The sequence below is a fragment of the Leucoraja erinacea genome, chromosome 20 (genome assembly GCF_028641065.1).
Source record: "Leucoraja erinacea ecotype New England chromosome 20, Leri_hhj_1, whole genome shotgun sequence".
In the NCBI taxonomy this organism is placed as follows: Eukaryota; Metazoa; Chordata; class Chondrichthyes; order Rajiformes; family Rajidae; genus Leucoraja; species Leucoraja erinaceus.
The window spans coordinates 13216517-13353678 of NC_073396.1; the positions used below are offsets into that span (position 1 = coordinate 13216517).

A 137162-nucleotide genomic window follows, 5' to 3' on the forward strand; every position below is an offset into this window, starting at 1 on the left:
TGCACGTTCTTCCTGTGACCATGTGGGTTTTTTCCACGTGCTCCATTATCCTCCCACATTCTAAAGACGTGCAGGTTAATTGGCTTTGGTAAACAAAACATAATTGCCTCTAGTGTGTAGGATGGTGCTAGTGTACGGAGAGATCGATGGGCTGAAGAGTCTGTTTCCACGCTATATCTCTAATGTCTAGGGACATGTAAAGGCAACAGGGGTGGTAGACTGGATGGGAGCTGTAGCTGGGAATGGGGCAAGGGTTTGAAGAGCCTTTAGTAGTTTAGTGGGGGAAGGTTGGCCTGTGGGGCTACAATGTCTCATTAAGAGGCACGATGATAGTGCTTTGTGAATCGGACTGTCTCTGAGACCACGGTGTGAGCCGCTGCTCATCGTCTTTCACCGCAGGTGCCCCGTGGGCAGTGATTATTGGTACATGGGCCCCCGGTGCGACCACAGAGTGACCCGGCAGAGCCTGATAGCGATCGTGTTCGGCGTGGTGTTTGCTCTGGCCTTGCTGCTAGCCGCCGTGGCCATCGGAGTCCTCCGGAGGTACAAGGTGGTGCTGATCGAGGCCGAAATGGACCAGACCCGAAGCAGGTGAGAGAGGGTTCATGGCAGCGACGCGGAGGGGTGAGAATGAAGGGAGTGGAGGGAATGTGCCAAAAGTTCATTTTCCTGCAACTTCCACTAACCTGTGGAAAAGACACTTGAACACGACTATCGTGTCTGCTCCCACCACCACCCCTGGCTCTATTCAGCAAAGTTTCTAACGCGTTGCTACATTTGGGTGTCTCTTCCCCTGTTATTGCTTCTCCGTATATTAAATTTCACGATTGCAATAAATTCAGACCAGGGTTTATATCCTCTTTGAGTTTGAATTAATTTAATGTATCATTTTTTTCTATTTAAAATACAAAATTTTCATCATTTATCTGATATGCAACATAGCAAACTGAATTGATGATTTAATATTCTTGATATCTCCCCATCATTGTCCTTTCACTAATCCTGTATGCGGAGTGACTGCACGGGTTAGGTTTATGTAAGGAACTGCGGATGCCTGGTTTACACCGAAGATAGCTGATAACTCCAGCATCCAGGTTTATCCAAACCCTCTCTGCAGCTGAAACCCTCTAATCCAGGCAACATTCTAGTAAATATCCTCTACACTCTCTCCAAAGCTTCTATAATGTGCCTATCAGAAATGTCCTTGTACTCCAAATGCAGCCCAACCAAATTTTTAAAGAGCTACAAATAAGATTTTGGTTAGACCACATTTGGAGTAGACCGTCCCTGTGTCTGTAAGATATTTTTACTCTTTTATGTTCTTTAAAAATTGTATTTCATAGTTCCCTTTCACCTTCCTAATTACTATCATGCTATCTGTTTACTTGCTGAATATTGCTATCCATTTTATCTTTAAAAATATTTTTATTCTCCCAAATTAGTTTTCTGTTATTATTAGTTTTATTATATCATCATATTAGTTTTCTGTATTCTTCATTATCCTAAAATATAATATTTTATGGTCATTCTTGCTCAATGTTCCCCCACTTGCCCCCACTTCACCCCATATCTACATCCAATAACAGATCTTTGGACCTTTTTAAAATAAGGTTGGTTAGAAAGGAATACTGTATTTTGTGTACACCACTCTATTACAACTTTTTCCCACTTTCTGCATACAATTAAAATCAGGGTAACTAAAATTGCCCATATTTTTACACCAATATTTCCTTAATTTTCCTGGATAATTCTTCTCTCGCTTTTCATTGTTAGGTGGAGACCACACTTACAGCATATGTGAGATATTTCCGGTACTGTGCTTACTATTTGTGCCCTTGTGATACTTATGTCATATATTTCCATTACATTATGCTGTATCTATCAATTCCACCTTGCCTTTTCACCTCTCATTTCTAATTATGTTACACCCTGCAGCGTTTTATTCCTGGTCCTGATTTTTCCACTATGCCTCGGTAATCTTTCTTATGTCTTGGTTCCTCCCGATGCATGATTGCATCCAACTTCTTGGCATCATTTAAGAGTTCGAACATGGCTTAAAGATAGTTTAACTTATTTTTTAAATTGGATTTCCTTTCATTTAATATAAACCATCTCATATTCTATTTGCTGCCTTGCTGCCAAATTCTTCCCTTTACTTTATTCTTTCCTGCTGCCGTTTGTTTATATTTAACTGTCTCATTTTTTTGTGTTTCAAAACCTCAAAGCTTTTTGCCATCTCTTTACTTATCCTTTCCTGCAGGACGTGGATACCATTTACGTTCAGGTTAACCGTATTCCACTTGTGAAGTTCTTCCTGCCCCTGAAACTGTGTCAATAACCCATAAGAAGGAACTCCCTCCTTCCCACACTTGACTGTTAGTTGTGTTCATTCTGCTGATGTGTCTGCATCTTTGCTAATTTACACATGATTTGGACAAGAATTCTGAGATCTTGCTTTATAATGTGCAGCCTAACTCCTGATGCATCCACACAGCTTCCTAAATGTAGTTCTATTCACTGTGGACCATACCAACTGGATTTATTTCTTCCCCTTCCAAGAGTGCGTTGGCAGTGGCTGGCTCCCTGTCTCTGATCCATGCAGTCGCTGAAACTCCATAGATCCTTGAAATCTATCTTGAACTTGCCATTTTTATTGTTTTGAGTTTCATTAACAAGGAGGAGGCCTGCTATCTGCCCAAAAATCTTTGGCTCAACACTTCAAAACGTTTGATGATGCAGAGCCCAACGCAAGCGTGTTCATAAACAAATGCACACATGTACAGGAAAAAAAGATAACATTTATGACATCTGTTTAAAATGCAATATTCTAGAGTTTTAAAAGGATGTGTGTTCCTATTTGACTGGTCAAACACCCTGAAGAATGTTGTTGTGACTTTTTCCCTTCCCAGTTATAAGCGTTTCAGTCGCTTTGATGATTTCTCCAGTCAAAACCAATCCCAATCCTGGCTCAACTTTTCTGTGAATTCGTTGGACAATCCCGGCTTCAGTAACTCGGACGAACTGATCCATCTGCATATCTTGGACACCAGTTTCTACTCTTGCCACGAAGAGTCAGAGACCGGCACCTACAACAGTGGCAGGACAGGACGGCACAGCCAGCCACCTTTCAGGCACAGGTATAAATGATTCAGGAAAGTGTGTTAAAACACAAAATGGTTAAAATGCAATACATGTCAGGGATTTTTGTGTATAAAATATCCCTGCCCCATCCTACACACAACCCCTCTCCTCCTCCACACATAGTCTGCATCTCCAGTGCACAGCTCTCCAGCTATGGTCAAACCCTTCGTGTCCAGGGGATTCAGGATAAATCCGTCTGCCCCTACAGGCAGAATCTCAGGTCAGTGTCCATCATTCCGGCTCCCAGGATCTCCAGCCAACTTAGTAAGTTTCTGGTGCCCAGAAATTCAAGTCAATGTTCATCTCTCTGGTGACTGGAATTTCAGCCAAGATTTGTCTCTCCAGTATTTGAAGTCTCTGGACAATGTCCGAGTCTCCGTGCCCAGAATCTCTGGTCAAAGTCTATCTGTCCAACCACCAGAATATCTTGCAAGTGCCTGGACTCTCTCCAAAGAACTACCAGATTTTAATTTCAATTACCGGTACATGGCTGTGTCAGGTCTCACTGATTATCCTTGGGGTCAAAAACAATAATCTATATATGGTGGTGAAGTATATGGGTATGGTTTGTAATTAATATTTTATCAGTGTCTTCAGAACTCTCTGACAAGGAATTGTTTGAGGTAACAAGGAGGATCAATGAGGGAGGTGTGGTGGATGTATTCTACCGGGTGTTTAGCAAGTCATTTGATGAGGTCCCCTGTGGCAGAAAGGCCAAACGAGTACAAGCCTCTGAGAAGCAAGAGGCAACAACAAATTGGGAGTCAAAATGTGGCTCAGTGGCAGGAGTGAGTGTTTTTTTCTGGATTGTGATGCTGTTACCAGAAAGGTTCCAAGCTGTCACTACTCTGGGTTTATTGTACATAGTAATGCCCTTTGATTAAAACATCTGGGGAATGAGAATTTTGCACATGACACAAAAATTGCACATGAGGACAAATAGGGAAATAGAGCAAAGGAGACAGGGTGGTCAGAAAAGTGATGAATGGAATTTACAGACATGCATTTATGGAGGTACATAAGTGAATGCACAATAAATGTATAGGACTTTTTGGAGCATTACAGGAAGTATTGGAGGTTTTGGAGAGAGTGCAGGTTAACCAGGTTGGTGCCAGGTTTAGATGGCCATAGGGCCTGTTCCCGTGCTGTACTTTTCATGTGTTCTAAATATGAACATCTAGAATGAACTTGGAATATACATCCACATCTCCCCTCAAAGCCAGCAGGGCAGATTAAAAAGTAGGACATATAGGGCGCTTTTATTTATCAGTTGAGGTATGCAATATATAGAGCTGGGAGTGATATATATATACCCTGGCAGTAATTAGTTAAACCACACCACGTGTGCTGTATACAGTTCCAGCCGCCACATTGCAGGGAAGATGCCAGTGCAGACAAACATCCTAAGGATTCTGGTGAGAATGGTAGAATTAGAGCTTGGAAGAAGAATAGGTATGCTAAGGTCTTTTTCCTTGGAACAAGAGGTTGAGGGTAATTTCACCATATAAATAAAATGAAGGGCCTGGATAAAGAGCCTATTACTGTTCGCAGAGGTCAAAAATCAAAAGGGAGTGGATTGGTGTAAGATTAAAGAGATGAGGATTTTCTTCACCCAGAGAATGAGGGGAGGAGAGGGGAACCCACTCCAACACAGCACTCATCACATTTAACCTGTGCGTGGAAGTGGACTGACCTGCAGGACTAGAGCTGGTGCTGGAGGGAGGGATGGAGACCGGATACCTTTTCAACTGGCACTTACAAGAAAGGTCGACTAGCCTGCATGTTGTAGGTTTTCTACATTTATCCTCCCAAGAGCAATAGCTTAGATTTTAATATCGACTCAGTGGAGTGGTTCACTGTCTTCTGACACAATCTTGAGTGTTACAACTGATCCAGAGCTGACTGAAAGCCATTTTCTCCATGGCCGTGAGCTTCAGTATTTAACGACACACTGAATTCCTCCTTGTAGTCATAACTCAGCTCAGAAACAACCCCTTCAACCAAATCATACATGCCAATCAGCTACCCTCACCCGCCCACCCCAACCTGGCACATGTGTTTTATGACTGTTGGCAGTTCCATCTCCCTCCTGGGATAAATAATGTGCAATCGTATTGTAATAGACCTCCTTGGAAATTGGGCTGCAACTAAACCTTACTACTAGAAGGATCTTTGTTTAATTGTAACTATCACAGTTACAATGGTTGCTCTGGGCAATAAGTAGTTAAGTTTTGCTGCTGTTGTGTTGAGATTCTCAGAGGGTGGATGTTGGAAAGCTTTCCATGATCCCGAAATAACATCCGTTGTGACGTGATTCGGGTGGTGTCAAGGATGATTGACTACGAGCCCTCCCTCCACAGTTATCAAAGCATCCTCACACTTTTCCCTTGACCCTAATCTTTTGAATTAAGGTGGTGTTACTCCGGCAGTAGTCTCGAGGGAATTCAGCAAGGAAATGATTGTGTTAAAGAATTACTAGTATCAATATTCCACCCACTTAGGTTTCGTAAAGTCAATACAAGTGAACATGGGAAAGCCCATAATTTATACATGTTTATTGCATTGCAAAAACAAATTAAACCTGCAGATGCTAGAAATCTAAACTGAAAACAAAATGCAAATCATCCAGATCTGAAGAGAGAGTGAAACAAAGTCAATATATGTTAATAATCTTTCAACCGAAAGGTCTTCGATCTAAATGCTGTTTCCATCTTCACTGCCAGACATGCTGAGTGTTTCCAACATTTGCTGTTTTGCTTTAATGTTTATTGCAATCTGTTACGTTTTTTTTAGCATTAGTTTTGAGCTTTGAGTCCCAGCCCCCCCGATGTGTTGATTTTGTTGTACTGAGGAAGGTGGAAGGGAGTGGGGGGAAAATCTAAACAGCCAAGGACGGTAGAAGCACAGGCATGGGAGGTTACAAGAAAAGCAGAATAGAAACCACCCCGAGTTCCCTCAGTTGATCATTACTTTGTGCCCAGGTGTAAAATTGCCACATAGGATATTGGGCAAGTCTGACTTGACGTTCAAAGCAGTCAAGAAGTTTTTTTGTTTTTTTCCCACTGCAGTCTACAACACCTGGATGTTAGCATCAGCAGCATCAACGAGCACACAGGAGACTCGGGAAAAGCCAGTGATCTGTCGGTTTGCAGCTGGCCTGTTGAACCTTACCAGTGGTCACCCTTCCCAATCCTGTACCAACACAGCAGGGACAGGCCGGTGAGTATCACGCATCAGTCCATGTGTATTTGTGAGCCTTTCCTTGGCTTAATTCCTCCAAACACGATCTTTCTGCAGGCACTGGTGAGCTCAGACATAACGGTTTTTAGGATCAGAGTATCTCGCTGCAAGCTGGTATTTGCTTGCAGTTTGGATGGGAAGTAAGAATCAAAGATCCTATAGCTTTGGTAAGAATAGCCTGGTTGTGTTTGTTATTCCTCCTTGCATTGTGACACCTGGTGCATACATTACCCAGGTATCCAGATCGTCATAGCACACTTTGCTCAGTACCTGACCATGACTGACCTGGAGTAACTGCAGATCTTGAGCAAAACGCATGGTGCTGCAGGAACTCAGCGGGTCATGCAGCATCCGTGGAGGAAATAAGATAGGCCCTTCTTCTGAAGTAGGGTCCCGACCCTAAATGTCACCTAATATGTCCGAGTTACTCCAGCAATTAGTGTTTTGCAGAAGGACTGACCTTATTCCCCACTAGGGTTAGGGTCAGCGTCAGCTCTGCAGGGACAGTCAGATTAACCACTTCCGGTTTGCAGTAATCTCAATCTGCCAGCCACTCTCAAGAGGGGAAAGTGATGCAGGAATACATTTTAAAATGGCCACTAACAATGAATATAATGGGAACCACGATATTATTGAATACATGGAATTCACTCGAAAATATACGGCATAACTGTACGGCAGTGAGACATGGACTACATATGCCAGGCAGGAGAGAAGACGCAACACCTTCCACCCGAGAAGCATCCGCCATATCCTGGGCATACCTTATCAAAACAGTGTCCAACACTCGACCTAGAACATCATCTATTCTTATTCTCCAGAGATGCTGACTGACCCACTGAGTCAGCATTTTGTGTCTATGTTAATTGTACCGTAGATTTTGTTAAAAATCAAATTTATTTCTTCCAGTTCAAAGGCAGACGGCCACACTCGTACTGTGACGGGATGGAACCTGTGAACATGGAAAGAAACTGGACGGCCTAAATAGTAATAGAAAACATGCAGATAAAGCAGCACTCCTTTTCCTGAAGGTCAGGCCTACTTTGTTTGGGTTGGATGCAGCATTGGCATGACCAGAGTATATTTTTCCATGTTTTTACATTGGCCGTGCTGTGCAAAAACAATTAGCCAGACATTAGGGTCTGGAGTTTAATGTCACTTCCGCGAGTGCGAGTTTCCTGTGGAACAAGGCTGACCGCAGATTAAACAACACGCCATCTGCTGCCTGCACTCTGACCTCTGGCCCGTGTTAAGTGACAAGGCCGTTGCTTTAGTTAGCGGGGGGGCTAGGCACACGCTCGGAGGGTTCCAAAGCGGTGGGTCAACGACCATCCAGTTCCAGTGACAAATCACAACACCAAAAGAAACAACGGAAGGGTAGGGGTAGAAATGCTGAGCAGCCAAAAACGTCATGATTTATTAATATTTGAAGTAACTTCATAATTCAACACAACCAAATTATACATTTTACAATCACATTCTATTTGTAAACAGTTAAAAAGCCACTGACTTGTTTGCATCTTCCAACAGACAGTTATAATGAAGGCAATGAAATGGTGGCAAGTCTGCAGTGTTAAAATTGTGTCCTGGTTTGTCTCCTCTGAACAAATACATTTTGTGACAAAACCAAAGTGTAAAATAACTCGTTTTCTGTTGAACTTTTCTCAGAAGCAAATTCTAACATTAAAACGGCGTCTTACGGGGATGACAGTGATTCTGTGAACCATCAGAGTTGGTTACAGTATGCATAGTTACAGATCTCAGCCAGTTTTTATTTTTTAAAGTACAACAGTCAATTGGACAGTCATAATAGCAAAATACATGTAGCCACTCGATAATGGGAATATAAAGGACGAGGGTGTTGGAAATAAAGTATATATACTACAACATGTCAGCAAAATTCACCTTCACTCACCATAAAATGACAGCAATTTCAAAGCAATAGCTGGAAAATCCAGCTTTAAGCAGTTAACTTGGCAAAAATAAAACAAATGTAATTTTACAGAGCAGTTTAATTCAGTGCTAAAAGTTTGGAGAGGGGGTCCTACACAAAACTACCAGAAGTCTCTAACATGGGAAAGAGGGAGAGGGGGAGGGAACTATTTCCTGAGAACCATGCTCTTCTCGTTTCAGGATATAGAGGAATAGAAAAAAAAGAACATGGTCAAAACACTGTTCAATATTCCCAGAGATAGAACATCTTCATCTGCAATTTTTTTAATTAAAAAAAAATCATTTTTATTAATGATGGAAGAGTAAACATTTCCCCTCAAAAGTCTGTAAACAAGAGGGCACAACCAGGGCACCTCCAAAAAAAATGAAAGCTCTATTGAAAGTGCTGTACCCTCCTGGCTTGCAGGGTGGGGTTGCAAGTCACAGCTACTGCCACAGTGTCATACTGTAGAGATTAAATTCTTTAGGTTTTCTTTAATCTTATTAAAATGTTTTTGAAAGAAACAGGTTGGTGCAATACTTCTTTTTTGAAACTGCAAGATCAGTATGATAACTTTGCTCTACAATACCACGTTATGGTAAGTACACGTCAAGGCATATTAAAGAGCACACCTTTTTTTGCCATTTCCTTGCTAAAAGAACATTTGAGTAAACATTTACACTTGAACTACCCTCTCCACCCCGTCCCCCACCCCCACCCCGCCCTATTGCCAATTGGACAGGGAGACTATACTCAGTGCAGATTTCACATTCCAAACATCACCAAACTCAAAATAGTTTTGGAATTTAAGGAATAAACATGATGAGTGCACACAACTAGCTCATTTGAAGCAGTTTTTTTTTTAAATGGATAGCACTATCTGGAAGTATAAATATATACTTTTCACATTTTTTAAACTATTGACCTGCATGATTCAAGTATTAAAACTGATATGTACTGGGCTAAAAGAAAGTGGAAATAAAGGTGCAGAACGGAACATTTCCACAGGTGACCCCTTTTCTCCGTCTCTCTCGTGTTGTAGGTGAAAAGTCCGATTAGTGCTGCTTTTCATGTCGAGGTCACAGTTTGAGTCATGAGTAAAGTTTAAATGGACTCTCCACCTCCAAGATGATCAACAGGGAGGAAAGCATTGATGGGGGAGGGGCTGCCGATTCCCCGCATATCGTTGCTGCTCGGGGTTCCCCATAGGCTAGTGGAATAATTGGGAGTGCCCCAGAGTGAAGTGCCATGGAGGTCTCCACTACCAGTTCCCGACAGCCCAGCCCCATTCCAGTGATTGAGATCGTTGCGGTTTGAGAACGGGTGGGAACTGTCGATGGATGCAATACGGTTCTGGCTGGATCCCAGAGACTGCCAGCCTAGAGAGGGCGTCAACGACTGGCCTTGTGCAAAGAAGCGATTAATCTCATCTTCACTGGCAAACTCAGCAAGAATGGTAGTGTTCCCTAAAACACACCTGAAAGTCAAAAAGAAAAGCAATCAAGTACACATACAACACCCCAAAACCAGTTTCCTCCCATAATCCAAAGACGTACAGGTTTGTAGATTAATTGGCTTGGTATAATTGTAAATTGTCCCTAGTGAGGGAAGGATAGTGTTAATATGCAGGGATCGCTGGTCGGCGCAGACTCGGTGGGCCAGTTATCGCACGGTATCTCAAAAATAAACTAAAACTTGTAAATCTAGTACTGGAGTTATCTCTGGTCTTTTCACAGCTGGTCGGCCAGGAAAGGAGAACAAGACAATACCACACAATGCACAACTCACATTGGAGTTACAATTAACCAGAGTTGGCTCAGAGCCTCATAACAACAGAAGCCAGGCTGAGACAGACACTCATGAGGGGTTACATGTGCAAAGCCATGAAAATGGGAAAGTGTGAGGTGGTAGGTCTATGGCCAGATTGATCTATGTTTGGAGTTTAAAGCGACCCATCTGTTGGTTTAAAAGGGAAGAGAATATAGCTAAAAATAAGGCACTGACAACATTGCAGCGACTCCTAAGAGAAAGTCAATTGTATGGCAATGAGCTTGGACAAAATGGATACTTTAATGGAGTTTCAAACAAGACAATTCCCGAATAACTCAAATCAGTAAAAACTCTCCATGCAAATCTTCTTACCCTCTCAAGTACTAATGTGTTGACAAGTAGTGTATCTTTCATCTCCCATATATTTTACTGAGTGTTTTTTGAAGGAAGTAAGTATTGTTAAAAAATAATTGCCCGGCTAATCTTGCAAATTCTTATGACAGGACAGAGGAAAACATTAGGCAGCAAATAAATAGTTTTGGGGATAGGCAGTAGCTCTGCAGCAAGTGTGGGCTCCTGCACTATAAAAATACATTTCCAAAGACCCACCACATGATTACAAACCCACAGCCGGGTAAGATCAAGGTTCAAAATTCTTGCTTCGCAAGCGAATTTATGTGGTTTACAAATCCCGTTCCCTTTTTGGAGGGATAACAAAATCCCACCACAAGCCTGTTCATCAAGCTCAGGTCCAACTTACATGTGCAGAGATTTCTGAGCCTTGGCTGCCTCTTCTTTCGAGCTGTAACAGACCAAAGCGTTTCCATGGGGCAGGTTAAGGTGGAATGTTATTAGTGGGCCGTGCTGCATGCACAGTGTACGCAAGGTGGAGCCATCAATCTGAAGATTAAAGATACAGCAAGAGACCAGTCAGCAAGATTAATGCAGGCCTGCAGATAGACAACAACTTGTATTACCGAAGGGTCTCGACCCGAAACGTCACCTATTCCTTCGCTCCATAGATGCTGCCTCACCCGCTGAGTTTCTCCAGCATTTTTGTCTACCTTGTATTTATATGGTGCTTATATATTGCAAAAACCTCCCTGAATAGGTGATTCACAGGAATGATTAAAAATCCACATGGCACCACAAAAAGAGTAGGCCATTAAGTCAAAAACAAATAGGTTTAAGAAAATTCTTTAGAAGATGTGGAAGGGTTTATGGAGGGAAATAAGCAGCTGAAAGCATGGCTGCCCTGATGGAGAGAACCCAGCACTGAAAACAAAGCTGGACTCGATATCCTAGAAGACCTGCCAACAGGGATGAGGTTTAAAACAGAGAAAGTGTGAAGAGCAGCTTCCTAAGCAGAAGATAAAATCAATTACCTGGTCACTGAGAAGTTTAAAATGCTGCGAGGTCTGTATCATGTTCAGATTACACCGCAAGGGCTCACACGTAATATGCTGAGCTGCACGCAGTGATAATGAGCTACACATAGTTTCCATTAACCTGTGCAAGTTGAGGCTATTGGGCTGGAACAATAATCTAATCAGCCAGGCATCCGGCTACCTATTGGCCTGGAAAATATTCCAGTTAACAGGCATGACAGGACAGTTGGCAATGTGTGTGTCGAATTACATAAGGCCATCTGGACAAAGTAATAATGTTGTGTGTGAAACTGGTCGCAGTAACAATACCATGCCTTTGGGGTGGTGGGAGGGAGATGGTAATAGATAATGGTATGGATAGATTGAAGATTTAAAAGGGGAATGTTTATAAATTGCAATGATGCTTGCAATGCAAGATGGGCCCCAGAGTACATGGGTACATGTACATGTACATGTACCCCAGAGATGCCTGCCTTTTTGTTGGTTATGGCAAACAGTTTTTGCTCCAGGCATACACTGGCACCATCCCCCAACTCTTTCTCTGTTACATCGCCAACTGCATTGGGGCCGTCTCCTGCAGCTGTGCAGAACTTGATGATTTCATTAACTTCACCTCAAACTTCCACCCTGTCTTCAAATTTACCTGGACTATCTCCGTCACTTCCCTCCCCATTCTTGATCTTTGTCTCTCCACCGCAGGGGATAACCTATTGATTGACATCTACCACAAAACTACCGACTCCCGGCTTATCTAGACGAACCTCTTGCAAAGACGTTATTCCCTACTCTCAATTCCCCCATGTCTGCCACATCTGCTCCCAAGATAAGGCTTTCCATTCTAGAACATCTGAGATGGTCTTTTTCTTTCGTGAACTTGGTTTCTCTCCAGCTGTCATATATGGATCCCTCATCCAAGTCTTCTCTGTGCCACATGGATCCTCTCTCACTCTCCTAGACAGAACACGTTCTCAGACAGAGTTCCCCATGTCCTCACTTTCCACATCCAACACATCACCCTCGGACATTTTCCGTCACCTCGAACCTGATCCCACCACCAGTCGCATCTTCCCATCTCCACCACATGCTGCCTTCTGCAGCGACTGCTCCTTGCACAACTCCTTAATTTACTCATCCCTTCCCACCCAAACCATCTCCTCCCCAGGTACTTTCCCCTGCAACTGCATGAGATGTAACGCTGTCCGTATACCTCCTCCCTTGCCTCCATCCAGGGACCTCAGTAGTCCTTCCAGGTATAACAGAGGTTTACGTGCACCCTCTCTAACCTCATCTACTGCACGTGGTCTTTCTAATGTGGCCTCCTGTACAGGCCTGCTGGATATTCTGATTGCTAATCATCTTAAATTCCCTTCCCATTCCCACACTGGCCAATGTGTCCTTGGCCTCCTCCATTGCCAGAGTGAGGCCATACGCAAACTGGAAGAGCAGTACCTCATATTCCACGACTGGCTTTCAATGGTGTGAACATTGAATTCTCCAATTTTAGGTAACCCCTACAATACCCCCCCCCCCCCCCCCCCCCCCTTCCATCCACATTTTCTCTGCCCCTGCACTCTCCTTTGCTCTTCTCCTGCCCTTTGCCTCACCTGGAATAACACCTATTTTTCCCCTCTCCTCCCACCCCCTCCTACATTCCTTCCTCTATCTTCACAATTTGCAACTCTTCATTACTTTAGTCTCAACTCCTCAGTTTTAATCTCTGCCCTGTTCCAACCATCTGCCTATCAAAAACCTCCTTGCTTGTCTACCTATAACCTGCCACAATTTGTCCTGCCTCTCCTCTCTCCCAGCTTTCTTCACCCCCTCCAACAATCAGTCTGAAGGATCACAACCCATAACATCACCTATTCAGAGATGTTGCTTGACCCATTGAGTTACTCCAGGACTTTGCATTACTCCAGGACTTATTCCAGGTCCTTTTTTGTAAACCAGCATCTGGAGATTCTTGAGTACATCTAGAATGTACAATCCTGACATTTCACAAGTTGCAGACAGGGTTTACTTGAGTTTCATGTGCATTTTCTTGATGGTGAGCCAGGAATCCTGAACAGCTGTAATCTGTTCAGCCTCTCCGTCAAAACGATGGTGGCACTGACGATTGTTAGTCTGCACAGGACAACTGAATCATTGTTTGAGAATGATATACACACTCACCTGAGGCGTGAGGTTCTTGAGAACAAGCCAATTTGTTATTCTCCCTGAGCTGATGTCGCCCCAGCTAGGACCTGCAGCAAAACCAACAAGAGATTAACAAGATGCATCACTTCTGATCAGCTGCCCAGCCACGACACATTAGTGGACAGAGCCAGGATCTGAAGTGCTTGTATATTTCACTCTCCTTTAAAACTCTTGGGTTGACTAGGAAATGTATCATAGTACAGTGTAATATGTTAACACAGGGCAGTTCTATTACAACAGCATGATTTTGTGACACAAATCTGTATTACGTGGGCTGAATTGGTTATTATGCGACTTTATTATTATTATTAATCTATATATATATATATAATTATGATGTGACTGAAGAACCACTTAAAAAGCTACTTCAGAAATTGACAAGCATAGAAAAAAGCCGTCTTGGGAAAAGAAAGTCTAAATATATAAAATTTCCATCTAACACCCTCCCTCCCCACAGTAATCAGACAACATCACCTCTAAAGAACAGTCTGTCAGATACACCACAGGAGGCTAAAATAAATTGACGAGAATTGCTTCTATTTACACTTGTGCATTCAAACTCTACTAAACACTTTCACAGTCTTCAGTATTTTTACACTGCAGTAACAAGACTTGCAGCTATTAACCCGACCTTTGTTATGAAAATCATGAGAAATAACATTGTTATTGCAAGTCTGAAACTCTCTCGCCCCTAACCCCCTTTTCCCCACTGTCACAACTGTTTTATGATGTGATTTTCTATAACACAAGATTTCTTAGGAATCCAATTATCGTGTTCTAGCAGAACTATCTGTACAGTGAAGTTAAAATTGGTTTGGGTATAAATACGTCTAACTTGATAATCTGGAGAATCAGCTAATCTTCATCATGATTACTCACAGAGGCCCGATCACAGGAGTTTTACTGTACCAGGTTTGAAAAAATAAACATTATTCTTCACGAGTATTGAAGGAAGCCTCAGTCGATGGGGACTTACTGGCTTACAGATAGTCTGCTCTGATGCTGAGCAACACATAACTTTATAAAGACCCACAGTTTTATCGATCGATTTATGCGTTGCAATTCTAGGAAACAGCATTTCTGATCCTCCAAACGTTACCCTACTGGGAAATACACCGACTGGTACAATGGCAGGATTAGGCTCAAATGAGGCATGATATTCACCTCCAGAAAAAAAGTAGGAAGTATTGGCCGGGGGTCCTAAAGGCCGGCTAGGCCCCTGGCGGGGTCCAGGGCAGCGCCCCGGTGGGGTCCACGGGGCTCCTGCAGTTTCAGTGAATTGAAAGTAATTCCTAAGCTTTCTGCTGGCAGTTTACATAACAGAAACTTCGAATTTTTCTAATACGTAACCAGTAAAATAACCCCCAAAAGATAAATATTTCATGAAATAATTGACTTTATACAGCTAAAAATCTTTACCAATAAAGTTACCCGACTTTCTAATTAAGCTATTTGTAGAGATTCCAACCATCTCAAGGCATAATTATGCACAATACGGCAAGGCACAGATAACTGTCAATACACCAATGTAACATCTACAACACTAAGAAGGTAGAAAACTAAAATCCTCTGCCAATAACAATGAAAACAAAAATTCCCAATATAAACAGAAAATCACCACAAATGGGAGGGGGTAGCCGCTGCCGGGGAGGTAGGGCCCCGCATCTCCCTAACCCCCACTATCATCGCCAGCACCATTCCCTTTCCAGTCGCAGCTCCATATGGGAAACACAAAACACTGTTGTGTTAATCTATTTATTTTCCCCACAAAAGAGGGGGAGGGCTTCAACGCCCCGCAGCCATCACCCCCGTCTTAGCTGTACGGGCGTCCAGGTCACCCTGAGCCCGCGCTCCCGTTCGTGGCCCCGCGTCTCACCCGCTCTCGCTCCAGTTCTCTCCGACAAACGGGCACCGTCACAGCTCGCACGCCGCGTTGTTGTGTTCCCTCCGTCCACGGCCTGCTATTGGCTGACCTTGCTGACTTACATCATAAATCACAAGCTAGCCTGCCTCCACTGACTCTCCTTCCCTCACCCTTTTATTTTACGATCTTGCCAACTAAACTGTGTCAAAATCGGGCACAAAAAAAAACTGGAAAAATCTGATTCATTGTTGGGAAGGAACAAAAAAAATCGGAATTTCCGATTTAAATCGGAAGAATATCATGCTTGTCAATTGCAATACTTGTACAAGCTACTGGCTATTAAAATTGCAGGTCTGAGTTGGGAGTAAAGAGAAATAACAAGAAGCTAGGGAGTTGAGATATTCTGCCAGAACATTAACGGATGACTTAATTAGCTTGCCTTGTAGGCCCAGCAGATCGTTGCACTGATAGCGCTTCTTACCAGGGTTGTATCTGGAGTCTGAAGTCCCCCATCCTCCACCCATGCGCAGCGAGCTGTTGCCCCATGAGGACGAAGGCTTCTGATTGGTCAGCCCTGGTGGTGGGCGGGACAGAGCGGTAGTGTTTTTGGGTGGCAGGGGGACTTTCCACAGTTCGTGAGCAAGGGAAGCATTGGTAATTGGCCCAGTAGACCAGGTGGATTTGGGGTCACCAATTCTGGCTGGGAAAGGGAAGCACAGGTAAACCATCAACATTTAATCGCTACATTTCTTACGCACACAAGAGAGTCAAAAGTCAATGTTTGTTGTCATATGTCTTAGCGAGAACAATGAAATTTTTACTTGCATTAGCACAACAGAATATGCAAAAACATAATACTCTCGAAACAATGTAATAAACGAGAAAAATATACACACACATAAAATCAAACAATAATAGTGCAAAAAGACAAAACCAATGCTTCCAAGTCTATGTAGAATCACTGCAAACAGGCTGCAAGGAGAGTTACCAGGTCTACATATCCTGCATTTTAAAAATACAATTATTTAACTTCAGAATTTGCTAAGTGATCCCACCCCCATGGCGGCTGAAGGTAGGTTACAATCGAGGTGCGAGTGGTTACTGAGTACTTGTTGCATGGTGTGCAATAATTTTCTTGGACTAATGGGCGAGTTCTACAATCATTATTTCTTATCATATTCCCCCGCCCCCCACCCCACCCCCAATCAAAGAAAGAGCAGTTTCATCTACAGTTACATGCTGCAGGAGTAATACAATGGGAAGAAGAGATCTTCATGAAAGGCTTTACTCAGAAGTAATTGGCAAATATTATTTAGTAGGTTTTGGATACTTGGATTCCTACCTGGAGTGCTTTGTGCTGTACTGCTGAGGGAACTATTGTAGCTGGAGGCACCACCAAGGGACCAGGCACTAGTTGAAGGCAGCGTGGTGTTCATAGATGAGGATGACCCTACTGAAAACACACAAAGAGACACATCAATGATTTGCTGGGAGCTCCAGGCACAAATTATTTTAAAACACATTCTAATATGGAAGAAATGCATGAATTAAACCGCACTTCTGCTGGTAATACAACAAAATATAAAGAAAAAGGTGAACAATTTTTCCAGAGGATACAAATTGACTATTTTTTTTAATTGTGTGGACAAATGCAGCTCCAACAACACAGGAGAAGCCTTGCACCATTCAAGACAATGCAGCCCAATTTCATTGGTACCCAAACTATCACCCCAAGCAATCATCCCCTCTTCATACTATCACTATGTGCTAGTGATGTGTACAAAATGCACTTCAGTTACTTATCTAGGCTACTCTGACAGGTTCTTCCAAACCCATGACCACTACCACCAAGGACAAGAGTCAGAGGTGTAAGAAAACATCTTGAAAACACATCATCTTGAATTGTAAATAACTCACCATTAGGTTCAATAAGGTAGATCACCACCACCAGAGCAATTAAAAATAAGCAACAGATGCTGCTCTTTCAGTGATCCCACAATCTATTAACTTATTTTATTAATTACCATTTCTGCACTGAATGATCAAATTTAGGGCAGACATCTCCATATGCAATTGCATTAGATGTGGTTCAATTGGGAGGAAGTTTGGCTTGTTGGTAGTTGTTAGATTGAAATCTCAGTTTTGAAGCTCAACAACGTAATCTTGATTGATAATTCACTGCAGTACCCAGTCCACTGTTGTAAATGCTATCTTCAACAGGTGATATATTTTAGATGGGACAGCCTTGGCATGGGGTGGAGCATAAATACTGATGTGGATTAGTTGGCAGAGAGGTCTGTTTGCAGTATTTACAAACTGAAGCTTTATCTGCCATCCCAGGTTGGTAAGTTTGGTGTTCTGGCCAATATATAGTCTTCAACCAATATCACCGGAACAGATTTCCTTTGGCTGTTATTTCAGAAATAGGCTATCAAGTTTCTTACATTTTAACAATGACTACACTTCTAGACAAACATTTTACAGAATACCTTCAGCTGAAAGAACCGAATGAGAATGATACTTACTATTATTCCTGTCCCTGAGGAGGTCAAGATCCCGGACAGTAGAGATTGACAGATTGGTCATTACACTGCCAGGCGTGACGTAAGGGTCAGTTTCAGGGTCAATGTTTTGATAACCTTTCCACGGCTCACCAGGACGAAATTCTGCATGCAACAACCAAGCACAATGGCTTTCAGTATTCAGAGAGTAGCATATTTGGGAAACATACACAAATGGGGTGGGCTCCTAAGAAAGGAACGCTGACTAAATTGGCTAACCGAACTAGTCCCATTTGTACTTGGCCTTTATCCCTCCAAACATTACGATGTACCTGTTCAAGTGTTTATGAAAATGTCATAATTGTACTCGCCTCTACCTCTTCCTCTGGCAATGTTCCATATATGCAATACCAGTTGCCCCTCTGGTCTCTTTTACATCTTTAGCACCTCACTTTAAACCTGCACCCTGTAGTTTTAGACTCCCCTATCCTGGCAAAAAGACTAGCTATTCATTTAAGCCCCTCAGGATTTTATATACCTTTGTAGGATCATCCCTCGGCCTCTTATGCTCCAGGGAAAAAAGACTTAGCTTATCCAACTTCTCCTTTTAACTCAACCCCCCAATCCCACCCCTAGAACCAATAACATCCTGGCAAATCTTTTTTGTACCCTTTCCAGTTTAATTACATCCCATTTCAGATTGACTGGAATGTACACCACTTCAAATGTGGCCTTACTCAATACTCTGGCTGGTGAAGGCATTCCCGCTAAAAACCTTCTTCACTACCCTGTCTACCCGTGTCACTACCTTCATTGAAAAATGTACCTGCACCCCAAGGTCTCTATGTCCTAAAACCAAATATATGGGAAGTGATGGGAAATTTGCTCTGCTACTTGCAGTTTTATCAATGTGGCAAACATAATCTATCTGCCACATATAAAAGATATGAGTTAATGTGTCTATCAAATCTCCATTTTTCTCATGAGAAAAAGGGAAAATGCACGACAATTTTTTTAATCAATTTTTTCCCAGTGTGGATTTTATCAAATACCTTATAAATAAGAAGCAATCGACATTCAGTGGGAATTAAATATGGTTATTCACTTGAATGTGTATGAACAATTAAATATTAATGAGATCAAACTGTAGACCCAAGTATCTGGTAGTTGATTGATATTCAGAAAGGAAGGATAGTGTACCCACATATACAGGCACCATGCAATATTACCCTGCACCACAAGGTGTCCCTGCAGTTTACTGTATCCTGAGGGAAATAATTGCAATAATATTTCGCTTCAGCTGCCTGAATCCCAAAACTGGGTCTAGTAATCGCAGGCAGCTTCCACTTCAGCACCTGGCATCTAAAATTGACTTCCATCGGACCAAATGCACAACATCTTACCTGGTGGCCAATTAACATTGCTAGAGAGCTTATCACTGGGTGATTTGGCACTTGGCCAGCCATCTCCAACAGATCCAGGAGGACTGGCCAGAGACTTCATGGAAATGTCAAAGTGACCAAAAGGAGATTCTTCAAGCAACTTTCCAGAACAAATACTAAGACCACTTGAAGTAGCACCTAAGGGAGGAAAAAAATGCTTACTTTTATTTACTGCAAGCAGTTCAGATAAGAATGAGAGATGACAGTTCAATCATTTGTAAAGTTACTTTACACAGGTTAGTCTAGACATAACATCCAAAACTACCATGAGATTCTTTTTACAAGGCTATTCAAATGAATGGTGATCTACCGTTAATATTACATCTAAACATCACTCATGCCTTACCATGTTTGCTGGAGTTTTGATCTAGAGGGGAATTAATAGGAAGGCTTTCCGGGGCAGTCCATTGCTTTAAGCGAGACTGTTGGGATTGTGGCTCTTTCAGGTTAACAATACTGCCGAAATCCAGGGGTACATTCAAGTTTGGATTCAAGCCTAAGGAAACAAGTCAATTCAACATTAAAGCTACAAAGAGCAGATGCAGATGCGCAATGTTAAAATGGAACTTTCACAATGCAACTCCCCAGACATGGCAAGAAAACAGACACAGAAAGTATCTGCTCTATCTTCACCAATGACAATGACTTTTTCCATTAGATCCACACCAGCTCATTAGTACTGACTGATTGGCAACAAATGGTCGTTAGCCACTCTGTCACGGAGAGCCACACAACTGAGATGGCACTGTTGAATGCAGACTTCACAGATAGACAATTGTCAATGGGTTTTAATTTCATAACAATCCTGTATTATTTTATCCTTGGTACCAGCCCAGAATTAATCATATTTATCACATTTCCAAAGCTTGCCCACAGTGAGGAAAGAACACTAAACTGCAAGGTTGCCAGTTCAATCTCCAAAGGAAACAATTGCCCAAACTTCACAAGAGACCATCAGTTTCCCTCTGGGTACATTTAGAGACTAAAGGGTACACAAACAGATTATTCACCTCTTGACATTGATCTTTCTTGAGTGGTAAACTTCCTCCCTGCATGCTGGTGGATGGGTGAGCCTGGCATGTGGCTGTTTGCATTACAGAGCGGAGGGCTGAGCAGGTTGTGGTTTGGGTTATCAGGAAGAAGCATTTTGGGATTATGACAGTTTGAGGATACACGGGCAAGGTGAGCAGATTCGGACATCATGGAGTCAGATTGCCCATGACTGGGTTGGGAAAACCCACCTAGAGGGTAGCTGCTGTATGAGTTGAGCGGCGGCTCTTTTGTCTGCAGCTCGTGGGGGGAAGGGGGCATGAGATTCTCCGGGAAGGGCTTCATGGAGGACTGATGCATTGGTTGCTGCTGTGACGAAGACTGCTGCTTCAGAAGGCTTGAATCCAGTTGACGGGGATTTTGCAGCATCTGTTGCATGTTGAGTACACGAGCAGCCTGAACATACAGGGAAGATAAACATGCATTTAAGGTGATTACATTTCAAAGTTAAGTTCACATTTAATGTGAATCACTGTTTGCCCCTTCTCACATTAAAGATCAGCAATACAAACACTGACATTCCCCAAATCCACACAATTACATTTTCTTCTGCTGTTACAGCGTAATCACATCTCTTTTTAATTAAGCTGATGGTGAATTGATCGGTGGGTAATTCAAGCCTGGATCATTAGAGATAACTGAAGTATTTTCTCTAGAAGCTTTCAATCAAGCATTGATGCCACCATACACATCAATAGGATTCATTATATCATGTCTGGGCAGACACAGCAGTGTTTTTGGGCGCTGAGTTTTAACGTGTTCCACGCAGTGGTGCAGGACCAGGACAATTACCTTCTAATGGGTTTAGTGCAGCTATCATTCCCCCAAAGCAAGTCTAATCCAGCTACCCTATCAACTCAAGACCAATGCAAATTACTATCCCACTGCCATTCCAGAATCAATACATCAAATCATAAAACGTATATTGAGCTGGGTATCCTGATGAGAGACAGAAAGTGCTGGAGCAACTCAACATGTTAGGCAGCCTTTTTGGAGAACATTGGTGATGTTTTGGGTCATGATCCAAGTTCCGACTGAAGAGATGTTTAGAGAGATACAGCGTGGAAACAGGCCTTTTAGCCCACGTTGACCATTGATCACACGTTCTCTCTAGTTCTGTTATTCCATTTTTTCATCTATTCCCTACACACCAGTGGTAATTTAGAGGGCCAATTAACTTACACACCCAGACGTCTTTGGGATGTGGATTGAAACCCGAACACCCAGAGGAAACCCACACAGTTACAGGGAGAACGTGCAAACTCCCTTGCTTTACTGAAACTTTGTGACTTTTGTCATTTATATAATGTCAGTCACAGCATGGAAAAGGCCGCATGGGCCATTAAGTCCACGGCAGCCATTTGGCACCCACCTGTATTAGTCCCACCTTCAATCACTTGGCCAGTAACCTTCTATGCAAGACAATTCAAGTGCTTGTCTTGACACATCTTAAATGCATGTTTCTACCACTCTCTCAGGCAGTGCATACCAAGTTCTTACCACTCTCTGGGTGATAAAGGGCCCCCCCTCATATTCCCTCCAATTTTTTTTACCCACTACCGTAAATCTATATATTTTTGTTTTATTCACCTCTGATTTGGGGAATAGTTTCCCACAATATACCCTACCTGTACCCTTCATCATTCTGTATACCTCAATTGTGCCCCTTTTTAACCTCCCTCTGCTCTAGGCAAACAAAGCCAGCCTCTCCACACAACTGAAATGTTCCATTCCAGGCTTTATCCCGGTGAATATCTGCTCCAGCACTATCCCATCCTTCCCCTAGTGTGGTGACAAGGAGTGCATAGTATTCCAGCTGAGGTCTGACCAATGGTTTATAAACTTGGAGCATACCGTCTCTGCTCTTATATTCCAAACCATGAATAACGAAAGCCAATTTGACACATACCTTCTTAACTACATTATTGACCAATGCCATATCCTTCAGAACATTACATTTCTACACCAAGGTCCCTCAGTTTTCCAATACTCCGTTGGACCATTCATTGTATATGTCCCAGCATCAGTGGTACTCCCAAATGCATCACTTTACATTTATCTGGGTTAAACTGTCTGATTTGTCTCAGCCTATTTCAACAACACATTGATATCTCTAAAGTTACTAACATTTATAGATGTTACCTGTTCTTGAGACTGACGCATGGGTCCAGACATATTCCTCTGGTTCTGTGCCTTCTGTTGCTGCTGTAGCAGTCGCTAATATTAAGAATGAAAATCAAATGTAAAATAGCTTCAACTAGCAAACAAAAGTGGCCAAAATATTGTGAACCGCTAGAAGACATTTTGGCAGTTTTACACTGAGACTCTGGGACAGCAGGAATTTATTCAATAGACCAAGAGGGCTGATCAGTGGTGAAAGTTAAGAAGTTGGTATAAACAGAGTACTTGGTAGTAATATTAAGGACTTCCTGTGCTCCTGGAACCTGGTAATTATGATTATAGGTGCTCTCATCCACCCAGTTCTTACTTTAGTATCTCTTCTGATGAGCATATCTGAAGGACAACTCTGCACAGATGGCCAGCACTAGGTTTCAGTAGTGTTATTTTCTCCAATTGCTTTCCAGATTCTCAGCTTGCCATGGGTCAGGCAATAGTTTGGTCCATACAATTGCTGTTTGATTTGAACTGACAGAAGAGCAGCTTTCATCCTTGGTGGAGGGGGAGAAAGATACACACGGAGAAATCACACCTGTCTGGCAAGTACTGACTTCTGTGTGACAACTTTCCTAAGGCAGATTGAAGAAAGTTATTTTATTGGACCATTTTTCACCTCTACATTTAAACACTGCTATAGTGCGCTCCATCCATGATGTTTGGGACAAAGACCCATCATTTATTTATTTGCCTCTGTACTCCACAATTTGAGATTTGTTATAGAAGAAATCATATGTGGTTAAAGTGCACATTGTCAGATTTTATAAAAGGGTATTTTTATACATTTTGGTTTCACTATGTAGAAATTACAGCTGTGTTTATACATAGTCTCCCCCCCCCCCCCCCCCCCCCCCCCCCATTTCAGGGCACCATAATGTTTGGCACACCTCGCTTCACAGGTGTTTGTAATTGCTCAGGTGGGCTTAATATCCTCTGTAATGCAGGTATAAGAGAGTTCTCAGCACCTCGTCTTTCCTCCAGTCTTTCCATCGTCTTTGGAAACTTTTATTGCGGTTTATCAACATGAGGACCAAAGTTGTGCCAATGAAAGTCAAAGAAGCCATTATGAGACTGAGAAACAAAATAAAGCTGTTAAGAGACATCAGCCAAACCTTAGGCTTACCCAAATCAACTATTTGGAACATCATTAAGAAGAAAGAGAGCACTGGTGAACTTACCAATCACAAAGGGACTGGCAGGCCAAGGAAGACCTCCACAGCTGATGACAGAAGAATTCTCTCTATAATAAAGTAAAATCCCTAAACACCTGTCTGACAGATCAGAAACACTCTTCAGGAGTCACGTGTGGATTTGTCAATGACCACTGTCCGCAGAAGACTTAATGAACAAAAATACAGAGTCTACACTGCAAGATGCAAACCACTGGTTCACTGTAAAAAATGGTCAATTCTTAAATGGCCAAGTCAATCACCTGATCTGAACCTAATTGAACATGCCTTTTATATGCTGAAGAGAAAACTGAAGGGGACTCACCCACAAAACAAGCATAAGCTAAAGATGGCTGCAATACAGGCCTGACAGAGCATCACCAGAGAAGACACCCAGCAACTGGTGATGTCCATGAATCGCAGACTTCAAGCAGTCATTACATGCAAAGGATATGCAACAAAATACTAAACACGACTACTTTCATTTACATGACACTGCTGTATCCCAAACATTATGGTGCCCAGAAATGGGGGGGGGGACTATGTATAAACACTGCTGTAATTTCTACATGGTGAAACCAAAATGTATAAAAATGACCTTTATTAAAATCTGACAATATGCACTTTAACCACAAGTGCTTTTTTTCTATTACAAATCTCAAAGAGGCAGATAAATAAATTATGGGTCTTTGTCCCAAATATTATGGAGGGCACTGTATTTTCTTCAGGGAATAGAAGCAGGAAGGGTTGGGAGGATGCAAGGTTATTTTCTGCAGGAACAATGAAAAAAATCTAGTTTGATGCAAATCTGCACTGATCTGAAATCAGCTCATGTAGCCCATTATTTATTAACAATAAATGTGATGAAATAATTGAGGTTAATATAGGAAAGATCAAAATGATATACTTTGTCCTAAACTCCTGTGACATGAACAGCTGCCTTACAACTATTAGGAGATAATTTAATTGCAGATGGTACTGCAGTGAGGTTACTCTCATTGACACCTGATACAATAAAGAAAGTATCTAGCAGAAATCATTGAAAGTGACAAGGAGGAACTAAGTGGTGCGTAGGCCAACTGCAGCATCCTTACTGCTACCTCACATGAGATCAGCTAACACAGATAACAGTTTGGACCCAGGATCTTCAGAAAAATCAAATCTACCATTCTACGATAAACTCAATTAATTGTGGGCTGGGTGATCACCCACTGACCCTGGCAGCTTCTATAAACACATATTTAAACAATAAATTATTTCCTACCTGTAGTTGGGAGATCTGTGAAAGTTGATTCAGCTGGTTCAACTGGGAGAGCTGGTTCAGCATGGCCACTTGCTGGGGGCCAAAGTTCAATAGTGCAGTGTTTAGGCTCCCGTTGGCTGTTGCATACTTCAGTAATGATGCTGGAACCTATTGGAAGGGAAGATATTTTTTTCAAAGGATTGCAGGATTTAAATTGATGTTATTAATTGGATTCAGACATACCTTCTCTTTTAGCCATTTTTGAAGATATTTGAGAGCTCACAATGTTTAACAGAATTGGAACATGCCTGGTTCAGAGATCAATAGATGTTAAAAACGAATTGAACCCTACAATTCCCCATCTGCTCCTCTCTCTATACCCAAAACACTTGTGGCTCAGCTAAAGTGGCTTGCATCTACCATCCCAGGCATCATAAAATTGTGATGCTACCACATTACCACACGGTGACACCTGGGGAGCATCCTACGTGGTCCACATACTGGCACACCTGTATCTTCGGAGAGGCTGAGGTAACATACATCCCTTAAAGGTGACCTAAAATTCATCTGCCCTTTTGCTTATAGAACATGGAACAGTACAGCACAGGAACAAGCCCTTTGGCCTGCAATGTCTGTGCTGAACATGATGATATGACCAAACCTTATCCATCCTGAGAAATAGACTACCTTATATACTTCTATACTGCCTCTCATAACTTTGTATACTTCTATCAGATGCCCGGCAACCTCCAGCATTCCAGAGAGAGCAATCCAAGTCTGTCCAACTATTACCTGTAGCTACAGCAATGCCCTCCAATAGTTGATAGGTGTCATTATGGAAAATCCCCCTGCACCTTTTTCAAAGCTTCCACATTCTTCCTGTATTGGGCGATCAGATACGGTTATCAATACTCCAATACTGTATTGGGCAATCAGATACGGTTATCAATACTCCAAATACGGTTTAACCAAAATCCTATGAACTGCATCATGACTTTCCTGACTCTTATATGCAATGTCCCGACTAATGAAAGCCAGCATACCATTTGCCTTATTTAACTCTCCATCTACTTGTGTTGCTACTTTCAGGGAGTTATGGACATGGACCCCAAGACACCTCTGTACATTAATGCTACTAAGGCTCATATTTTGCCCTTATATTACAGTATATATAAATGTATTATTTAAAAAAAATAATCAGAAAACTTTGGTGATATCAGACAATTAAAATACTACATTCCAAAATGGGTCCATTCATTACATCCTTAGTATCACTATTGGAGTCAATTAGAGCAGTTAGCAGGATTAATGAAGTCTAGTACTGCCATATCATTAACATCCATGGATTGGCTGATATAAACAAAGGAGTTAGACATTTTCTGTTTGTTTAGTTACTTGGAGGTTCTACAAACCCACTTTTCTCTTTTATAAATTAGAACATCTTGCAATAGATTAAAAAAAAACAAAGAGCACAACTAATTAAGGACATTTGCTTGCCAGACCAAGCAGCAATTAGAAAACTTGGCACAACCAAACATTTGGTGCTGATTTTCTCATAGAACAAAAGAGGAAATAAACCCTGAAAACAGGAAAAACACACTAGATAGACACAAAAAGCTGGAGTAACTCAGGCAGCATATTGGAGAGATGGAATGGGCGACGTTTCAGGTCGAGACCCTTCAAAATACATCGATGTTTTTATGTACCTGAGGGGATAATAATGGAGGAGGCACTTGAGCGCGAAGATTAGGCTGAGATGAGTTAAGAGGTTGTGCTGGGGGCTGTTGCATGCCCCTGGCTTGTGCTGCTGCATTGCTGCCGCCATATATATTAGGATTGCCATTCTGTAACAAGAGCATAAGCGACATCAGGGCAAAGATCACAATTTTGAATGCATCCCATCTTTACGGAACAAAGACTGCCATATAACAAGTGTGGGAAAAGGAAAAAGATAACAATACATTAAATGATGAACATTCAACAGATTTTTCCTATCACTTCCAATGCTAGCAATTCCCAGCTGGGTTACATTCCAAATTAAATAAATGTATGCCACCCCTCAGTCTGCAGCCCCTCTAAGTTTCTACATGTATTGTGAGAACTATTTCCGCTAATCTACCAATTCATCTTTAGTGTCTGCTGTGATTTCAGATGTGAAATTAATTATACATCTGCCAAGCAAAACATGATTTGGGAAAGTGGTGGCGGTGGGGTGGAAATGAAGACGGAGGGATAAACCATATGAGGTTAAAGATAAAAGTCACACCAAGACAAAATCCTACCACTGCAACAAGTGCTCAGTGCCTTCCAAGAAAAAAAATAAAACCTCTCATTCTGCTAGATAGGTCAGATCACTTTCCCTTTAATAAATAAGGATTGCTTTTTTACTTTCAGTGCTGCCATTTCCTGAGAGAGGTGTGCTCAAAAATCAGTTTGTGATATATTCTATGGGAAAACAAATCAAGATCTGCAGAGCTTAACAGTACATAACAAAAGCTCCAAAATGCATCCCCACAGTACAGTAGATCCGATTCACATTTTTTTAAAACTGGATGCCTTTCACACCTCCAGCATGCTTTGAATAGTAAATGTGGTGGGATCTATAATCATTTCTAAAGATGGATAAACATTAAATAAAAAAATTAAAAGGTGCACAGAAGGAGCACGAAAAAGGTATTAAGAATGCAGTTCTGTCCGTAAGCTGCCACAGTAGAAAGGAGTGAATAGACTCTTTCATTGATATGGAGTAGTTGTTTCTAAGGTAATCCCCTGGGTCAGAGAACATAGAATAGTATAGCACAGGAAGAGGCCCTTCAGCCCATGATATCAGTGCTGAACATGGGTCAGGCTGATTTTCTTCCACATCAGCTCTGAAAATGTTTAGCTGGTTGAAGAGTCATTTGCAGCCTTTGCAATGGTGGATGGAGATGTGGGGGGTAGGTCATATTAGATGGAGTAGATTGCAGATTCAAATATTGTGTGCTCCTTCCATTGTTTGCACGTGGCCTCAGTGTGCATCTACTGCAGAATCTTAAGGTGCTCAGTGTCTTCCCAGAAGCTGCTCTATTTTGAGCATTTTGAGGGATTGCCATGAGCTGGAGCAGAGACAATCATGTCAATCTTGTGAATGCTATTGAAGTGCTTTCCCCATACCTCTAGGCTGTTACAAAGCTCAAAGTAGCAAGTTTGTTACCGGAGTCTGATGGTGAACAATGTGTCCTTCCCACTGGAGCTCACTAAGCATAATCAGGGTTGCAATGTTGAGGGTGTGAGTCTGAGAGAGGATATGGTAATGATTCACTTCTGCCAATGTATTTGAAGAATGTTGCAGAGGCAACATTACTTTGAGTGCCCTCCATATTTGTTCATATATACAGTAGTGCTTTAATTTTGACTTTGATCTGTCTTTCCTGAGAGGTAGCTCTCAAGATATGATTCACATTTTCCTGATTCTCATTGTAGATCTTGATTGATGCAGGGGTGATGCAATAGGGGTCGGTGGAGGATCACAGATTTCTAGATATTTAGTGCATGGCCCTTCCTCTGGTACATTTCAAAGTTGAACTTGGCAGATACAAAATGCTGGAGTAACTAGTCGAAACAGGCAGCATCACTGGATAGAAGCAATAGGTGACGTTTCGGGTTCAGACTCGACCTGAAACGTCACCCATTCCTTCTATCCAGAGATGCTGCCTGTTCTGCTGAGTTACTGCAGCATTTTGTATCTATCTTCGGTGTAAACCAGCATCCGTAGTTCCTTCCTAAACATGAACTTGGCACTTGGCTTCTAAATACACACACATGGATGCACAGTTGATTGAGATTGACTTGCTGCTGAAGTAGAACATGTTATTTGTCCTGCAAATTAGCTACACTACAAGGGTATCTTGGGGGAAATACGATGCAGAGCATTGGTGTGCATTGGGATTGAATCAGCGGCGAGCCCATTTGTTAAATCACAATTTAAATGTCATGATCCTAACTGGAAATGGTTCAAACAACCTATTTCTGTGCTATAGAGTTTTATGAATCTATAGGCAGCCTGCTGATGTGTGCATTCATTCTTAGTCTTCTAATTACATTTTGACCATGTGAAGATTCTTCACACGAGAACCTGCAAGCTTAAAGCAGCATCACCAGGCTCAGCCTCACTATTTTTTTTTTTTGAGTGGGGAAAATAACTGAGACACGGTAGGAAGGAACAAGAAAAACAATAAAGTAATTGAGTAGTTCAAAAGTTCCTTTAAATATTTCATTGAAACACACTGTAGAGTTCACTTCCAGCACACGGAAGGATTTGAACTGACTCACCTGTCTAACAGAATTCAAGTTTTGCATGCCCAGACCCACTGAGCCAAGAGCCTGATTAGGTAGTGCACAGTTTGAAGGGGGAAGCTTCATGCTTGGTGCAGAGATGTGCGTTAGGGTTTGGGGCTCTTCAGCCATAATGCCATCTTGATTGGACAAAGACAGAGACAACTGGGCAAGGGCAATGTGGTTGGAAAAGGCAAACATGGAAAGCCAATCAGCAGCAGAAAGGCAGGACATGGCAGAAACAAGAGAAAAGACAAAGGGTTAGTCTCTACTTTAGATCTACAAACAGATTCAAAAGGCTGGCTAGCAACAAATGGGGCTCCATAACATACAAACAAATTACATTAAAAAGGCTGCTTACTACATAAAACAAAGACACAATGAAAAACACTTTGGTTTGCAGCTGGTGATAGTGGTCCTCAAATAACATTTACAACACTGTCTATGTATATGATCTACTTTCAAAACCCAATGACTCATTTTTATATGAATAGGTGCACAATACATCATGAAGGATTGGGGTTTATCCCATTCATAATTATCTGAAAGTTGCCAATTTACATTGTGGTCTTGTTTCCCGACGGGAATCCCGATGCATAGTGATGACCAAGGATCATAAAAAAGTAACATCTCAGCTCTCTCTGACTTGTACCAGCAAATCATCAAAAGCTTCTATTTTTTTAAATCAATTCATCGATTTCTATTTTATGGACATGGAGAGGATACTAACCTTATCGTAATAAGGACTGCGTTCCATGGAAGACTCTTTGGAAATCTGAGGACGAGAAGTATGACCTTTCCCTATAATGCCATTATATTCTCCAATGTTCATGCCATGCTTGTCCATCTCCATTCTCTTATCTCGTAGCATACCTGGAAAGGGGGAAGAATCAGCAGATTGATGTAGAGTTACCCACTGTTGTTTTAAAGATATTATATAACAAATATTCAATGCAGATTCAAAGATTCCTTCTTGTGAGTGAAGGATAGATTAGCTGGTGTAGGTTTCTGGAATTTATTATTCAGGGTTTAGAATATAGGAGCATGAAAATTATGGTACAACTATAAAACTTTGGTTAGGCTACAACAATAGTATTGTGTGCAGTTCTGGTTGCCACAATATAGGAAGGGCATAATTGTACTGAAGAAAGAGCACAAGGCATGTTGCCTGGTATGAAATGTTTCATTTACGAAAGATACTGGAGAGGCTAGGTTTGGAATGGAGGAAGATCCGATAGAGGTATTCAAATTTCCACTAGAGGATGGTTACAATCTGCCAAAGGTGGTGATAGAGGTAAGTACTCTCACATTTATATAGACAAGCACTTGAATCACTAAGTCTTGGAAGATTAACAATCAAGTGTTTGTAAATGGTATTACTATAGATGGATTCTTGATGGTCACATGGATACAGTGGGCCATGGGGCCTGTTTCTGTGCTACAAGACTCCATTATATTAATTTATGTTTAATGCAACAGTAGCTTACCAACAGGTATGTCCATCTTATTGCTCTTTGTATCTTCAGCTGATTCCCTCTGTAACAAGCAGAAATCGCCTTAAATATTCAGAATTTACTGGAAATATTGGGATTGGTATCAGTAGAATGGTCAGAAGAAAATGACACCGTTGGATCAGTATTGTTCTGTTGTTGGGTTCTGGTACAGAATTCTACGAATAAATTACTTTCAACTCCAAGTCAAGAACGCATGCAGCTGATTAAATATTAATGGCAGCAAAATCAGTATTGGGAGGAATTTCTTAAGCTGGATAAATGAATGTAACGCAAAAGCACTGCATTGCCAAAGAACACGGAATCATCTAGTTCAAGGCATAACGCAGAACACATATAGAGTAGAGTGTGTCATCCCCAAATCCCAGGGAAAGGGTAGCTTTTCCCAAAGGATAAGGTGGAGAAAATGGAGCACAAAAAGCTTTAGTGATCAGATATATTAACACACAATTTTGCATTAGTTAGCAGTGCCCAGCAATGCCCTTCAGTTCCATGGTGGATAAGACATTGTAGATTGCTCCTGTTGGGACTTCATGCCCTTCAATTCTATCCCAATCACAAAACACTTTGTATGGAGTCTTGTTTGTAACGAGAGTAAAATCCATCACAGCACAGCGTTTTGATCTACTCTTCTGAGGGACAAGATTTGAACAAATACCTCAGAAAATAATGGGCATTAGTCCGATTCCTTATAATCATTCTCTTCTTAAACGGAAAATAAATCTCCTGGCAATTATCTGGCCACTAATGAACTCAATAAAAGGTTGAAATGGTGTTGTCAGTCAGGTGTTAAAGGAGAGGGGAAGAGAAAAGAATGCAGAATTATTACATTGTACTCACAGGAAATCCAATGTTAGAGAATTGCTTCATTAACTGATTCATCCATATATCATCTTGTTTATTTCCCCCTTTCATCATGCCCTGGAAAACATTTAAAATCTAATCACATGCAATGCTAGTCACAAATAAAACAAAATCTAAACATTCAGATTCCAAGTCCTTCGGAGGTAACAAAAATATCTTCATGGCAGTGATAATCGCTACACATGTTATCAAGAGTAACTGAGATGAGGTATGCACCTTCCTTCTCTTCCCAATTTGCTGACTTGTCACCTGTGTGCAAGGGTGTGATTGAGATTAGACTGGGTACTCAGAGGGAGGTTGGGATGTTTGAAATGGGACACTTTGCAGTGAAGCTCCAACATGTAATACTGCAAAGTTTAAAAATACAATCCGAGCTGAGAGGAGCCAGAAGAAACTGTTTTCCAAATGATCACCATCTATTTAATTCACAATTGCTGATATAATAAATATCCACTGTTTTTGTAAAAGCAAATGAATACAGAAGGATGAGAGTAAAGTTAGAATGCGGGAGGGTTAAAAAAAATAACGTGACCAAGCATGAAGATCTTTAATGTCTATAATTTGAAGTAACAAGATTGCCAAAAATCTTACCTTTGGAGCCATCTTTTTGGATGTCCAGTTTGAAGAAGAGTTACTATCTTGTGAGATGTTGCTGTTCCACATCACTGAGTCCCCTTCCTCCTCCTCCCAGCTAGAGTGACGAGGTCCTGACATCAATGTTTCCTCATCACCCCAGCCATCTTGCATAGGTTTGGGACCTGTAAAGAACAGATTGCTGTATGGAACCATTGAGTGGCTTCAGCTTTTAAAGTGTAGTCTGAATTTCTCACCCACTATCTTTCAATGTAATCTACTGTGAGTAATCACTCCCACATTGTTAGAAACAAACTTCTGTGCATGATTGAGAGTGCTGGACAGCAAAGTAATCTTTACCTAAATTATTTAAAGTATATAAATTTGTGTTAATGCCCAGCAGGAAGAGAAACAGGCTGCACTGATTTGTGAAGCAGCAGTGCAGATGACACTCTTTAGTTTAGTATGATGCTGTTCAATGAAACTCCACTATAATTTCTAAATTTTCTGTATTTTTATAAACATGTACACAACTGTTAACAGCAGCAGGAAGATAACATTTTCAGGCCTTTTCTTGAGAGATGTGGGTGAGGGTCTCCAGATGTGGCGGAAATAGAAACATAGAAAATAGGTGCAGGAGTAGGCCATTCGGCCCTTCGAGCCTGCACCGCCATTCAATATGATCATGGCTGATCATCCAACTCAGTATCCTGTATCTGCCCTCTCTCCATACCCCCTGATCCCTTTAGCCACAAGGGCCACATCTAACTCCCTCTTAAATATAGCCAATGAACTGGCCTCAACTACCCTCTGTGGCAGGGAGTTCCTCAGATTCACCACTCTGTGTGAAAAATGTTTTTCTCATCTCGGTCCTAAAGGATTTCCCCTTTATCCTTAAACTTTGACCCCTTGTCCTGGACTTCCCCAACATCGGGAACAATCTTCCTGCATCTAGCCTGTCCAACCCTTTAAGAATTTTGTAAGTTAATGGGGATCCTGACTTAGCCACTCTAGCTAACGTTCAATCACTTGAGAAAATGCTTGAAGAGCTCAGCATAGCTGCTGTTTCAAATGGAGACCTGGGACTGCTGTAATCTTTGTTTCATTGAAACATGGTTCAGCCCAGCCTCACCTATTCTTGCTGTAGAATTGAAGGTTTCTCCATTTATTGTACGTACTGTATAGAATCCCCAGACAAGAGGAAATACAGTGCAGCAGTCAATGCTTTAAAGTGAAAGGATGTGATGGTCTTAGCTCAATTCTTCTCCCCAGATGTGAAATGCCTGTTCATAAAAGGCGGTCCTTTTAATCTACCGAGGGAATTCACCTTGACCATTGAGTCGACAGTCTATATACATTTCTCAAGACCAAAGTGGCAGTGAATGAATTATACTCTATTGTAAACTCTCTTGTGGCAGCAAACAGTGATGCCTTGTTCATTATGGCGGTGACTATAGCAATGATGAGACAGAGCACAGGAAAGAGATCGAGAACCTCATGTCATGGTATCAGGACAACGATTTATCCCGAAACATAAACAAGATTCAAGAGTTGGCTATTGACCAAAGGATGCAAGAGGTGAACACAACCCCCATCTCTTCAATGGAGTTGCTGCAGAGATATTAATTTGCATCAAGTTCCTGTTCATCCTTATCAGAAGCTACCTGTTATTATACTTTTAATACTTTGGATGGATTGCTAGCCTTTTTAATCCAGAAGACCAGTATTAAAGAGGTATCAAGTTTATCCTGCAAAGCCCTAGCTGCTCTGTACTGTAGTAAGGAGTTCTAGACTTCACATTTAAAAAAAATCTTATGTTAACCTCTTTGGATGTTTATGTCTTTATTTTGGCAACTATAGTTCTTGCTCCTTAAGGGTAAACGCTGGTTCTATTTAACAGTGTTATTTTATAAACAAATTCAAATGGTTTACCATGATTTTACCCATTAGCAAATTTGCCTTTCAATTGTAGACAAAGTTACAAAAAGGGATAGATGCTGGAAATGCTGGAAACACTCAGAAAATCCAGCAGTAAAGAAAAACAAAGTTAACCCTTTGCAAGAACTAAACCAGTTCTGAAGATGAACTTGAAATGTAAACTCAGTTTATCACGCCAAAGATGTTGCCTTAACTGCTAAGTGTTTTGAGCATTTTGTGCTTTTAAATTTTAGGCAATCTCTGCCTTACTGCACAAAGGGCTCCCGCTCCAAGTCTGGAAAAGTTTACTTTTTTTCCCTTTTCAGGTCTATGTAGAACTAACGATTTTTTAAATAAATATTCATATTCAATTGGAATATTAACTAAATTTGGTTGATTAGCAATGAAATGGACTGGTTTGTTGGTTCTAGACCACAACGCAGAAAGATTAAACAAAGGACTGTAGGGGTCACAATCCACAAGTCTCCACATGTCACATGCCTGACCCGCTGAGTTACTATAGCCCTTCAGCTTTGTTTTTATAAACCATATGTGTACCTCAATTATTGGTATTTTGTACATTAGCAAGCATATCGGCGACGTGTTGAACTGATCTATGCAAATGGCAGTAAAAATGATGTTAAAGGCACCAAAAGGTATACACTGAAACTTAACTAATATCAAACAACATTTGCAATAAAAAAATTAATAGAGCCCGATTCCCCAAAGCCCAACTACACAAATGCATAGCATCCATTATTAAACTTTACAACCCTATAAAGATAGGAAGTGTCAAGCTTTACCAGGTCTATTTGGAGGTGGTGGGGCAGCTGGGGTGTTGCCCCATCCAGAGGTGCCAGGGCTGTCATTAACCGGCTCTCTCCAGTTTGCTCCTGTGTCCATCGGCTGCCCCCAGGCTGCTGTTCCATTGTCCACCGTCACTGTTAGAGCAGGTGGTTCTCCCCAAGAGGAATCTGGCTTTGTCTGAACAGTGCAAGATTCGCCCCAGCCTTTATTTAATAAAAGACAAAATAAAACCCCCAGTTAATATCTTTGTCCACACAAGCCAATTTAATGCAAAAATGAAGGAGAATTTACCCATTGATTTAGCCCGAGATATTTATGTAGTTTAAACGTTATTACACGTAAAAATAATAATTCCTCAAGTTATGAGCTGCACGTGCCACATATCAAATGTACTGTGCCATTCATAAGCATATATTGTAGCGTTAGAAGCACAACAAATACTGCTTTTCTGTCTTCTACTCCACTCCTCTAAAATTGGACTCTCCAAATACGACCCAAAAAACATGGCTTTGGTACCAAAATGTAGCACCATCCTACCTGTAAAATAGTGGGTTGCGAGTACTGAGCAAGAAGCCAGGATAGCTCTCGTCAACTCAAGCAAATTGCGGTTTGCCATCAGCTAACTCAAGACAGGCCACAGATTTAGCTCTGGTCAATCTGAGTTTGTTTGAACATTGAGACTTTAATACTGCTGTAAAGATCTCAGACGTTCTATTATTCAGTCCCCAAAAGCTACCTTTATACAAGAGGCTCCTCTGAACTAAGATAAGCCAGAATTAATCTTGTTTCAGTACTTCTCCCTTGGTACACGATTCAATTACACTTTATTGTCACGTGTACCCAGGTACAGTGAAATGCTTTGTTTTGCATACAACTCAGTAAGATCATACGGCAGTACACAAGTATACCATGTTTCTGATGTCGACAAAGTATAATGTGATGTTTTGGGAGAACCCCTCACTCTCACCTTCACAGCACATTCAAGTTCCAACAAAATCAAAGCCAAACATCATGCAAGCGGCTGCTAACTATGATGTGTGAAACATGAATTATTGCAAGTGCTGCAGATAATGGCGTGATAAAAGCTAAAGCTTGACTAGGCCTGACTATAGAAATTATGCACATCAAACCAACTACTTCGTTCCTTGTTACAAACTTAATATTGTGGTAACATTTTTTCATGGTATGTGTCTTAACTACTGAGTGGTTAGGGAGGAAAAGGAATCAAAGGGCATAACAGTTGGCCTCTCAATAACAACATTATTTTTCTCCCCAAATTATTTCAAAAATAAAGGTATTTTTAATAACTCTTTCATGTTTGTTACTACAGGCTAAAAATACTTAAGGCTGCATGTTACATTGTTTATTAGAATAATATCGCACGTCTCAATTCAAGAATGCTTATCAATTTCAATTGGTCCCGCGATTAAAGTAGTAGCTGTGTATTTAAGAGACAATGGTGTCTGGCCACTGCAGGGAGACTACATTTTTTCTGCTCGCTAATTTCCAAAGAAACTTTTAAGTGGTTCTCTCATTCCTCATCATAATCACGTTACAACAAATTTCCCTGTGTAATACTATTAGTGTTCCCTAATTCATCAAATGCGTTATATCCAACATGGAAATGCATTTTATTGCAAAACTGCTTTGACTTTTGGCTTAGAAATTATAGTAAATTTGAAATGTTGTTTCCGATACTAGCATTATTAGTGTTGTTAATATAAAATCTATTAATAAGTCTATCTACACACTTCTAAGCTGCAGTTAAATTTATGGGAAAGCAAAACAAGCCAAAACACCAAACTCCCATTGCTGTCAATAGAGCTTAAAATATAAGCTCTCCACCAGAAATATAGAGGTGGAAAGAATGCATCCACATTGGAAATCAATCTTAATAACTTCTGAACAGAAAAAAACATAAATGTATACAAAATGCAGTGGCATGACATGCACCCAAATAGAATGCAGCATCTAACCAAATTAGATTTTAGAATATACAATACAAAATAAAAGCCAGCAAAACATCCAAGTTTCACCTTCTTATATCCTAGATTTATGAAGCGGCAAGTCTGGATGAAAAACTTACCGGAGCCATTACTCTCTTTGCTTTGAATGGCACTTGGTGGTGGCATTTGCTGCGGCAGCTGTTGTTGGTGCTGCGGCGGGGGCTGCGATGTCATTGGCGAGGACAGGATTTGCGCTGGCTGCTCTGAGCCATTGCTGTTACTCTGCATGTTTTTGTTCCACATGTTAACACTCTTGTAGTTGTACTTGCTTGGGTCCCCCCAGGCAGCGGTACCATCATCGATTTCCATTTTGCGGCGAATAGACTCTGGGGAAGGTTCCTCCCAACCTGTAGGTTCCTCCTCTTTTGATGGTGCTGGCATCGGCCCATTATGCCACCCCTGGCTAGGTGGTTTATTGGCCCAAGGGCTGTTACCATCCTGTGGCTTGTGCCAGTCTGCAGAATTACTTGACTTGGTTGGTTCCCTCCAGTCTTGGGGGGACTGAGCAGACTTGGAGGGGTCCCCCCAGCCCTGGGGAGCTGGTGCAGGCTTGGCAGGCTCGCACCAGCCCTGGGGAGGTTGTGCAGGCTTGGCAGGCTCGCACCAGCCCTGGGGAGGTTGTGCAGGCTTGGAAGTCTCCCCCCATCCGTGGGAGGACTGAGGAGCCTTAGAGGGCTCCCCCCAGCCCTGAGGGGACTGAGCAGCATTGGCTAGCTCTCCCCAGCCTTGGGACTGAGCAGCCTTGGCAGGCTCCCCCCAGCCTGTAGTATTATTAGAATCTGGATTGTTGCTACTTGTCCACGTGCCTCGGCCTGCACCTGGTCTCCCAGGTTCATTCCAACCAGGCGCAGACCTTTCACTGTCATTATCCCAACTGCCTGCACCAGTCTTTTGTAATTCCCCCCACTGGCCACTCCTAGAATTCTCTCCCCACCCATCAGGTGCAGACAGTCCCCAACCCTGGCTCGATTTCTGTCCATCAGACCATCCCTGTTTGACCTTTTGTGCATCATTCCACGCAGCTAACTTTTCTTCTTTGTTACCTCCCCATGTTTGATTGCTTTTTACTGTTCCTGTAGCAGCAGAATTATTCTCCCAACCCCCTTGGCTGCTTGAGCCTTTGGTGTCTCCCCACCCCGTGTTGCAAGAGACTGTAGCAGGCTTTGGATCCCCCCACCCGGATACTGATGAGGTATCATTACTATTTGGGCGAGGCCCATCCCCCCATCCCCCTGAGTTTGAAGCCTGGGAAACAGAACATCCCCAGGCCTCTGTCCCATTGTCAGTTTTTCTTTCACTCTTTGCTGAAGGTTCAATATCCCAGGCAGTGTTCTGTTTAATTGGAGTCTGTCCCCAACCTGTATTGGACAGGACACGAGGGTCCAAGTCTGATCTATTCAAGCTATTTTGAGCCATTACTGGTTGGTCAGGCTTTCTCTTTTCACCACGTCGGTTATTGCCATCACTGCTTCCTACACTCATTCTATCGTGACGACTTCCTGTACTTTCTGTGCTCCCCTCACTGTCTGCAGTACATGATGTTGAAGTTTTAACCCATAAATTGTTCTGTTCACTTGGCTGAGATGCAGAATTTTGATCCTGACCACAAAGAGCATCATCTAGACTTTTCCACCCATTTGTTCCCTTCCTATTACTACTTCCATTTAGACCATTGCTGGAATGCTGATTGTTAGGCAGTTTGTTCCATTCTCCATTTGAGATCTTAGTGCCAGTGTTTGCATTTGGTGCTGGGTTTCCCCAGACTTTGCGAGTCCCTCCAGAGCCTAAACTGTTCCCTGCTCCCCAGGTCACATTATGGGAGTTGACCACACCAGACTCCCATGTTACTCCTCCTCTATTGCTTCCACCATTATTTTTGTAAGCAGTACTTCCAGAGCCATTAGTAGCCGATTGTGCTAGAGTTGCATTCACAGTGTCACCACTAGCTTGCCCCAAATTACAGCTAGGGCCTGGACATTTTTCTCCAGAGTAGTTAGTGCCAGGTGTACCCCAAGTCGTACCATAAGACCCACTGTTCATTCCCTCACTGATTCTTCCATTGCCAAGTTGAGAAACTGAAGTGCCATTTGTTACTGAGGAGGCCTGAAGCTGAGATGGATTAACTGTGCTCATTCCTAAGGGTGCACCCCAGGCCCCAGGCCCTGTATGTTTAGGCAGTTCATTTGTCTGCATTGAACTAGTAGAGTTTGGTAAGCTAGAGGTCAATGGGTTAGTAGTGTTATTTGGTCCATTCATTTCAGTGTTAAGGTTTTGAGGTTGTCCACTGAATGAAACCTTCCTTGTACCATTCACTTCTGCATCAGAATTCTCCTGCAGACCTCCCCATGAACTAGGAGCTGATAGTCCAATGTTAACACTCTGATTATTCAGCATTTGACCTACAGTGCTACGTTGAACATTGCTGCCAGAATTGCTACCTGGCACAGGTCCTTGCACAGTATTTCCATCCTTTTCCAACAAAGGCCAGGCACCTAGGTTGGTATTTGGATTCAAACCATTCTGCTTCAATGAACCATTGGACGTGGAAACAATACTGCCCCATGCATTCAGTTGACCATGGCTGCTTTCTGGTTTGCCATCCACGTTTTCTGCAGAACCCTGACATGTGCTTGATATAGAGCCTCGAGATCCACCCCAAGGCCCATTAATACTACCATTTCCTACATTATTGCTGACATTTCCAACCACAAACTGACTTGAAGAACCATTTCCACTGCCCGTTCTGTTGCCATCGCCATCACTAACTGTGCTCCCTGAAGCCATAGTACGGAGGTTCTTCTCTGACCCAGAGCTTGAAGCAGATTCAATGTCCATACATTCTGAAGCTAACTCTGGGTCACTGCCAGTGATTGAAGGCCAGGCTTCTTTGTCGGACCCGTCTACAATAACTTTATCCCAATTTGTAGTAGAATCGCTGTTGATAGATACAGGTCCCCAGTGAGAATTTTCATAATGCGATCCCAAACCACTGTGGTTTAAATCTGTAAAACACAAACGGTAGTCCAATTTACATATATCACTGTCACAATACTAAACCAAGTTATCACTGAGCTTACTCTCAAAAGTATTTATATTTTCACCCAACTGTTTGGAAATCTAAACAATTAGTGAACGCCAATAACAATTGCTCGACAAAAGTGCACACAGCTTTGGGTGAATGCAACCACCATTGCTGGTAGGTTACACAGAAAAGCTGGAGAAACTCAGCGAGTGCAGCAGCATCTATGGAGCGAAGGAAATAGGCAACGTTTCGGGCCGAAACCCTTCGGCCCGAAACGTTGCCTATTTCCTTCGCTCCATAGATGCTGCTGCACCCGCTGAGTTTCTCCAGCTTTTCTGTGTAACCTTCGATTCTCCAGCATCTGCAGTTCCCTCTTAAACACCATTGCTGGTAGATTAGTATTCCAAAAAAATGCCCTTATGAGAAAAATGGCACCACCAGGACAACCACCTTTCATAGAAATACATTATTACACTGATTCTTCCACCACACATGAATGTCAGTGTTTGTAACCCAAACACATTAAAGGAGCATTCTGTCCTCTGAATAGCTCAACCTGTAGCAATATTTTATTAATTATGCAGTTATTATCAAATACCACTCCCTCTGTGTCAAATAATACTTATTTAGATTATCAATAGATCTGTTTGGTATACATTTGCAGCCATGCTAATAATGTACAAGCGTCCTTGTCAAGCCACAGCACACCTCAATCATGATTCAGTTTCAAACAGTAACATGCTTGGGAAAGCTTCAATTCATGCATTGTTCAGATAGAAGCCATCATGTTTATTTCTGGTATCAAATAAACGAGTAATGAACAAAGTTTGGCGTAATGAGCTCTTTAACCTTGAATTTTATCAATACATTTGAGGATAATTAAATCGGCAAACAAGTTAAATATGGCCTGGGAGCAGGGAGAGGACAAGATTCAACAACAAGCCATCATGATTAAATTAAACATTTACAAAAGATAGAATTTCTGTAAACAAAGAATAGGGCAGCACAGTGGTATAGTGGGTAGAGCGGCTGCCTCAGTGTCAGACACCCAGGTTCAATCCTGACCTGGGCGCTGCCTGTGTGCAGTTTGTGGGTTCTCCTTGTGACCACATGGGTTTCCTCCAGCTGCTCTGGTTTCCTCCCACATCTCAAAGACCAATTGTAGGATAATTGGTTGCTGTAAATTGCCCCGAGTAAATCGCGAGTGGATGTAAAAGTGAGATAACATAGAACTAGCGTGAAAGCGTGATCGATGGATGCCCAACTGTGATTGGGGGGGGATGGGGGAGAGACTTTTATCAATACAAGTAAACTTATATTCCATACAAGGTGGCATATTGATGTCATCTTTATGGTCCCTCCTTCTTCAACATTAGTAATTGTCTGAGGCAGGGTTCCGACCTGAAACATTGTCTATCCATATTCTCTAGGGATGCTGCCTGACCCGCTGAGTTACTCCAGCATTTTCTGTCTATCATATGTAATTATTATCAAGGCAACATTTTACAATCTTAATCAACAAAAACCTACTGCAGAAACTCAGCCGATGAAGCAGCATCTGTGAGTGTGTGTGTGTGTGTGTGTGTGTGTGTGTGTGTGTGTGTGTGTGTGTGTGTGTGTGTGTGTGTGTGTGTGTGTGTGTGTGGTGTGTGTGTGTGGGTGGTGTGGTGAAGGGAAGAATTGACAAAGCTTTAGGTTAAAATGCTGCATCAGGAGCCCCCCATTTTACATTCCTGATTATCAACTTGTTGCTTTTCCCTCTCCCTTGTGACAAAAGAACTATGGTCACCTAATACCCATTGAGCTAAATCATCAGCTGGTTGTTGAACACATTTTCAGATATATGTATGATGTGCATAGGTGTGGCAAATTTCTAAATATCATGTTAGATCCTTAATGTATTAGATTAGGCATATATTGATGAATGTTGGCAACAAACATCTGGTGTTGGAAAAATACATATTCTAGATATTAAAACCAAAGACAGCTGGCTTAAAATCAACTTAATTTAATTTTCTTTAGTTTAACCAGCAAACCGCCTTTCTTTTACATTTGCCCAAAAGACACACTGCTGATAATTTAACACAACAAATTGCAGCCATGCATATCAAGAAGGTAAAGTTGGCAGAAACATCATGGACCAGTCTGTTCTGACAGCAAGTGTGAAGAATATTCAATAAAACCTGCCTTCTTTAAGTTACATTCGGCAGGACATATAATCCAGCTGTTGCCATTTTGCAGTTACGTAAAGGAGCGATTCATCAAAATATATTCCCATGAATGAAGTTAACACTGGACAATTACAGTAGATTAAAAAAATATGTGATTCTAGAAGCAGCTGGTTCATTTAGATCTTGTTCCCTCTGGACAGCAATGTTCAATTAAAGCTCATTTCTCTCAGCTGGACTGAAAAGCTTCAAACTGAGATACAACATGGCTGCCAAAACCCTCCCCTTGTGCTGATTTTGTCTCTCTGCCAAAATTAGTCTGAGCAATCTCATGCCACATGGAACAATCATATTCTACCCAAGTAAGAACGTTTTAAAACTTCACTATACTAAAAGTTAATGATTAACACATGTAATGTCATGCAGTGTGTTGGCATCCCTGTGAAAATGACTGAAGTGCACTGCAGCCACTGCCATCAATGCATACTAGTCAATCTTGAAATGCAGCCAACAGAGTAGAGAGCAGCACTGCGCAAGCTTTGCTGTAAACATTCAAGCAATGGCTGCTGGAGAGAATGCAGACGGAAACTAAATAATGCTGTGATCATACAGCCCAGCATCAAATTTACCAGAAGGATGAGGACAAATCTCCAATACATTGGTACCTTAATTTGGGCCGTATGCTTGAAAAGTCGCAGGAAAAAGACTATTAATATTTGCTGAATTATTTGGCTTAATCAGGGCAGTAACATCCAGCAATAGTGCCTCGCATTTTTATTGGTTTTCCTGTCACTGGGCTGAGTGAAGTGTGGAAATTGGCTACAAAGGAGATATCAAGGACAAATAAGGTTGTTTGTCTGCCTTGAGCTTAAGTGAAGCAAGCTGCGGGTTGCTGGGGTGGTGCTAAGTCTTAGGTCTCAGGCTATAGTTAAATTTAACCAGAAACCAAACGAGGGCCTTTCATGCACACTAATTCATTCTATAAAATAGATATTGAATATAAACTGGATTACTGCTATGTGCTCAGCACAATACATTAACAGTATGCAGCTCAGTAAAAATACACACTGGACTTCTTCAAAATCCTGCCAAGATGCTGTCAATAGCTAAAGATGAGCTATTTGAAAATACAAATAAACAAACCCAACAAAGTGAAGAAGGGTTTCGAACCGAAACATTGCCTATTTCCTTCGCTCCATAGATGCTGCCTCACCCACTGAGTTTCTCCAGCATTTCTGTCTACCATCCAACAAAGTTAACCCAGCATGAATAGTCTGTTCCTATTTGAAAACCTATTCCGTGGTTAGCAATTTAACACTTGGTCATAGAAACTTTAAAACAAAGTGGGCAGTATCCAGGTCAGCATTCAACTACTCCATGCTAGTTGCATTCCCCTTCCGTATTTACCCAATTCCTTCATATTGCTGACACAAATTCAGCATTGTAACAGCGGTAGAGTTGCTGCCATACAGCGCCAGACACCCGGGTTTGATCCTGATTATGGGTGCTTGTCTGTACGGAGTTTGTACGTTCACCCGTGACCTGCGTGGGTTTTCTCTGGGATCTCCGGGATTCCTCCCACACATCAAAGACATACAGGTTGGCAGGCTAATTGGCTTAGTATAATTGTGAATTGTTTCTAGTGTGTGTGTGTGTGTGGGATAGTGTTAGCGTGTGGGGCTCACTGGTCGGCGTGGATTTGATGGGCTGAAGGGCCTGTTTCAGCGCTATATCTCTAAACTAAACTGCATAATGTTTAACAGCAAAAAAATCCCATGGCTTTGTAACAGGAGATTTTGACCAAAAAAACAATTTTGTCTCAGGGCATCGATTATAAAGTGATAAAGTTATAAAGTGATAATGCCGAGTAGGGACACATTTTAGAAAGTATCATGAGAGCATGAGAAGAAACTAACATATTTAGGGAGGGAGATGCAGAATAGGGTGATTTCACTAAAGGTCACTTGAGCGTAGATCCGCACCCACGTGACCAAAATTCTCAAGTGGAGGACACTCGATGGGAAAAAACGCATTTTCCCACCCGTTAAAAACATAGAAAACGGCGAGGTTGTGAGCTGAAATTTACTGTGCCAGTCGGGGTGACCGTGAGGCACAGCTACCTAGATTTACAGGGGAAAAAAAAGATAGCAAGTAAGGTAAATTCAAGAGGGAACTGAAGGTGCCAAACCGGCGGAAATGAACAGCCGACATTTGCCGTGGATATTTACAGGTCCAAAATATCGGGAATTATCGCGTTTGCTTGCTGAATTTATAAAAAGTAAGTTAATAATGCCTTACTTTTGATGAAATTCAGCGAGCAAACGCGATAACTCCCGATATTTTGGACCTGTAAATATCCACGGCAAAGTTAAAGGTGCAGCCATGGGCACTCGCATGGGCCCCAGCTAAGTCTGCCTTTCTGCTGGTTACATCAAATACATTTGTTTCAGGCGTACACTGGCCCTATTCCCCAACTCTTTTTCTGCTATATCAACAACTACAACAATGCTCTATCTCAGCTTTCATCACAGAAGCCAGCCTTCACCAATTCAATATGATGTCAAGAAATCGCTGAGAACTCTGAACATAGCAGTCATGGAACCAATAATATTCAAGCCTGTGGAAATTTTCAAAAGTATGTCCTGTGAATAAAAGTCAAATCAATCAAATATTTTGCTGGTCTGAATCAGAATAATGGAAGATGCCGACAACTGCGCTAACAAGAGATACTTAGTCAATAACATGTTCACTGATCATCTGATTGGGCTTTGCAGCTGAAGCAGACTTTTTCAGTCTTGAGCCATATTTGAACAAAGCTGAGCTCCAAGTTAGGTGACAATTAGTTCCCTTAACGTAAAGGCAGCATTTCACAAAGTCCAGCATTATAGAGCCCTGGCAAAACTAAAGTCACTGAGTATTAAGTTAAAATCTCTCCACTGACCAGAGTCATACCTTACACAAAGATGGCTGAAGAGATTATGTCACTCTGACGGAGTGAAGGCAGCATTTGTAAATCAATACAAATGATGTCAAACCTCAAATCTCTGAAATTATCTGCAACACACTGACAACATGACTGTCAAATCCCTATTTGCTGAAACCACAGAATTGGAGGAAAATAATGGTCTTTGAAAACAGGAAGTCCACAGACCCACAACCACCACAAATCTGATAAATGGAGACTTCAACTGTTAAGTGAATCAGTGTTTCATGTTTCCCATGCAGTTTTCTTGGAAACTGAGAATTATGATGACAGAGAAACTATGAATTATTCTATAGGATTACATATCACAAGAAATTTAAAATTCCTAATAAAATAAATTCAACTAATCTTAGTCTTTCAGCTTGGAAGTAAAATTTAAAAGATATTAACTTCAGTTTATTCATAAAATTGCTTTTAACCTTTCCCAAAAGGAACACAAATTAACTCAGCACCTGGCACATATTGCACTGTGCACCTTACCAATGATGCACAGCTAGCTCGCCCCTATATTATTATGTATTTCCCTACACCTCGCCTACCTTGCCTTTTTCAGGCTGGAGGTTTCTGTTGTGCAAGGTGGTGCTTTTTGATATTTAAATCCTAATTTAGATCCCCAGGAATTGTCATTAACTTATTTTGTTTTCAAAGGAATATGAACACGAAATATATCCTCAAAAACTTTCCATCTCTCACAGCCCTGATAATCAGAACAGAAGAAAGATTTAACAAAAAGATTCAGGGTGATAATCACTCTCTCGACCTCTAATGACTGATTGATAACCTCACCGGCAAAGATATAGAAGTAGTACCTACCCATTCCATTGGTGAATGTGAAAGTGCCTTTCGATTTTGCTTAGCAATGACAAGTTTGATCACAATGACACCAATCAAATGAGGCCACACAGAAAGAAAATTAACTGCTACCACTAGACTAGACCAGACTTGTAATGCAGATAACCTTGAGAGTTAAAAATAAACTGCTGGGTTTATGTAGCATCTTAGGATCACAGGCGATGAAGTCTGCAGGAGCTACATTCACTGCATCTAGGTACAAAAAAACTTTAATTTGGCCTTGGGCCACAAAAGATAAGGGATTTAAGTAAAGCATGCAGGTCTATTACAAACATAAAACATTGTGACAGATATCACCAAGAAGCAAAGCAAGATGATTGATCCAACCAACATCTCTAGTTAATAATCCCAAGCAAGTTCTCACACAAGCAGCCTCAGCCATAACCCTTCATTGTTCAGGATGTGCAAAATAAAGCCACAGTGAGAATACAGAGGGAAAGGAATGGAGAGGAAGACAGAAGAAAAGAAAGGAGGAAGCGAAAAAAAGCTTTTGTCACCTGACTGGTTAGGGGAGTGGCTGACCAAATCCCGAATGGGAGGCATGCCTAAGAAAAAGCAAGAGAACCACAAAGGCATCAAGGTTCAATATACTCTCAGCTGGCTTTTGATGAAAGAAAAATACTCTCTCACTCATCATAATTAAAACAATGAACGGCACCAGCACACTTGCAAAACTTTGCCTAGTAATTTCTGTTATATTTAGCTGTAAGTGCACATAAAACAATTGGTAAAGCAGTCCAAGAGTGCAAACTGCACTGCATTGCAGCTCAACTAGCAATATGTTGCAGCAAAACTAAGCAAGTGTAAATTACAATATATATCAGGAATAAGCTCAACAAAAGCTATTCAACAATAAAAATCAGACATTATTCCAAGATACAAAAATCACTAAAGAGCTACAAAATGTCTCTTGCATGAAAAGGAAAACAAAATGAAACGGTCCAAATGAGGTCAGATAATGGTTCTGCATTTAACTGCTCTGTATACACTCGGTATAAGATTTGTCCAAGTGAGAAAATTGGCGAACTGATTTAAAAAAAGAAATAAATAAAAATAATTAGAGCACATGTCTTTTTGGTGAGATATTAAAACAAGACCGTCTCTACCTTTTCTGTGGAAATTCACTGGTCAAAGAGCAACGATAAACAGTCCCCATACCCTGGCTTACATTTAACTGTCAATGTGTTAAAACAGATGATCCTGTTATTTTATTTCCAGTCGTGTGGTCTCGCTGTGCACAAACTGTCACAAATCACCTCTAATTTGCGTGGTGCTGGCTCGAAGGGCCGAATGGCCTACTCCTGCATATATTGTCTAATTACACATCAAATGTACTTAAATGCTGTTTCGAGCGTTGAAATTTACTGATATTATGATAGCCACCATGTACTTGAAGGTTAATCCTTTCTCTCATCATACATGGTGGGTTATAGTCACAGATATTATGCTATTAGAAAAGCCATATGGGCATGTGAATAATGTAAGGACCCCAAATAGGATTTTTGAAAATACAATAACAATAAATAAATTCACAGTAAACGTCTTGAGTAGTTGCAACTTCAACACAATCATACAACATATTCAAATTTAATACACAGTGCATTAATTTCAGCGATTCTTCAATTCATGGACCGTTCAATTCTTCTTTTAACTATCCTTTGACTATGGGGTTAATACATCAGTTGTGAGGATAAGAAAAGTATCCAGCATCGTGCTGAACGCTTAAAAGCACCTTACTTTATTTAGCAAATAGTGGTCCTAGACATAATCATCAAGGGGTTTTGGAAGATTTCCGCCTTCCTGAACCAGTGCGCATCGATAGAAGACCTCGATGACTATTAACCTTATTATATTTCATACTTGGGAGTCATATGACTATTTCATTTTTCTATCCCACTGCAATATTTTCTTTACAATTCCCTGTTTTTTCTGAAGCTTTATCTTTATTTTTACATTAAAATTTCTCCAACCCATCCTATAATAAAGGAAAGCAAATAGCATATTCAATGAGAAGCATTGCATTCTGGTTGCAAAAAGTCTCATAGCAGGGGAAGGGAGGTTTTTTATTAAGATAGGGCATAGGCTGGAGAATGGGAAGGATGTTAAGAAAGTTATAATCGATAGGAATCATATATTGTAGATCAGCGGCACTTAATCAATACTAAGCCCAGTTTAATAAAGCGTAACCATTTAACTCTAAAGACTTCCACTATAGGGCGATTTCACGAAAGGTCACTGGAGCGTAGATCCGCACCCACGTGACCGCAAAATTCAACTGGAGGACATGCGTCACTTCCGGTACATGTTAGTGAATGGGAAAACACACGCTTTCACACCCGTTAAAAACATCGAAAACGGCCAGTTTTTGAGCTGCAATTTACTGTGCCAGTCGGGGCGACTGTGAGGCACAGCTACCTAAATTTACAGTCCAAAAGAAAGATAGAAACTAAGGTAAATTCAAGAGGGAGCTGAAGGTGCAAAAACAGCGGAAGTGCTTAGCGGACATTTGTCGTGGCGATTTAAAGATCCAAAATATCAGGAATTATCGCATTTGCTCGCTGCATTTCATCAAAAGTAAGGCATTATTGACTTTTTTTATCTTTATTCATTTGTTATATGAAAAGTTTTAAAAGTGAAAAATCCGTCAGTAAAATTGCAAAATCGCCCATGGTTCTCAGGTGGGTTTTAACATGCAAAATGAAAACGCTTCTGAAGCTACATTTACCATTTAAATAATCGTAAACTATCAATGCGTTTTGAAATAAAGCATCTCAAGCATCTATAGCTGCGACCAAATCTGCTTTAATACTCTCTTCTTGTTGCACGTGCATGGCGTTCTTGTGCACATTGTCTATCCTGCTCACAGTGGGTGCCCAATCAGGATTGTTGACATCATTCCATGCTGCAGGCTTGTCTGTTATTAGATGATAAATAAATAAGTAGTTTGGGTGATTGTGCAGGCTTTAAACAAGAAACATTGAGAAATATATTTTGGCAAATAATAAAATGTCCTGATTTTGTCCAACTAACAGCTGACAATTATCCCATTCCTTAGCTTGCATCGGAGTAAAATTTATTTCAAAACGCATTGATAGCACTTCCGCTGTTTTTGCACCTTCAGCTCCCTCTTGAATTTACCTTAGTTTCTATCTTTCTTTTGGACTATAAATTTAGGTAGCTGTGCCTCACGGTCACCCCGACTGACACAGGAAATTGCAGCTCAAACACTGGCCGTTTTCGATGTTTTTAACGGGTGTGAAAGTGCGTGTTTTCCCATTCACTAACATGTACCGGAAGTGACGCATGACCTCCAGTTGAATTTTGCGGTCCAGTGACCTTTCGTGAAATCACCCTATTTGTTTATCTGGAACACTTCCTTCTGTGGTTGGGGGTGTGAGTACAAGGGAGGAGAGCCAGGAGAAAACATATCAGCAATGTTTTGATCAGCCAGAGAAGGAATAAACTACTCAGTAAACTACTATCAGTGAATGTTTTGGAAAAAGAATCATCCAGAACTAGGCATCCCAGTTGTCTTGGAGGGAATCTCCAAACACATAAAGATGATAGCACTCAGAGGTCGAGAGGTCTGCACAGTGACATGTATCAATATACAAAAAATGCCTGAGAATGCCTATGCAAAATTCTACCATGCCATATAACCCCCACAATAACAATCAAGCAAATTTTAACTGCAGTGATGAGGTTTACTTTGGAATTAAAGGCTCCACCCTATGGAGGTTAGTGTTGGATAATGAGGGATCCATTTTCCTTCAAGTAATTGGAAACTTTAACTTTATGTCATTATTCATGGTCTTACCATCATTGTCATCACAACCTCACGACAACCCCCCATCTCACCTCCCATTCACCCCATATCGTTGGTGTCCACCCTCGTCCAAATTCCTGAGACTCAGCCAGCCTCCACTTAACATCGCTTACTGTATATCCCTGCATCAGCCTCCTCCAAAGTAGTCATCAGTCCTGATTCTCCCTTCATCTTCCACTTACATGCTATCCTCCCTTCAATACCCCACCTATCCTATCTCCAACTCTTCTTTGTTCTCTGTAATGTTGGAAAACTGCAGATGACACCTTGTGTGACACAGCATACCCACGTCCACCTATCAAAATGCTCACTTGTAGAACACTAGGCCAAACATTGCAGCAGCCCTGTTAGTTTGGGGGACTCTGATTTAGTTTACCAATGTTAAAATTTGAGCCACAGTAAAATATCCCAACTACCTAATCTGCAGATGCACTTTGCAGATATCAGAATAATGGTTGCTCTCGTCTGCAGAAATTTAATTGATTGAAAAATACAATGACACCAGAAGACACTCAACAGAACTCCCATCCAAAGTTTGCCTGAATGCTGGCAGCATCTCTGGAGAGAAGGAATGGGTGACGTTTCGGGTCGAGACCCTTCTTCGTTGGGTTCAAACCAGATTGTAAAGGAGACTGTTCCTACAAATGTCCTTTTCTGCCATTGGGGGGGGGACGGGGGGGGGGAAGCACTTAACTGAAACTAATATTTATTTACTGCCTTTATTCTCAATAAAGTTATCGTTTAAAGTGAAGATGTCCCACAAAGCAGTCTTTGTTTGGACTCCTCAATGTGGAGAAATGTAAGCAAGACAAAATGTATACTAGATTAAAATTAATTGCCATTTCACCTTCAAATGGTGTATGGCACCAGATTGTAGATATGGGAGGGGGTAAGAGGAGCAGTGGGACATCTTCTCCGATTGTATTTTCAGGGGCAATGGTAAGGAATTAGAAGCATGGGTTTGTTGGTACAATTAAGTGAAACTTTATCATTCCTTTTGTAAATTCAGCATTTCTGCCTCCCACTTTGACATACCACTTCCTTTTTTAATCTTTCTCCCCTCCCCATTTCTCTGTATCCTCAATATTGATTTGTCTCCATCTTTTTTTTTTGACAGTTTGGCGTTAACTCGGAAATAGTAACTCTTTCTCCATTAATTTCCACACAATTGGGCAACAATTACATAATTTCACTTTTAATTCCAAGTTAATGCTTGTGTATTGTTTTGCTTTTATATTTCCAATAAGCAAGCATGGTCGAGATGATCCGACTGACCAAATTTGGTGCAATATGGTGCTGAATTTTAAACTCTGCCTTTATGTTGAAGGCCTTGTTATGTACATATTCTGTTGTAGATTACCTGTCAATGGTTTGCTGCTATATTGCAGCTGCCCGTTGGTCACTGCCTGCACAGTAACAGCACTGCTTCCCGTTTGGCTTGTGATTACCGATGTTGTAGTCCCAGCTGTTGATGGTAGCTGCTGGCCCCTCTTCAGCAGTTGCTTTTGCTCCTGGTGTCGAAAGCGTGGCGGTACTTCACGAGGAGGATATCGAGACAAGGCTTGCTGCTGAGTGTTGGCTGGGTCCCGCTTGGCATTGCTATTGTTGCTGGTATTTATGGAAGTGCCGCTGTTAGAGTTGGCAGGCTGAAGCTGGCTTTGACTGGTCTTAGATGGTGCTGGCACTTGAGGGAAAGAAAAAAATATGTTAATGTCTACTGCATGGATATATCACTAAATATTTACTTCATGACAATGGTTAAAACATGTGAATATATGTACATGAATACACATGTTCACGCTTGTACATGTATTCATTCTGAATCTGAATAATAGTATTCACAAATTTCTGAAAAATATTAGCAATGGATGGTAAAAGTCAAGAGCGATTTTCTATATTAAAAAAAGATACTATAGAATGTCCAGGGTTCCCTTTTTATGAGTTTAGTTTTCAGGCAGTAAAGAATGGGCTCCTTAAATGCAGTCAAACTTCAGCATCTTGCAAAAAGAAAAATCTATTTATATAAAATACAACACACCACCTCAACTAAAAATGTGGAACCTGACACAGGAACCCACACAGTTAATTTTAATCCATACATGGTGCAGATGAGGTTGTAAGATCACCAGAATAACTTTTTTTGCATTTACTAAAACCATTGCAGAAACATTTCCACCTATAGTAAAACAGTATGCTATCTTTACGTTGATTTAATATTACATTTAAGAGTGCAACACTATGAAATAACTTGTTTCAAAATATTATTACTAATTTGTAATCTGAAGATATCCATCAGAGTAAAACCAATAATGCAAATTGGAAATATATGTCATGATACATAAATGGAGACTACGTACATTCACGTATAGTGGATTCCCCATGCAGTAGGATTTTACTTAAAAATACTGAGATACAAGAGATGCAGATGCTGGAATGAACACATAAAAACTGCTGGAGCTCAACTGGTCAGTCAGCATCTGTGGAGTCAGAGGGATGATCAATGTTTCAGGATGAGACCGTACATCAGGACTAAGAATGTAAAGGGAGCATAGCTGGTATAAAGAGGCAAGAAAGAGGGCCTCACCCCGGCAATGGAGGAGGCAGAGGACAGACTGGTCAGTGAGGAATATGGAGGGGAGTTAAAATGGCTTGCGACCAGGAACTCAAAATGGAACAGGAAAGAATAGGAAAACCACAAAAGATGACATTTCCGTTGTCCTGGAGGGGAAAATCTCATCTTGAGAATAGATGTGGTAGAGACAGAACAATTGAGAGAAAGGGTTGACGTCCTTTCAGAGACAGGTATCATAGTGTGCTGTCATAGTACCTGTAAGCTACAAAAATATTATAATATTACTAAATATTACTAAATATGGCTATATTTAAGAGGGAGTTAGATATGGCCCTTGTGGCTAAAGGGATCAGGGGGTATGGAGAGAAGGCAGGAACAGGATACCGAGTTGGATGATCAGCCATGATCATATTGAATGACGGTGCAGGCTCGAAGGGCCGAATGGCCTGCTCCTGCACCTATTTTCTATGTTTCTATAGTCTAATGTTTTAAAATCTGGTTCATCGCTACTCTAGATGATAAACTGGAGAAGGGCAAGAAACATATTTCAGAAAGATAATGTTTCCATCACAAGCAAATAAAGAAAGTTTAATAATTCAAATTCATGAAAGCACTGAAAAGCTCATTTTATTCCATTTGTCATTGGAACCTTATACTGAAAGCTGTATATAAAATCCTTCTATTTCATGACATGTGAGGATACTGCAGATGTAGACAAACTCGCTAGCAGCTTCTTACAGAAACAGAATGCATAGCTAGGGCCGTACTTACAATCTATATTTAAGAGGCTTTTAGATAAGGCACTTGGATATGCAGGGTGCGCAACGATATGGATCACAAGTAGGCAGAGGAGGTTAGTTTTACTTGGCATCATGCTTGGCATGGACATTATGGCCCGAAGGTCCTGTACCTGACCTGTCCTACATTAGGGCTCAGTGCAAAAACTGAAACACCTACAAGGCTCAGCATTACTCTTAGGGAGAGAGAAAATATCATTCACATCACAGTAAGCCGATCCCTGAAAAATGGCAGGTAAGGCTCTGGCTTAGTTTATTGCTATTTCACGGTGAGTGAATAATGACAAGCATGCAGAACAGCTGTCTAGGCACAAGGCAGCTGAAAGCAGACAGTTCAGCGGATACTACACATTACTAATTACCTGGAAGCAAACTGCAAGTTTTTCCTTACAACAATCCATCCTTTCTTGTTCACCACCCCATCCTCAAAATAAATTCTATGACACATCCTGTTGATTATATCCCAATTACTCTTGTTTGTAGGCAGTGTCTGTATTAACAGTTTGAAATATAGAGCAGAGCAAGACCAGCAGAATCCCTTGGTTCATCTGTGATGCTGAACATTTCCAAATTCAAAGAACAGCAACATTTGTCCAGAAGGGACCAAAGCATGCAGCCCTCCCCATTTCAAAGCGTGTAAACACACCCTATTTCATTCCGTAAATGATTAAACTGCATTAAAACGAAAGGCAGAATTAGGAAAAAAACAACTTTAATCACAATCAAGTCTATGCTTTGAGATCAAATGGTTATTGGAAAGCGTGAGACAATAAAAGCAAAATTTCATAGCAACTAGAATTTTCAAAATAAACTATGGGATGGAGAGGGAGTGAAGGCAGGGAGACAGAACGATTGAGATAGGAGACTCATTAGTTAGGGGACAGACTGAAGATTCTGTGGCCACAAACTGGACTCCATCATGAAGTGTTGCATCCGTGGTGCTAGGGTCAAATGTCTTTGAGCGGCTCAAAATATTCTCAAGGGGGAGGGTGAGCAGTCAGAAGTCATTGTGCTCAGTGGCACAAATTACCCAAGTAGAAAACGGAATGCCCTCCTGCGGGAGCTAGGAGAAAGGTTAAAAAGCAGAACTCAAGGATAGTGATTATTTTCTTCCAATGCTAATGTGGAATGGAACAACGGGTAGGACAGATAAATGGGTTGGGATTATGATTTTTGGAGCATTGAGATCTCCTCTGGGGCAGAAGGTCAGGTTGCATCTGAACTGGAGGGGGCCATTATACTGTTGGGCAAATTTGCTAGTGCTGTTAGGTAGGATTGAAACTTAATTGTCAGTGGGATGGGATCCAAAATAGCCATTGCTGCAAGCTGACACACGAGTCAATGACAACAAGTTCAGTAGACAAGTAAGAGTACGGCAGGGAGCGAGGAAAGACTGTGGGATTAAATTGTGTTTATTTCAATGCAAGAGTCCTGACTAGCTTGGCAAATGAACTCAGAGCATGGAGAGGTACATGGGACTAGGATATTAGAGCCATTACAAAAACATGGCTGTGGAGGGACAGGACTGGCAATTTAATGTCCCAGGCTGCAGAGAGAATCGAGGTGCAGGAAGGAGAGTAGATGTGTTTTTCATTTAAGCAGAATGTCATGGCCAACATTAAGAGAACAAAATTCAGAACAAGACAATCCATTTTGATGCATGGTTTGAAGCAAGTGGATATGGGGAAATAGCTGATTTTGGATGATCAGCCATGATCATATTGAATGGCTGTGTGGCTGGAAGGGACGAATGGCCTACTCCTGCACCTTTTTTCTATGTTCTATGTTCTAAGTAGGAATTCTAGATGTTTCTTGCAATCGGGAAGACATCTGCAGAAGGTGCTAGGAATCATTAATATTATTATCACAGTTAGATTACTTAAAGTGCCCCATGTTAGTGCCAAAGTATGAGGATAGATTAGATGAATGTCTAAGAGATGGTGTAGGAGGGAAAGCTTTAGATTTCTGGATCACTGGAACCATTTCTGGGTAAGATGGGATATGTACAAATTGGATATGCTACAGATAAACCTGTATATGCCCAATTTCTATTGGGGAAGTCGGACACTGCTGGCTGGGAGGGTTTTAGCTAATTCAGCACATGAATGAGAAAACCGAGCAGATGTACAGTTGTCAGAGGGATGACGTGAGTGGGAAATGATGTTGTTATGACTAGAACATGAGGGTGGAGAGGATAGAGAAGAGGTATGCCAGAATGTTGCTTGGAAGAGTGTTGGACTTGTGTTATTTTCTCTGCAGCATAAAAAGCTGAGGGGATACACAATAGAAGTATATTGAATTAAGAGAGGCATAGATTGGGTAGTCAGTCAGAACCATGGTGGAAATGTCAAAGACCAAAGCACATAGCTTTAAGGTGATAGGGGCAACATTTTGAAGACACACGCTTTTTCAGAGAGGTGGATGCTTGGAAAGCTCTACCAGGGATGGAGGCAGAGACTATAACGGCGTAGACTTTTAGATCGACACGTGGACATACAGGGATATGTATCATGAGCAGGCAGAGGCGATTAATTTAACCCAACATGTTCAGTACGGACATTATGGGTCGAAGGACCTGCCCTTGTGTTGTAATGTTCTGATTGTAAAAAGGGTAGGAATTACACTTCCACTTTCCCAAGTGCAGAACCTTCAGACTAATGACAATGGGAGTGAATGTAAAGCGATGGTAGTATTATATCAAGGACTCCATTGCCACAGTAAAGAGGAAGGAAACCCAAGGCATTATATCCCAATTATGCCACAAGGAAGAGTTTAAACAAAAAGATGCAATGCAATTATTTTGTTGAGACTGTACTATTCATTCCTTCACCCATCCCGTCTAATTAAAAAAAAAATCCACTTTTCCAATTCCTATAAAGTCTCTCGACAGGGACATTGATTTTATTTCTCCTTAGATGTTAGGTAACCTGTTAAGTTTCCAGCATTTGTTTTTGTTTCACTACCAGCATCTGCAGATATTTTTTTTAATTTTCATTCCTGGTTCCGTTATCATAAGGGTGTATTTTAGAAGCCACTCCCAAAATTCACTAATTACTTCTTAATGCTACTCTTTAATTACATATCATTAAGTTGTTCATTCATTCTTTCATAGCCCAAAGGGCAACATGTTGATCTAGGTAAAAGTAAGCTGAGCCTATGAACAGATTCTAGAAAGTAGAATTAAAAGCAGACCACGAGCAGGCACACAGGTTGAAATTTACTTTAAATTTAAAGTTTCACTTCAATTATGTATTATACTTTAGATACAATCATTTTAAGCAATCTACTTTCAACACATTTAGGAAACCAATCAATGTATTTTTTCTGATGAAGCAAAAAGGCTGGTGTATTCCAGTGCAGAACGTAACACCTGAAGCATGTTTCAGGGATAATGGATTAAATATTTAATTATAATTCCAATTATAACTCCAAGTGAACTCTGGTTCTTTATTCAGTGCTGTTAACAACCAAACCCTTTAAAGACAAAGGATTTTGTCCGTTTTTACATAGCTACAAAGCACAGTTCAAAAACAGTTCACATACATTTAATAGCTAAAATATTTCATTCAAATTGTTCAGATATTTAAGGAGACTTTTGGTGGTGTATAAAGCTTCATTGTTGTCACCCATTTTGATACCTGCAACAGGTCGAATCAACTTGATTAGCAAGAACACATCAGGAGCCTCCACTTACAGCTACTACTTTGTGCTTTTAAAATACACTTCTCTCTAAAGTTTGCTAAAATAAACAGCTTAAACATCAACAATTCAATATTCAAGCTGCAAATTATTTAAAAAGTCTTACTGATCAAGTGGCTGTTATATTTATTTCTCCTCTCTTCCCCACGGCACTATTTTAGGCACCTCAGAGATGAAATTCAATTACATTTTGGCTAGCCATTACACATTCTTCTGATAATTGGATATACACGCACAGAAAATAAAATAATTTAATTAGAGCTTGACCTACAATTAACTTGGACAGAGTCACATTTTCAGATATTGGGGGTGGAGTGAGAGAAAGAAGTGTGGAATTAGGAGAGGCCTGACCATGACATGATAGCCAGAGACGCTGCCAACAAACAGATGGCAATTCTCCCCCCCCCCCCCCCCCCCCCTCCAAGTACAAATTCAAAATGGAGAAGCATGTTGTCACATTACCCTTATAAAAGATACTGTTATAAAAGAGGGCTGCTTGCCAACTCTTCCAGAATAAGGGCCCCAATGTTGAGCTGCGTTATCCCACGTGTAACAACTTCCTTTTCGGTTAGAGTAAATCAAAGGCAGATGAGAAAACTTCAGCCAACCAAAACTTAACAGCACAAGCCTGAAACTGAGATCAGTCACTATGATACAGTGCATTCAGAAAGTATTCACTTTTTTTCCATTTTGTTATGCTACAGTCTTATTTTAAAATGGATTAAATTCATTTTTTTAAATCATCAATCTACACACAATACCCCAGATTTAAGAAGTGAAAACAAGCGTTTAGAAATTTTTGTAAAGCAATTAAAAAGAAATAACTGAAATATCACATTTACATAAGTATTCAGACCCTTTGCTATAACACTCAAAATTGAGCTTAGGTTCATCTTGCTTCTATTGATTATTGTGAGATGTTTCTACAACTTGATTGGAGTCCACTAGTGGTAAATTAAATTGATTGGACATGATTTGGAAAGGCACACACCTGTCTATATAAGGTCCCACAGTTGACTGTGCATGTCAGAGCAAAAACCAAGCCATGAAGATGAAGGAATTGTCCGTAGACCTCAAAGACAGGATTCTGTCGAGACACAGATCTGGGAAAGGGTATAAAACAATTTCTGCAGCATTGCAGGTCCCGAAGAGCACAGTGGGCTCCATTATTCTTAACTGGAAGAACTTTGGAACCACCAGGACTCTTCATAGTGCTGGCCGCCCAACCAAACTGAGCAATCGGGGAAGGCCCTGGGAGAGGGAGGTGACCAAGAACCCGATGGTCACTCTGACAAAGCTCCAGAGTTTCTCTGTGGAGATGAGAGAACCTTCCAAAAGGACACCAATATCTGCAGCACTCCACCAATCAGGCCTTTATGGTGGATTGGTCAGACGGAAGCCACTACTCCGTAAGGCACATGACAGCCCTCTTGGAGTTTGCCAAAATGCGCCTAAAGGACTCTCAGACCATGAGAAACAAGATTCTCCGGTTTGATGAAACCAAGATTGAACTCTTTGGCCTGAATGTGCCAAACGTCACGTCTGGTGGAAACCAGACACTGCACATCACCTGGCCAATATCATACCGCATCATGCTGTGGGGATGTTTTTCAGCAGCAGGAACTGAGAGACGTCAGGGTCGAGGGAAAGATGAACGGAGCAAAGTACAGAGAGATCCTTCATGAAAACCTGCTCCAGAGCGTTCTGGACCTCAGACTGGGGCGGAGGTTCACCTTCCAACATCACAACGACCCTGAGCACACAGCCAAGACAATGCAGGAGTGGTTTCGTGGCAAGTCTGTGAATGTCCTTGAGTGACCCAGCCAGAGCCCCGACTTGAGCCCGATCGAACATCTCTGGAGGGACCTGAAAATAGCTGTGCATCGACACTCCCCATTCAATCTGACAGAGCTTGAGAGGATCTGCAGAGAAGAATGGGAGGAATTACCCAAATACAGGTTTGCCAAGCTTGTGGCGTCAAACCCAAGAAAACTTGAGGCTGTAATCGCTGCCTCAACAAAGTACTGAGTAAAGGGTCTGAATACTAATGTAAATGTAATATTTCAGTTATTTCTTTTTAATTACAGTGCAAACATTTCTAAACACCTGTTTTCGCTTTTATTATGGGGTATTGTGTGTAGATTGATGATAAAAAAAATAATATAATCCATTTTAGAATAAGGCTATAACGTAACAAAATGTGGAAAAGTTGAAGGGGTCTGAATACATTTCGAATACACTGTATGCAACAGTTTCCAGACTGCAGCTCTGCAGTCAGTCTTCAGATTTCTTATCCTCTCCCTCAAGCCTTCACTGTGCATTTCTTATATTTGTCATGGCTCAAGACGTTGGCCCAGGAACAATGAGGGCCAAACAAAGATTGTCAGGCCTATAAGAAATGTTGTTATGGGCAATATAGTTGGAGAAAAACTATTGCATCTGCTTGCAAGTTAACTTATCAAATTCTCATATTCAACAAGATCATCCACTAGAGACAAAAAGCTGGAGTAACTCAGTAGGTCAGGAAACATCTCTGGAGAAAAGGAATAGGCGACTGTCGGACCCATAGAAACACGTGATACATTTCAATATGACGTCAGTTGCCATGACAGGAATGTTTTTGGTTGAGGCCCTTCTTCAGACTGAGAGTCAGGGGAGAGGGAAACTAAAGGTATGAAAAGGTACAGAACAAATATGAGCCGTCACAGATGCCCAAATAATCCACAATGGTTTATTATTGGCTGTGGAGGAGGGGATGCGAACAGTAAAACTAGTAGGATGACTAGGGCGAGGAGGGACAGAGAGAGAGGGAATGCATGAATTACTTGAAATTAGAGGAATCAACACTCATTGCTGGGTGTAACCTGCCCGGGCAAAATATTAGTTGCTGTACCTCCAATTTGAGTGTGGCCTCACTTTGACCGGGGAAGAGACCGAGGGCAGAAAGGTCAGCATGGGAATAGGAAGGAGAGTTAAAATACTTAGCAACCGGGAGATCACGGAGCCCAAGGCGGACTGAGCGTAGGTGTTCAACATAACGATCGCCCAGTCAGTGCTTGGTCTCGCCAATGTGTAGTAGTCCATTCTGAGAACAGATGCAGTAGATGAGGGCAGAGAATATGAAAGTGAACCTCCGTCTCATGTGAAAGAACTGTCGTGTGTGTAGTGTATGGGTAGTTGTTGGTCAGTGTGGATTCAGTGGGCCTAAGGGCCTGTATCAGAATCTCCAAACTAAACCGAGGTCAAGCTGCTGAAGTAACTCAGCAGATCACACAGCGTCCATGGAAGAAAATGAAACAGATGTTTCAGGTCACAGCCGTTCAATATTCCAGCATCTGCAGTCTCTTTACATCTCGCCAGTCTTTCATTGCCACTGGGTTAAAATCCTGGAAATTCCTGCTCAGCAGCACTACACGTACCTACCCTGAAGGAACTTCTCAACGCCGGCAAATACGGTAATGGCAGTTGTCTTTGACATCAGTAAGATTAGTTAAAGTCAACAGTGAGCAATAGCTAAATTGGACCTCATCTTGGCATTGATAGCCCATCCACTTGCTAAATATAATGTTGACCACTTGTGAAGCCACCCATTGCAAATTTAATTACACCCAAGGATTGGGCTGACAATGAATAATCAAAATTTGAAGAGTACAATTTATTGCACTAACATAACACACAAATATAATCTTCACGTTTTGGGTTAAATGCACAGAGAAATTCTGTTCCTTAAAAGCAACACAAGGATGTTTTTGAATATTCAGCAATCTCATAAATGCTGAGTTTATTTTAATTGAGTACAGAAGGGTAGAGGAGGCAAAATGAAGTCAAAGAAACAGAAATTTACAGAAAACGGTGTTAATAGTACTTTTAAATACTGTAACTAACTCATCTTCCATTTGTCTTTTACACTTCAGAATGGGCACGTTTTTCTTCCTTAATTCTGCAGAATTTCCTCTCGCTATCTTTGAGCATGAGTGAACAATGTACTCTACTGTGCCTTCTATTGCCAATACAAGGATTCACAAAGACAAAATGTTTGCTTTCCCTTTTATAGGCCACAAACAACTACTATACAGAGCTGGAGTGAGTGTCTCAGTTACGACAGAACTGGATAAACTCTTAGCTCAAAAGAAAGTGCAGGCTGAAAATTATGTTGAAAAGGTCATTGACCCGAAATGTTAACATTGCTTTTCTCTCTCCAGAGATGCTAACCAACCAGGTGAGTACCTCCATCATCTGCAGATTTTTTGCTTTCTATAACGACTGTACTGGTGCTACCTCCTGCACCCACACACAACTCACTGACTTCATCCATTTCACCACTAATTTCCATCCAGCAGTCAAATACTCCTGGACCATTTCTGACATTTCCCTACCATTTCTAGACTTCACTATATCCATCACAGGGGATAGACTAGTGACCGACATCTACTATTAACCCACTGACTCTCATGGCTATCTGGACTACACTTCTTCCCACTCTGCTTCCTGTAAGGACTCCATCCCCTACTCCCAATTCCTCAGTCTACGCCGCATCTGCACCCAGGATGATGTGTTCCACACCAGAGCATCGGAGACGTCCTCATTCTTCAAGGAAAGGGGGTTCCCCTCTTCTACTATAGATGAGGCTCTCACCAGGGTCTCTTCTATACCCCGTAACCCTCCTCTCACCCCCCCCCCCCCCACACGTAACAAGGGCAGAGTACCCCTTGTCCGCACCTTCCACCCTACCAGCCGTCCATATAACAAATAATCCTGACATTTTCGCACCTCCAACGGGATCCCACCACTGGCCACCTCTTCCCATCTCCTCCCCTGTCTGCTTTTCGCAGAGACCGTCCATCCGTAACTCCATGGTCAATTCGTCCCTTCCCACCCAAACCACCCCCTCTTCTGGCACTTTCCCTTGCAACCGCAGGAAATGCTACACTTGTCGTTTTACCTCCCCCTTAGACTCCATTCGAGGATCCAAGCAGTCTTTCCAGGTGCGGCAGAGGTTCTCCTGCTCCTCCTCCAACCTTATCTATTGCATCCGCTGCTCTAGGTGACAGCTGCTCCAAATCGGCGAGACCAAGCGTAGGCTTGACGATCGCTTCGCCCAACACCTCCACTCGGTTCGCAATAACCAACCTTTGTGTCTACATCTGTGCTGTGCCCAGGGGGTCATCTGAGATGTTAGCCCCATGAATTTAAACTGTTAACTCTCTCCACCACCCATCCAGCAATTAAAAGTGGCACGTGATCTCCAGACTTCAATGATCAGTTCTCCTTGGTCTTGCTGACGTTAAGCAAAAGGTTGTTGTGGTACCACTACCAGGTGTTTTCTCTCTCTACTGTATGCTGATTTGTCACTGATGATTTAGAAGACCACAGTGGTATCATCAGAGAAATTATAGATGGCATTGGAGCTGTACTTAGCCCCATGCTCTTCTCCCTTTACACATGACTTTGGCTAAGTATGCAGTGTTGAGGCTGATGGGCAGTGAGAAGATGTTGTTACTGATCTGCACTGATTGATGTCTGCAGATGAGGAAATCAGGGATCATAAAGCAAAGAAAGAGGTCCAGGTTATGGAGCTTGGTGATGAGAGATATGCTTCAAGATAGCTGGAGATTTGATGGAAATACAATATCAAGATAGCTGGAGACTATGTGTAAGAAGGAACTGCAGATGCTGGTTTCAACCGAAAATAAACACAAAAAGCTGGAGTAACTCAGCGGGACAGGCTGCATCCCTTAAGAGAAGAAATGGGTGACGGTCACCTGCAACCCCAGAAGATGCAACACCTCTCGCTATATCTCCTCCCTCGACTCTGTCCAAGGACCCCGACAATCCTTTCAGGTTAGGCAGAGGTTCACTTGCACCTCTACCAACCTCGTCAACTGTATCCGTTTTTCAAGATGTGGACTCTCATACATCAGCGAGACCAAACGCAGACTGGGCGATCATTTCCCGGAATACCTTCGCTCGGCCCTCCTGAACCAGCCCTGATCTCCCGGTTGTTGTACACTTTAATTCTCCTTCCCATTCCTACACAGACCTTTCTGGCCTCTGTCTCGTTCATTGTCAGAGTGAGGCTAAACGCAAACTGGAGGAACAGCATCTCATATTTCGCTTGGGCAGCTTATAGCCCAGTGGTATGACTATTGATTTCTCTAACTACAGGTAGCCCCGGCATTCTCTCTCTGTATCCCTCTCCCACCAAAGTGGCATTAGCTTCTCATTTTCATCCTACAAACAGCTTACAATGGCCTGTTTCCTTTGTCATCGTTACTTTTTTGCATATCTTTCATTCACTGGTCTTTATCTCCCCACATCACCATCAATATCTCTCGTTTCCTTTATCCCTAACCAATCTGGTCTCGACCCGATACGTCACCCATTCCTTCTCTCCAGAGATGCTGACTGTACCGCTGAGTTACTCCAGCTTTTGTGTTTAGCTGGAGACTATATGAGCGCCTCTCGACATGATGTAACCCGAGAAAACAATGAATACATGGAGGAAATTGTCAGCTGTGTGCACAACTCTGCAGATTTACGATCCTGACAAATCTCCAAGATGGGGACAGCTGATATGGGGTTTAAATTCACCGCAACATTCCAATCGATCGCGTTCCACATAATCCCACTCGCAAGATGATTAAAATGGCCATTAATTTGGCCTATAGATTCATGACAATGGGATTTAAAAATCATGTTATATTGTGAATTCTTCTGTGAATGTTATTTGGACACAGGCTATTTAAAAATGTTAATCTTTTCTTAAGAAATGGATAGATGTTTAGATCTAGTAATTGAATTTTGTAATTAGCTACAATTAGGTAACTAACTAATTATATGCTTTAATTTCAGGTCATCCAAGTAAGATTGTTTCATATTTGTTTCAGAATGCTTCAATCTATAATTGAAAATTTATTTCAGTTCTCTTAATTTTTAAGAAAGTTATGGGGTTTTGACTATCGTCGATTACAGCTTTTGAGTTAAGTCAATGGAAAAGCAATAGGGAACAAGATGCTAATTTCCAGGTATGAAAACGACCATAACTTTTTTAACACTGAAGATATGAAAGTGAATTAGGTGTCAAATTAAACTTCATTTTATGCTTTATCTGATGGGATAAATGGCAGACTTGATTTTTTAAATCTCAAAATTTTGTTACATTGCTACATACTCAATGTTGCTGACTCTTAAACAGCTCTTCAGCTCATGGCCAATTACGATGGGCAATAAATGCCAGTACGTGAACAAAAAAATCCCAAGACATTCTGGTATACAGCATTATGCCTCTAACATCCAGTCCTGTTAAGCCTACTTTTTTGTAAATAGTTACCTCCAAGGCAAACAATTTGAAAGTAAATATCTCTAAACATGTATACGTTTCTTTAGCCGATTAAAATTCAGATTTTTCAATAATTCTTGCTGATAGGATTCCAGCCTCAAAGAAAACGACTTGAAAATAAATATAATTCAACAAAATACATTAAGATATAACAAATGAATGTTAGCTGGTGTGATATGTTTGCAATGTCCTGACAGTAGATTATTTAAGATAAACAACAATTAGGCATACAAAGTAGATAGATAGATCCTTTATTGTCATTCAGACCTTTCGGTCTGAACGAAATTATGTTGCCTGCAGTCATACACAGAATCAATAATAACAAAACATACAATAAACACAAATTAAACATCCACCACAGTGAGTTCACCAAGCACATCCTCACTGTGATGGAGGCAAAGTCTTAATCTCCGTTTCTTCCCTCCGCGCTGAGGCAATCAATCCAGGCCGAAGATGTCGCTCTCCAGTCCAGCGGACCTCCGTGGTGATGTCGCCGCCGCCGAAAGCCGGAACGCCGTCTCCGCTCCGAGACGGCCCGCCACAGCATCAGCTCCGGGTCGCCGCCCCAGCTCCGGGCCCTGCAGTCTTCGCTCTGGGCCGCCGCAGTCTCCGCTCCGGGCCGCCGCCGCCCCCGCTCCGGGCAGCCGCCCCAGCTCCAGGTCCCGCAGTCTCAGCTACGAGCCCCACTGCATCAGCTCCAGGCCGCCGCCGAAAGCCAGAACGCCGCAACAGCAAACATTTGCACTCTGTCTGCCGGGGCCCGTGGGAACTCTTGGCTGCTACTCATTATGCCCTGGGCATCCGCTATTGCCAGAGTATAGCCACGCACAAACTGGAGGATCAGCATCTTATATTCTGCTTGGGTAGCTTGCAACCCAATAGTATGAAGTTTAATTCTCCAATTCTATGCAACCTCTACAAAATAACCCCCTTCGCTGCTCTGCCTCAAAAACTACCCTGCCTCCTCCCTTCCCTCAGTTGACCTTGCATGCCTCCACTGACTTCTGTGGCAGAGAATTCCACAGATTCACAACTCTCTGGGTGAAGAAAATTGTCCTCATGTCAGTCCTAAACAGCCTACCCCTTATTCTTAAACTGTGACCCCTGGTTCTGGACTCCCCCAACACAAGGACATTTTTACCTGCATCCAGCCTGTCCAATCATTTTAGGATTTTTTTGTTTCTCATCCTTCTAAATTCCAGTGAATACAAACCCCCTCGACCCTTTCTTTAATTATATGTCAGTCCCGCCAATCCAGGAACTACACTGCACTCCCTCAGTAGTAATAATGTCCTCCCTCAAATTATGAGACCAAAATTGCACACAATACTCCAGGTGCTGTCTCACCGGGGCCTTGTACAACTGCAGTAGGACCTCCTTGCTCCTAAACACAAATCCTCTTGCAATGAAGGCTAACTTGCCATTAGCGTTCTTCACTGCCTGCTGTACCTGCATGCGTACTTTCAGTGACTGATGTACAAGCAGACCGAGGTCTCGTTGCACCTCCCCTTTTTCTAATCTGACAGCATTCAGATAATAATCTGCCTTCCTGTTCTTGTCACCAAAGTGTTGATCAAACAGTATTGCTGATTGCCAGGCCATCCGTGATTGATGACTGAGGCGAGCATCTGCAGGGTGGCATCTTCTGTCGTGTGAACCACCAACGTATCCAGATGTGTAGGATGAGTGAAATCAATTGCCATCACGTCAAAAGTGTCTATTTCTCTTGTGTGCTGGGCGTTCGACCTCCTGGGAGCACGGAATAAGGTGTCAGCCAGATACATGTGCCAAGCAATACTGTTTGATCTTCAGATAACCTCACATTTATCCACATTATACTGCATCTGCCCACTCACCCAACCTATCCAAGTCACCCTGCATCCTCATCGCAGCTCACACTGCCACCCAGCTTTGTGTCAAACCTGGAAATATAACATTTAATTCCCTCGTCTAAATCGTTAATATATATTGTAAATAACTGGGGTCCCAGCCCGAGCCTTGTGGCACCCCACTAATCACTGCCTGCCATTCTGAAAAGTACCCGTTAATTCCTACTCTTTGCTTCCTGTCTGCCAATCAGTTCTCTATCCATAACAACTTAACACATCAAGTTCAAGTGAGTATATTGTCATGTGTCCCTGTATAGGACAATGAAATTCTTGCTTTGCCTCAGCACACAGAACATAGTAGGCATTTACTACAAAACAGATAAGTTTGTCCATATACCATAATATAAATATATACACACATGAATAAATAAACTGATAAAGTGCAAATAACAGATAATGGGTTATTAATAATCAGAGTTTTGTCCAAGCCAGGTTTAATAGCCTGATGGCTGTGGAGAAGTAGCTATTCCTGAACCTGGTTGTTGCAGTCTTTAGGCTCCTGTACCTTCTACCTGAAGGTAGCAGGGAGACGAGTGTGTGGCCAGGATGGTGTGGGTCTTTTCCAATTCAGAGAGCGATCCAGGAAGTTTCCTTATATCTGATCCTCAGTAAATGCTGAGAGATCATCAGAAAATATTGTTGCCAGTCCAGAGGGGGATTTTGTAAAAGTAAAATCTTCCAACTGATAAATACAGAAACAAGCCTTGCTGCATTCAGCTATACTGACAGAGACTTTTTTTTTTAACATTACTGCCTCTGTTCTTGATTGAAGAATGATCAATCAAGAAGTACAGCAAATGGCATGATTTCTATTAACTACTGGCTCAGGATTGGCTGTTAGACTATTAAAATCATGACTATCACTGCAATCAATGGATTTACTCCAACACATCTGGTTTATGTGAAAGGAATGTCTGCTGCACCCCGAGGGCAAACACATGCTGGATTTTGCTGGATATTCAGAAATGGTTAGATTTTTTATTTATTTTTTAATAAATGAAGAGGAATAGTTTGAACAAAAATTAATTGTTTTAAACCAATAAACCTTTATTCAAAGTATGCTACAATTCCTATGCCAACATATTGCTATGTGACAAATAAAAATAATTCACTTCTTACTATAAAGCAACCCCTGCATTACAGAGGAAGGCTGCATTCTGAGAAAATGGCCTGTATCGTGACTCTCATCTGGGTAGGCTGCGTTGGTATAAAACAAATGGTATTTACTGTTTGTTCACATAAATTTTGAGAGTGAATTGTTCTGCACCTGAAATTTTTGGGTAGTGTTCTGCAAATTATATCAGGGTTCCTTTCCATTATCCAAATAGCTGCAACGCTGAGGTACACCGTACAGATATATAAATAACATATGCTGCAGTCTTTTCATTACAAACCATGTATAGATTTAAAGTACTGGTGTCTTAATTTTATTTAGGTTTCATTGGGGAAAAGATTGAAAACATGTATTCATATTTTTACTTTAAAACATTGTACCAGTTTTAAAGGTGAAATATTACTCCCAACTTTACTGTGTCATCTGCCTGTTTATTTCCTAATACTCTCTAACTGCAAACAGGTCAGCAATTGGCCATGAACCCTAAGTGCCAATAAAGTGAAAGCTTACCCAATCACAGATAATGTTAACCCCATGTATCCAGGAAATCAAGCTGAATGGCAGGACATTGGTGCAAAAGCTAACAGGAAACAATGAACAAGTCTCACCTTTGCTTTTTTGTTCAATTGCCTGAAACAAAAACAAAAAATCATGTCAAAATAAGAAAGCTTCCATTTAAAATTAAAGCAGATAAATACATTTAATTTTAGTTATTTTTTAAATATTAGAAAGTCAATACAATGCATAAAATCTATGCAGCACAACCAATTGATACACAAGAACAAAAGAACAGATATGGGATTTAATAAATACCATATCCACATTACTCAGCACCTAGAATTACCCAATACTAATTAGGATGTTGTTGACACTACAAATTCAATAAATAAAGAGTTATAGTAAAAGATGCAGTGTGATCCTGATGTGACCATTAATACATCAACTAGGTCTTCTTATTCCACCATTCATGGAGCTTCAAGTGATAAATTGACTAAAACATTCCCATTAAACTTTATTTCCTCCCAAATGAAACTGAATATATTCAAGTATCCTACAGAAAAACAGATCTTCTCATCCAAAAGTGGTTAAGCAGTAGCGTTAGACTTTGTTACTCCGTAATCGCTATTTGAGAAAGCACTGGAAGTAAAGTATAATTCAAAATCTCTTGAATGTGTTGAATACTCCATGTACAAATTTACTAGGTTTCCAATAATGAAAGTATTCTAGTGTAGGGAATTCCCATACTTCACTCACTTCTCCACATTTAAACGTTTGTATTTTGTAAAGTCTTGAACACGTTCTGGATAATCTGATTTTATTATGCAGCTATTCGAAAAGAGGCACACGGTAAATACCTTCTTCAGAGCGGCTTCCTTTTTCTTCTTGTCGTCTTTTCTCTTTTTCCTTTCTTCCATCAACTGTCCCTCCTTTTCTTGCACTCTATCCCTTCAAAACAGAAAAAGCTAATTTGGACACTGCCTTGACCACAATACATTTTCTGTTTATTACTGGAGACACCAGACATGATTTGACATAACTAGAAAACAGGAAAAGCTCTGTGTAATCTACTTACAGGATTACCCTTACTTTAACCTTTCAAATACTAGCTTGTAAAAAGCTGCTCTTGTGTGCAACTACACCAGAGGTACTATACCACTTTTAAAAACAGGTTGTTTTAAAAAATTTTTTTTTTATAAGTACTCTCCCAAGTTAATAAAAATAGGAACTTGTAAAGTCTATACATACAGTGCATCATAAAGTATTCAGACCCCTTCACTTTTTCCACATTTTGTTACGCAACAGCCTTATTCTAAAATGGATTAAATTATTTTTTTATCTATCATCAATCTACACACAACACCCCATAATAAAAAAGTGAAATCAGTTGTATAGAAATTTTTGCAAAGTAATTAAAAAGAAATAACTCAATTTTGTCCATCATTCTTAAACATCTTGTTCAAACTCAGCTTTTGGGACGCAGAAAATATCCTTTTAGATAACTGTAGCAGTCTTGTTACTGGTTGCAACTAATATGAGCAGCATGTACATACATTTAGTTCAAGCTGTATGGGAAAACTTTTTAAATAGAATGTCAGAGTTTCGCTTTCACATCTTTATGGTGCCAGTGGAAAAGAATCAAGATAGTGCAAGGAGGAAAGCAGATCTAATAATCCCATTTTCAAAGCTAATAACCAGAACAAATGCTTGTGAAACTAGAAAGCCATTATACATATGAAATATGGGGATTTCAGACTATATTAAAAATACATTAAACCCTCCCGTAAACAGCAAGTATTAATGCATGGAGGTTTATAAATTGCTCTGAATCGGAATGGATACATCAATGTTTACCTGTATGCTTTGCTCCAGAACTGCTGACTGAAAGTGATTTTGTGGCATTTAGGAAAAGACTTCCCATTACTGCCAATCTATATCAACTTCCAACTAATGTTTCAAGTTCCACTCAAATACAATAATTGTTGGAAATATAGGACAGGAACAATAATGTAATTCCCAGTCACTTCAATATGATATTTGTGCCCCTTCTCAGTGACAAAATGGCACAAATATCATCTTGAAGTGACTGAGAATGACAGACATCCCAATAAATATATAAAGCCATTTTCTTTCACAGTGTCAGTTTGGATCCATGTCACCTGCTGTACAAGATCCTCAGTACAAGTAATTTTTAGAACCACAGCAAGTTATTACACAGCAGTATCAAGGGAATTCTGTAACTTTTCATTTATTAAACTGTGATCAAATAGCATCACTGGCCTTAAAAGATAATTACAGAAGAATGCAATCCAAGCCATCTTTTCAATTGGTCACAGATATTTTACTTTCATTGTTCTACTAAAGTCTTTCTGATCACACCAAGATAGAATTGGCAATAAGGTTATTGACCTGAACCATAACTGTTCTTTTCTCTTATCACAGGCACTGCTGAGTCAAGTATTTCCAGCATTTTATGTTTTAATTTCAGATTTCCAGTATTTTATGTTTTAGTGTATATTTCCAGCATTGCATTTTAATTTCAGATTTACAGCATTGTGTTTTCATTCCAGATTTACAGCATCTGTGTTTTTTCACCATTTTGATTATCTTTGTGGATACTCTGTGCCATGGAAACTATAAGTGCAGTAACTATTCAACATAGAGAGTACAGCACCAAATAGTTTAATCATAACTTGTTTGTTTTTTTAGTATCTTGACTATGGTTCAACCAGTTAACACAAGTCTAACAAAGACAAGTCTCTGCTTAGTAATTCTTAACTGTTTCAAAACAAATTAGGGTGCTGCATTGCCTATTTGCTTTTTCTATTTAGAGTATATTACACTTGCCATTTGCATTATTCAGCCTAATTAATTTTAAAATGGAGAAAAATAAACCAAAGAGTTTGCCTTGTTCTCCTTAGCCTAATTACTTCTCTCTCATCCAGGTATAATAATGATTTATGTAAATGTCTAAAATTTGTAAGAGTTTATAAGAGAGATCAGATGGTTTGACTCATTTTTAAAGCTGGACATTAATGAAAAGTACCTTAGCTCCTGTCCAACTGGGAGGGACACCCAACTAGAATTAATAATGAATCAGTTTGAAGCGAACCTTCATAAAAGGTTCAACAGTAGATGATAATCATCCAGCATCTGTATTCTACTCCACAAAAGGAGATGCAGATATCTGCTAAAGGCAGAATTGGACCCGTTTTGCAAACTCACGTGACAAAATGAGCATCCTAACATCCATTGCCTGGACCATACAAGACAAGTCGAGTTAGTCATATGCAGAAGTATGATGAGGTACAGGTACAAGGAAAAATCTTGCTTGCAAAAGCAGTCACATGCACTCAGACAAACACACAATCAAATTATACATAAATTACTTTAAATTTCCATAAGATGGCAAAAAAAAGACATTAGTGTAAAACATAAATTAGAAAACAAAACAAATGCATTGTAGTGCAAGAAGTAAACAATAGCATTTCAATAGACAATAGGTGCAGGAGTGGGCCATTTGGCCCTTCGAGTCAGCACCGCCATTCAATGTGATCATGGCTGATCATCCCAATCAGTACCCCGTTCCTGCCTTCTCCCCATATCCCCCGACTCCGCTATCTTTAAGAGCCCTATCTAGCTCTCTCTTGAAAGCATTCAGAGAATCGGCCTCCACCGCCCTCTGAGGCAGAGAATTCCACACTCACCACTCTCTGTGAGAAAAAGTGTTTCCTCGTCTCCGTTCTACATGGCTTACTCCTTATTCTTAAACTGTGGCCCCTGGTTCTGGACTCCCCCAACATCGGGAACATGTTTCCTGCCTCTAGCGTGTCCAAACCCTTTCATTATAGAGATAAGACTTGGACAATAAAACCAGATATGTCAGGTTGTTGCTCACTGATCCAACTCTGTATTCAACTTCTAACCAAGCTCAGGGGACTGGGTCTCTGGGCATCCCTTTGTAACTGGATACTCAACTTCTTTATCAACAAAACACAATTGGAACAGATTGGCAACAGTTCTTCCTGATAACCATCAGCACAGGGGCACCTCAAGGCTGTGTGTAACTCGAGCGTCTAGGAATGGAGGCTACAAAACGTGGTGGATACTGTCCAGTCCATCATAGGTACTGACTTCCTCATTATCGAAGGGATCAATAGTGGGTGCTGCATCAAAATGCCAGCCAGCATCAAGGATCCACACCACTCTGGCCACTCTCTCATTTCACTCCTGCCATTGGGAAGAAGGTATAGGTGTCTGAAAACTGCAGCTTTCAGGTTCAGGAACAGCTTCGTCTCAACAACTATCAGGCTATTAAGCATTACTATCACCAACTAAACTTCAAACTGTATTGGTTGCGCTAGGGACTTCAGGCTTTTGATAATATGTTTTTTTTTTAAATTGAACTTTGTTTATTATGTTATCTACGGAGTACGATGTTTACAGACCTGTTATTTTGCTGCAGGTAAGAATTTAATTGTTCCATTTCAGTATAGACAATTAAACACTTTTGAATATCTGCATCAATTAGTTAAATGGCTTACTGCAGCAATTTTGTACATCATGGCAAATAGTACCTCACTTAAAGTACAAAGATTTCTCATGCATGAAACTTTTCTAGAATCGATGGTTGAGAGCATTTATGCTTTGATTTGCTGTTGGGCATCGATGGCTGCAGAGATAAATCTTCACCAGAAAAGCTGAGAGAAGTTCACGTCACTATATATTCTTGGGTTACAATGAGTAGGCAAAACACAATAGGCTAACACAAACATTGAATTTGACGATTGTGGCTAACTCTCACAAACTTAAAATTCAATTTGACGCATAGAAAAGGATGTTTCTGTGATGCTGAAAAAATATTTCAATCTCAGAATTGCATTTAAAGAACTTAAAATGTAGGTGCAGGAGTAGGCCATTCGGCCCTTCGAGCCTGCACCGCCATTCAATATGATCATGGCTGATCATCCAACTCAGTATCCTGTACCTGCCTTCTCTCCATACCCCCTACCCTTAACAACACATCTAACTCCCTCTTAAAAGGATGAAACTGGCCTTACCCTCTGTGCTGAAAACATCACCACTCTGTGTGAAAAAATTTCTTCTCATCTCGGTTTTAAAGGATTTCCCCTTTATCCTTAAGCTGTGACCCCTTGTCCTGGACTTCCCTAACATCGGGAACAATCTTCCTGCAATGGCTCTGCTGGATCTTCCTGCTGGATCTTTCTGCAATTTGATGGCTGTAATTTCCTGCTGTACTGGTCAAGATCACTTCTATGTCATTCTCACTTTTAATCCCGCACACAAAGGATGGCCCTAAAGAATGGGGTTCATTCGGCAAATGTTTCATCTCACTTTGGCGCAATTCAGGACATGCTCTTCAGCCGCTCAACCTCAACACTAGTGCCCCACAAGGATGCGTTCTCATCCCCCTATTATACACCTTATACACTTATGACTGCAGCCAAATACCAATACACACATCCCTGTATACATTGATGGCGTTGAATTAGAGATAGGCGAACGCTTCAAATTCTTAGGAATAAATATCACCAGCAATTTGCCCTGGACCAACCACATCAAAGCCAAGGCCAAGAACACACCAATGTCTCTACTTCCTTAGAAGGATGAGGAAGTTTTGCATGTTCCCACAACCCTCAGCAACTTTTACAGAAACCATTTTATCGGGATGCATCATAGCATGGTTTGGGAACAGCTCCATCCAAGACTACAGTTGCAGACATAACCCAAACGCTCACGCAAACCAACCTCCCTTCCATTGACTCCATCAATACAATTCTGGGCAATCGACATGATTAAGCACCATTTTCACCTCGGTCATTCCTTCTTCTCTCCTATCAATTAAGTGGAACAGAAGTTTAAAAACGCTGATTCAGGGACAGTTTCTTCCCAACTGTTACCAGGCAACAGAACTATCCTCTCACCAACTAGAACGTGGTATCGACCTTCCATCTACCTTATTTAAGACTTTTGACCTATCTTTAATCGGCCATTATCTTGCACTAAGTGTTGTACCTTTTATCTGTACACTGTGGACAGCTTGATTGCAATCATGTACAGTCTTTTCTTTGACTGGATAGCATGCAACAAAAGCCTCTCATTGTACCTCAGTACATGTGACAATAAAACACAAAACTAAACAGGTCCTCCCCAGAGCATGCCACGGTAAATTATCTAACAAAATACACCAAGCAGGGAGGAATCCTACGATAGAAATCAGCTTTACAATGGAAGTAGTACTTGCCAAAATCATTCTTCAGAGGATCAGAACTTTGACAGCATACGTGCAATCTTACCTGGGGTCTACTCACAACGACAAAATAAGGGTGGGGTTGCAACAAAAATGTCAGAAATGGTTAATAATGATCAGGCTGCTTTTTCCAGATGTTGTTAATGGTACTGCACTCAGCCAAGCTAGTGGAACCTTTTCCACAATTTTCCTGCCTTGTACTATGTAGTATTACAGATGGTTTGGGCCAATATTACAACCTTGAGTCAGATTTTGTGCTAATTATGACAATATTTGGGTATAACTAAATTTCTAATCCAAAGAAAAAATGAAGCTCGATGTCCCAGGACGTACTGTATTGCTAATTGCCAATGTAATGATCCAAACCCATTTGATATAACTCAAGCTGTGCCAACTGTGAAAGGCTTTTTTTTTTTGGAAAAATGTCGATGGAGTAATATATTCCATCATTGTCTTTCATTTCAATACAATGGCAAAATTCAATCAGGTACAGTTGGTTGCAAACAAGTAGAGTATGCCTGCATTCTTTACAATTTAAGAGAATGGAAGAACATCTTTGGTAACAATTCAAGGGAGGATTCTCTGCCTGAGCTGTTTAAGATGAAGAAGCAGAATAAGGTGTAAGCCATTTCAAGTGTTTTTTTTCACTCAGTGCTGCAAAACTTTGGAGTTCTATAACTGAGGCTCAGTAGATCCGTTCATTCAAAGGCTGTCATAACACATCTACAGCAGACGCCAACTTCCTGGTCCTACAGTCATCTCTGGAACACCTAAATAACAAGATAGATCAGCCATGATTGAATGGTGGAGTAGACCCGATGGGCCAAATGGCCTAATCTGGCCCTGAGAATTCATGAACCTGCACACATATAATTAGTTAAATATTATGCTTTAGACTTGGATTTACATAACTTCTTTACTGAAGCAAAGACCAATGGCAGTCAGGAAGAATGGATGCACGTTGCCTTTACTGAAGCAAAGACCAATGGCAGTCAGGAAGAATGGATGCACGTTGCCATGGTCAACTAACTCTAAGGTGCAGATCTATGAATCCGAATGATCCGTTATCTAGATGTTACATCTTCCGAGTTGTGAAGACCCATAGAATTCAGTACTCAAATCTTCCAGTTTCAAATTGAAGACAATTGGCATGGTGAACTGAGGAAAATCGATTAACTAGTTACACTAGAGTTAGCAGATAAAGCTAGAATGAATTAACTGCAAGGTAACTGGAGTGCGGAGTTGTTGATTCAGCATACATTGTCCTAGATTTTTATCCTCATTCAAACCAAGCCAACTGAATAAAACAGCCAAAACTTATGAATAGCACACAAAGAGTTAGTGGGGTGGTTTTATCCAAGAGTAATCTTGCTACAATCGTGCACACCAAATAGCTTGTATGCCTAGAATTGGTATCTGGGTCATGTACTTTGCTCAAGCTTGTTCAGTGCATATTAGACTAGATGTCTCAACCTTTTTACTAAATCCATGCATTAGAGTGCAAGGCCGTTACCAAATCTCAAAGAAATAAAATGGTTTAAAACATACATTTTCTGTAGTTTCGCAGAAAGGTTAACTTGGAGCAAACAGATGAGCAAAGGCAGGTGACATCAAATGTCAGCATCTACATAGAAAAATTGTATAGAAACTTGTAGAGTATGCAGCATAGAAACAGGCTATTCATCCCAAACAGTCTATGTTAAGGGCCTGTCCCACTTGCCGATTTTTTCGGCGACTGCAGGCGTCAATGACTGATCAGGGTCACTGAAAGATTTCGAACATTTCAAAATCCAGCGGCGACAAAAAATGTTGCGACACTTGAGGAAACGCCGCGCGTCAATACGTCATCACGCCGCGACTTTTTCGGTGACCCGATACGTCAGTCAATGATGCGGCAATTGCCAAAAAAATCACCAAGTGGAACAGGCCCATATGTGCCTATGCGCCGTTCAAGCTTCTCCCTGCCTTCCACATCAGTACAACCCTCTGATAACTGCATTGGAAGTACTCCAATATTTCACATATGGATACAAGGAACTGCAGATGCTGATTTACAAAACAAGACAAAGCATACTGGTTATGGCATTAAAGGTGTAACTCATCAGCATTTTCTGTCCATAGTTCTGTCAATCATTAATGCAATAAATGGTCATTGTGACCCTAGATTTTTGTTGTAAAGGTACAGGCTGTACCCAATTTTATGATCTCTAAGCGAGCATGCTTCTGCCGATGTTCTTTATAGATTTTTGTTTGGGTTCTCTAGCAGGGATAGATGTCATTTTAAGACTTTGGTTTATAAATGTCAGCATAGGAGCACAATTACTGCAGGATTTCCAACTCGCGTCCTTCGAAACAAATTAAGGGAAACTGTCTTTGAATGAATCGCTGGAAACCGATCTTAATGGTGGAGAAATTTGATCAAAGATAGCTATGATTATGCAAACAGGACTGACAAGCAGGCTTCTGGAATTTCCATCTACATAACTACTGACTGGTGATGTAAACAATTTCAACCTATTGTTCTAATAAACAATCAAATTGGGTGGCTTTACTAATTGTCTTTTTTCCTAACACACTCCTTCACTCCTTTCTTCAAAAGTTTAAATGGATAATCATTTGTGAACAGGAAAATCTTGTAAAAATCAGGTGAACATGTTATCCCTCAACAATTACACGTTACACGATTTGAAAATAAACAGCTTGTGAACTCCCCATGCATTATAAAGTTACATAGGGTTTTTAAAAAAACATACAAATCCTAAAAAACAAGGAGATGGAGCTTTGATTGAGCAGTGATAATATTGCACTCTCTCTATGCTGTAGCATGGTTAACCAGCCCATTGGTAAACTGGTAACAATTTGTCAGTCAACTACACTTGCCTGAAATAGTATATAATCTTCATGTTCAATTACACCAGCTATATCAAAACACACTGGTAATGCACCACATGAAAAGAAAACTGTAGCTGACAATGCCAGCTCTCAAACTCAGCTCACTAAGGGAAAGGGAAGAAAATATTGGATTTAAATGAGTACCCAAAGGAAATTTAAAAAAGAGCTAAAGAAATCTCAAAACGCCAAAATATTTCCAGGAGAAAATTTAAAGCTTGAGTAAACCTATAGAAATAAATCCTTAAACTTCAGCTATCACAAAAGCAGCTGTCCAACATAACTGACTTGCATTAAAAAACTGCTGGAAGATTCATTGCCTCATTCTTATACCATGATCAAGACAGCGCTCCAGATTATGTTTTCTTTATACAAAGACAACATTGCTCATAATCATCTTCAGCCGGCACACTATAATAGTGTAATGACCATTTAAATTAATTGACGACTATTTAATGGTTGGAGCAATATAATCCCTAACAAACCATGGTCCTGATAATGAGTTTACTGTCAGAGGATTGCAATATTTCACCAAGCATCTCATCCAATAGTGTTCAGCACAGTTTAAGAATTCAGAAATCACCACCATTCAAAACAGAGTGGAGGATAGTAGAAACAGAAAAGTCAAGCATGGTGGGGGAAACGACATAAAACACAAAAACAAACCGCAGCGACTATGCCCAACATGACGCCAAATTAAACTCATCCCTTCTGCCTCTTGGAATCAATATACCTCCATTCCATAACCCAAAAGCTTCTAAAGTTGCTCTATATATTTATTATTAGGAGTTCCACTCTCATCGAAAAGGTATGCCTTGAAAAAAGGTTCAGACCTTCTAAGGATCTATGCTTCTCATAATATAAGCTTCTATGTTTATAAGCTCCTCTCAGCGTTCAAAGTTCCAAGGAAAACAATCCGTTTGTCCAACATCGCCTTATAGCTAATAGCCTCTAATCCAAGCAGCATCCTGGTAAACATAATTTGCTCCCTATCTTAAGCTCTCACATCCTTCCTACAATGGGATAACCAGAACTGCAGAAATATGGCTTAACCAAAGTTTTATTAAACTACAATATGATTTCCTGAGTCTTATATTCAATGGCTAATGAAGGCAAGCAAGCAAACCCTACAAATACTTTATCATTACGTGTTCCCACGTTCAGGGAACTATAGACTTAGACCACAAGGTCCATCTGTACAAAGTTATTAAGAGTCCTGTCATTACTGTAGACTTACATTCGACCTCCCAAAGGGCAATACTTCATATTTGCTCAGATTAAACTCATTCTGCCATTTTCCCACCCCTGTAACCCATCAATATTTTCTTCAATGTAGATTGTTTTTATAAATGACAGAAAGGGCTATAAAACCGAGTCATTGCTACGCCAGAACACCTCAGTTTCACACAATATCTCTAATAAGTGGCATTGACATCCTGTACCGCCTCCCGCATCCTCCCCAACACCATTACCCTGCCGAACTCACAGGCCCTGCGCTAGCCCCCCCCCTTCTCATCAGTATTATTTATAGTTTATATAATTTATAGTTAAGCTCTTATTCACCAGAATATAGCACTTGTCAATGTTTTGCACCTTAACAACTATCTGTATATATGTATATGCCTATGTACACACACCAATATATCCTCATTTGCATATATTGTCTTAATCAGCACTTTACTACCTTGCACTCTGGTTAGATGCAAAACTGCATTTCGTTGTACTTGTACTATGTGCAATGACAAGTTGAATCTGAAACATCTAAAAAAAAAATCTAAAAACATTCAAATCCCGGGAGAAAAATCTTAGCGTCTCATGCCCGAGTTGTCAATCAGTATATGGCATATTTTTCCAGAGATCAGTTCCCAAAGTGCAATTCAAGAGCAGTATACTGTAGTAACAGATATTGGTTCTCATATAAAGTATCCAAAAAGGGTTTAGCTTGCCATTTGTGAACCCTAGTTGAACCTATTAGGGTACAGATACACAACAAATTTTCCAGCACCATTGGGTCCAGAACCTTGCTGAGCTATTTGTTTTGCCGGATCAACAGCGGTCACATAATAATAATTGAACAATACACCTCTGACCCATTAATTATACCCTTCCTGTGTCTCTAATGGACTATGGATTGCTAGAAACCTAAATAAAACAAATATTAAAACGCACGAAACATCACGGTTGCGTTGTTTCAACAGTTCTTCCTTGTCTTGTATCACGCAATGCCATCTGTCACAGGAATTTCAAGAGAGCTCTTGTAATTTTGTCTAGATTAAACCTTGGTTAGAAACGATTGTAGAACAGATAAAACCTGGAAACTGAAGCGATAAAAACACTAAACAACTTTTGATAATTGTAAAGCAGTCAGTTCATGGTAACGATTTATGCTAAGATAACAGAAGTCACAGGAACACATCATTTGCTATATTAACATATGCAAAGCTCTTCCTCCAAGAAAGCCCCTCAGGGTCCAGAATAATTTGCTTCCATTCTATCTATGGATTCTGATATTGTTGATGTCGTTAATCTGGAACCCACAGACTGACACAGCTAACTATTTTGATACAACCCCTCTGCCATTTTCATTGAACTTTTTCCATTCTCCTGAAGATACCGGAGGTTCAGAGTACATCGGAGATACTTCTTCACCATTTAGATTAGTCATGGGTCATTGATTCCCACAAGTTGGTGAGGAGGTTACATTCTTCCCTTGGTCCTTTCCCCCCCACCCCCATCCCCTCCCAAGGCAGCTTTGAGAAACCCTTGAAGTGTTTCCTCTGTTCTCATGGTTACTAGCAATAATGGAGCTTGTAGAATTCCATTACACTAGTCTGTTGAAGGGAATGCAAATGTTACGATCCATCTATCGGAGCCAGCCGAATGCGATTTGACCTTCAGTGCTGGGGATCCTGGCCTGATGAGCGGATGTTGACATTGCTTTGCTTACTTTGTCAATGGATTTGGCCTGTAGGATTACAGAAATCTCACCAACAGCAGCAACGATCTAATGAGCCTTTGTGAAACACTGGCTTCATATGGTTCGAAAAGCATGTCAGTCATTTAAGATAAAGAATATTTTGTCTACGCTCAGTTTTATACAGCCAATAAAGTAGAAGGGTACAAATCACAGCTTTCCAATCAGTTCATTTCAATATGCATTGATATCTTGCACAGTTTAATCTTTTCATGTATCAACTGATCTGGTCTACTGTGTTTATATTTTTATGAAGCAAGCTATGAATTAGTTTAGAACATTTAACAGGCATCCTCTTTCAATTGTTCTCCTGCTGTTCACTCATATGTGATGAAGGAAAATGGCACAATCACAATGTTATCAGTGCAATTCTACATAAATGTCAACTATTGTACAACTCCCTACACAACGGCATATCACAATTTAAGATATCACAAAGGCGATTGATATACTCCAAAATCCCAGCTCACTCCCCGCCCTTCTATGGCTTACAATACACAACATATTTAACACATTAAACAAATGGAATGCTGGAAGAACAGACCAAGCCTAATTTTCAATCCAGTATATCTTTTGTTTGAATCTCTCAGGGCATTACTACAGTTCCCACATTTGGGTTTAGTCCCCCTAGAGAAATGATTTAAAGTATGAATGAATGCACAACATCATTGGCTCATCCATCTAAGACTAACCAATAGGAATGGAGGGCAGATTCAGGCTTTGATGTGGTGCCCCAAGCAAATGACTGGTCAAGCAATATGCCATCAATGCACAAACAACACTAACCAACAATCCCATGTAGCTATATCCAGGTCAAGAGTACAATCAATGAAAAAACTGGTAAACAATGACACAAAAGTTATTAACTCTGCTAGTAATATAAAGAGCATGATCAAATGAGCTTATGATTTACAAAATATACCACATTATTGAAAATGTGGCTTTTTCATGCTCATTATCTATAATTTCCTGTAATATACATTGAACTGACATAATCGAAACTTGGAGAAATCCTAGCTTGGATCAAAATTAGTGTCAAAATACCAAAAAATATTGCAGAACTACCTGACTGCATCATCTCATGCAAGTGCTCAAACCCCCAACAATTGAATATTTTACTTTACAATCTCAGCTGGATTAAAATTGATGGTATTAAAACACACATTAAAAGTGAAATGTTTCAGGATTAGCAATCCTGCACAAGAATGAAACACAAATGCAGGTGACACAATTTTACATTATTGTATAATAAATTTGCATTTCTTAATTAATCATTGCACAATAACTCCAACTGATCAATAATGCATCAATTTTTGCCAATGCACTCGGCCATTGCTTTCTCACCATCAGGAATGCCCATTTATGAGCACTGAGCTTGCAGACAGAGCTATGCTGCTGCAAGCAAGGATTTCATTGTTCAGTTTTCGGTACATATGACAATTAAACACACTTGGCTATCGCTCCATCCCTGATCTCCTAGCTGATCATCTAGCTGTGCTTCTTCCTTCTGCCCACAGAGACTGAAGAGCACAGCATCTGCGAAGAGAACTATAAAGTGCTCATCAGTGAAGCAGAGGAATGGTTGTACAACCATTTCAAAGTCCAGGTATGACTACCTGAAGTCTACCAATAGCTAAAAGAAAATTTCAAGTCGGAGTCACAGGTGAATACTTAACAGCTATAGGCAAATAGCAATGAGATGAAGCCTTCTCTGCATGCTTTTAAAGAAAGATCAATGACACATCTGCACAAGCCCTCACAACCCCCAATGACCCAGTGATCTCAATCTCTGCAGTCTGAGATTCCCACCTGCATCAAAAGGCATCTATCTTCCACAATATCTAGCACAAAAAGAGACTGCAACCTGCCTCTAGATGTCTAGTAGAACATGGATCAATTGGAATAAAGATTTTCAAGAGTTTAATTATGCTGTGAATCAACCCCCGCCTCTGAAATTAGTTAGATTTATCTCTTGGTGCTAAAGGAATCATAGGATATGGGGAAAAAGCAGGATCGGGGTACTGATTTTAGATGATCAGCCATGATCATATTGAATGGTGGTTCTGGCTCTTCGTGCCGAATGGCCTACTCCTGCACCTATTTTCCATGTTTCTACGAAATGATCTGGATCTGCTTCAATTTGTCTATCACAACAGATGCTACCGGAAGGGTCTAAACCTGAAAGGTCTCTATCTATGTTCTCCAGAGACGTGCCTGACATGCCGAATTACTCTAGATGTCAGCGTACAAAAAGAGACATAAAGTGCTGGAGCAACCGTCTTTCTGAATGGACTGCAAATGTACTGGACCATTGAATAGTTAACAGGAGGAGGCAGCATGAAGATAATTATCCCCTTTCTCAGTGTTGGCAGCGTCCAGCACAAGTGCTAAAGGCAAGGTTAAAGTATTTGCCATCTGCTCAAGACAGACAGGAGAACCAGTTGATCTATCTCGATTTCTTCCTGAGAGTCCCTTCATCATAGCAATTAGTCTTCAGCCCACTTTGATGTACTCCATATGATATCAAGAAATGACTAAGTGCACTTGATACAGAAACAGCTTTGGGACCAGGCAGCAGCAATTCTAAATGCCTATGCTTTGGAACTTGCTGTGCATCATGCTAAATTGTTCCACTATAGCTTCAACAATGGCATGCATCTGATATGGAAAATTACCCTGGTGTCATAAAAAACACAAATCAAATTTTGTGTAATTACCACCCAGTCTCTCTCAATAATCAGCCAAAAGATACAAGGTATCACTAACAGTGCTATCAGAAGCACTGACTCACTAATAATGTTTAGCAGCATGTAGATTGGGTTTTACAAGGACTATTCTCCTAGACCTTAGACGAGATGGACCAAAGAGCCTAATTCTATAAGCAAGGCGAGAATAACTGCCATTTGACAGGGTTAAGAAAAAACTGAAATTAATGTTGTCAAGGTGAGAACACTCCAAGCAAACCAAGTTAGTTTGCTGGACTTCCTCAGTTCACTATCGCAGACTATTAATGTTAGTTGCTTCATTAATGATCTTTTTTAATCTTAGCTGATGATTGAACAATGTTCAATTCCACTTGAAGCTCTTCCTGAAATGAAGCAATTCATGCCTGCATTCAGCAACTAAGCAACCTGATAAGTACCAGATAATATTTGCAGAACAAACATGCAAAAGATCATCTCCAAGACATTCAATTGTATTACCACATCATCAATATCCTGGGATCATTGATCATACTGCAGTGGACCAGCTGTATAAATACCATGGCTTCAAAAGTAGGTCAACCTGAAATGCCACCTGTCCATTCCTTCCCCAGATGTTGTCTGACCTGTGGAGTTCATCCAGCACATTGTTTTGCAGAAAAAAGCCAGTGACTGGCCGCTGAGCCCGCTATAAATAATATAGCTCTTGGATATAGATTAGTTTGCTACTTCATGTGGCGGAGAACTAATATCTTCCCAAAACACCACTATGAGTCAAAATCACTTCCTTTATTTGGCAGTATTCCAGACATGGATATGAACTGGATAACTGCCATGCCTCACCAAACATCAAAAGCCAAATTTAACCCATTTCCTTTACATTTTATGAAACTTTCTCTGCTTTGTTTGTACACCATAGCAACAATCACTGCATAAACCAGCCATCTGGAAATCATAATAATACACCAGTGAACAAAACAAAGTGCACAATATTGGCCAACAGTTAATAACATACGACAACTAGATTATTCTCCGTACATCCCACTAGAAACAAAACTCAGTACTTATGTAGATGGCAGTTTGTATTGGTTGATTGAAACAAATAGCACGTTACAAAACGGACCAAATACAGAAGTTAGCTACCCCATACAGTTGGTAAAGCATTACCAAATATGCGGATGTACAGTCTCAAACAAACAGATGGTAAAACTGTACACGCAGAATCGCAATTAATCCACAACTAACTCCTGATCTCCAATCAGATGCAGGATACTATGGCAATACTATTTTGGTTAGATCCATATATCTGGAATAAACTTCTAATAAAATGGCAACCATGAAACTAACACATTGATGTCTCTTAAAGGAGGAAATAGCATCTTAACTAGTGCATGCGGATCCATAGGTTTTTAAAAAGATCTCAGAAAATTACTCAGTTTTCATAGCAATAGGCTGCCACAACTTTCAAGGACAATGATAAATGCTATTTCCAGACGGTTTTGTCAAGAATGAAATTGTCGTATGTACTGACAAAAGAACAATTATATTCTTACATGCAGCAGTTTAACAGGCTTGCAACGCAATACACAGAGATAAAATAAGTACAAAAATTCAACAAAATTAACAACTACAAACCAGTTAGCCATAATACTGCAAAAACTAAAGTCCATAGTGCAACCAAAGACGGTCCTTAGAAGATCATAACTAGTGCAGTTAGTGTTGTGTAGTGTTCAAGATAGTTACTGGGAAGAAGCTATTCTTGAACCTGAAAACTGACCACCAGTTCCTGTACTGTATCAAAGTAGCCTTCTAAAGCCACTACAGGTGCACAACCTTTTATCCGAAAGCCTTGGGACCAGACACTTTTCGTAATTCAGAGTTTTTCGGCTTTCGGAATGGAAGATTTTTAGCGTAGATTTTAACGGCTGGCGCAGTGGTAGAGTGCTCGGCTCATATCCGCAAGGTCGCGAGTTTGCGCCTCGATCCAGCAGTTACTCGACCGCGAGTTTGAGTCTTCAATGTAGTTTTTTTCTTGCAGAATAGGAGAGAATAGGGAGGGTTGGGCTGGGATCATTCTCTGAGAGATGATCTTAGTGCGGGAGACAGGTGTAGGAGAGGTGTACTGACTGTGTGGGCAGAACTTTGGAAGTGATTCCCCACCATTCTCAAAAGCCGCTGTGTCTCCCTGTCCCTCCAACTCCAGAGGAATCCGCTCCCCGATGGGCCACTACGGCGACAAGTGGCAGTTCGCCCACAGCCCGAGCTGCGCCCCCTCATCCGCAACCCGGGTTCCTCTGGAGTTGGAGCGGGGCTGGGCTAGAGTTGTTCCTGGCTGTGAGTCTCTGGGATCTCCGTGCTTGCAGTGGGCCTGGGGGTCGGTGTCCCGATGAGGGGGTGCAGCTCGGGCTATGGGCGTACTGCCACTTGTCGCTGTAGCGGCCCACCGGGGAGCGGCTTCTGGTGGTCCTGATGTCTCTCAGCTCCTGTCCAGGGGGATGGTCAGAGACATCAGGACCAACAAGAACCCGCTCCCCGATGCGCCGCTACAGCGACATGTGGCAGTTCGCCCACAGCCCGAGCTGCGCCCCCTCATCCGCAACCCAGGTTCCTCTGGAGTTGGAGCGGGGCTGGGCTAGAGTTGCTGCTGGCTGTGAGTCTCTGGGATCTCCGTGCTTGCAGTCGGTGTCCCGTTGGTCCCGACGTCTCCGGCCACCCCCCTGGAATGGAGCTGAGACTGGGAACTGTACCGCCCTTGCCCCCTCCCTCTGCAACTGCAAACAACCCCACAGTTCCCAGTCTCAGCTCCTGTACAGGGGGGTGGCCGGAGACGTCACAGCCCGAGCTGCGCCCCCTCATCCGCAACCCCAAGACCAAGACGTACCTTGCACACCATCAGCTTCTGTCCCTACGGGGAGCGTGTTCCTCTGGAGTTGGAACGGGGCTGGGCTGCTGCTGGCTGTGGGTCTCTGGGATCTCCGTGCTTGCAGTGGGCCTGGGGGTCGGTATCCCGTTGGTCCTGACGTCTCTGGTGACTGGCACTGACCTGCTGGCAACTCCGACGTGAAGACAGTGCAAAGCCCCCGCGCCAGTGCAATGGGCGGGGAGCTGGAGAGGGGAGGGAAGGGGTCACACACATGGCCAGGAAGCAGAGGGGTGTAGGTGGGGTGAAACTGAAGGGAGCGACAATCTGCTGCTGCCTGCCCGCTGAGTTTAAAAAGTTCCCACGCAAGACTCACGATACACTGTGTATCGTTAGTCTACCGTGGGAACTTTTTAACTCAGCGGGCAGGCAGCAGCAGATTGTCAATTATTAACCCTCCCGCACAATATACCCTCACCTTCTCATTTATGAATGGGGATTTAGTTCCCCTTTCTTCGAGGACCGACCGGAGGTTCCGCTGTCACCTCTGCGGGCCACCCTCGGTGAACGTCTTCAAGGACCTTTCTTCAAGGACTGAAAAAATGTCCGCTATTCGGAGCTTTTCGTTATTTGGAACTTCGGATAAAAGGTTGTGCACCTGTACAACTAAAGGTCTCCAACAAAAGGTCATCCCTCCAGTATACTGCTTGAAAATTTCCGATCAGATCCTATTTTTTAACAATATTGCAGGGAATGACTTAAAAGGCTGGTGCTCATCAATAACATGATCAAACATCTCTCGTTTACTCGTGGCTAGCCTCGAGATAACTGTTATTTCCTAGTTATAGAATTAATTATTGGCTGCAACAGTAGCCAATTAGGGATGGATAAGAAACAAGGACCTCAAATATGATACCTAAATCAAATGAATGAGTTTCAAAATGCTTCTTCAAAATTTCCCCTTCTTGAGAATGTATTGAGAAGGGACCACAAAGATTTGAAGTTCAGCATAAGTAGAACCATAGGTACAAAGATACAAATATTCTAAATCTCTCAATTAAATCAAATCCAAAACTTTTGCAGTGCTTCTACATCAGCTTATTTCAGATATATTTATGAACAGTTACCAATGTGATTGGCTTCAATAACCCTCTCTCTCAAATCGTAAACAAATCTTACAGGAAACTGGATACTCTCAAATTAAACAAGGGCATGAAATGCACAAGAATACCACCACCTTTTTCATCACTGGAAATGTCATGGTAACAGTATTGTGAGAGTACTTTCAATGAAACTCCAGCATAAGGAATGCAAGATAAATTCTAGCCTTGCCAGTGACACCCAAATCTCCAAACAACACAAGATTATTTTTGTCCTCAAAGCTTAATAGAAGATGAAATTCAGCATTCAAAAATGCTGTTGGAAACCAGCAACATATACACCATTAATGTTCTATTACTAATCTGCGTCTATAAAAATACATTGGTAGATCATAACGGCAGTCTGGATTAGTCATTTTTAGGTCCATTAAAAGCTGCCAGGTAGGTGTACCAAAGTTTCCTTCAAAAAATTCACAAACATGCAGTATTAATAACAATTAAATTCATTCTTGATATTGAAATTTACTTCAATGCAGTTGGCCTGTCATTTCACCATTCAGGTTCTTACTCAGCAGATTGAACGTTCCCCTAGGAGCAAGTATACTTTACATTCAGTTAAATCACTTCAACCAGAACAGCGACTAGAACATTGCAATACTGAGAATAGATTTCAGTGTAATGTAGGGTAATCACAGCAAGTTTTTTGGCTGATGTCAAAAAAGAGAGAAGCTCGGTGTTAGCCAATGACTTCAGGGTTTCTGCTTTCACTGTTTGTGAAACATCCAGCACAATCTCAGCCATGGGGTCTTGTGCAGCTTTTCACTTGAGCATCAGACCAAAGAAAGGACAATTCCCAAAGGGTCACTGCTGTTGCAGGTTAATAATGACCAGATTCTATTGCAGTTTCATTATCTGACCGATATTCTTGACTTTAAGATTACCAAGCCAAGGAGATCAATTGGACTAAATTTCTAGTACAAAAGACTAAGAAATTGTGAAGTGAAAGCCAATTAATTTTCCCTATCCTGCAATACCATAGCTATTCAATTGCTTGTCGAGACGCTCATTAAATATTGTGGAAATGCCTGCATCCCACACCTTTTTGTTTAGGTGTGTTGCAGATTGCAACCATTCTCTGGGTGAAAAGAAATTCCACAGTGGCTGTCTAAATCTCATACAGCTGATCTTAAATTTATGCCCTCTGGTCTGAGACAAAAGGGAAAAGTTCATTTTAATTTCCCATATCTATATCCCTCATAATTTTATGTACATCTATTAGGTCCCCCTTTGCCCTTTCTGCTCCAAGGAAAATAAATCCAGGCTTTCTGTTCTCTTCTCATAACTGAAACATTCCATTCAGACATCAACATGGAAAATGGTCTACACTCTCTCCAGTACTAACACATCTTTCTTATAGTGCAGTGGCCTAACATAGAAATTAGGTGCAGGAGAAGGCCATTCAGCTCTTCGAGCCTGCACCGCCATTCAATATGATCATGGCTGATCATCCAACTCAGTATCCCGTACCTACCTTCTCTCTATACCCTCTGATCCCCTTAGCCACAAGGGCCATATCTAACTCCCTCTTAAATATAACCAATGAACTGGCCTCAACTACCCTCTGTGGCAGAGAGTTCCAGAAATTCACCACTCTGTGTGAAAAAAGTTTTTCTCATCTCGGTTTTAAAGGATTTCCCCCTTATCCTTACGCTGTGACCGCTTGTCCTGGACTTCCCCAACATCGGAAAAAATCTTCCTGCATCTAGCCTGCCCAACCCCTTAAGAATTTTGTACGTTTCTACAAGATCCCCTCTCAATCTCCTAAATTCTAGAGAGTATAAACCAAGTCTATCCAGTCTTTCTTCATAAGTCAGTCCTGACATCCCAGGAATCAGTCTGGTGAACCTTCTCTGCACTCCCTCTATGGCAATAATGTCCTTCCTCAGATTTGGAGACCAAAACTGTACGCAATACTCCAGGTGTGGTCTCACCAAGACCCTGTACAACTGCAATAGAACCTCCCTGCTCCTATACTCAAATCCTTTTGCTATGAAAGCTAACATACCTTTTGCTTTCTTCACTGCCTGCTGCACCTGCATGCCTACTTTCAATGACTGGTGTACCATGACACCCAGGTCTCGCTGCATCTCCCCTTTTCCTAATCGACCACCATTTAGATAATAGTCTGCTTTCCTGTTTTTGCCACCAAAATGGATAACCTCACATTTATACCAAAATGGATAACCTCACATTTACTGCAAATTGTACTCAAGCTATGGTTTCACAAATATTTTATAAAGTTACACCAAGACCATCCTACCTTTCTATTCTGTGCACCAGCTAACAAACAAGGCATTTTGCCTATATTTACCTGTGCTGCCAGCTTCAGGAACCTATGGACTTTGTAATTATTTATTCCATTGTTCCTCAATATTCCCTAGCAACCTCCTATATTATGTGCTATACCCTAATTAGACTCCCCAAAGCGTATCACCTCATACTTATCAGGATTGAATTTCTTCTGTCATTGCTCTACCCAATCTACCATTAGATCAACATCATACTACTCATCTCACTAATCAAACTTCAAACACCTTTTTACTCAAATGGCATATTGAAGACAATGCTGAGGATCATGATCGATGTTTGCATTCACAAAGAGCCATTAAGATACGAGAAGTGGTTCTCATTTCCCAAGGTTTTGCCATATACTATTGTCAGGGGGAAATATTGTATCGTAGTGGCCAGGTTGATAGAGGACCTTTTAGTCTTGCAGATGTTGAATGCAAGGCTCATTCTCTTATCTATTTCGTGAATGTGCACAGTGGCTTAAAGCTCAGTTCAAGCTAAAACAGTGGCAGCTCTAGTCATTTGGAGGTCGCAGAATAACTGACATTGACTTCCCTTATGCTGGACAGTCAAAATTATCTCTTTTAACTATGATGGGACTCATGATTGCAAGTTCCCAGTCTATTCTTCTCTTCCTCGAGTCAGACTAATTTGGATGGATTTGTGAATAATTATTTGAGGAATTTGAGCTCTAAAGGTAGCTTAGGTTCTTAGATTCAATTTCCTGTTATATAGCTTTGACATTCAAGATGCTTTTTCAGAAATTAATATGGAAATATGCTCTTTCAATTCTTAAGACAATTTGGCAATTAGATTTATTATGCAACGTTATTGAACAATATGCACCAACGTTGTACAAAAGTATCAAAAGACTTGGATACATAGACACAGTTCTGGAGATATTTATATTCTTAAATCAAATTTTCCCGTTTTCCAGCATTGTGGAGAATTTCTCCAAATCTACCCGTCACTTCCAGAAATTACAAATTACTTCCCAGCTACCTTTGAGTAAACTGCAGTGCAGGCCGAAACTTCAAAATATGCCTTTCCTTATTCAAGATTTAAATGGTTTGTTTTCTCTTTAACATTAGAAGATAAAGGACATTGTTTATTTAGTCTAAGCCATTGTTCTTAGAGAAATAAGGTAATAAGTTATTATATCATTCAGGACCTGCTGAACCTGAGTTGGAACTGTTTAAATACAGTTTACTCAGGTCCCCCACAAGCAAAATGGTTGCCAGGGGAAATCTTCAGGAGAGTTGAATGTGCAGATTTACATTCCAAGCATTACATTTGGCATCAGAGTTACAATGTGCACATCCCTCAAATCAGTGCTGCCAAAATACCTTTACATTGTTAAGACATTTTAAAAAGAAAAAAGTTAAGCCTAATTCATAAAAATGTTAGCTAGGACGATGGCACAATATTGTTGAATTGTTTTAGGTACTCCAATAAATTAGCTTTACTTGTATAACAAAAGCAGCATATGGCTAGCATTAATTGGGAAATTAATGCATGAGAAATAAACACCAAACATGAAAACTTCTGGCGCGTGGTGAATGTATTTCTCACAAAGTAACAGCAACGAGAGCCTTCACTCGTGCTAAATTCAAGCTAAACCGCAAATCACAATAAAAAGCATCATTCAATTACTGATTTCTGCCTGATAACGATCATCCTTTTTCTGGAATACCTTCACCATGACAGTTCTGGATTTATTGCAATTCTGGATGAGAACCATTAATAAACTAATTTCAGTCAAACACAAGTCTTACAGAATTTTCAAAACATATCACATACAGCTGCCTCCTACATCTGATGTAATTTAGTCTTTAAACAATGCATAAAATGTAGGTTAAGAGTAAAATGACAACACAGCTGAATCCAACACAAACCTGAAAAAGAACACTGCTCATAAAATGTCTATTATGAAAGCAAATTTTGCACATTTATTTCAAAATACCCCATCGCTGTCCTTCAAGAAACTTGACTGTTGTATTTGATAACTGTAATCATTTTCCAAACAAAGATTCTAGATCTGAAGAGCATTTGATATAACTAATATCAGAATCAGTTCAAATTCCAATTACCAAGGTATTAGTAAGGTTGTTCCTAAAATCCTGGAATGCACTGCCAGGGGTGGAAGTGGTGGGAAAATTAAATAAGAATATGCCTAAGAAGCTTTTAGATAAGCACATGGATATGCAGGGAATGGATCATGGATCATATGCAGGCAGAGGAAATTAACTTGGCATCATGTTTGACACAAACACTGTGGGTCAAAGAACCCGTTCCTGTGCTACACTGTTATATGCTGTACCAGATATAACAATATTTGTCAAATGTATGTTTAATAGACTGGAAACTTCAGCATAAAGACAAGGATCGAAATGTTCCTTCCAATAACGGGAACATCCTAATTTTTTTATGCAAAATTACACAAAACCTTAAATTGGCATATATGAAATGTTTCCGTCTTGATCCTGTGCCTGTGCACTGTGCTTAAACAGTTCCTAGGGTGCAGGTGAGTGGAATAAAATGATCAAGATCTTTGCTCCTCGTTGCTAACTGTAGATTGTTGGACTCAATAGGGTGTGGGGAAATCATAAAGGAAAGGAATTAAAATTGAAGATGTGTAGATTTAAGGCAATCAACAGGAGAAATAGAAGGGAAGAGGAGAAAGTACAACAAAGTCATTACATCAATAATGATGCAAGGTGAAGAAGCCTACTTCCATTCTTATTTCCCATGTTAAGTTCTATCCAATAACTTCATGATTTGACACCTGCAACCATTGACTTTTTAATGGGCATCTATGACAAGGCCAGCATTTATCATCTGTAGTTAATTCCACTCAAGGCCAGCGGCAGGTCATGTTAGGACTACCATATTATTAAACAAGAATCACTCGCGTCCCCAAAAGTCTGTTCTACTAAGACAAACAAGAAAACAGACAATAAGCCAAGAAAGTGGTTGGCGAATACAGTAATATTCAAAAATAATTTCCAATCCAGCATCAAAAGATTAGTCTCGAATTAGGAAATGAGCAAGTGACTCAATCTCTATTTCCTATCATTTTTTATCACTTAGTTCAATATCTGCTATAATCTGCAATCTGTGACAGTATACACAAACTCCCACGGCTAACTGATCAAACATAGGAAGCACTCGTCTCCTTCAAACTTAACCCTCTGCAGGGTCTCACTAATTTAGGAAGCATAGCTTAAGAAATAAGCATACAATTGATCCAACCATAAATGTAACTTTCTATTTAAACAGACTTATTTGCAATCTTTGCTATTCTTTGTTATACGATGGGATTCAAATCCATGTCATTGTTTCGGGCTTAACATTGTCCACTTCTGGACATCATTCTGAAACCAACAACCATGGGTCACACCCATGTTTATTACCACAATATCCTAACTGGCATTCCAAAACCCATCTGAACTTTGATTCAACTAAAGTTTTGTTGCTCAGAGCTGCAACTACAGGCACCCTTCAATGGCATATTGGCCCCTAGTTCCAAACTAAAATCTGAGTTCTTATCTACAAGTAGACATTGATACAGACGTCCTCACAACTGCAGGATACACAAAGCACATTTTAGCTGTCAAAAAGCAGTAATTATAAAGAAACTCTAACCAGGCAAAACACCAAGGTTCCAGGTGAGTGAGTTAACAGAACAAAATCTGACAACAAACAACCTAATATTAGGGTTGATGATGAAAATGTGGTCAAGGTTCTGAGGTGCCATACACAAGAATAGAAGTTGGCTTCAGCTTCAAAAAGACAAGCCACTCAAAGTAACAAATACTAGGCTGTGCAAAGAACTGTCATAATAACATCAATGGAGATAGGCAATAGATGCAGGTGTAGGCCATTCGGCCCTTCGAACCAGCACCGCCATTCAATGTGATCGTGTATGATCATCCCCAATCAGTACCCCGTTCATGCCTTTTCCCCATACCCCTGACTCCGCTATCTTTATGATGCATGACATTATAATGTACTAAACATGTTCAAAGTAACTGCAAATACTCATCAGGTCAGGCAGTATTTGAGGTTGGAAAGTTAATATTTTGAGTTGATGATTTATCCAGGTGTTTTGATATAGGTTAGCCTGAACCCTTAACTATTTGTCACTCCGCAGTTACTGCCTCAAAGTTATTTAAAAAGGGCTGCAGCCCTTAAAGGCTACCAAAATAAAAATTAAAACATCAAAAACAAAATTAGATGTTTAAGAAGGAACTGCAGATGCTTGAAAATCAAAGGTAGACAAAAATGCTGGAGAAACTCAGCGGGTGAGGCAGCATCTATGGAATGAAGGAAATATGCGATGTTTCGGGTCGAGACCGTTCTGAAGGGTCTCGACCCAAAACGTCGCCTATTTCCTTCACTCCATAGGTGCTGCCTCACCGGCTGAGTTTCTCCAGCATTTTTGTCTACCTCCAAAACAAAATTAGATCATTACTTAACCAGGCATCAACATACTTTAACAAACAAAGGTAACGGTCAAATTTGACAGTGTATTCAGCGGTCATCTCACTTTTCAATAAGCTATCACCCTGACAAGGCTAGATAATGAACTGCTTTTCTTGGTCAACACCTCTTCTATAAGCATAAATGCACCAAAACCTGTTGCTGTGCCAGTTTACTAACACAGCTTTAAATCATGTAAAATTCTCATTCATTCATGGCCTTACCACTTCAGACTTAGCTAAATATATGATACCCTTTCTTCCTGCTTAGGCTTCACATGCTCTCTTGGTTCTCTTACATTTCTCTACCCGATATGCCTCCATTAAATCATATCCTAAAGCTCACAAGATCAAAAGATACAAAAACTTACCATGAGCCAAATAAAGAAATTATCAAAACTTGACCAATTTGTAGGCTGACTAATTTGATTGACTGCAGCATTAAAGGTTGCTTCCACCAAAGACACAGCTTCTAGCATTCTCTGATGTTAATTTAGATTTCCACCAGCTTAGTTTTTTGCTTTTCAGTCATTTTCCTTTGGCAGAATGTAAACTTGCCTCTCCTTTGGGCAACATATAGCATCATGGTACACAGTATGTTAAACCCAGGTTAATATAATTGGGGAAAATGACAAGTTTGTTAAAACAGCAGTTCATAAATTACATGAGCAGAATTAGGCCATTCGGCCCGTCGAGTCTACTCTGTCATCTGATCTGTCTTTACCGTTCAACCCCCATTTTCAGGCCTCCCCCCCGTAATCTTTGACACCATTACTAAACAAGAACTTGTAGATTTCAACTTTAAAAATACCCGAAGACTTGGCCTCTACAGCCATCTTTGGCAATGAATCCCACAGATTCACACCCTGGTTAAAATAATTAATCCATGTCTTTCTATAGGCATGTCCTTTTATTCTGAGGCTGTGCTCTATAGTCCTAGACTCTCCCACAAGTGGAAACCCCCTCTCCACATCCGCTCAATCCAGGCCTATCACTATTTGGTAAGTTTCAATAAGGTTACCCCTCATCCTTCTAAACTCCAGCAAGTACTGACCCAGAGCCGTCAAACACTCATCATACACTAACCCAATCATCCCCAGGATCATTTTCATAAACCTCCACACATCCCTTCTCAGATATGGGATCTAAAACTGCTCAATACTGTTATGCCATCTGACCAGTGCCTTGTAAAGCCTCAGCATTACATACATACTTTTTATTCTAGTCCTCTCAAAATGAATACTAATGTTGCATTTGCCTTCCTTACTACAGATTCAACTTCCAAACTTATTGCACCTCCGACTTCGGAATCCTCTCCCCATTTAGCAAATAGTCTACGCTTTTATTCGTACTACCAAAGTGCATGACAGCACTTTGCTATGCTGCATTCCATCTGCCACTTCTTTGCCCACTCTCCCGACCTGTCCTTCTGCAGACTCCCTGCTTCCTCAACACCAACTGTCCCTTAAACTAGCTTTGTATCATCTGCAAACTTGGCCACATCATCCAAATCAATTAATATATAACGTGAAAAAGTAGCCGACCCAACATTGACTCCTGCGGAACACCTCAAGTCACCAGCAGCCAACCAGAAAAAGCCCTCCTTATACCCACTCTTTGCCTTCTGCCATTCAGCCAATCTTCTATCCATGCTAGTATCTTCCCTCTAATACCACAAGCTCGTCTTATTTAGTAGCCTCGTTTTTTTTCAAATCCAAATAAACAACATTCACATACGGTCCTTTGTCAATCCTGATATTTACTTCCCCAAAGATATGTCAGACAAGAAATCCTCTTCACAAAGCCAAAGCGTCTTCAGCCTATTTTAGCATGTGCTTTGAAGTACTCAGAAACCTCATTCTTAATAATGGACTCTAAAATGTTACCAACCACTGAAGTTAGGCTATCCTTGCCTATAGTTTCCCCTCTTTTGCCTCGCTCCCTTCTAGAACAGTGGAGTTACATTTGCAATTTTCCAGTCCTCTGGGACTCCTCCTAACTCTTGACAGGTCTCTACTAATGCCTCCACAATCTCCTAATATGCATGCTACCTTCAAGGAAGTGAGAAAGGCCAAAACAATTAAGACTTCACTATAGAAATTTTATCTATCTATTTTCAGATATTTTTACCATAATGATTCATTTTTAATCATTAATCACAAGCAACTAAAAGGTTGATCAAACTCATAAAACACTGAATCATTTTAAAATCAGAGATAACCTTTATTTTTACACCTTCTCATTTGTAGTCTGGTTAATCGATTCCTGTATCAAAGTGTATTTGTTTATCAATAACCATTTGTAAAGAAACAGAATGGTACACCTCCATAGCATCCCAGAACTAAACGATTAACCTGACGTTGCATTTTAGATGCAGACAGAACACATTGCCATTACCATCGAATAGAATTATTTAAAATATCTTTGTTTCTTTCCATATTAAACATTTCTTCGAAGCTAGATTCAACAGATCAGTGTGAGCCAAGAGCATCGTTTATACTATGCAGACGGATGGTGAAGGTCACATTTTTCCTCCCAAAATTCTAGCCGAATATCTAACCCCCAAAATGAATGAAAAACAAATGGTACCTGTTTTGTTTCTCTTGAGTTTCTTTGGTAGCGTTAACTTCCAATCCTCTGTAAATAAACATACTAGGATCAGTAAGGCATTGTGCATTATTTTTTTCCCGTGCAGGACCGCAGCGAAAAAGCCTTTGAGAGGAGAACGCTGCAGTGCGGATTTTGCACACAGGCCCAGTGCTGGCGTCTGCAGCAGCAGCAGCAGCAGCAGCCGAGGGGCCCAGTCACCCTGCCCGCCCGCCTCACACCCCGCCGGGCCCCCAGCTAGCCGCGTCGCAGCATCAAACGGGACTATAAACTCCGCGTCCCTGGGTGGGGAGGGACGGCAAACTCCGCTCACCTCATTAATGTAAAGTGCAACAGTGAGAAATTCGAAAGCTAAACATGCGAGTAAGGCTTTAACAGTGAGTATGTAAGTGGCCGCGGCGCCAAGCGCAACGATCCCCCTCCACAGCCGCCATCTTCTTCTAACTGACAGGAACTGGCTGCGGAGCGCGCGGCTGGGCACATCCGGCCCGCCGGAATGGCTGATCACATGGTGCCGCCGGCGCTGCAAGAGGAGGTGAGGCGCTGCCCCAGGCCTCTCCCCCAAACACTGGGCTCCCAGTGGAGGCTGCCCCAGGCCTCTCCCCCAAACACTGGGCTCCCAGCGGTGGCTGCCCCAGGCCTCTCCCCCAAACACTGGGCTCCCAGTGGAGGCTGCCCCAGGCCTCTCCCCCAAACACTGGGCTCCCAGTGGAGGCTGCCCCAGGCCTCTCCCCCAAACACTGGGCTCCCAGCGGAGGCTGCCCCAGGCCTCTCCCCCAAACACTGGGCTCCCAGCGGAGGCTGCCCCAGGCCTCTCCCCCAAACACTGGGCTCCCAGCGGTGGCTGTCCCAGGCCTCTCCCCCAAACACTGGGCTCCCAGCGGAGGCTGCCCCAGGCCTCTCCCCCAAACACTGGGCTCCCAGTGGAGGCCGCCCCAGGCCTCTCCCCCAAACACTGGGCTCCCAGTGGAGGCTGCCCCAGGCCTCTCCCCCAAACACTGGGCTCCCAGCGGAGGCTGCCCCAGGCCTCTCCCCCAAACACTGGGCTCCCAGCGGTGGCTGTCCCAGGCCTCTCCCCCAAACACTGGGCTCCCAGCGGTGGCCCCAGGCCTCTCCCCCAAACACTGGGCTCCCAGCGGTGGCTGCCCCAGGCCTCTCCCCCAAACACTGGGCTCCCAGCGGAGGCTGCCCCAGGCCTCTCCCCCAAACACTGGGCTCCCAGTGGAGGCTGCCCCAGGCCTCTCCCCCAAACACTGGGCTCCCAGCGGTGGCTGTCCCAAGCCTATCCCCCAAACACTGGGCTCCCAGTGGAGGCTGCCCCAGGCCTCTCCCCCAAACACTGGGCTCCCAGCGGTGGCTGTCCCAGGCCTCTCCCCCAAACACTGGGCTCCCCACGTGGGCTGCCCCAGGCCTCTCCCCCAAACACTGGGCTCCCAGTGGAGGCTGCCCCAGGCCTCTCCCCCAAACACTGGGCTCCCAGTGGAGGCTGCCCCAGGCCTCTCCCCCAAACACTGGGCTCCCAGCGGAGGCTGCCCCAGGCCTCTCCCCCAAACACTGGGCTCCCAGCGGTGGCTGCCCCAGGCCTCTCCCCCAAACACTGGGCTCCCAGCGGAGGCTGCCCCAGGCCTCTCCCCCAAACACTGGGCTCCCAGCGGAGGCTGCCCCAGGCCTCTCCCCCAAACACTGGGCTCCCAGCGGTTGCTGTCCCAAGCCTATCCCCAAATAGTGGGGATCTTTAGGGGGGGGGGGGAGAGAGAGAGCATTGCACACAGCTGCTTCAATGTGGTTTCTGTGGCTGGGACGAGTCATTTCTTTCATGCTTATTATTGAGTACCAATATTGCAGCCGAAGATACTCAAAATGCTGGAGTAACTTAGCGGGACAGGCAACATCTCTGGAGAAAAGGAATGGCTGACGTTTCCCCCCCGCTGCTTCTCTCCAGAGATGCTGCCTGCCCCGCTACTTCAGCATTTTGAGTCTTATCTTCGGTGTACGTCATCTGCAGTTCCTTTTTACACCAATGTTGCGACCCCCTTTTCTAGGAACTGGTACTCAAATTCTGTCTTCACATTCTCCAGTGCAAGAAGGGGGTGGGGCAGACTAATTGAAGGAACTAATGAGGGACTGCCCTGGCCGCTCAGTTCCAATTCATTCACAGGTGCAGGCAGCAGGCTATTGTGGGTTCCTTTACCTCGGCTGGACTATGTCTCGCCCGAGTTCACCTATTACCGTCCATGCTTTGTCCTGAACCTCTTCTCTTCCAGCTTTCAGTCCCGCGCCCCTGCAATCATTCTGAACAAGCGTCTCGAACCGAAACATACACTATGCAAATTATCCAGTGACATTGCCTGACCCGCTGAATTACTCGAGCATTTTGTATATTTGGTAAATCCGCATCTGTAGTTCCTTGTTACTACTTCCCCCTCTGCCAAGGTTATATTTGTGCCTGGATCTTCCTGGAGAGAGGGCATAGAAACAGAGAACAATATTATATTTTTACCGTTTTACAATGTTTGAGGGAAAAAAGAAGGCTGCTGTGACAATTGGCAGTGTCGGGAGATAATGGGGTGGAAACATGGTCAGGCCATGCAGAAACCAATAGAACGTTTTCATTCATATAACAACTGTGAAGCAAGTAGCTTTGCTGACAGGACAGATACGTTGTGGGGAATAGAGGCAAACAGGCCGAAGAAGCAAAAGCACAAATTGAGAGCTTGTACAACGAATGGGATGTGGTAGTTGGTTGTTGGTGAGGACTTGGGTGCCTTGAAAAAGGAAAAGTTCTGGCAGGGGCTGTGAGAATCAAAAGCAAATGAGAGGGGTTGGAAGGCAAGGAAACAAAGGTATAGGAAGGAGGGTAGAGAAGTGGTTAACTATGCAAGGGACTTGGGGATGTGGTACACTCTCAGAAGCACATGTAGCAGGCAAAGGGGGGTCAATCATGGAGCAAGGATGGGAACAATATCTAGGGTCCAGTTTAGTTTTAGTTTATTATCAGGTGTACCGAGGTGCAGTGAAAAGCTTTGGAAGAGAGGCAAGTGCAAGAGGCAAAGTCAATGGAGTCAGTTGTACGGTGGGAGAGTTGGGGCCAGGAAGCATGGAGAAGAAACTGCATCAATTGGGGGGAAATTACAGTATTTGTATATCCTTCTCTAAAGAATTCCATGTATAATTGCATCTATTTATGTAACTAAATAACAACATTCTGCAGTTGTTTTGATTTACTTTACTATCTTCAACACTCATTTTGTATGGCACCTTAGTTTGTTCAGCTTTCATTTTGCAGACCCACACAATTTCACAGTTTATGTTTTTTCTTGAATGTGTTTTGTTAGTTGTACACACTATACCACAAATGTTGTGATTTTTTTTAAATCCCGATATATGTGTTAAAAATGCAGGAACAAATTATGCAAGGACAGATGGGAAAATAATTAGTGTGGGCTGCATAATGTACCAAAAGGTATCGACCAGTTACTCAAGTGAGAATAAAAGATAGCAGATGGAAAACAATGAGAAGAAATATGAGGTTATCTACTTTGGCATGAAGAATAGATAACCACTACTGTTAAGTGGTGTGAGACGGTTAAATGTTTGTTTACAAAATGATGGTACAAAAAACACAAAATTGAGCATGCAAGTACCTGTAATAACCAAATAGATAGGACTAGAGGCAATCAATGCACAGTAGGTCAGCCCCTTGAGTTCCTGCTTCACCATTCAACCTTCTGGAAGAGCTGCTACCTCCCAGCATAAGAGACTCGGGTTAGATCCTGACCTCCGGTGCTAACTGTGTGCAGTTTTCATGTTCTCTTTGTGACCGACTGAGATTCTTGCAGGTACTCCGGTTTCCTCCCGCATCACAAAGATGTGGTTAATTGGCAGTTGTTAAAATTGCCCCAAGCATGTGAGGAGTGGATGTTAAAATGGGATAACATAGAACTAGTGTGAACAGGTAATTGATCGGATGGACTTGGTAGGTCAAATGGCCTATATCCATGCCAAATATGTCAATCAATCAATATGAACACGTATGATGTATCCATTGGTTTCAATTCCACTTTTCTGCTTGATTCTTAGAATGTTTGATTTCCCCTATAAATGAACAATCGATCTATCTTAGGCTTGAATTTACTTATTGTCTCATTATCCACAGGTCAATGGTACAAACTATTCCTAAGATTCAACCCCTGTCTTAAATAAAAAATCTTTCTTCATCTCAGCATTAATGGATGCTGTTTTATCTCATGACCATGTGGCCATAGTTCTGGACTAATGCTCCTTCCATACCGTTGCAGGGAAATAACCTCTGAATCTTACATCTTTCAGTAAGAATCACTCATTCTTCTAATCCAGCGAGAAAATCCCTAACCATTCATTATTTCATCATAATTCAACCGCATTTATTCCAGTATTCTTTTCTGCCCTATCTCTAAGGCAAGGGCATTCAACTATATTCAAAATTCTGGAAGGACAGGCAAAAAAGGTAAAGGAAGTGGCATAGCATGAGGGAAGAGATCAGTGCATTGGTGAGAACTGATCTCAGACTTTCTGTAATAGGACATTACTGAAAGTTATCGTTCACAAAACGTTATTCGATCCTGTATATCTGTACACTGTGGATGCCATGATTGTAATCATGTACAGTCTTTCCACTGACTGGATAGCACGCAACTAAAGCTTTTCACTGTTCCTCGGTACACGTGACAGTAAATTAAACTAAACGGTGTAACAGATCATGATGTAGAATTAGAATCAATTTGGGCTGAGCTAAGGAACATTAATCAATGTAAATTAAAGGCTACCAATTGGTAGTTGCAACATCGAGCATTGCATAAAGCATGAAATTAGAGTTGCAAGTAACAGGATTAATGCAGTTATTGTGGGAGATTTGAACTTGCATATAGATAAGTTGACATTCAGTAGGTTTTGTGTTCCTCCAGGTGTGGTTGATTTCTCTGAAGATGGGGATGTTGGGGAAGTGCTTTTAAACTTGCTCAGTGGCCACGGTGTCTCATTTCATTGTGTGTAAAAATGCAATATCGCTTCTCATCACACACCTGGCATGTATATATATTGAGTATGTGTAGGAAGGAACTGCAGATACTGGTTTAAACCAAAGATAGACACAAAAAGCTGGAGTGACTCAGCGGGACAGGTAGCATCTCTGGAGAGAAGGAATATTGAATATGGATGAATGATTGAAGCAGGCTTTCTGTGTGTTGAATTGTGTCCAGCGTATCACAGACCCTTTAGGGAAAGATAAAATGAGAGAATGCTACAGAAAGGCAAAAATCCTCTAATAATTCACAATAAAACTGAATTATGATGATATTGCAGAAAATGACACAGTTTGTGGATGTACGGTACTATGCAAACTAGACATGAAGTGAATAACTGTATCAATCGTTCCTGATAAATGCAGAATAACTTTACCAAGAATGTTGTACATAGATTAGGATTTCAATCAACTTTAAACGTAAAAATCTATTAAACAATTTATTTATTGAAAAAGAAACAGATTTTGTGGAAGAGATAGAATTTACAAACGTACTAAAACTGGCTGCAGAATGAGAAGGAATATAAACTTTGCCCTAAGGGACAGGATCAGATGGGAAGGGATTTGATTACTTGGGATTCTTTCCAAAGGAAGAGAATTGGGAAAAAAACATTTGTTCATACATTAAATGCTCGAGTAACTTAGCGAAACAGGCAGCATCTCTCAAGAGACAGAATGGGTTACTTTTCAGGTCGACACTCGAAACATCACTCATTCTTTCTCTCCAGAGGTGCTGCCTGTCCCGCTGAGTTACTCCAGCATTCTGTGTCTATTTTCGGTATAAACCAGCATCTGCAGTTCCTTCCTACACGGTTGTTTCATAATTTCAAAACAATAGTGAATGAGAAGCTTTCTTTCTATTTGAATTGTATCAATGGAATTAAAAGGGAAGAGGATCAATCCACTGAGATTCAATGCAATAAATGAAGAGTGAAAAGGAAGGGCGGTTGTCCATTTGGATCCTATGCAAGGGCTGTGTTTAAAGTCAGAGAATGGAAATAAAAATGTTTTGGTTCATTGCAATTTTATCCATAGAGTGGATGGGTTGTTTTTTTGTTAAGAAAAAAATGTTTTTTTGCCCAAAGAAAATTATTTGAAGATATCAATATTTAAGAGACATTTAGAAAGGAAGGAATAGAGGAATAAAGATTGTGTGCAGGCAGATGGGATTAGTTAGACTGGCATCATGGTCTGTGCAGATACGAGGGTTCCAAGGACCTGTTCCTGTGCCGTATATTCTATAAGAACCTACAATGAGGGTGGCACAGTGGTGCAGCTGGTAGAGCATCTGCCTCGCAGTGTCAGAGATCCGGATTCGATCTTCACCTCAGTTGCTGCCAGTGTGGAGTTTGTACGTCCATAAATCTTTCACGTCCTTACTAATCAAGCACTATCAATCTCCACTTTTATACCAAATATCAAATTACTTGGCCTCCACAGCCATCTGTGGCAATTAATTTCACAGATTCACTGCCCTCTGGTTAAAGAAATTCCTCATCTCCTTTCTAAAGATATGTCCTTTTATTCTGAGGCTGTGCCCTCTGGTTCTTGACTGTCCCATTGTTGGAAACATCCTCTCCACATCCACTCTATCGAGGCCTATGGACTGTTGACCAAAGCCTCGTCCTCATAGTGTATATGGTATTGCTAAGTGTATTACCCCATAACTCTGCCGTTCCTCTTAAAGGCCCTTGTACCGTAATACCTGTGCCCTCTGAATACCCCATGGGAGCTTATGAGTCGCTTCCTCAGATATCTGACCCAGTCTCCAATTGCTGCAACCTCTGCTGTTTCTTCACAACAATATGTATTGTTGACATGTCTGCCCCTAGAAGATTGTGAGCTCTAAACTATTTGGATATTTCCAAGGCTAACATGCTCCAGCCAGCTGGATTCGTTCCTGACCTCTGTAGTTTGCACATTTCTCCTGCGACAGATTTGTCCTTCGTGCCAAATGACCCACAGGTTGGTAGGTTGATTGGCCACAGTGTTGGCCTTGATATGCAGGTAAGAGGTCTAATCTGGGAAATAAAATGGGATTCGTGTAGATGACTAACATGGTGGTTGCATGATTTACATGGCCTATATTATAGATGGTTCATGGTTACCGTGGACTCAGTGGGCTGGAGGACCTGTTTCCGCGCTGTATGACGCAATGATAAATTAATGTTGTTGAGAAATCAATTATTTGAGGAATTGGGCAAGAAAGTGAAGGCCAAGATCAGATCAACTATGTTTTATTGAATGATGGCTCTGGGTCTTACTGGTCTATCCGCGTATCCAGTTCAGGTCTTAATGTGTGATATAAGAGCCTGCTCGAACGCCGTAGCGACTGTCGGGGCAAGAGATAAGGCAGAGAAGAAAGTTATCCATGGAATAACGCCGTTAGACGCAGCGAGAAGCTATCGAGTTGTTTTCCGACCGAGAGCCTTACTTGGTTGCAGAAAGTGTAAGCTGCCGCACACATTGAAACGAATATACTCCGCTGTCCTGTCGGTGTAGCCCCCGCCGATATGACTCACTGAAATGGTAAACCCAGGCTACATTCACACAGCGGCAACAGAAATGAGTGAAGATTAACGTTGTTTCGAGGTAGAGGGAGAGAGGAGCGCTTATACAGTGAAAATAGGACATTTACACTATTTGAGTTGAATTATTACTTTATCAGGAGTTTTCTTGGACACTAATTGGATTTGAAAAGTCACGTTTACTTCTATAGATTCAGGATCAGTTCCTGTGGTTTGGAGGGTAGCTAATCTTATCCCACTTTTTAAGAAAGGAGGGAGAGAGAAAATGGAATTGTAGACCAGTTAGCCTGGCATTGGTGATGCAGAAGATGTTGGAGTCAATTATAAAAGATGAAATAGCGGCACATTTGGATAGCAGTAACAGGATCAGTCCAAGTCAGCATGGATTTACGAAGGGGAAATCATGCTTGACTAATCTGGAATTTTTTGAGGATGTAACTAGGAATCATAAAACTAGGCCATCATAAAATTTGCCGATGACACCACAGTGGTAGGACTGATCAGGGACAATAACGAATCAGCCTACAGGGAGGAGGTCCAACACCTGGCAGCCTGGTGTACCAACAATAACCTCGTCCTCAACTCTAAGAAGACGAAGGAAATCATCGTAGACTTCAGGAAGACCAGAGGTGGCAGACATACCCCCATCCACATAAACGGGACTGAGGTGGAGCGCGTCTCCAACTACAAATTCCTCGGGGTACATATCTCAGAGGATCTGTCCTGGTCCCTCAATACCACCAAACTGATCAAAAAGGCGCAGCAGCGCCTCTACTTTCTGAGGAGGCTTAAGAAAGTTCACCTGTCCCCCCAGATCCTGTCCAACTTCTACCGCTGTACCATTGAAAGCATCCTGACCACCTGCTTCACGGTATGGTACAGCAGCTGCACAACAGCTGACAGGAAGACACTGCAACGGGTGGTGAAAACCGCTCAGCACATCGGTGCCCCGCTCCCTGCCTTGGATGCTCTCCACCACACACGGTGTCTGAGACGGGCCGGGAAAATCATTAAGGTCCCCTCTCACCCTAACCATGGACTATTTGCCCTCCTCCCATCAGGGAGGCGGTACAGGAGCCTCAGATCTCATATAAGCAGGCTGAGGAACAGCTTTTTCCAAAATACCATTACCTTACTGAACTCACAGGCCCGACGCTAGCTATCTTTTATACTCTTTTATCTGTATATATTTGCCTATGTACTTGTTTAATTCATCCACATTGTACATATTGTTTTAACCAGTATTTTTACTACTTTGCACTCTTGATTAGATGCTAAACTGCATTTTGTTGTACCTGTACTCGTATTTGTGCAATGACAATAAAGTTGAATCTAATCTAATCTAATCTAAAAAATGGACAAGGGAGAGCCAGTGGATGAAGTGTACCTGGACTTTCCGAAAGCATTTGATAAGGCCCCACATAGGAGATTAGTGGGCAAAATTAGTACACATGGTAGGGTACTGACATGGATGGAAAATTGGTTGGCAGGCAGGAAACAAAGAGTAGGGATTAACGGGTCCCTTTCAGAATGGCATGTAGTGACTAGTGGGGTACGGCAAGGCTCGGTGCTGGGACCGCAGCTATTTACAATATACATTAATGATTTAGAGGAAGGGATTACAAGTAACATTAGCAAATTTGCAGATGACACAAAGCTGGGTGGCAGTGTGAACTGTGAGGAGGATGTCATGAGGATGCAGGGTGACCTGGACAGGTTGGGTGAATTGGCAGATGCAGTTTAATGTGGATAAATGTGAGGTTATCCACTTAGTGGTAAGAGCAGGAAGGCAGATTATTATCTGAATGGTGTCAAGTTTGGAAAAGGGGAAGTACAACGAGACCTGGGTGTCCTTGTACATCAGCCTCTGAAAGTAAGCATGTGGGTACAATTTGCAGTGAGGAAAGCTAATGGCATGTTGTCCTTCATAACAAGAGGAGTTGAGTATAGGAGCAAAGAGGTCCTTCTGCAGTTGGACAGGGCCCTGGTGAGACCACACCTGGAGTATTGTGCACAGTTTTGGTTTCCAAATTTGAGGAAGGACATTCTTGATAATGAGGGAGAGCAGCATAGGTTCACAAGGTTAATTCCCGGGATGACAGGACTGTCATATGTTGATAGAATGGAGCGACTGGGCTGGTATACACTGGAATTTAGAAGGATGCGAGGGAATCTTACTGAAACATATAAATTATCAAGGGTTTGGGCACGCTGGAGGCAGGAAACATGTTCTCGATGTTGGGGGAGTCCAGAACCAGTAGCCAGTTTAAGAATAAGGGGTTGGCCATTTAGAACGGAGATTAAGAAAAACGTTTTCACCCAGAGTGTTGTGAATCTGGAATTCTCTGCCTCAGAAAGCAGTGGAGGCCAATTCTCTGGATGCTTTTAAGAGAGAGTTAGATAGAGCTCTTAAAGATAACAAAGAGATATGGGGAGAAGGCAGGAACAGGGTACTGATTTGGATGATCAGCCATGATCACAGTGAATGGCCATGCTGGCTCGAAGGGCCGAATGGCCTTCTCCTGTTGTGTATTGTCTATAGTCAAGAATGTTTTATTGTCATATGTCCCAGACAGAACAATGAAATTCTTACTTACAGCAGCACAACAGAATATGTAATCATAGTACTCTGTTAACAATATTAAACGAGAAAATATGTTCAGGATATATACACACACACATAAAAACAATCCCCTTGAAACTATTATGGAAATCCCATATTAATTATATTTTCTCCCTCGCGCCCTTGTGATGCCTTGTGAGCCTGGATAATTCTGTTGAACAGGTTGAAGGACACGGCTGGATGGTAAACAAACTCTCGGTCCCACACACCACTGTACCCTCACTGGGATAACAGGGACAGTGGCCGCATTTCAGTCTCAGTGTAATGGATTCTCTGTGTGAACATTCTTGGTGTTTGGGGGGAGGAGAGAAGAATGTTGATACGTGTGTCAGGAAATTCCTCCCTCTTCACCCACTGCCACATTCGAGCCGCATTTGTGTATTGCAGCCAGACATTTCACCATCCGGAGTTTGAACGGGTCTCGCTGTCGGAGGTCTTTCGTGAAGTGACACTCAGCAACACAACTCCTTTAATCAGAGGCATATATAGATTATCAGACTGGAGATCTGTTTCATACATTGCAATACTGATCATACTCAAAAAGTGTAGGGAAGAACTGCAGATGCTGGTTCAAACTTCATACTCATAAACTAGATTTTGAGAGGTGGTAAGGGTGGATGTTTCCCTTGTGAGAGAAGCTAGAATCTTGTTTTAAAAAGATGTTGTCCATTTAAGAGAGTTGAGGTAGATTTTTCTCTCTATCTGAGGATAGTGATTCCTTAGACTCCCTCCAAGAGAGGTGGAGGCAGTGTCTGAATATTTCTAAAGTAAAGCTTGATAGATTCTTAATAAGCAAGGGAGCAAAAGTTCAGCATGATAGAGTTGAAGTTACAATGAAACCAACCATGACCTAATGACCTTACTGAAAGCTGGAATAGACTTGAATGTAGCTTTTGTTCATAAGACCATTGGAAACCACTGTTTACCTTTTTCAGTCAGGGTTTAAATAAAGCAACCTGATTAAGAATGAGAGAAAATAAGTTGGTTACAGTTACTTGAGTGGTCTGTTAAAAGGCTGACTCTTGCACTCAGCTGCTGATGCAGGTAGATGTCACATTGCTTTGTTACATGGTCATACATGATTAAACAGCTGCTGTCTCTCACATCCCCTGCTAGTAAGCAGCCATTTGTTCTACACGCACAGAGTTACTGCTGTGTATCCAGGCTGCAGTTCCAATTGGAGAAAGGCAAGCTCTTGCAGCCTGGGGGCTAGGCACCACAATTCAATCCCAACCTGAAAATGACACGATTACTGAATAGTTTTGCCACTGCATTAAAGTACAAAGTGTCAGCTGACCCAAAAGATCTTTGTATTTGCAACAAAATAGAGAAATGCACCAGGCTGGTGTGCCATCTGGGAGTACAGGTGTGAGGTACCCTTAAAGGGGCGAGTCAGGTGGACAGTATGGTGAAGAAAGCATCTAGCATGCTTGCCTTCATTGGGATGGGTATTGAGTACAAAAATTGGAACATCGTGACACAACTGTACAAGTTGTTAGTGAGACCACACTTGGAGTACCATGTGGAGCTCTGGTCACCTATCTGCAGGAAGGATGTCATTAAGTTGGAAAGGGTGCAGAAGAAACTCACCAGGATGTTACCTGGGTTTGTGGGATTAATATAGGGTGAGGTTGGATAAGCTGAAACTTATTTTGAAGTGTGTATGAGTGTGAGGGGTGACCTTATTGAGGTGCACAAGATCATGAGGGACATGGATAAAGTGGAACCCTCCCAATCGTTTTACAAGGGTAGAGGATTCTAAGACTCAATGGCATTGTATGATAAGTTTTAATCTACAATTTGAGAGGGAGAAGAGAAAATCGAAAGTGTCAGTATTACAATTGAACAAAGGGGACTATGAAGCCATGAGGGAGGGGCTGGCCAAAGTTGACTGGAAAGATACCCTAGCAGGGATGACAGTGGAACAACCATGGCAGGTATTTCTGGGAATGATTCAGAAGGTGCAGGATCAGTTCATTCCAAAGAGGAAGAAAGATTCTAAGGGGTGTAAAGGGCGACTATGGCTGAAAAGGGAAGTCGGGGACAATATGAAAATAAAATAGAAGAAGTATAACATAGCAAAGATGAGCGGGAAGCCAGAGGATTGGGAAACTTTTAAAGAGCAACAGAAGGTAACTAAAAAGGCAATACGGGGAGAAAGGATGAGGTACAAAGGTAAACTAGCCAATCAAATAAAGGAGGATAGTAAAAGCTTCTTTAGGTATGTGAAGAGGAAATAAATTAGTTAAGACCAAAGTTGGACCCTTGAAGACTGAAACAGGTGAATTTATTGTGGGTAACAAGGAAATGGCAGACGAGTTTAACAGGTACTTTGGATCCATCTTCACTAAGGAAGACACAAACAATCTCCCTAATGTACTCATGGCCAGAGGATCTAGGGTGACGGAGGAACTGAAGGAAGTTGACCTTAGGCAGGAAATGGCGTTGGGTAGACTGATGGGACTGAAGGCTGCATCCCCAGGGTACTTAAGGAAGTGGCTCTAGAAATTGTGGACACATTGGTGATCATTTTCCAATGTTCTATAGATACAGGATCAGTTCCTGTGGATTGGAGGGTAGCTAATGTTATCCCACTTTTTAAGAAAGGTGGGAGAGAGAAAACAGGGAATTATAAACCAGTAAGGCTGACATCAGTGGTGGGGAAGATGCTGGAGTAAATTATTTATAAATGAATGAATTAATAAGTTTATTGGCCAAGTATATTCACATAAAAGGAATTTGCCTTGGTGCTCTGCCCGCAAGTGACAACATGACATACAGTGACAGTTAGGAATGGCATAAAACATTTCATTAATAATAAAACATTATTGATTAAACATGTGAATTAAATAAAATACCGGCTAAAAGGAGGCTACAGATTTTTGGTTATTGAGTTATTTGGTTATTTATAAAAGATGAAATAGCGGCACATTTGGATAGCGGTAACAGGATCTGTCCGAGTCAGCATGGATTTACAAAGGGGAAATCATGCTTGACTAATCTTCTGAAATCTTTGGAGAATGTAACTAGGAAAATGGACAAGGGAGAGCCAGTGGATGTAGTGTACCTGGACTTTCAGAAAGCATTTGATAAGGTCCCACCTAGGAGATTAGTGGGCAAAATTAGAGCACATGGCATTGGGGGTAGGGTACTGACATGGAAAGAAAATTGGTTGGCAGACAGGAAACAAAGAGTAGGGATTAGCGGGTCCCTTTCAGAATGGCAGTCAGTGACTAGTGGGGTACCGCAAGGCTTGGTGCTGGGACCGCAGCTATTTACAATATACATTAATGATTTTGATGAAGGGATTCAAAGTAATATTAGCAAATTTGCAGATGACACGAAGCTGGGTGGCAGTGTGAAATGTGAGGAGGATTCTATGAGGATGCAGGGTGACTTGGGACAGGTTGGGTGAGTGGGCAGATGCATGGCAGATGCAGTTTAATGTGGATAAAGGTTATCCACTTTGGTGGCAAAAACAGGAAGGCAGATTATTATTTGAATGGTGTCAAGTTGGGAAAAGCGGAAGTACAACGAGATCTGGGGGTCCTTGTTCATCAATCACTGAAAGTAAGCATGCAGGTACAGCAGGCAGTGAAGAAAGCGAATGTCATGTTGGCCTTCATAACAAGAGGAGTTGAGTATAAGAGCAAAGAGGTCCTCTGCAGTTGTACAGGGCCCTAGTGAGGCCACACCTGGAGTATTGTGTGCAGTTTTGGTCTCCGAATTTGAGGAAGGACATTCTTGCTATTGAGGCAGTGCAGCACAGGTTCACGAGGTTAATTCCCAGGATGGCGGGGCTGTCAAATGTTGATAGAATGGAATGGCTGGGCTTGTATACTCTGGAATTTAGAAGGATGAGTGGGAATCTTATTGAAACATGTAAGATTATTAATGGTTTGGACACGCTAGAGGCATGAAACCTGTTTCCGATGTTGGGGTAGTCCAGAACCAGAGGTCACAGTTTAAGAATAAGGGGTAAGCCATTGAGAACGGATCTGAGGAAAAACCTTTTCACACAGAGGGTTGTGAATCTGTTGAATTCTCTGCCTCAGAAAGCTGTGGAGGCCAATTCTCTGGATGCTTTCAAGAGAGTGTTAGATAGTGCTCTTAAAGATAGCAGAGTCAGGGGATATGGGGAGAAGGCCCATATGGGGTACTGATTGCGGGTGATCAACCATGATCACAGTGAATGGCGGTGCTGGCTCAAAGGGCCAAATAGCCTACTCCTGCACTTATTGTCTATTGTCTTGAAAGAAGTGAAAGAAACATATATAAGACAGACCGCACTTTTCACTCTGAGGGCAGTCTGTATCTAGAATGAGCTGCCGGAAGAAGCTGCAGAAGTGGATATTATTATGACTTTAAAAAGATATTTGGACATACATACGGGTAGGAAGGGTAATGGTGAAATGTAGGCAAATGGCAATAGCCCAATATGTCAACTTGGTCGGCATGGGAAAGATGGGCTGACAGCCTGTTTCTGTGCTGTGCAGCCCTACAACTTTAGCATTGAGCCTCATTTTGTTAGGGCTGCTGCCCTGACAAAGGTGATTGAACAAGAGAAGGGTTGGTACAGGCACCGACCAAAGTGGGGGAGTTAAGGCTATCACAAGGACAGAGTGCAGCTGGAACCTTCAGTTTCCTAGATGATATTGTGGTGATTATTTAATCACAGACAGGAATGGCAGCTCAACATTCTTGGATATGGATTTTTCAGACTAAATATTAAGGGAGATAAGGATTGAGTGTAGCGTTATTGGTTGGGGGAGTCAATTTTAATTGTGAGAGATTATATCTGAGACAGATCAACAAATGAGTCCATTTGCAATGAAAAAGGGGGGCTTTCATTGCCAGGGTACGCTTTAGACCCGACTGTAATTAGAGTAAATCGTAGGGCAGGTTCAAAGCAAGTTTCAGAGGTGAAAAGGCCATGAAAGTGGGGTGGGGTTTTAATTAGTCTAAAATTAACTGGAACAGGATCAGCGTAAAGAGAATAAAAGTACATTCAAGGGAATTATTGTAATCAGCACAATGCAAATCCAACTAAAGGGAGGCTGATAGTTTATTTATTTTCCAGTGAATTAACCTGTGGAAATGGGGAACGATGTCAGTGAGAAAGTGTTGTGATGGCCACGTACATATCACAACATAATTCTGGAAAAGGACAAATACAGATTTGCTGTAAAAGCTTTAAAATGGGCCAAGGTCAATTTTATCATGCTGAGATATGTTTACCAAAAATAAACTGGGAACATTTATTTGAAGGCAAACCAGTGGGAGGCATTCAAGAAAGGAGATAATGAGGCCCAAGATCATAAATGTCCCTCATAGAAGAAAACGAGGAACTCTAAAGTTTAAATCCCCATATGCTTGTATAGAAATGCAGGTTAGGATAAAATATAAAGCTCAGTATGTCAAATACTGCATGCTTAATACTGCAGAAAGCCTAAAAGAGTATAGAAGGTTGAGCTAAAATTTGAAAGAAAATATACAGTGCATTGAGAAAGTATTCAGACCCCTTCACTTTTTCCACATTTTGTTACATTACAGCCTTATTCTAAAATTGGTTACAGTCATTTTTTTAAATCATCAATCTACAAACAATACCTCATAATATAAAAGCGAAAACAGTGTTTAGTAATTATTGCAAAATAATTAAAAATAAATAACTGAAATATCACATTTACGTAAGTATTCAGACCCTTTGCTGTGACTCTCAAAATTGAGCTTTGGTGCATCGTGTTTCCATTGATTATCCTTGAGATGTTTCTACAACTTGATAGGAGTCTACAAGTGGTAAATTAAATTGATTGTACATGATTTGGAAAGGCACACACCTGTCTATATAAGGTCCCACCGTTGACAGTGCATGTCAGAGCAAAAAACAAGCCATGAAGACGAAGGAATTGTCTGTAGACCTCCGAGACAGGATTGTGTTGAGACACAGATCTGGGGAAAACATTTTTTGGAGCATTGCAGGTCCTGAAGAGCACAGTGGCCTCCGTCATTCTTAAATAGAACTTTGAAACCACCGGGACTCTTCATAGAGCCTGGCCAAACTGAGCGATCGGGAGAGAAGGGCCTTAGGATAGAGACTTACTAACATATTCAGGGAGGTGACCAAGAACCCGATGGTCACTCTGACAGAGCTCCAGAGTTCCTCTGTGGAGATGGGAGAAACTTCCAGATGGACAACTATATCTGCAGCACTCCACCAATCAGGCCTTTATTGTAGAGTGGCCACACAGAAGCCGCTCCTCAGTTAAAGGCACATGACAGCCCGCTTGGAGTTTGCCAAAAGGCACTTAAACAAGATTCCCTGGCCTGATGAAACCAAGATTGAACTCTTTGGCCTGAATGCCAAGTGTCACGTCTGGAGGAAACCAGGCACCGCTCATCACCTGGCCAATACCATATCTACGGTGAAGCATGGTGGTGGCAGCATCATGCTGTGGGGATGTTTTTCAGCGGTAGGAACTGGGAGACCAGTCAGGATCGAGGTAAAGATGAACGGAGCAAAGTATAGAGAGATCCTTGATGAAAACCTGCTCCAGAGCGTTCAGGACCTCGGACTGGGGCAGACGTTCACCTTCCAACAGGACAATGACCTAAAGCTCACGTCCAAGACAACGCAAGAGTGGCTTTGTGACAAGTCTGAATATCCGTAAGTGGCCCGGCCAGAGCCTGGACTTGAACCCAATCGAACATCTCTGGAGGGTTCTGAAAATAGCTGTGCATCAACACTCCCCATCCAACCTGACAGAGCTTGAGAGGATCTGCAGAGAAGAATGGGATAAATTACCCAAATACAGGTGTGCCAAGCTTGTAGCGTGATACCCAAGAAGACTTGAGGCTGTAATCGCTGCCAAAGGTGCCTCAATAAAGTACAGTACTGAGTAAAGGGTCTGAATACTTATGTAAATGTGATATTTCAGTTATTTATTTTAAATTATTTTGCAAAAATTTCTAAACACCTGTTTTCACTTTTGTATTGTGGGCTATTGTGTGTAGATTGCTGATAAAAAAAAAAGAATTTAATCCATTTTAGAATAAGGCTGTATTGTAACAAAATGTGGAAAAAGTGAAGGGGTCTGAATACTTTCTCAATGTCACTGTAATTGGCAAAGAAGGTGCATGACAAATTGTTGGTTAAACCGAGAAAAAAGTCCTATAATGTTTTATAATACTTGAAAGAAAAATGATAACTGAGGAAAGAGTTGTTCCGTTTTGAGAGCAAAATGGTAGTTTATTTTAAAATGAATTGTAAATGAATACTTTGCGTTTGATTTCATGGGAGAGGCAGAAACAGGACACATTTGGTTTGCCAGGGTCTCTCAAAGTTGTTAAATTAAATGGCTCTGATAGAAATAGGGGGAATACCGAGTGTTCCATTCCATTCCAGAGTTTGACTATCATTTCCCAGTACTCTTTGGTACAATATGTGGTGTTGTATGACTAGAAAAGTATAACTAGTGGTACCTTTGCTTAAATGGGAATTAGATTGAATAATTATAGGCCAGCCAGTCCAACATCAGTGGTCAGAAAATTATTGGAAATTTTAGTTAACGATAGTAGCGTGGAATAATTATGGCAAGGTGTCTGACTAAAGATTGAATTCAAGGCTGGTATAGTGGCACAGCAGTTAGTGATAATATTTCAGGAACCAAGGTTTGAACCACACCCAAGGGGCAGAATTTGCATTGTGAAGTTATGGATATTCGCTGGGTGTTCTGGCGACCTCCCATATTCCAGGGTATGTTGATGGTTTAATTTGCTATTGCAAATGACTCCTTAATATTGGTTAATGGCAAAAAAAATCAAAAGGAATTTGAGGAGTGGTGAGTGAAAGGGATTAATGAGATTGCTCTGAGGGTGGGATGAATGGCTTGCTTTGTGTCATGAAAGATAAGGAATTAATTAAAATGGGTCAGTGTGGATAGTACATTTGATATAATCTATAAGGATTTTTAAACATTGCTTAACAACGGGCAGCACATTGACGCAATGGTAGAGTTATTTCCTTACACCGCCAAAGATCCAGGTTCGATCCTGACTACAGGTACTGTCTGTGCGGAGTTTGTACGTTCTCCCTGTGAGTTTCTCCAGGTGCTCTGGTTTCCACCCGCACTCCAAAGACGTACAAGTTTGTAGGTTAATTGGCTTTGGTAAAAATTGTAAATTGTCCCTAGTGTGTAGGATAGTGCTGGTGTACGGAGATCGCTGGACGGTACGAACTCGGAGGGCCTAAGGGCCTATTTCCCCGCTGTATCTCTGAACTCTAAAGTCCTTATAACAGATTCATTTAAAAAAGTGAAAATCACTTAGATTTTTTAAAAGTGGCAAATTGGATAAAAAAATATTAATTGGGAAAACTCAAAGATTCAACCATTTGAGTGACTGGAGGACTGCTATGGTGAGGTTCCATTGGGATCTTCACCAGGCTCCTTATTGAATTTAAGTGTTGGAGCATAATTAAGAATTCACCAATGATAAAGGAATTGGCAATGCAGTTGATAGTGAAGAAGGCATTTCTTGGGTTACAGGATTATATCGATGCACTGTTTGCGTGAGTACAGAAGTGACAAATGAAATTCAAACCTAATAAGTGTGCTCTAATCCATTTGGAAAGGACAAAACACTGAAGGGAATACACAATAAACACAAAGACGTGGAGGAACAGAGGGATCTTGAAGGGCTTGTGCACGTTTTTCTGGTAGATAGAATATTAATCAAACCTGTGGAATATTTTCCTTTATTGGATGAAGGGTCTCAACCCGAAACGTCACCTATTCCTTTTCTCCAGAGAAGCTGCCTGACCTGCTGAGTTACTCCAGCATTTTGTGACTGTCTTTGGTTGGGACAAATATAGGAGTGGTGAGATTTTGCTGGAATTCTATGAAATACTATTTAGATCACAGCTACGGAACTGTGCATAGCTCTAAAATTGTCCCTCGTGTGTGTAGGGTAGTAATGTGCGGGGATCGCTGGTCAGTGCGGACTCGGTGGGTTGAAGGGCCCAGTTCCGCGCTATATCTCTAAACTAAACGAAATCTTGCTCATACATCTGCTGCTGCTTTCAGTAAAAGTGACTCTGGAACTGTTAAATCATTAAAACCCATTTGATTCACCAGCATTAGCTAGGAAGGAAATCTGCCACCCTTTCCTGAGCTGATAATGTGGTTTATTCTTGCTAGTCATCACGTGGCCCAGTAAAACTCTCACTTACATCAAACTGGGGTGACCCGATGGAAATATATAAAATTATTGGAGGCATAATAGATGGTCAGAATCACTTTCCCATGCTAGGGCTATCAAAAGCAAGAGGGCAGCGGTTTGGGGTGAGAGGGAGGATTTTTAAAGAGGAGTAGATGGGAAAGTTTTATTTTACACAGAGTAGTTGATGTGTGGAACCATCTTCCAGATTAGGTGGTGGTGGAATTTGGCATAATTAGTATATTTATGAGACTTTTTTGACAGGAACTTAAATAGGCAAGACATAGAAGGATATGAACCTCATGCATCAAATAGAATCAGTGTAGATGGGCAATACAGTTGGCATGGACATGGTGGGCTGAAGGGCCTAGTGCAGTGCTGTACACCTCTATAACATAAACCACAATAAGTATATAAACAATTTTAAGGCTTAGCAATACTATTTTCACATCAGATAAATATATACAAGCAATAACTGCTAGAATGCACACATCTTGAAAAAATTAAAATAATGAATGCATAGTACATATCTGCAGACATACAGTTATCCACAGTTTTGCCACTTGCCTTGGGCAGCCTGCAATAACCACAGAATAAATGGAATACTTCCATAACAAGCAGCTATTTAAAATGAAATGTGGCTGGAATGACAGCCTCTGAACCCCGAGGGGTAATCCCCCCCCTCACTTTAAACAACTGCTGGTTGAGTGAAGTGGTAATCCAGGGTTCCAATGTGATGAGCACTTAGTATATCCATTGAATGATTTGGCATCTACAGTGCCCTCCACAATGTTTGGGACAAAGGCCCATCTTTTATTTATTTGCCTCTGTGCTCCACAATTTAAGATTTGTAATAGAAAAATTCACACATTGTCGGATTTTAATAAAGACCATTTTTATACATTTTGGTTTCACCATGTAGAAATTACAGCAGTGTTTATACATAGTCCCCCCATTTCAGGGCACCATAATGTTTGGGACACAGCAAAGTCATGTAAATGAAACTAGTCATGTTTAGTATTTTGTTGCATGCAATGACTGCTTGGAGTCTGCAATTCATGGACATCACCAATTGCTGGGTGTCTTCTCTGGTGATGCTCTGCCAGGCCTGTATTGCAGCCATCTTTAGCTTATGCTTGTTTTGGGTGCTAGTCCCCTTCAGTTTTCTCTTCAGCATATAGAAGGCATGTTCAATTGGGTTCAGATAGGGTGATTGAATTGTCAAAATTTACATTTTTTTTGCTTTGAAAAATTCCTTTTTTGCTTTAGCAGTATGTTTGGGATCATTGTCTTGCTGTAGAATGAACCGCCGGCCAATGAGTTTTGAGGCATTTGTTTGAATTTGAGCAGATAGGATGTGTCTATACACCTCAGAATTCATTATGCTACTACCATCAGCAGTTGTATCATCAAAGAAGATAAAGTATCCAGTACCTTCAGCAGCCATACATGCCCAGACCATAACACCCCACCACCTTGTTTCACAGATGAGGTGGTATGCTTTGAATCTTGGCAGTTTCTTCTCTCCTCCTTACTTTGCTCTTGCCATCACTCTGATATAAATTAATCTTCGCCTCATCTTTCCAGAACTGTGGTTGCTCTTTTAAGTACTTGACAAACTGTAACCCGGCCATCCTATTTTTGCGGCTAACCAGTGGCTTGCATTTTGCAGTGTAGCCTCTGTATTCTGTTCATGAAGTTTTCTGCGGACGGTGGTCATTGACAAATCCACACCTGATTCCAGAAGTGTGTTTCTGATCTGTCAGACAGGCGTTTGGGGATTTTTCTTTGTTATAGAGAGAATTCTTCTGTCATCAGCTGTCGAGGTCTGCCAGTCCCTTTACGATTGAAAAGCTCACCAGAGTTCTCTTTCTTCTTAATGATGTTCTAAACAGTTGATTTTGGTAAGCCTAAGGTTCGGCTGATGTCTCTAACAGTTTTATTCTTGTTTCTCAGTCTCATAATGGCTTCTTTGACTTTCATTAGCACAACTTTGGTCCTCATGTGAATAAACAGCAATAAAAGTTTCCAAAGGTGATGGAAAGACTGGAGGAAAGACTAGGTGCTGAGAGCTCTCTTATACCTGCATTAAGGAGGCAATTAAACGCACCCGAGCAATTACAAATGCCTGTGAAGCCTTGTGTCCCAAACATTATGGCGCCCTGAAATGGGGGGACTACGTATGAACACAGCCGTAATTTCTACATGGTGAAACCAAAATGTATAAAAATATCCTTTAATAAAATCTGACAGTGTGCACTTTAACCACATGTGATTTTTTTTCTATTACATATCTCAAATTGTGAAGTACAGAGGCAAATAAATAAATGATGGGTCTTTGTCCTAAACATTGTGGAGGGCACTGTAATATTACTTCATAGGAAAGCACCAGGAGGGGGATTGGGCTGTCACATTAAATACAGACTAGTCTTCTGACACAGGCTAGAATTTTAGAACCTGAATGTACATGTAATGCTACGCTGCTTGTAAGATTCAAGCCTGCGGTTAATGGTTTTCAGTTATCTCAAATGTGCTTCTTAATATGCTGGCAATTCTATTCGACTGAGTGAAAGGTCTTCAAGGAACTCTATGGGGAATTACAGGAATGTGGATTGAATTACACTTCTACCTACAGGGAATGCAAAGGAAATAAGTGGCTGTCTGAATGTGTGCATAAATATATGTCTAGGTCGGAGTATGCCTGCATGTGCCTGCACCTAAATGTCTGTGTAACTCTGCGTCTATTCATGTTTGTATGATAGCATTTGTATCTGCATAGATACTGTAATGTGCAAGAAGGAACTGAAGATGCTGGTTTAAACCAAAGATAGACATAAAAGCTTGAATAGCTCAACGAGTCAGGCAGCATCTTTGGCAAAAAGGAAAACTCTTCTTCAGACTAGAGACTCATCTTCAGACTTAGAGTCAGGGGAAAAGGAAACAAGAGATATTGATGATGATATAGAGAGATATAAAACAAATGAATGAAAGAAATGATATTATAATATTTGTATGCATGTGTAGTCCTTTTTTTAGTCCATGAGTCAAAGTTGTTTGTTTATATCTGTTTTCAGGCATACTACCAACCAGATACAAAGTGCTGGAGTAACTCAGTGGGTCAGGCAGAATTTCTGGAGTAAAAGGATGTGTGATGATTTGGGTCGGGACCCTTCCTCAGAGATGAAGGGTCCCGACCCGAAATGTCACCCATCCTTTTTCTCCAGAGATGATGCCTGACTCGTTGAGTTGCTCCAGCATATTGTGTCTACCACCAACATTGTCAACACACAATCCTCCAAATTCACTGGAAGGATAAACAAACCGTGGTCAATATCACAAAACATTGAGGTCCAGCTTCTTCCTGGGCCAACGTTTGTTCCAACTTTTGATTAGTACCGGTGTCAGAGGTTATGGGGAGAAGGCAGGAGAATGGGGTTAGGAGGGAGAAATAGATCAGCCATGATTGAATGGCGGAGCAGACCTGAAGGGCCGAATGGCCTAATTCTATCCTATCACATGTTCTTATGATCCCATTCATCATTGGACTCTTGAACCACGCTGCACAACTGTACCCACAGCCCTACCTCAGCGAATTACTGTGGACTTTGCACTAAGGTTGTATAATGCATAATGGACTACCATGGCCTATTTACCTAGAATTATGGACAATTTATTTTCAGCTTATATGTTGCATTGTTGCATTTAATATGTGATAGGAGCAGAATTAGGCCATTCGGCCCACCAAATCATGGCTGATCTATCTCCCACTCCTAACCCCATTCTCCTTCCTTCTCCCTATAAACCCTGACACCCGTACTAATCAAGAATCTATCTCTGCTTTAAAAATATCCATTGATTTGGCCTCCGCAGCTTTCTGTGGCAAAGAATTCCACAGATTCACCATCCTCTGACTAAAGAAATTCCTTCTCAACTCCTTCCTAATGTTCTTTTAATTCTGAGGGTATGACCTCTAGTCCTAGACTCTCCCTCTAGTGGAAACATCCTCTCCACATCTACTCTATCCAAGCCTTTCACTATTTGCTACGTTTCAATGAGGCCCCCCCTTATTCTTCTAAACTCCAGCGTGTACAGGCCCAGTGCCGTCAAACGCTCATTTCTGGGATAATTCTTGTAAACCTCGTCTGGACCCTCTCCAGAGCCAGCATATCCTCAGTTATGGTGTCCAAAATTGCTCACAATGCTCCAAATGCGGTCTGACCAGAGCCTTATAGAGTCTATGATAGACACAAAATGCTGGAGTGACTTAGCGGGACAGGCAGCATCACTGGAGAGAAGGAATGGGTGACGTTTTCGGGTCAAGACCCTTCTTCAGATTGAACCATAAAGCCTCATGTGCCTGTTAAGCTGCAGCAAATAATAGTTTTGTTATATTGGTCCTGGTGTACAACAATTAAACACTCTTGACTCGCGTTAAACTTGGTTGACCACATTGGACTGGTCACATTGTGTACATGCCTGACACCAGAGTTCCGAAGCAGACACTCTGTGTACATTGGGCTGCCGTGAAAAATTATTTCTGGATGGAATGAGGAGAAAAATGTAATGACGTTCTCAATGTCCCCTCATTGACATACCATCAAATTCAGATCTCTCAAAGCTGGAATGGAGGCAATCATTTTAGATCCCAAGGCAGTGCCTGAGAAGGAGAGGAAAAGTATGTGTGTGTGTGTCAGAGCGAATGGGTATACATCTGTGCATCTATGAATCTATATTTTCATCAGTCTAAAAGACAGACACAAAATGCTGGAGTAACTCTGTGGGCCAGGCAGAATCTCTGGAGAAAAGGAATAGGTGATGTTTCGGGTAGAGAGCCTTCTTCAGACGAGATCTTCATCCTCCTTTTCTCCAGAGATGCTGCCTGACCCGCTGAGTTGCTCCAGCATTTTGTGTTTATCTTTGGTGGAAAATGGCATCTGCAGTTCCTTCCTACGCACTTTTCATCTATTTATATATGTATTCTCTGTACTTCCAGCATTTGCTGTTTTTATTGTATATTTTATATTTTCATGATTTTTATTTTTTATTGAGATTTAGATAATCTGCTTCTGATAATCAATCCCTAATTGATTGAGGGATAAGTGTTGATCCAAGACACTGAGTGGGAAATCCCGTTGCTTCTCTTCATAATGTATCCATTCTCGATTTCCGATGTGTTTCTGGAAAACATTGTGTTTAAAGGGATTTCATTATTCGATAAGGCTGTGTGAAGTGCATTGAATTCCTATAATTTTTTTCCCCTTTTTCCTTCCGCCCACAATATTTAATATGTAAAATATGTGATTCTGTTCCATTCTGTTTGTAGTTTGTTTGTTTGTTTGCACAAAGTCCGCGAGCATTGCCACTTTTCATTTCACTGCACATCTCGTATGTGTATGTGACGAATAAACTTGACTTGACTTGACTATAAGCATTTCTTATTGCAGAAAATATTTTGTAAATCAAAGGCATTTGCCCCAAAGATTCAATGTTGTGAAAAGTTGCAAAGAGAAAGTTTGTAAATCGAGGAATCACTGCAGGCCTCCTGAATCTCAGTCTGAAGAAGGATCTCGACCATAAACATCACCTATTCCTTTTCTCTAGAGATGCTGCCTGTCCACTGAATTACTCCAGCATTTTGTGTCTGTCATCATCGGTTTAAACCAGCATCTGCAGTTCCTCTCCAAACACTGCAGCTCACTGACAGGGTGGGGGTGGGGGGGGATCTCAGTTCAGCAGCTTTTATGAACGAAAGCAGCATTGCACTGGATTGACAAATTCTGAAGTTCAAGGTTCAGCAGAGCAATGTAAACTGAAAACGTTCATGATTCAAAGACAAGAATGTGGCTTGTTGGCATGCAACACCCAGTACTGATGTATTTAAAATGCTCTAAATTAGGACAAGCTGGTGCATAACCTGCAGATGGATTGTGCGCCAGAGATTACCCCTCGTGTGACAGGATCCCTCAATCAACCAGCTGTACCACCAGCTAAGTGTCTTTGGCAGCCTGTTGACACAGTGAGCTGCGTCGTTGGTTAATCAATGTTGGGAGCCGCTGCAGACTTGCTGATGCGTTACTGGCTGCTCTGCTCGCGGGGAAACCAGATGGCAACAATCAGTCTGTCGCAGGTCGGCAGCCTGACGCACAGCCAGGCCCGTGAGGCACAGTGCAGGGTAATTCATTTTCTCTCTGCCGGTGCCTCTACAAGAAAAGGTGGGAGGGAGGGGAGAGAAGGGGTGCAGGTTTGTGAAGTGAATAAGCACTCAGTAGTCCTGTGATTTTTAAATTGATCTGGCGAACCTGGATTAAAAAGCCTGCCCACAGTATTGCTCCAGGAGGTGACAATGTACCCATCAACCAGATGAAAATGTCTAACCCGTGCCGTCCCTGGGCTGAGCGTGCTTGATATGATAATGTAAAAGGGGCTTCAGTCTGTATTTACCACGTCAGGCCCTGTCCTGCAAGTATTTGCTGGATCTGCATCTGGCAAAGCTGCCTCTGCCCCAACATTTAGGTATCTAATTACTGACAACCCAGTAACTTTAGGGGTCAGAAGAGGTGAATATTATATAAAAATGATGTAGAAAGGAAGATGTTTCCCACATGCCACCAGATTTACAGTCTCGTCTGCTGCTCAAACCCATTTGGCTGATTGACATTTCCTGTACAACTGCTTATTTTCTGGTACTTAAATTCACCGATCAATAATGGATGACATACAGTATGTCCTCTCCACCATACTGCTGCATACAGTCACCGACTCTTAACTTGGTTGCTGTCCAACATGGCTTAGATAAAGAGGATATAGACCTTGAGGAAGGAGGAAAAGAGGACAGTCAATTGAAACAGAATATAGAGGCTGTACTGGGTAGACACTGGAAACAATAGCATGCTGAACATAGACACAAACGCTGGAGTAACTCAGCAGGTCAGACACCTTCTCTGGAGAAAAGGATAGGCGACCTTTCCGGTCGAGACGGGATAGGTGATTTTTCGGGTCGAGACCCTTCTTCAGAAGCTCCAGATTTTTTTTGTCTGTTTTCGCTTTAAACCAGCATCAGAGGTTCCTTCCTAAACAGCACGTTGAACATATATATACACCAGGTTATCAATGGTAGTGAAGATTGCAGGATATAGGGGATGTTTGCTGAGATGGGAAGTAGTATAGAGAATTCCCATAGATAGAATCAGATAATGTTGTAGCACCAAACATACATTAATGACTGGTCAAATGTATTTTACCCTTTTTTCATTTTTGACAATGTCTCTGAGCACACCGTTCAGCAGCTGGCACTAAAAGGGCCAATTTCAATCCTAGGTTGCTGCAGCGATGGTTATTCTCCTTCATGGGGAGGAGGTATAATATTGCAGCACAGTCTTTTACAGTTATAATTAATGCTTGTTTACATTGAGTAAATTCCACATTAAATCGTGGCTTAGTGGCGCAGCGGTAGAGTTGCTGCCTTACAGTGCCAGAGACCAAGGTTCAATCTTGACTACGGGTGCTGTCTGTACAGAGTTTGTATGTTCTCCCTGCGACCTGGTGCTCTGGTTTCCTCCCAAACTCCAAAGACGTACAGGTTGGTAGGTTAATTGACTTTGGTAAAATTGTAAATTATCCCTAGTGTGTAGGATAGTGTTAATGTACGGGGTGATCACTGGTTGGTGCGGACTTGGTGGGCCAAAGGGCCTGTTTCCGCGCTGTGTCTCTAAAGTAAAGTCTAAAGTCTAAATCAACAGTACTGTCTAACAAAACTACTGAACTCTTATGAGAGTTTTAGCAATGGTCTAGCAAGAATAAGGAACTGAAGGATTTAAATATTAGTAATAAAAGTAGTGATGACTATGTGTTTTCACCTTTTGAGATTCTATAGATTCTGGAACTGGTCAGTCTGTGGGAAGTAGCAAATGTGATCCTCCTGTGAGGCCAGACAGGTTGAGCAAAGTAATTTTTATTTTCAATAAAAACAAAACAAAACTCGTGAAGTACGTGTGTCTGACTGAACTAACAATAATAGCTTGTTATTAGGTGGAGCGCTGACTGACTAACACACCCTAAAAAGCCCATGAACGAACCCCCGCAGTCACGTGACCGAACCGACCAATGATGAGGGTTCTGACCTCCCCACCCCACCACTAGGTACCGCAATAGGATTATCCCCAGAACCCGAGGACATGAAACGAGAGGGCGTCCGAATGAGGTGGCCAGACCTAGTGGAGACAGGAGGGACTGGCACAACCTGTGCCACAGGGAGAACATGGCGAACAGGCGGAACAGTCACAATAGGTGGAACTGGCACAACAGGTGCAACCGGTGAAAGTGGCACAGCCAGCGGACGACCTCTACGCCGGGGTTGGGCCACCACCACCACCGGACTGTCGACATCCAGATGGGCGGGCTTGAGGCGTGCCACTGAAACGATCTCCTCACGACCCCCGACATCCAACACAAAAGTTGCAACACCAGGCCGCAACACCCAGAAAGGCCCCTCATAAGGCCGCTGTAGCGGAGTTCGATGTGAGTCCCTGCGAACAAAGAAAATATTGCAGTCCTTATGCACCTAAGTAGCAACATAAATAGGAACAACCCCATGGTGAGAGGTGGGTACGGGAACCAGGCCACAAACTTTCTCCCGCAGATGTGCCAGCACAGACGAGGTGGGCTCCGGCGACCCTCAAGCTGCAGGAAGGAGATCCCCAGGCATCCGTAGCGGGACACTGTACACCAGCTCCGCAGAAGATGTATCCAAATCCGCCTTAAGAGCCGTGTGGATCCCCAGCAACACCCTAAGCAACGGGTCCATCCAATCCGGGCCCGTGAGCCGTGCCTTCAACGTTGACTTCAAATGCCGGTGGAACCGCTCAACCAACCCGTTGGCCTGAGGGTGGTATGATGCAGCTGCGCACCGTACAGCCAAGCCATGGCCGACCACAAGGCAGAGGTGAACTGGGCACCAGATTCAGATTCAGATTCAATTTTAATTGTCATTGTCAGTGTACAGTACAGAGACAACGAAATGCATTTAGCATCTCCCTTGAAGAGCGACATAGCAAACGATTTGAATAAAAAATAATAAGTGTCCGGGGGGGGGGGGGGGGGGGGGGGTGGTGATTGGCAGTCACCGAGGTACGTTGTTGAGTAGAGTGACAGCCGCCGGAAAGAAGCTGTTCCTCGACCTGCTGGTTCGGCAACGGAGAGACCTGTAGCGCCTCCCGGATGGTAGGAGGGTAAACAGTCCATGGTTGGGGTGAGAGCAGTCCTTGGCGATGCTGAGCGCCCTCCGCAGACAGCGCTTGCTTTGGACAGACTCAATGGAGGGGAGCGTGGAACCGGTGATGCGTTGGGCAATTTTCACCACCCTCTGCAATGCCTTCCGGTCGGAGACAGAGCAGTTGCCATACCATACTGTGATGCAGTTGGTAAGGATGCTCTCGATGGTGCAGCGGTAGAAGTTCACCAGGATCTGAGGAGACAGATGGACCTTCTTCAGTCTCCTCAGGATGAAGAGACGCTGATGAGCCTTCTTGATCAGAGTAGAGGTATTGTGGGTCCAAGAGAGGTCATCGGAGATGTTGACTCCCAGGAACCTGAAGCTAGAAACACGTTCCACCTCCGTCCCATTAATGTGGATGGGGGTGTGCGTGCCGCCTCTGGACTTCCTGAAGTCTACAATGAGCTCCTTGGTCTTCTTGGAGTTAAGGGCCAGGTTGTTGTCAGCGCACCATGCTGCTAAGTGCTGGACCTCCTCCCTGTAGGCCAGCTCATCGTTGTTGCTGATGAGGCCAATCACCGTTGTATCATCTGCATACTTGATGATGGTGTTAGTACCATGTACATGTGTGCAGTCATAGGTGAAGAGGGAGAAGAGGAAGGGGCTCAGCACGCAGCCCTGTGGAACGCCGGTGTTCAGGGTGAGGGTTGAAGAGGTGTGCTTGTCTAACCTCACAGACTGGGGTCTGTTGGTTAGAAAGTCCAGTATCCAGTTGCAGATGGAGGGGTCGATGCCCAGGTTACCGAGTTTGGTGATCAGTTTTGATGGAATAATGGTGTTGAATGCTGAGCTGTAATCGATGAACAGCATTCTTACATAAGTGTCTCTGTTGTCCAGGTGGGAGAGGGCGGAGTGAAGTGCCGTTGAGATGGCATCCTCCGTACTCCTGTTCTTGCGGTAGGCAAACTGATAGGGATCCAGTGTGGGGGGTAGGCAGCTTTTGAGGTGTGCCAGGACCAGCCTCTCGAAGCACTTGGTGACGATGGGGGTAAGTGCAACTGGGCGGAAGTCGTTGAGGCTTGCCGCAGTGGAGTGTTTTGGCACTGGCACGATGGAGGTGACTTTAAGGCAAGTGGGGACAACTGCTTGGGCAAGTGACAGGTTGAAGATGTCAGTCCAGACGTCTGTCAGCTGCGCAGCACAGGCCCTGAGCACGCGCCCGGGGATGCCGTCAGGGCCAGCAGCCTTACGTGCATTAGTCCTACTCAGTGCCACGTACACGTCGTAGGGGGTGAGTGTGAGGGGTTGGTGATTGGCAGGTAGCACAGCCTTGATGGCTGTCTCTAGATTGTCCCTGTCGAAGCGGCCATAGAAGTGATTAAGCTCCTCAAGGAAGGAGGCGTCGCTGGATGTGGGGGTGATGTTGGAGGGTCTGTAGTCCGTGATGGCCTGAATGCCTTGCCACATGCGTCGGGGGTCGGAGTTGTTGTTGAAGTGCTCCTCAATCCTGAGCTTATGGCAGTGCTTGGCCTTCCTGATGCCCCTCTTCAGGTTAGCCCTGGATGAACTGTAGGCTCGAGCATCGCCTGACCTGAAAGCGGTGTCCCGTGCTTTCAGCAGTAGCCTGACCTCGCTGTTCATCCATGGCTTCTGTTCATCCACGGTCGGTGGAGGTGTCAGCAGGCACACGGTGGGCCGCGAAGGCATGGGCACAAGTCGCGGCGAAGGTGTCGGACAGCAGAACAGCTTCAGGCCACCTCGTGAAATGGTCCACAATCGTGAGCAGGTGAGTGGCGCCACGAGACAGCGGCAGAAGACCCAGAGGCATCTAAAACTAGAGGGTGGAGGTTTAGGGTGTGGCATGAGGGGTTTAAGGAGGATGTGAGGAAGAGGGTGGATGGAATCTGGAACGCAGTGCTGAGGCAGAAATTCTCACTTAAGAAATTCTCATTTAAGAAATAGCTGGACAAACACTTGAAAGATCAACACATCGTTGCTATAGACTAATTGCTGGGATTAGTATAGATAAGCACTTGTTAGTCAGCATGGACATGGTGGGTCAAAATGCCTGTTTCTGTGCTGGATGATTCTCTGTCACCATGTATTGTGGGAAAGTGAAGGTAGTCAGGCTGAGTGATAAAATCTTGTTATTTTTATATTATATTTTACACCAGCCATTACACCAGGCTAAATACTTATGGTGGTTAAATACAGTATTATTAAATGAAGAATTATGGAAATAGATTGATGCCTGTTTGAAAATTGAATTTTAATATTAAAAATGATCACTCCTTTGCTCTGTAGGGAAAAATTACTAAGTGCTTCCAAGCTTAATCATAACTGGCCTTAATTTAATCAGTCCTAATTAATGAGTTGCCTTGGTAATTAAGAAGGGCTTTGCATACAACCGTCATGACTTCTGTTCAAACAGATTTTCACAGGAGCTGGGAATCAGAGCATCTAATCGATTACAGACGCACGGAGAGAGGGGGGGCAGAAACACAGTTTGCAAAGAGACAACATAATTCATTCAATAATTAATTCATCACACAGCCCGCTGCATGAGCTGCCCTTGTAATCTGCACTTGCGCAGTATGTGGCTGATCGTACACAGGTCAACACTTGTCCCTGACTGTTTCCTCAACTACCTTGTTGCTGATAGCTTTCTTTCTCTAGCTGAGATGTTAACTCATGTGAGACCCTCAATCCTCCCTGTCTTCTCATCCCCACCACTGCTGAACCCAAGTACCACCATCTTATTATGTAAGAAGGAATTGCAAAAATGTCGGTTTAAATTGAAGATAAACACAAAAAAACTGGAGTAACTCAGCGGGTCAGGCAGCATCTCTGGATAAAAGGAATATGTGACGTTTTAGAAACATAGAATGCAGATGTAGGAGTAGGCCATTCGGCCCTTCGAGCCAGCACCGCCATTCAATATGATCATGGCTGATCATCCAAAATCAGTACCCTGTTCCTGCTTTCTCTCCATATCCCTCGATTCTGTTAGCCCCAAGAGCTATATCTAACTCTTGAAAACATCAGTGAATTGGCCTCCACTGCCTTCTGTAGCAGAGAATTCCATAGATTCACAACTTTGGGTCTGAAGAAGGGTCTCGACCCAAAACATCACCTATTCCTTTTCTACCGGGATGCTGTCTGACCCGCTGAGGAACCACCATCTTATTCATCTCTTTTTTAAAGAAGAGGTGAAATAGAAACGTAGAAACATAGAAAATAGGTGCAGGAGTAGTCCATTCGGCCCTTCGAGCCAGCACCGCCACTCAACATGATCATGGCTGATCATCCAAAATCAGTACCCTGTTCCTGCTTTCTCCCCGTATCCCTTGATTCCGTTAGCCCCAAGAGCTAATGTTTGTATTCCTACAGTCCTTGCCTTTCATACCCTCTAATCATTCCCCAAATACTTTACAGCCACTGAGGTACATTTTGAAGTGTCGCCACTCTGAATTTCACTTTGCCGAGCATCTCCAGTCAATCCACTGGCCTGATGCTGAGCTTCCAATTGCCCGTCCCTTTAATTCTCCATCCCGCTCCCATTCAACCTCTTTCTGTCAACAAAGCCCAACATCAGCTCGTGGAAGAGCAACACATTTTCCTTCTAGGCATGTCACAGCCCTCAAAATTCAATAATAAATCTAAAAGTTTCAGATCAGCAAATTTCCCTGTTTCTGTCAGAACCTGTCAGTGCATATGTAAATGTGTCCACCTGTAATAATCACCGATAGCTTCCCTCTCTTGCAACCTTCCCTGATCTCAGAATAGTTTCTTTCTCCCCACTGGCCTTACTCATCTCCCTCTATTTACATCTTTCCCAGGCAGATGAGCTGGGACAGCCTTGGTCGCCACCCTATTACAGACATTCCCTCAATTATATCCCTATTCCTATCCCTCATTCTCTGACCCTTTTCCCTGACTCTGGGATGGAGTCAGAATCTGATCTCCACCGAATTTCTCTGGAGAACCACTATTTGGTGTCTTCTGGTTCCTCTCCCTTGGCTCCTTCCTCTGATCCACTCATCCGTCTGCCACCTCACTCAGCATCCTCTCGTCTCTCCCTGTTCCCCTCTCACTGATTTGTGACCCCTCACTCATCTCCATACCGTATCCATTGGCCAGTCATTTGTCACACCTCTAGGGCCCCATGTCTCTAGGCTGGCCCTGCATCCCCCAACACTTTCCCAATATTGATCCCTGTCCACTCTTTACCTGTCCTTCTTGACAGCATCCCCTCCTTTCCCTTTACCCTGAACTTATGGGCTCAGATACCATGGTATATTGCAAGTGGTCAACTAGTATAACTTACTACATGGACCAGGGAGACATCCATGCTCTTCCTTCCCACTATACCCTACAGCTGTGATCTACACAATCCCACCTGTTTCCCATTGGTTTTATCACTACTTATTTAATCTTGCTGGCCTTTTCCCAACAAGTCGAAGCATCCCCATGTATATGTTCAATAGCCTTAAAATCCCCCCCGAGTCAGTCCTACTTTCATATGCTATTCACACATTGGTCATGGGGATAGTGCGAGACAGTCTCGCCTCTCTCTCTCTCTCCCTCAGTGTTTCAAGCAGATTTCCAGGTGTTTGCTTTCATTCTCCACACGCTCCACATCTGTCCTCCCTTCTCCTGATGTTTCTTCATTCCCTGCTATGTGCTTGAGGGGAAAGGGAGACCATAGGCAATGTCAATGCCAATAGATACTGCGGTCATTCTGCAGGGGATTTTAAAGCAATTGAACATATACATGGGGATGTTTCCACTTGTTGGGAAAAGGCTAGCAATATGAAATAGTAGATACTACAGAGCGTGGCATTACCAAAGCTGACCATATCCATACTGTTCAACATCATGTTGCAGCATTAGGAGTCAAGGGGAAAGTTGGCATGGGGGGGGGAGCGGGGGGTCAGAAGGGGGAAGATGGGTTCAGGCTTGATCCTGGTTTCCTTCTCAACCAGGGTCGAGCTTGGCTTGAGTTGTGTTGAAAGGCACTGTCCTAAAGCTACTGATATACAGTAGCTAACCAGAAGTTTGGAGCCTCAAATGATGTGACATGAACTGTTGATTTTAAAACTGAAATTGAGACATTTTTATTTGGGGCAATGGAAGATACTGGTATATGGGACATCACAGGTCGGTTGTGAAGTACGTGATGTTGGGACAGGCTCCGTGGTTCTATATCAATAATTCCTTGTTCCCAGACCACTATAGTTTTCCATGATGAGGTTGCTGGGGGATCTGCAGACTCCACCACAGATGGAGTAGGGTGCCTGACAGGGCAGACAGGTGGGTGGTTTGTGTAGCGTCGGCTCCCATCTATTATTTACGCACGGCCTCGAGGTCCAGACTATCTGAGGGACTGCTGGATGATGAGAAAATATGCCCAGGGGGCAGGTAGCGAGGCAGCATAAAGTTACTGCACAGTCATACAGTGTGGAAACAGGCCCTTCGGCCCAACTTAAGGGCCTGTCCCACTTGGGCGTCATTTGCGCGTCACGCAGATGGCGTGCGAAGATTTTGTACATCCCAAAATCCAGGGGTGCCGCGAGCGACACCGCCTACATCACCACGCACCATGCGCACATCACGTGCGCGTCGTGACGTGTAAATGATGTTGCGTAAATGACGCGCAAATTACGCCTAAGTGGGATAGGCCCTTGACCCACAGTCTGAAGAAGGTTTCGGCCCGAAACGTTGCTTATTTCCTTCGCTCCATAGATGCTGCTGCACCCGCTGAGTTTCTCCAGCTTTTTTGTGTACCTTCGATTTTCCAGCATCTGCAGTTCCTTCTTGAACACCTGCCTGCATTTGACCCAATATCCCTCTAAACCTGTCCTATCCATGTACCCATCTAATGTTTCATAAATGTGTCAATAGTACCTGCCTCAACTACCTCCTCCGGCAGCTCATTCCATACACTCACCACTTTGTTTTTAAAAGTTACCTCTCTGGTTTCTATTAAATCGTTTCCTCCCTCAACTTAAACCTACGTCCTCTGGTTCTCGAAGCCTATGGCACAAAGCTGCATTGTAGAAATGCAAATCTTTCATTTTAATTTAGTTTAGTTTATTGCCACGTGTCTTGAGGTACAGCCAGAAGCTTTTGTTGCAAGCTAACCAGTCTGTGGAAAAAAAACCATGATTACAATCGTGCCATCTACAGTGTACAGATTTTATTACAATGTAATAGAGAGTATAACCAATGTAAAAGGAGCAGGACCTGTGTAATTTGCGTAGGAAAGAACTGCAGATGCTGGTTTACACCGAAGATAAGACACAAAATGCTGGAGTAACTCGGGGGGCATTTCTGGAGAGAAAGAATGGGTGACGTTTCGGGTCGATACCCTTCTTCAGACTGTAATGTGTGTTGTGTTTTAGCAGCAGGTCCAGTCTGGATGCTGAGAACCGGGTAGAATTCAGCAGAGATAAAGGTGCAGCCCCTCCTTTGGAAGCTAAGGACCCAGAGACATTGAAGGAGCGTGATGCTGCGTGCTCTCAGCCTGCCGCATCATGTCTACGGACATCCCAATATATCAAGTAGGAAGATAGACACAAAAAGCTGGAGTAATTCAGCGGGACAGGCAGCATCCCCGGAGAGAAGGAATGGGTGACGTTTCGGATCGAGACCCTTCTTGTTCTTTAGACTGGGTCTCGACCCGGAACGTCACCCATTCCTTCTCTCCAGAAATGCTGCCGGTCCCGCTGAGTTACTCCAGCTTTTTGTGTCTATCTTCGGTTTAAACCAGGATCTACAGTTCCCTCCTAAACATATCAAGTAGGAAGCTGGTGCGATTGGGAGGGGTGGGGAATCAGACAGCGGCGTGTGCCGTGTGTGGATGCAGCAAATGCTAATTTCTCTGCAGTGAAAGAGGAAGGAGGAATCCTACTCCCAGCCAAGTGCTTTCCCCTTTCACAGCTTTCCTCTAAAACACAGCGGCGGGAAAAGTGGGTGCAGTAATCAAGATTTATGCACACAGGCACTGGCTCAATTAGCCAGTGATTAACTAGCCCGCAGAAACCATCGACGTTTCATTAATGCAAGCCCGTCTGTGCCGGTGAAGGCGTTGCATCGATTCTGTGCTCTGCTCCAGATTCAAGGCTGCACCTTGCTCGTTTGCATCTGGGCTCAGGCAGCTCACCCGCAGCGGCAGCGGCTGTGGTTGTGACTGGGCGCGGTGACGGCGGCAGATCCTCGCCCGCGGCCAGATTTCAGCTGCACTTGCCCAGCCTCGGGCTCCACCTGTAGTGCGGTCTCAGACGGCACAGACACCTTCTCCAGAGAGCCACAAACAAGACTCTGCTGTTCTGTTTAGGAAGGAACTGGAGATGCTGCCTTCCACCGCAGATAGACACATAATTGCTGGAGTAACTCAGGGGGTCTGACAGCATCTCTGGAGAGGAGGAATGGGTGACGTTTCGGGCACAGACTGAATAAGGGTCTTGACCCGAAAAGTCACCCATTCCTTCTCTCCAGAGATGCTGCTTGGCCCGCCGAGTTGCTCCAACATTTTGTGTCCATCTTTGGTGTAAACCAGCATCTGCAGTTCTTCCCTACACAAACACAATGGGGCCGGCTGTTTAAAACTGCAATACTAGAAACTCGTCCTCTCAGGTGGTGAATCTCTGCTTTCTTCGCCCCAGAGGGTGGTGGTCATCGATCATTGGACTTATTTAAGGCGGAGATTTGAACGTTCAATGAATTAAGAGGGAAGTAACGCAGTGGAGCCAAGATGATAGTGGGAGAGTCAAGAACTAGAGGGCACAGCCTTAGAATTAAAGGACGTTAATTTAGGAAGGGGATAGAAACATAGAAATTAGGTGCAGGAGTAGGCCATTCGGCCCTTCGAGCCTGCACCGCCATTCAATATGATCATGGCTGATCATCCAACTCAGTATCCCGTACCTGCCTTCTCTCCATACCCCCTGATCCCCTTAGCCACAAGGGTCACATCTAACTCCCTCTTAAATATAGCCAATGAACTGGCCTCAACTACCCTCTGTGGCAGAGAGTTCCAGAGATTCACCACCCTCTGCGTGAAAAAAGTTCTTCTCAACTCGGTTTTAAAGGATTTCCCCCTTATCCTTAAGCTTTGACCCCTTGTCCTGGACTTCCCTAACACCGGGAACAATCTTCCTGCATCTAGCCTGTCCAACCCCTTAAGAATTTTGTAAGTTTCTATAAGATCCCCTCTCAATCTTCTAAATTCTAGAGAGTATAAACCAAGTCTATCCAGTCTTTCTTCATAAGACAGTCCTGACATCCCAGGAATCAGTCTGGTGAACCGTCTCTGCACTCCCTCTATGGCAATAATGTCCTTCCTCAGATTTGGAGACCAAAACTGTACGCAATACTCCAGGTGTGGTCTCACCAAGACCCTGTACAACTGCAGTAGAACCTCTCTGCTCCTATACTCAAATCCTTTTGCAATGAAAGCTAACATACCATTCGCTTTCTTTACTGCCTGCTGCACCTGCATGCCTACCTTCAATGACTGGTGTACCATGACACCCAGGTCTCGCTGCATCTCTCCCTTTCCCAATCGGCCACCATTTAGATAATAGTCTGCTTTCCTGTTTTTTGCCACCAAAATGGATAACCTCACATTTATCCACATTATACTGCATCTGCCAAACATTTGCCCACTCACCCAGCCTATCCAAGTCACCCTGCAGTCTCCTAGCATCCTCCTCACAGCTAACACTGCCCCCCAGCTTAGTGTCATCCACAAACTTGGAGATATTGCCTTCAATTCCCTCATCCAGATCATTAATATCTATTGTAAATAGCTGGGGTCCCAGTACTGAGCCTTGGGGTACCCCACTAGTCACTGCCTGCCATTGTGAAAAGGACCCGTTTACTCCTACTCTTTGCTTCCTGTTTGCCAGCCAGTTCTCTATCCACATCAATACTGAACCCCCAATGCCTTGTGCTTTAAGTTTGTATACTAATCTCTTATGTGGGACATTGTCGAAAGCCTTCTGGAAGTCCAGGTACACCACATCCACTGGTTCTCCCCCATCCACGCTACTAGTTACATCCTCAGAAAATTCTATAAGATTCGTCAGACATGATTTACCTTTCGTAAATCCATGCTGACTTTGGCCAATGATTTCACCACTTTCCAAATGTGCTGCTATCCCATCTTTAATAACTGACTCTAGCAGTTTCCCCACTACCGATGTTAGACTATCTGGTCTGTAACTCCCCATTTTCTCTCTCCCTCCCTTCTTAAAAAGTGGGGTTACGTTTGCTACCCGCCAATCTTCAGGAACTACTCCAGAATCTAAAGAGTTTTGAAAGATTATTACTAATGCATCCACTATTTCTGGAGCTACTTCTTTAAGTACTCTGGGATGCAGCCTATCTGGCCCTGGGGATTTATCGGCCTTTAATCCATTCAATTTACCCAACACCACTTCCCGGCTAACCAGGATTTCACTCAATTCCTCCAACTCCTTTGACCCCGCGGTCCCCTGCTATTTCCGGCAAATTATTTATGTCTTCCTTAGTGAAGACGGAACCAAAGTAGTTATTCAATTGGTCCGCCATATCCTTGTTCCCCATGATCAACTCACCTGTTTCTGACTGCAAGGGACCTACATTTGTTTTAACTAATCTCTTTCTTTTCACATATCTATAAAAACTTTTGCAGTCAGTTTTTATGTTCCCTGCCAGTTTTCTTTCATAATCTATTTTTCCTTTCCTAATTAAGCCCTTCGTCCTCCTCTGCTGGTCTTTGAATTTCTCCCAGTCTTCTCCCAGTATGCTGCTTTTTCTGGCTAATTTGTACGCATCATCCTTCGCTTTGATACTATCCCTGATTTCCCTTGTTATCCATGGATGTACTACCTTCCCTGATTTATTCTTTTGCCAAACTGGGATGAACAATTTTTGTAGTTCATCCATGCAGTCTTTAAATGTCTTCCATTGCATATCCACCGTCAACCCTTTTAGAATTAATTGCCAGTCAATCTTGGCCAATTCACGTCTCATACCCTCAAAGTTACCTTTCTTTAAGTTCAGAACCATTGTTTCTGAATTAACAATGTCACTCTCCATCCTAATGAAGAACTCAACCATATTATGGTCACTCTTGCCCAAGGGGGCACGTACAACAAGATTGCTAACTAACCCTTCCTCATTACTCAATACCCAGTCTAAAATAGCCTGCTCTCTCGTTGGTTCCTCTACATGTTGATTTAGATAACTATCCCGCATACATTCCAAGAAATCCTCTTCCTCAGCACCCCTGCCAATTTGATTCACCCAATCTATATGTAGATTGAAGTCACCCATTATAACCGTTTTGCGTTTGTCGCACGCATTTCTAATGGGATGAGAAATTTCTTTAGTCAGATGATGGCGAATCTGTGAAATTATTTGCCACAGAAGGCTGTAGAGGCCAATTCAGTGGCTATTTTATGGCAGAGATAGATTCTTGATTAGTACAGGTGTCAGAGATGGGGAGGAGGGAGAATGGGATTAGGGATAGATCAGCCATGATTGAATGGCAGAGTAGACTTGATGGGCCAAATGGCCCAATTCTACTCCCATTCCTTGTGACTGTATAAAATTGAATAACAGTTGAGGATTGAGCAGCTTACTCCTGCTCCTTGTTTTTTTGTAAGCCATTTGAACAGGTACATGACAAGATGAGGCATCTTGGTCGGCATGGGTGAGTTGGGCCGAAGGGCCAGATTCCTTGTTGTTTGACTACCGCCAGACTGTACTGCCACCACTGAGGTCAGTGCCCACTGGCATTGAAGTCAGATCAGTGGCACCAGCACACTGGCTCTGAGCCCAAGCTCTGGCCTTTGGTTATGGATGAGACTACATTGGCTCAAATATAATAGCACAAGAGGCGAGTGCCAGGGAATGCCCCTCGTGGTTGCTCCACCACGCAATAAGATCATGGCTGATTCTTGGCCTCAGTTCCCATTTCCTATCTATTCCCCACAACTCTATTGCAGAAGAAAAATTACCCTCACCCCCGAATATGTATAAATGACTGCTTCCACAGCTTTCTGAAGTTGAGAATTTTAAATATACATGTCCATCTGAGAGCACAGCGGTAGAGTTGCTGCCTCATAGAACCAGAGACCCAGGTTCAATCCTGACTACGGGTGCTATCTGTGCGGTGTTTGTACGTTTTCCCGGGTGGGTTTCTTCCGGGTGTTCCAGTTTCCTCCCACATTCCAAAGACATGTAGGTTTGTAGGTTAATTGGCTTCTGTAAATTGTCCCTCGTGTTTAGGTTAGAACTAGCGTACAAGGTGATCGTTGGTCGGTGTGGACTTGGTAGGCCAAATGGCCTGTTTCGATGCTGTATCTCCAAACTAAACTACAAAATTCAAATTTTTCTACGATTAAAATATATAACCCCCTTATTCTGAAAGTAGTTTGAGATCACCCCACGAGGAATCTTTCTCATTCTCGATCTTGCCTCCCCTCCTTGGAATCTGTGGGTTCATGTTACACTGACTCCATCACTGAGTCATGGAAAGTATATGATACAGGAGTTGGTCATCTGCCCAATATAATCTGTGCCAGTCTAATTGTTCTCTCCGGCAATGGAAACACGGCCCTGCAGGTCTCAGCTATAAATTCCCATCCGGGCACTGCTTAAATGCAATGAGATGTTCTGTCTTCAATAATTTGCCCACCACTGCAATAAAAGGAGCTGTCCTATAATCAATTCATCCCTTACCCTCTTAAGCAACAGTACAACATCAGCAGTTTCCCAATCCTATGGCACTGCTCCTGTAACCAGAGATATTTGGTTTAAGGCTAAAACCCCAAGCCGACACACCTGTCTTTGGGTCTTTTCCCGATCCCATTCCCCCCCATCACAACTTGGCACCTCCCCCCATTCATGCTTATTTTTGGTACTTAGATTCACTGATCAATAATGGATGACATATGTCCTCTCGTATATACTGCAGCATACGGTCACTGATTGGAAGTCAGACTCTTAACTTGGTTGCAGCCCAGCATGACTTAGAAGATAAAGAGGATATAGACCTTGAGCCAGGAGGAAAATGGGTTAATGGAAACTGAGAATATAGAGGCTAGGCACTGGAAGCAACATACACACAAAAGGCTGGAGTAACTCAGTGGGTCAGACAGCATCTCTGGAGAAAAGGAACAGGTGACTTTACGGGTCAAGACCCTTGATATTGGCAGGGGGCGCCATCAAGTGGAAGCCACAGGTACTGATGGTGGAGTCTTCAAGTGGTTGCTCCATTTGGACAAATACATGCTGCCGCCCTCTCTCTATATCAGGCTACCACTAAAAGTGCCACCTGCCACTACATAGGGCAATTGTGGGATAGTGCTACCTTTTAGTTCCACATCTCTTTCTTCCCATACCTCTGGTGCCCCCCTGATGAAGGGCCTTGACCTG

General features: G+C 42.1%; 1 protein-coding gene across 9 annotated transcripts; it reads right to left on the reverse strand.

The window, feature by feature from the left end:
• Positions 1-7771: 7771 nt before the first annotated feature.
• On the reverse strand, positions 7772-96692 carry LOC129706808 (trinucleotide repeat-containing gene 6A protein-like). 9 transcript variants are annotated; one of them, XM_055651316.1, is made up of 25 exons: positions 96410-96692; positions 96079-96126; positions 68721-68811; positions 67974-67995; positions 51316-51639; positions 46627-46674; positions 37185-40106; positions 35095-35301; positions 32393-32559; positions 31778-31858; positions 30914-30962; positions 30157-30299; positions 29424-29591; positions 26819-26956; positions 25134-25280; positions 22668-22742; positions 20717-20921; positions 19822-19971; positions 19437-19613; positions 18058-18198; positions 16875-16982; positions 16014-16232; positions 13645-13715; positions 10845-10984; positions 7772-9791 (listed from the first exon to the last, which is right to left on the reverse strand). In XM_055651316.1, exons 1-25 carry the CDS (start codon positions 96412-96414, stop codon positions 9419-9421), a joined length of 6219 nt encoding a protein of 2072 aa, XP_055507291.1. In that variant the 5' UTR covers positions 96415-96692; the 3' UTR covers positions 7772-9418. The 9 variants fall into 9 exon arrangements, with proteins under 9 accessions (XP_055507291.1, XP_055507287.1, XP_055507290.1 ...); XM_055651312.1 differs by having other exon boundaries at positions 20486-20921; positions 96410-96690; XM_055651315.1 differs by having other exon boundaries at positions 16875-16985; positions 96410-96689.
• Positions 96693-137162: the final 40470 nt, after the last annotated feature.

Coding starts and splice junctions, on each gene's coding strand:
- LOC129706808 (XM_055651311.1), bottom strand. Junction 22,743..25,133: donor CACAGATCTCCCAACTACAG/GTAGGAAATAAT, acceptor TCTTAATATTAG/CGACTGCTACAGCAGCAACA. Junction 9,792..10,844: donor GCTCAGAAATCTCTGCACAT/GTAAGTTGGACC, acceptor TTTGACTTTCAG/GTGTGTTTTAGGGAACACTA.